This window comes from Lontra canadensis, unplaced genomic scaffold, assembly GCF_010015895.1.
Source record: "Lontra canadensis isolate GAN:19392208 unplaced genomic scaffold, GSC_riverotter_1.0 scaffold30, whole genome shotgun sequence".
In the NCBI taxonomy this organism is placed as follows: domain Eukaryota; kingdom Metazoa; phylum Chordata; class Mammalia; order Carnivora; family Mustelidae; genus Lontra; species Lontra canadensis.
In genome coordinates, this window is record NW_022631024.1 from 14,559,455 (window position 1) to 14,695,998 (window position 136,544).

Consider the following 136,544-nt stretch of genomic DNA (forward strand, 5'->3'; position numbering starts at 1 on the left):
TGCCTGGGTTGCTCCGTCGGTTAAACGTCTGACTCTTGATTTCAGTTCAGGTCAACGGGAGTCTGCTTCTCTCCCTCTTCCTCTCCCTCTACCCCTCCGCCTGCTCGTTCTCTCTCTCTCTCTCTCCCAAAATAAATAAATTAAAAATATATATTTTTTAAAGTGTGCCAGCAGCCAGCAGACAGCACACACAGTTTTTTTTTTTTTTTAAGATTTTATTTATTTATTTGACAGACAGAGATCACAAGTAGGCAGAGAGGAGGCAGGGAGAGAGGAGGAAGCAGGCTCCCCACTGAGCAGAGAGCCTGATGTGGGACTCGATCCCAGGACTCTGGGTTCATGACCCAAGCCGAAGGCAGAAGCTTTAACCCATTGAGCCACCCAGGCGCCCCGATAAATAAAATATTTTAAAAGAGCATTCATGGTACTTGTTAAAGATGGTAAGGAAGACTTTATTCAAGAGGGACCACTGCAGTGGGGGGTTTGCGGTAGGGGAGGGAAATGGGGCTCAACTTTGAATACAACAAGGGCAAGTGGAGATTTAGAGCTAAAGAGCAGGGTGGGGTCCGTGGATGGAAAATGACTAAGTGGAAACATCAAGGCTAGAGGGATTCGCCCTGAAGGCATGCCAAGATATTGAGGGTAGAAAATGAGGAATTTGTTTAAATATGGAGGGTGATCAGACCCCAGTAGGGGCGGGGGCAAAGGGCGGGATTCTTGCTAAAACTGGACTCTACAAGTCACAGATGGAAGTTCAAGGTCAATCTAGTTGAGCAGAGTTCTCAGAGGAGCCTGATTCAGGTTTGGTCAAGGAGAAAGTCTTTGTGACCCAGGCATTGTTCTAGGCTCCAGGGATAGAGAACAACACCACAACAAGGCCCCGCCCCTCTTGGGCAAACAAATATGTAACATGTCAAGTGATGAGTCCTGAGAAGAAAAACACAGGAGGATAAAGGGGAGAGAGAGCGGGGTGCCTAGCTGGCTCAGTTGGTAGCTCATGCAGTGCTTCCTCTAAGGGTTGTGAGTTCAAGCCCTGTGTTGGGCATAGAGCCTACTAAAAAAGTAGGATAAATAAATAAGTAGGAGAGAGAGAGAGACAGTAGACAGTAGTTATTACTTACACCTGTCCCAATGAACCTATGCTTCATCTACTTATCTCGGTTTACAATTGCCTATTGCCGTTTTCTTACTACCAATAGTCCAAATGTCCTGAGACTATGCCAGGTCCAGCATTGAGTACTTTTAAGTGAATAATAATCTAGAATGGTCATAACAGCTCTGAAACCATCCTCCTCTTCATTTTAGGGGTGAAGAATGTATGTTTTATTTTTTTGTTTTGTTGTTTTAAAGTCTATCCTTTTTTTAGTTGTTCTTTCTTTTTTTTTTTTTTAAGATTTTATTTTTTTATTTGACAGAGAGAGATCACAAGTAGGCAGAGAGGCAGGCAGAGATGGGGGGGGAGCAGGCTCCCTGCTGAGCAGAGATTTCCCCATGTGGGGCTTGATCCCAGGATCCTGAGATCATGACCTGAACCGAAGGCAGAGGCTTAACCCACTGAGCCACCCAGGTGCCCTGAAGGTGTGGTTTAAAGAAGTTAAGTGATTTTTTTTTCCAAGATTTTATTTGTTTGAGAGAGAGAGCAAGAGCACAAGCAGGGGGGAGAGGTGGAGGGAGAGGCAGACTTTCTGCCAAGCAGGGAGCCTGATGCAGGACTCCATCCCAGGACCCCGGGGATCATGATCTGATGCCTAACTGACTGAGACACCGGGGTGTCCAAGAAGTTAACTGATTTGCACAAGGTTACAGAGCACAGAGTGAGAGTGGCAGACTGATCCCAGAATCCAGGCAGTCCGACTGTGGAAACCACTCTTCTCTGTTCTGGCTCCCTCTTCCTTGGCTCATTGGGTACCAGGTTCTCTCTTGCCTTGGGGTCACAGCCCATGCTGCTTCTGGAATGCTCTGTCCTCTCCCTTTTACCCAGCTAATCCTTGTTCATCCTTCAGGTTTGCATCTGGACTTCCCTTTCTTTCAGGAGTCTCTCACCTCCCCCTGCAAGCCCAGGTGTCTCCTTAGTCTCCCCACATTCCTGAGTTTCTCGCATCAGAGCAACTACCACACAACATTGTAATTAGGTATCTGCTTCCTCTGAGCTCCCTGGGGCCACCACGTATCTTGCCCCCACCACTGTGCACCTGTGAAAGGCTGGCACACAGATATATTAGCTGTGCAATGAATGAAGAAGTGTGACCTTGCTGATGATTATATTTAAAAACAGCTCTTTGCAGTGGCGCCTGGGTGGCTCAATCAGTTAAGCATCTACCTTCAGCTCCAGTCATGATCCCGGAGTCCCAGGATGGAGCACGCGCCAGTGTCTGACTTCTTGCTAAGCAGGGAGTCTGCTTCTCCCTCTTCCTCTGCACCCCCTTCTGCTTCTTCTTTCTCCAGTAAAGAAATAAAATCTTGAAAAACAAAAACCAACCAACCAGAAACAGCTGTTCGCCGTTATGAAAGGACTTGCCACACTGTTTTCTGCAAGCCTCACCAAAGCCTTGTGACTTTGGCAAGTCACGCCCACTTACAGGGGCTCGGTAAACCCCGGGAACTCCAGCGAGCTTAAGTGGAGGAACTTGATTCCAACTCAGGTCAGTCCTATTCCAAACCCAGTGTTTCCTTCGAGGCACCGTTGGGCCGTCGGAACGTAATCACTTGACTTCAACTCTCAGCGGGACAATGTCTGGTAGGGGAGGTTTGCAAACAGCTCCAAAAGAAAGTGGAGAGTGCCAAGTTTGGTTTAAGAAGAAGCTGTGTGGGGAGCCTGGGTGGCTCAGTCATTAAGCGTCTGCTTCGGCTCAGATCCAGCCCCACACCGGGTTCCCTGCTTGGCGGGAAGCCTGCCTTCCCTCTCCCACTCCCCCTGCGTGAGTTCCTGCTCTCGCTTTCTGTCAAATAAATAAATAAAAACTTTTTCAAAAAGGAAGAAGAAGATGTTGTGGGAAGTCAGAGGCAGTGGCATTTAAAATGGGCCCTTGAAGGGCGGGCAGAATTTGTGGGGGGGCCGGGAGGAGCAGAGAAGCCAAATAATGCTCAGACCGATCACAGGTCCCTCCCAAAAAGACCCTCAGAGACCTGATAGCTCCGCCTCAGTTTCTTTAAGGATGGCCCCGCCCCACTCAGCCAGCGCAGTCAATCGAATCCCGATGGCCAATGGTAGGGCAGAAGAGAGCACTTCCGCGCCTCAACCGCACTTAGGGGGCGGAGCAGGGGCCAAGGAAGGTGGGGCCAGGCTGGTCACGTGACACCGCCCATTGGCCAGAGGCCTGAGCTGTAAGGAACGCTCCGGCGACATTCATTGGGCAGAGGAGGGTTGGCCCTGCGTGAGGCCACGCCCCCCGCGGTGGCCGCGAGGTTGGTTGCGCGGGTGCCGGGGAAGGAGACGCTGCCCTTCCGCAGCGATGGGATCCTGGGTGAGTAACTCCTCGGGTTGAGCCTGTGCGGCGGGCGATGCGGCAGGGCCCGGGACTGAGGCTTGCGGCGGGTGGGTGCCAGGTCTGAGCAACGAACTGGGTGGGAGCGCGGATGTCCGGGGTCAGAGGGACTAGAAGGGCCCGGGTTGGAATAAACAGGTACCCAGGCCGTGGGCGGCGCGAGAGGTGGAACCGAAGGTGCCAGGTCAGTGCGGAGATGCCCGGGCCGGGAACGTTGCAGGGTCGCAGGTACCTGAACCTGGGCTAGCAAAGTACCCGAGATGGAGGGAGCAGGTGTGCCGGTCGTGGGTGGCGCCAGTGGGCACCTGGACGACCCTCAAGGATATTCCAGGGGTCGGACCAGAGAAAAGGGGGCTTGAATTGGGGCTGCGCAGGGAGATGTCCGAGATGGGATGAGCAGATTTTGAATAAGGGGATATTGCTGAGGTTCCGTACAGAGGTGAGCGCCCAGTACCTAGCTCGATCAGACTTGGAAAGTGGCTGGGGTGGAACGAACAGAGACAGGGCAGAGGGTGGTTCAGAGGAGTGCCTGGGCCCTGGGGCATTGCTGGGGTCAGGGAGGAAAGATTGGCTGCTCAGGCCAAAGTCATTAATAGGATTGCCCAGGGCAAGGGAGGAGGTGCCCCTGTGGAAAGTGCGGCATCCAGGCTGAGGGTGTTGTAAGTGCCACTGCGGGGGTGGAATGAGGGGGTTCTTGCCCAAGGTTATAGGGTGACTTTCCCAGCTGGAAATGGCGCTGGAAGTGTGCACAGAGTGGGAGACGTTGCTGCAGGCGGTCATCATGGAGAAGAGGAGGCTTCTCCCCAGGTTGCGTCAGTGGGGAAGAAGGGGGCACGGTTGAGCTGAGTCTGGATCCAACCCTGGAGTGAAGCAGGCTTGGGGGCCAGTGTTGTCACCTTGGACTTGCCAGTCTTCCTCTCATCTGGAGCAGCAGAGGCTGCTCTTGACGCTCCTGCAGGCAAGTAACCAGGCCTCCCAGCCACACGTGCCCGGGAGGGAGCCGTGGCAGCTGCAGCAGGTGCCTCTCAGGGGAAACGCGGTAGCTCCAGGATCCCTCGCAGCTGAGGTCCCATCCCAGCTTGGTCAGTTATCGAGTTCAGTCAGGTCGCTTAGCTCTCATGGCCTCAGTTTCCCCATCATAAGCAGTGGACTAAACTCCCAACCAAAGCCTGTTTCGAAGCCTGGCCTATAGGATAGGTGCTGGGGAAATAGTGGCTACTGATCCTCTGGCGTTCTGAGGCTTGGGCCAGGCTGGGGGGATGAGAGGGCTGGCTTATGATACGAACCCGGGCCCTGACCACTGGAGGTCACAGCTCAATTCACAGCCTCCTGGCAGCGTGTCTCCTATCTTGACAGCATGACCGTTTCCTTGGCCCTAGACTGGCTCTTCCCGCTTGCCCCCCTCATGCACGCTGCCCAACGCTGGAGCTACACTGGTAGGCTCGTCCATCCTTCCCACTCACTGGGGATAAGCTGTTTCTTGTGCTGCTCCAGTGATTTTGGCCGCCGTCCCAGGTTGATAGGGTCTGTCCTGGCCTGTGTATTCCTTCCGCTTGAGGTCCCAGGAGACCTTGAAGGCATCCTTGGTCTTTGTGGTGGCAGTTGGGGAGTGCTGTGCAGGATCTTGGGGACGGGGCAACGTGTGCTCAAGTCACTTATTCGCTGACCTTGGAATGGGGCATGGGGTACCCTGGGGGGTCTTGAAGGCCCAGGGGAAAGTTGCTCTTATAGTTTGTAGTTCTGCTGGGGCTTGTCACTTCCTGGTGCAAGTTAGATTTTGCTAAAGGGCTGTATTGAGCACAGAGTCTAAAGTCCAGGAGACCTTGGTGCAAGACCTTGGTTGCCTCATACTAGCTGTGTGACTGTGGACTCCTCCTGGCTTAACCCCGCTGAGTCTCATTTTTCTCTTTGGAAACTGGCAGAGATGGGGTGCGGGGCCAGATACCATCTCCTTCACAGAATTGTAACGATTCCACGAAATAACGTACCTAAAGAACCCAGTGCAGAATAGACCCACAGGCTGTCATGGTTTTCGTTATCTGAGCGAGCACCCTGCTGCTTTTGTAATACAGTCCACGGGAAAGAAAAACATTCTTGGCTTTGTGGGAGATGAAGGGGCCTGGCCCTTTTGTGGCCTGGGGTTTTTGTGTAGCCAGTGGAACATGGGTTTAAAAAGATGGTGCAAGTGTGTTGTAGAGCCCCAAGGCTGAGAGTGACCTCTACATCTCCCAGGCCTTGGGTCTGTTCTTGGGCCAACGTGCCAGAGATGCTGTCTCCTGCTCCTAGGGCTCTGGGTGGGCAGAGGGTACGTGGGGCATTTGGCTGCCTTCCTGCCTGAATCCAGGCCTGGCGTGCCAAAGGTAGGCTGTGCTCCCATTTCATCCCCCAGGGCGCTTTTATGGGCATTTCGCGTGCTCATGTGAGCATATCCTTGTGTCTGACTTGGTCATCCATCTCTCAGCTCTTTGCAAGGACCCTCTGGTATGTGTGTTCCTGTCTTTTCGAAGTGTGGACGGTGCCTGGGACCCAGCCAGCAGCCAGTTGAAGACATTTTCCTTGGACGCTCTGAGACCCGAGGGTGCTGGTCCTGCCATGGCGTTCCGGAGGACTGAGGGCGTGTCCATGATCCAGGCGTTGGCCATGACAGTGGCTGAGATCCCTGTGTTCTTATACACGACCTTTGGGCAGGTAAAGATTGGGGTGGGCGGTGGGCCTCCCATTATCCCTCTGGCCTCTGAAATACTAAGCCACTCATCCCAGGGTCCCTAGTATTTGGGAAAGCCTATCCCTCATTATTGCTCCAGGCTTCTGGGGTCTCCTCTTTGAGCAAAGCAGGAAGGACAAGGTTAGGAGTCTGGGGCCCCAAGCCTGGTCTTCACTCTGGGCTATCTGCTATCTGAACTCTTGGCCTCAGTTTTTCAGCCTAAAAAAGGGTCAGTAGTGCGCTCCCTGCCAACCTCAGATGTTTATGGCTGACTAGATCTTTTGACACTTCCTAAAGCTTTGCTATATGCAATGTAGGCTCCCCCCACCCCCCCGCTGCCCCTCGAAGGGCTCCCAGCTCAGCAGGCAGAGAATGAGGAGTAGGGAATTGTACAGAGGGGGCAGTTAGGTGGAGTGGTGTTATCGACATCAAGGATGTTACGATGTTTCGAAATGGGGTCAAGAGACTTAGGTTTGATTTCAGACTCCCTGTCATCTCGAGTGCATGCCTTAACCTGTGTGAGCCTCACAGTCTCACCTGGAAAAGGACAAACATTCATTCAGCCAGGTAGCCCAGGTAGAATCCTAGTCCTGTGCATGGCGTAGTAGGTGCCCGGTCACTGCAGCTGTTAGAGTCATGACCGATGGAGTTAGGGACACCTATTAGAGCCCAGATGTGATCTCTTCGGCATTGTCTCTTTGCTGTCCCCATTCCCCCACTTTATGTCTGCTTGGTCCACATTTCAGAGGTGCTGGCCGGGCGCCTCCTCGGGGTGGGGGCGGGGGGGGGTTTGCCTCTCGATCATTCCTGGTCAGCAAATGTTCCCTGAGTGCCTGAGGCCTCCTGTGTCCCTCATGTGCTCCCCAGCACAGCTCTGCCCACCTCAGAGCTCTTCTGGGGAGATGTAGCCCAGCCGCCTCCCTCTTTTCCTGTAGTCTGCCTTCTCCCAGCTGCGGTTGACACCAGGCCTGCGGAAGGTCCTCTTTGCCACAGCCCTGGGCACAGTGGCCCTGGCCCTGGCCGCCCACCAGCTGAAGAGGCGACGGCGGAGGAAGAAGCAGGTTGGCCCCGAGATGGGAGGTGCACATTTGGGCACGGTGCCCCTGCCCATCCTCATGGCCAGGAAGGTCCCATTGGTGAAGAAAGGTGGGTATGAGGCACTCGGGGAGGGCCTGACCTGGAGTCAGGTCCCACCTGGGCCCCCAGTCACCGTCGGATCTTAGGCTAGTGATGTCCTGTCTCCAAGCCAAGTTCCCCTCCTCTGGGAGGCGGGGTTGGCAGTAGACCTTTCCCTGAGTCTTCACCAAGTCAGGGGACTGGGGTGATGCAGCCCGATGTGTATGTCCTGTTGGTGGTGGTAGTTCTTGATATCCTCAGACCCCTTGGGAGCAGCTGTGTCCAGAGGGGGCTGGCGGGGCGCAGCTTCTCTGCCCAGGGAGGGAAGTCCCCTGGCTCAGGAGCAAGAAGGACCACGTGGTTCCTGAGCCAGATGGTATTCTCCCCATCCCCCGCCCCCTGCACCCTTTTTCTTTTAAGTTCAGTTCAGCCTTTTGAGCATACAGTTCTTGATGCAATTTCGTGGGCCACCCAGAGACCTGTATTTACACCACATCGAAAACTGTACCACCATGCTCTCAGTCCCCGTGTCCTGTGTAGTCAGCCCCTCGCCCCTCCCCCCAGGCCCTGGTAGCCTGTAAGCCATTTTGAGTCTGCTGGTGTGGCTTTCAAAACCCTAATAGACCCCGTTTCATTTTGTAACCCATCAACCCCGTGTTTGCCACGCCTGAACGTCCTGTGGATCCCTTCCCCAGGCAGGAAGTCCTCACAGGCTCCCATCTGGGGAGAAACCTGGTTTAGGAAGGAAAAATCCCCCTTGGGGTGCCTGCCTGGCTCAGTCAGAAGAGCGTGCAACTCTTGATCTCAGCGTCATGAGTTCAAGCCCCATGCTGGGCATGGAGCCTACTTTAAAAAAAAAAAACAAACAAAAAAGCAAAAAACAAAGAGGAGGAAGGAAGAAATCCCCTTACCCAAAAATGAATTTTCATTGTGAACTATCATCACAAAAGGAAAATTTTCTCTTTACATCTAGAAAAAGAAGTTTTCAGACTAGTCTAGAATAGGACCTGAGAAGTGCAGATGTAGCTGGGTTTCTGTGTTCACAGCCCCCAGGGGGACACCTGGAGTCGCCCCTGTGCCGGCCCCTCGCTTGCTCACCCCATCCTACTGCCATCACCTCTGGGGTTGCCCTCTTTCCCCCTCCCTACTTTTCTCACTTCAAAAGAAAAGTTTTATGTATATTTCAAGAAGTCGCTGTCTCAAATTCTTTCTGGAAGGAGGAGAATGCCAAATCAGTCAGTCAGCAACACAGGGGAGACTAAGTGAGAAGTAGGCAGAGAAGTCGCCAGCCCTCCTTCTCCGGCTTATCTGGCAGGTCCAGGGCCCTCTGGGCCAGGCCCAGTGCCAGAGGACAGGGATAGGGAAGTGAGCAGGCCGGACAGGCAGAGGTGTCACACTCTGCCGGGCGCGTGCCCCTGGGCGCTCTGCCATCCCCCTGCCTTCGAAGGGGAGGTAGAACAAGATGAGGAGGGGGAGGGTTGTCTGGAGGTGGGAACAGCCTGTGCAGAGGCTGAACTCCATGGCCATGTCCCCTGGCCCTCCTGTTCCTCACAGGCTACTCCAGCCGGAGGATCCAGAGTCCCAGCAGCAAGAGCAACGACACACTGAGTGGCATCTCCTCTCTCGAGCCCAGCAAGCACTCGGGCTCATCCCACAGCCTGGCTTCGGTAAATAGCGGAGGGAGGAGGGTGCCCGGGTGGCTCAGTGGGTTAAAGCCTCTGTCTTCGGCTCAGGTCATGATCCCAGAGTCCTGGGATCGAGCCCCACATCGGGCTCTCTGCTCGGCGGGGAGCCTGCTTCCCCCCTCTCTCTCTGCCTGCATCTCTGCCTACTTGTGATCTCTCTCTGTCAAATAAATAAATAAAATCTTAAAAAAAAAAAAATAGAGGAGGGAGGACACCAGCGGGCTCAGGGCTTAGGCCCTGGTTCTGAGGAGGCTCGAGTCTCTGCCCTCAGGGAGCTCACAGACTGGAAGGAAGACAGGGGAGATTTCCTTTGGTCTCTCATCCATCCACACGGGCTTTCTGAGACTATCACTGATCACACCGAGGGCCAGGCTTCGGTGACAGAGAGGTGGATGGGGCAGAAGAGAGGTGGGTGGCCTCTTGCGGGGAAGATACTTGTCTATGAAAGTTCATTCATTCGTTCCTCAGACACGGAGCAGGTGCCAGGGACTGTGCTGAAGATAAAGAGATAAATGAGACAAAGAGAAGCTTATTTTCTCCTGGGGAGTGGCTTTGGGCTCATTCTCTCATCTAGTGTGACCTGTTCATGCAGTGAGCTCTGAGCCCGGGTCTGCCCTGGGAACCCAGGGGTGGGCAAGAGAGGGCTCGTGGCCCAGAGGAGCCCACATCCCAGCAGGGCGAGAAGTGTGGGGAGTGCGGGCCCTGCCCCGCCGTGTGGTGGTGGGAGCTCCCTCAGCCTTCCTAGCCCCACCTAGTTGCAGAGTGCCAGAGCAGGGAACAGGCCCAGGGCGGCTTCTGTAGGAGGCTGTTGCTTCCTGGGCTGGCCACGGGCCTCTTTCCTCCCACTTCTGTAGCTTCTGTGAAGTGCTGTCCAGTGCTTTGAGTTTTGGGGACCAGGCCCTGCTGAGGGCTTGGCCATGTGCTGTGGGCTCACTTCAGGGATGGTCTTCAGAGAGGGTGTGTGACATAGGACCAGGCCATGGGAGGGGCTTGGGTCCTGCAAAGGATCTGGGAGGGCCTTACCCCTTGCCCTTGGATCCTTGTGCTGCTTGGTGCCCAGACAGTAGCAGTGAACTCGTCCAGCCCCACGGCTGCATGCTCAGGACCATGGGACGCCAGAGGTATGGAAGAGTCCGTGACCACCAGTGACGGCAACGCAGAGAGTTTGTACATGCAAGGTACGGGCCAGGAGGTCAGCCGTGGGGCCTCCCCTGGGGCAGAGTTGGGGGACAAACGCCCTCCTCCCAGGAGCCCAGACTGGGCTCAGGACACCTTCCCAGGTGCGGATTTGCAACCCACTCCTGACCCCAAAACCCTCATTCAGTGGGGTTTGGAGCGTGGGGCCTGGCTGCTCTCCTCTGCCGAGGTCAGACTCTCTCCCTTGTCTTCCCGCCCGTGCTCAGGCATGGAGCTGTTCGAGGAAGCTCTACAAAAGTGGGAGCAGGCGCTGAGCGTGGGGCAGAGAGGGGACAGTGGCAGCACCCCCACACCAGGGGAGATCCTGCGGAACCCTGAGACTGCTTCGGAGGTGCTCTCTGAGGTAGGTGGTCCTCTCTTGCGTCTTTCTTTCCCAGCCACGGAGAAGGTTGGAGGTGGGGCAGAGAGACAGCCAGCCTCTGGGAGGCAGCGTAGCACCCCGCCTTCTGCTGGGCTATGAGCTTCCCCTTCCACCGGGATGTCAGTCCACCCAAGGGGCTTAGCACATGCGTGGCGCTTGGTACTCACTCAGTAATCCAGAAGCTCATCACACCCCGGTCCCAACTGTGTGAGGAAAAGATGCCTTTTACGAAGGACTGGTGGGAAATGGCCTTCGTTCAGGGGAGCGGATCACACAGCCTTTGTCCCGTCCTTTCTTTAGACATTTTTTGGGGCACTGTCAATATTTATTTCAGTATCAGGAAAGAGAAATAAAGCGAAAAAGCTAACATAAAAAATGTGTGTGTCCTGGACGAACACATTATCTTCTAACAGTGAGAAATCAGAAAAAACTAGAAACGATCTATATGTCCATCCACAGGGGTCCGGAGTCCAGTATGCGGGAAATCTGCCTGGACTGATAGGCTGCTGTCGCCACAGTATGTCATTAAGTGAAAAAAAGCAAGATCTGGAATGTGTGTAGGGGGACCCACGTGTGTACGTGTTCAGAAGGACAGAGATCCCTGCATATGTGTGCCTGGGGGTAACTGGGGTGTTTGTGCATTTCTACTTTCCTCTGGACGGACAACTCGGGAAACTGTTGACAGTGATCTGTGAGGAACATCGGGTTGAAAGGGAAAGGTGGAAAAAGGCTTTTATTGTACTTTACTTTGTGGCGTTCCTAATTTCGAGCTATGCTTAATGGCAGGGTTTGTACAGGTGATAGGATTGTGGACTGTTTCTCTTTTAGTCTTTACGCTTTTATGTATTAAAAAAAAAAAAAAGCCCTATGAGCTCCTGTCCTGTGCTGGAGTGAGGGCAAAGTCGGTGCTCTTCAGGGAGTACTCTGACGGTATCTGGAGAGTCTGTCAAGGTCAACTTCAGGTGTTAAAAAGGGAGGTTAACCCAGGGAATTGGTTGTACAGGTGAGGAGTGTGGCCAGACTTTAGGAGCCGCAGAACCTAGAACCAGGCTAGGGGCTGACCGGCCGGCCGGCAGGTGTCACGGCCGGCAGGTGTCACCGCAGCTGAGGTAGGGTGGGGCAGTGATAGGGTGTGAGGCAGGACTGGGAGGGGAGTTGGTCTGCCCATTGCTCCATCCCATTCTTTCTCCACCTGTGCCTTTGTGGGCCAGGAGCCAGCTGGCAGGGGAGCCTGGAGACAGTTTGCAGCACCAGGGTGAGGACATGCCTGGCACAGCAGGTAGGAAGTTGAAGGTATGGTGCCCTGTACCCCAGCTGGGGGCATCAGCTCAAAGCCTGCCTCCCAAGCAGGAGAAGTAGCTACAGGACAGAGGACATTGGAGAAATGCCCTAGAGGGTGACAAATCCTCTGGTGCCCAAGGGCACAGCTTCATCAGGTCTCCCTGTCTATGGGCAGATAGTAGTTCCTGAAGGAGGGTTTCAGGTCATGGGAAGGAAGGGAGGCAGCTCTGTTTCCAAAACAGTATTGATTGCTAATACTACATCTGAAAATTCTAGAACTTTCATTGTTCTTATCGTGAAAGCCATGAAGTATTCCTCAGAGAGGAGTGAGAACTACAGAACTAGAAAAGAGGAGGAAAACGCCCAGTCTTCAGTCTTTGATCAGGTGGCTCACGTTGTGTGATGCGGGCAAAGGCCCTCGGCCTCCCTGAGCACTGGGTGGGGGGAGCCCTTGGCGGGACACCACTGCCAGCCCTAGGATCCTGGCACAAAGTAGATGCTCAATAAATGATCTCTGTTCTTGGTGTTACTGATGCCTCTAACCCTTCATCCAGACACAACCGCTTGGTATCCTTCCAGGTGTTTTTCTGTCCTAAAGATATTTTTTATCGGGTTTATTGGAATATTATTCGTATACCATAAAATTCATTTCAGCTCAATTCTGAATTGTGCAATTCATTGGCTTCTAGTATATATTCAGAGTTGGGTGTTCATCACCACAATTAATTTTAGAACATTTTCATCTTGTGTTCCCATGGAGTCCCATACACTTCATCAGACACTCTCCGTCAGACACATCCCCAGCCCCAGGCAACCCTTCGTCTACTTTTCATCTCTACAGATTGGCCTGGTGTGGACATTTCTATAAATAGACTCATAACTAGTGGCCTTTTTTTTTTTTTTTAAAGATTTTATTTATTTATTTGTGAAAGAAAGCATGAGAGGAGAGAGGTCAGCGGGAGAAGCAGAGTCCCTGCTGAGCAGGGAGCCTGATGCGGGACTCGATCCCAGGACTCCAGGATCATGACCTGAGCTGAAGGCAGTCGCTTAACTAACTGAGCCACCCAGGCGCCCCAACTAGTGGCCTTTTATGACTGGCCCCTTTCCTGGGGCATTATGTTGTCAAGGTTCATTCTTCTTTTATTTTTTTTTAATTTTTTAATAAACATATAATTATTATTAGCCCCAGGGGTACAGGTCTGTGAATCGCCAGGTTTACACACTTCACAGCACTTATCAAGGTTCATTCTTGTAACTTGGATTACTGCCTCATTTCTCTGTATTGCTGAGTGATAATGGTGTGGCCGGACCGCCTTTCATTTAGCTGTTCGTCTCTGATGGGCATTTGGGTTGTTTATACTTTGTGGCTCTTCTGAGTAATGCTGCTGTGCCCATTGTGTGTGCAAGTGTGTGTGTGGACGCATTGCTTTTAACTCCCTTGGGGGTACAGTAGGAGCGGAAGTGCTGGGTCCTCCAGTAACGCTATGTTTGACACTTGGAGGAACCAGACCATTTGCCACGGCAGCTGCGCCGCTTTACACTCCCACCAGCCGTGTAGGAAGCTTCCGGTTTCTCCACATCCTCACTAGCACTTGTGTTCATCTGTCTTTTCGGTTCTAGCCATCCTAGGGGGTGCGAAATGGTGATGTGGTTTTGATTTGCATTTCCCTGGGTTAACTGGAGCTTCATTTCATGGGCTTGTTTGCCATTTGTATGTCGTCTTGGGAGAAATGTCTGTTCAGATCCTTAGTTTTTAATTCGGTTATTTATCTTTTTTTAATGATCTAGCAATTTTTTTTTTAAATTTTATTTGTTTAGTTACAGAGAGATCACAAGTAGGCAGAGAGGCAGGCAGAGAGAGAGGGAAAGCAGGTTCTCCACTGAGCAGAGAGCCCAATGCGGGGCTCAATCCCAGGACCCTGAGATCACGACCTGAGCCAAAGGCAGAGGCTTAACCCACTGAGCCACCCAGGCGCCCCCCGATCTAGCAGTTTTATATATTACTCAGTGCTCATCACTCACGGTGAGTGCCTTCTTCATCCCTTTATCTGCCTCACCGATCCCCCCCCAGCCAGCTCCCCCCATCTGGCACCCACCAGTTTGGTTTCTATATTTAAGAGTCTGGTGGGGTTTTTTGTCTTTTTTTCAGTTTGTTCGTTTGTTTTGTTTCTTAAATTCCACAAATGAGTGAAATCCTGTGGGTTTTGTCTCTCTGGCTTATTTCACTTGGACTTTATACTCTGTAGATCCATCCATGTTGTTGCAAATGGCAAGATTTCATCCTTTTTTATGGCTGAATAAAAAAGAATAATATTATTATTAATATTATATTATTTATATATTATGATTATATATTATATATAATTATATTATTTATATAAAATTATATATATTAATTATACAAAATTATTAATAATATTTTTTACGGTATATATATACGTGTGTGTGTGTGTGTATATGTCACTTCTTTATCTGGATGGATACTTGCATTTACAATAGCCAATATATGGAAGCAACCCAAGTGTCTATCCACAGACAAGTAGTTACATCTTTTTATTATTAAATTGTAAGGGTTCTTTGTATATTCTAGATAGAAGTCCCTTATCAGAGAGAGGCTCTGCAGATACTTTCTCCCATTCTGCAGGTTGTCTTTTCACTTGCTTGATGGCATCCTTTGAAGCACAAAATTTGTTTTTTTTTTTTCATCTTTTGTATTTTTGTAAAAAATTCTTTTATTTTAAGGCGGCTCCACAGCCAGCGTGGAGCACGAACTCACCGTCCAGAAAGTCGCACGCTTCTCCGACTGAGCCAGCCAGGCACCCCTGAAGCACAGAGGTTTTTAATTTCAATGAGTTCAGTGTATCTTTTCTCTTTCATCATTTGCGCTTTGGGTGTGACAACCAGGAAACCGGTCCCTAACCCGAGGCCACTTGACAGAGAAAGAGTACGCAGACCTTCACCAAAGCTATGGGGCTGTGCCGGCCGCGCTGGCGGGGAATTGAGCAAAGCGGACGGGGTCCCGGCGTTCCATGAGCCTTGCTGGGGGGCTAGCTGAGTGAGCTGGGCCACTTAACATTCTTGCGTTTTCTCTGTGAATCGGGGTCACAGCCATGCCTGCCTTCAAGGATGCTGCAAGGCTGAACAGCAGGTGCCCGATCCCAGACGAGCTCTGTGTGCGAGAACCCATTTCCAGCATTGCCGTCCTCTCTGAGCCCTCCCAGCTCTGTCCCCAGAGGCCTCAGGCTCTAGCTGGCCTTGGGCTCCTCCCTGGGGTCTGGTTACATACAGGTGCAGGATCTGGCAGCCTTGGTAGAAAATGGAGTTGGGCCTACCTATGCCTGGCCTCTTGGCCGAGAAGCTGCTGGGATCAAAGGTGCGGTGCCTCCTCCTTTGCACATACCAGCCTGGAAGCCAAGGGCAGGAGGAGGCTGTTGTGTCTTCAATGCAACACTTTCCCAAGCACGCACGATTCGTATTAAGAGTGGAATTTGAACCCAGCTCTTTCTGGGATCCTGACTGTGCTTTTATTATAATGATCTTATTATCATCCGTACATGCTATGTTATATATGTACATGTTATATATTATATATTATAGTTTATGTGTTATATATATGTTATATATTATATCATAATGACGATTATAATAATCAACACTTACTGGTCACCACCACAGGTCAGCCTTGTGTGAAGAGCTTTGCATACCTTCTCTTCTTCATGTTTTCCCTAAAATCCTGGAAGTAGGTACTCTCATCTCAGTTGATAGGTAAGGAAACAGAGGCTTAGAATGAGGAAGTAATTTACTTGAGGTCATACCATTTGGAGCTGGTGGTGCTGGGGTCAGAGCCCAGGTCAGCATTGTTCAGTAGGAGGCCACATAGCTCATTTAAAATTTCTTAGAGACCACACTAACAAGCAAAAAAGAAACTGGTAAAATCAATTTTAATAATACATTTTATTATTTGTTTATTTATTTTAAGTAGGCTCCATGCCCAGTGTGGAGCTCAGTGTGGGCCTTGAACTCACGACTCTAAGATTCTTGAACTCATGACTCCTGAGCTCAGATCAAGAGTCAGAAGCTCAACTGAGCCACTTCGGCGTCCCTTAATAATGCGCTTTATGTAATCTAGTACATGGAGAATATTACCATATCAACATGTGATCAACGTGGAGCATCATTGAAATATTTTATTTATTTATTATTAGAGAGAGAGAGAGAGCATGAACAGGGAGGAGAGGAAGAAGCAGGCTCTCTGCTGAGCAGGGAGCCCAACGTGCGACTTGATCCCAGGACCACAGGATCATGACCTGAGCTGAAGGCAGATGCTTACCCAACTGAGATACCCAGGCACCCCTTATTTTATTTATTTTTAAATATTTACTTGAAACAGAGTGCATTTGCACGTGCACACGCTTGCAATGGGGAGGGGCAGAGGGAGAGAGCCGAGCTCAAGTAGACTCCTGAGCACAGAGCCTGATGTGGGGTTCGATCCCACGGCCCCGAGATCATGACCTGAGCCGAAACCAAGAGTCAGATGCTTCACTGAGTGTGGGACCCACGCGCCCCGAGATGTTGTAGAGTATTTTTGTTTGTGGTTTCTTGGTACTAAGTATTTGCGATCGGTGTGCGTTTATACTTAGGGGACATGTCCACTGGGACAGGCCACATTCCCAGGGTTCCTTCGCCATATGTGGCTGGTGGCTCCTATGTTGGGCAGCTCCGCTCTAGACGTCTGCTCCTGCTGCTGGGTCCCAGATCCTGCACCCCTTTCCCGCCCCCATCATTGGTGAGGGGAGACCGTTTGCTTGGGGAGTGTGGAGGGCCCGGACTGATGTTCATTGTCTTAATTGCAGCCAGAGTCCCAGCGAAGGGAGTTTGCAGAGAAGCTGGAGTCCCTGCTGCACCGGGCTTACCACCTGCAGGAGGAGTTTGGGTCCACCTTCCCGGCTGACAGCATGCTGCTGGACCTTGGTGAGCTGGCCTCCTTGCAGGCTGGGGTGGGACGGGGCTTGAGAGACAGGTTGGAGGTAGCAGGTGTCGAGGGAACTGGGGTGTGGCTCCCTCCGAATCCTCAGAGCCTTTGGACCTCATTCGATCAGTGCCTTATACGTAGATGGGGAACAGGCCTTAAGGGACAGAAGCTTTGTTTTGTTTTGTTTCTGTGTTTTAAGATTTTATTTTATTTTATTTTTTTAAGGATTTTTATTCCTTTATTTGAGAGAGAGAGCACAGAGCGAGAGTGAGAGGGAGAAACCGACTCCCAGCTGAGCGGAGAGCCCAATGTGGGACTCGATCCCAGGACCCTGAGATCATGACCTGAGCCCAAGGCGGCCGCTTAACCGACTGAGCCACCCAGGCACCCTTAAGATTTTATTTTTAAATCATCTCTACACGCCCCCCCGAGATTGAGAGTCACTTGCTGTACCAGCGGAGCCAGCCAGGTGCTCCGGAGTGTTCTACATGTGGTAGGCAGCAGCAGGGCTTGGCGGGGCCCTGGGAGTCCCCGGCCGCTGTGCCTTGGCCCATCCCTTCGGGAGCAGGCCTTCAGGCATGTGTTTCAACATCTCCCCTGACGGGTTCCAGGCCTTTGATTTGAGCCCTCTTCTGTGGGTACTAGGCGGGCAGAAGGGATGGCTCATCTGGAGGTTAGTTGAAAACAGGTCTTACTGTTGGTCCCCCCCACCCCCGACTGAGGTCAAGGCATGTGACATCAGGGAGAGAGAATGAAGCTGTTTGGCCCGATAGCCAGTGTGCTGGTGCCCACGGTGTGCCAGACCCCATGCAGTGAGTGGACCCCAGGACCCTTCTCTGGGTGCTGTCAGCTCTGAGGGAGAGCATCAGACTCCTGTCCAGCTCTCCAGTTCAGCCAGTGGTGACACAGGCCTGGCAAGGGCCTGTTACAGTGACGCATCCTCCCACGGCCTATCTCCAGTGGCTTTCCCCAGAGAGGAACCCTGCATCCTCGGGCCTCCCCATGTGGCAGAGAGGGCTGGTGGGGCCTTTAAGGCCATGGCCTCTGGCTATCTGTTCGACAGAACTTTCCTAGGCCCAGAACCCCACAGCCCCTGAGTAGACGAGGATGGAAACACCGAGTCCACGACCAATGCATTCCTTGAGCTCTCTGTAATCAGTGGTTAAATTTCAGTTTGTCAGAGAGGGGAGTCCAGTCGCTCAGGGCCACACAGTACGGTGGAGCCTGCCTGAGCAGAGTTCAGGAGCCCTCGGGCCTTGGGGTGCAGCTCTGTGGCTGTGGGCAGTCCCCCTCAGCAGCCCAATTCCACACCTGACTGTGCCCACCTCCAGCGATACTGGAACATCGAAAGAAGCCCTTCTTTTGAGGCACTGAGCCCGGAATCTTCTCGCATATGTGTTCAGTCAGTACACGGCAGCCGTGCGATCGGTGGCCCCAGCCAGCCCATAATCAGGCGTCGGTCACTTTGCGCGCGTGCGTTCCAAAAAGCCCGGTAATTTCGGAGTCTCAGCTCAGCCCTTCTCTTCCTGCTCTTGCCAGAGAGGACCCTCATGCTGCCCCTGACCGAGGGCTCCTTGCATCTACGGGCGGATGATGAGGACAGCCTGAACTCTGAGGATTCCTTCTTCTCCGCTACTGAGGTGAGGGGGATGGGGTCGAGGAGCAGAGAGGGAGGGCGGCGGGGAGAGTGAAGCCCGGGCCCTGTGGGACCGTCACCATGAGTACTGGGTCGTGGGAAAGTGAAGGTATTTCCTCTGACAGGAGCAAAATTTGGCAGTCTCCAAGTGCCGCTCCCCAGGGACCCCACGCACTGGCTGGAGACAGGGAGGCGTGAGAAGCCAGGGGTCCTGGGTCCTGTGGGGGAGGGCTGGGGTCTCCACCCCCGTGGTTCCGGCGCATGCCCACCTCTCCCGTCTTACACTGCTTGCCCACAGCTTGGCATTAGTCTCCTGCCATGACCACGTGTGTCAGGCCCAGCCACCTGCCTAGCGTGAGAAGATGTGGGCACCTGTCCAGTCGATGGTCCCTTTGGGTCAGGCCCCTGGCAGAGGTGGGGACGCTGAGAGTTAGAGCTGGACTCAGATCGACGCCTCTTGCCTGTTGGGTCAGTGTTGCCTCCAGCACCCTGTCTGAGAGGCTGACCACTAGGGTGTCCCCTGGGCAGGCACCCACACTCCATAGGCGGTGACCCCACCTTCCTCTTCCTGTGCGCCCTCCCCCAGCTCTTTGAGTCCCTGCAGGTGGGAGATGACCTGATCCCACTCTCCAGGCCGGCTGCCGCTTACGAAGAGGCCCTACAGCTGGTGAAGGAGGGCAGGGTGCCGTGCCGGACCCTCAGGCGAGTGTGTGGGGAGGAGGCGGGGAGCAGGGGCAGGTGGGGCGGGCCCTGTCCCCCTGCAGCCGGAGGCCAGGGAGGCCAGCAGTGCCCTGGCGGCGGCTCCTGGCCCAGCCAGGGAGGGTCTAGAAAGGCCTGGAGTTCTAAGACAGGCAGGCCTACAACTAACAACCTCAAATTAATGTAATTAATTAGTGAAATAATAGTTATTTCTACTTATTCTAAGTTATCACACGGATCTAACCACAGAAATGCAGTGGGCTTTCTTCCAAAGCTGTGCTCTGAAGTAATCTGTCTCCACCGCGGCCCTGAAGCCGGGCCCTGGGGACACACAGACCTGATTCCTTCCAAGTTCTGTCTTTTCAGAGCATGTGGCCCTGGACGAGTTGCCTCACCCCCCTCGGCCTCAGCGTCCACATCTGTGGCATTTTTAGGTTTCTGATCCATCTTAAGTTAATTTTGCTTTTTGATGTGAAACTCTGAGAACTCGGCTTTTGGTCATGACTCCAGATTTAAATACGTGTGTTTAAAGTTCACTGCCTGAAAATAAGGTTGAGAGTCCTGGTTCCCCAGTGTGGATGAGGGGAGCCAGCCCGGGGGGCCTGCAGGTGCCCCAGAAGGGGTGACAGCTGGGAGCAGATGGGTCACTCCAATCCTCTGCCCGAGAGCATCCCTGGCTGGCTGGGGCCTGAAGGAGCCCGAGGACAGCCCAACTCCCAGGGCCCAGACCTGCCAGCTGTGCTCAGTGCCACTGAGGACAGGACACCCTCAAAGAGTGTCCAGTCAGCCTCTTCCCTTTGGTTTGAGGGGCACCGAGGCCTAGAGGAAGGCCCGCACTCGCCCACGGTTGTACTGCCTGGCTGAGGTAGGACCACTCAGGGCTCCCCCCGATCCCAGCGTGACTGACTGTGCTGCTCCTCAGGACTGAGCTGCTAGGCTGCTACAGTGACCAGGACTTTCTGGCCAAGCTGCATTGTGTGCGGCAAGCCTTCGAGGTGGGTGTTGGGGGCACCTGGAGAGGACAGAGCCGGGGCTGGGGGGCCGTCGGGCACACCTGCCTCCCCTGCGCAGATGGGTCATGGGTCTACCCCATTATACGGACTTCGCCGCCAGCTCGCTCCCCTCCCTTCCTCATTCCTCAGGGTCTTCTAGAAGACAAGAGCAACCAACTTTTCTTCGGGGAGGTTGGCCGGCAGATGGTGACGGGCCTGATGACCAAAGCCGAGAAGGTAGCTTTTTTCAGGTTTTCTTCCTACCTTGGCTTTTTTAATTTTAACTTTTGTAACTTTTATTTGGTTCTGTTTTAAAAAAAAAAAAAACAAAAAAAAACCAGGACGCCTGGGCCGCTCAATCAGTTAAGCGTCTGTTTGTTGATTTTGGCTCAGGTCATGATCTCCGGGTCATGGGATCGAACCCTTGACTGGGCTTCCTTTTCCAGCCCTTCACCACCCCACTCGCACTCACGCCTTCTGTCTCTCAGATGAATAAATAAATCTTTTTTTTTTTTTAAGATTTTATTTATTTATTTGACAGAGACCACAAGTAAGCAGAGAGGCAGGCAGAGAGAGAGAGGAGGAAGCAGACTCCCCGCTGAGCAGAGAGCCCGATGTGGGGCTCGATCCCAGGACTCTGAGATCATGACCTGAGCTGAAGGCAGAGGCTTTAACCCACTGAGCCACCCAGGTGCCCCTGAATAAATTAATCTTAAAAAAAAAAAAGCCCAATCTGAAAGCAAGCTGAGGAACTTCGACTTCATCCTGAAAGCTCAGTGGGTGCTGGGAAAGGCTTAGGAGGAGTTTCCTGTGCTGATTCTGAAAAATACGGTTCTGTGTTGCTCTTACTTTTGATGATACGGTCACTCAGTTTTATAGTTCAGCGACTCCCAAAATGCAAACCTTCGGTCCTCCTGAACCTGCCAGGGGGAGCTACCACTCCAGTCGGTTGTGTTTCTCCTCCCTGGTTTCACGGACTAACCTTGAACATGGTTATTTAATTTCCTAAGCTCCCTACAGACTGTTTTGCAGCTGTGTTTTGTTGTGTAAGAGTGTATCTTGTCTATTGGCTCATGTTGGCGGTTGCAGTCACTCTTAGTGATTGCGTAGTGCCCCCTCGGGCAGGCTCGCCGTGGTTCAGCTGGTCCTGCGGACAAGGGCCGTTTGGGTTGTGATTTTCCACTGTCGCACTGCTATTATGATCCGTCTGTTAGGGACCTGTGGTTTTCTGTGGGGCAGAGCCCAGCTGTGGCAGTACTATGTCTAGGGCACATCTGGGTTTTGCCAGTCCACTCTCGGAAATGCCCTGCCAGCCAGCGGCGTAATCGCGTGTGTCCTTATGTGACATCAAATGTAAGGTGTCAGTAATTGGATGTTAGTAATCCTTTTAATCTATGTTATGCATCCTTTCATGTTTCCTTGATTAGTAATAAGGCTGTGTGAAGTTTCACGTTTATAGGCCACTTGTTGGAGCGAAGTCCCTGAGAACGAACACCTCTCCCCTGAGTCCTTTCCACCTCACCCGTCCAGCTAGTGGTTCTAACATGCACCTCTGGGGGCACCCGGCTGGCTCAGTCGGAGGAACATGAGACTCTTGATCCCGGGGTCATGAGTTCAAGCCCCACGTTGAAGGCAGAGATTTCTTAAATAAATAAACTTCTAAAAACAAATAAATAAAAAATAAAACATGCCTCTGACCGCATCACCCAACTGCCTGAAAACATTCCCTTGTTCCCACCGCCCTTGAGGGAAAGACCAAACTTTGTGTTGTGGCCGGCTGCCACATACCCTTTGCCCTGTCCAGACTGAAGGGCTCAGGCATTATTGATTTATTTTAATTTAATTTAGTTTATTTATTTTTAAAAAATATTTTATTTATTTATTTGACAGACAGAGATCATAAATAGGCAGAGAGGCAGAGAGAGAGAGGAGGAAGCAGGCTCCCTACTGAGCAGAGATCCCGATGCAGGGCTCGATCCCAAGACCCTGGGATCATGACCTGAACCGAAGGCAGAGGCTTTAACCCACTGAGCCACCCAGGTACCCCTTATTTTAGTTTTTAAAAAAGATTTTATTTATTTATTTGACACAGAGAGAGAGATCACAAGTAGTCAGAGAGGCAGGCAGAGACAGAGGGGGAAGTAGGCTCCCTGCCGAGCAGAAAGCCCAGTGTGGGGGCTCGATCCCAGGACCCTGAGATCATGACCTGAGCCGAAAGCAGAGTCTTAACCCACTGAGCCACCCAGGCGCCCTATTTATTTATGTTTAAAGATTTTATTTATTTGAGAGACGGAGAGCAAATGGTGGGTGCGCAGAGGGACAGGCAGATGCCCCACTGAGCGGGGAGCCCGCTCTGGGGCTTGAACCCAGGACCCTGAGCCAAAGTCAGATGCTTACCTGACCGAGCCACCTGGGCGCCCCGAAGGGCTCAGGCTCTTAGTGTATACCTGTACCAGACTTTCTACCCAATCTGGGCCTTCGCCTATGCTGGTCCCTCTGTGCCCAGAACACCGCTGCCCAGTGCTGTTGTCGTCAGCTGCTTTATTGTAAATACACACATGAGAATATGAAATGTATTTATAGGATTAAAAGGTGAACCCCTGCGTACCCAGCACCAAAGCTAGGAAGTAGAACTTAACCAGCATCTAGAAGCTCCCTGGTCCCCATTCCTTCCCCTTCTCCTGGGTTCCCCGTCTTTTAAGTCCCTGCTAACCATCTGTCTCCCCAGGAGGGCTTTGCCAAGAGTCCTTGGGCTCACCCTGGCAGCGCCGCCCCATGACCCGTCATCCTGTTGGCAGGTTGCTCTCTCTCACTACTTGCCAAGCTCCCCGAGGGCCAGGACCACAGCTGCTCCAGCACAGGTGTGTGCCCAGCCCAGGGCCTGGCACGGGGCAGGTGCTCCCTAAGTGTTCCTGATTATTCTTCCAGAAGCTGCTGTTTACCCAGCAATGAACCCAGTGCTTTATCATGTGTCTTTATATCTAGTTGCTTATTTGGTCCTGACCACAGTCTCTGCTCGGTGGATAAGGAAACACTCGGTGGATAAGGGGAGGGCCAGGGGCTTGCCCGGGTCCCTTAGCCAGGGATCGGCAGAGTTGGCCTTTGAACCCAGGTTGGCCTGACCTCAGCCTAGCCCTTGGCCTGTTCTCTGTGGCCTCCCAACACAGGGAGGGAATGAACACGTGAAGGAAGGGCAGGTGAGGGTGAATGGGTACCAGGCGCTTAGCAGGTGTCCGTTCTCCGTCGCCCTCCCCAAGGGGCCTGGAGGTACGGCTGTCCTCGCTCATCTCAGTGTGGGATGTAGGTTTCATGAAGAGCTGGGGGGCAGCTCTCGAGGGCGGGGCCTGCACTAAGCCCTGGGACCCCGGCAGGCACAGATGCCCTGTCAGACCCTTGCAGGCAGGTGGAGGCAGGGTGAACCCTCACCCCATCCCACCCACCCCGGGAGGGTGCTCGTTCTGTGGGCAGCACCTAGGCTCTTGCTAGATCAGCCCCCGTCATTGCTGCGTGTCCATGGGCCAGACCTGCGCCCTCTCCGAGCCTCCTCACCTAATGTGTTCGTGAGCGTGTCCTGGGGACTTGGGGAGAGCGTGTCAGACGTGCTTGGCCACCAGCCCTCATCTTCATTGTCCCCCTTTACAGGTGAAGCAACTGAGGCTCAGGGATTAAGGCATGGTCTGGGGTCATTCTAGCAAATTCTCTTCAAAACTTAATGAAAATAGGTTTTTTTTTTAATGATTACAAAAATACTCATTTTAGCAAAACCCAACAGACACATAAAAGCAAAAAGAAAATTTGTCCCCTACTCCACCACATTCCCATTTTGGTGAACACCTGTCTCGTGGCTCCTCCATCCAGGGTTCTGCGTAAGGGGCATCAACCTGCCTGTGCTCTTCTGTGTCAGCTCCATCCTGCCTGGCTCTCGGCCACATCACTGATGTCCCAAAGCCTCAGCGTGCCTTTCTGTAGAGTGGGTGTGCTGGTGGACCGTCCCTCTTAGTACCACGAGTTAGATATGTTGATCCGTGTGAGGATAGACCGTGGCCCACCCCAGCTTCCCAGGTCCGTCCGTGCACACCCCTGCGTGTGCACGTCATGTCACATGCCCCAGCTCCCCCTCCCGGCCCCAGAACGCGCGGGACGTATCCTGTACGCCAACAGCAGCAGCAGGTCTTAGACGCTGTTCGTCATTTAGGTCCAGGCGCTGGGCTGATGGTGTTACGTGTGTGAGCTCACGGACTCCCCCAGAGCAGGCCTAGGAGTGTGGGCCGTAGCTTCTCCCGCTTCATCAGGGACACCCTGGGGCACAAAGATTTTCATCTTTGGCTGCTTGACTCCGCTTCCTCTCCTCATGCACCTTTGCAAAGTGAGCTCACGCTGTCGAGTGCTTGCATCTCCCGGGCGGCGTTTGGCGCCCGGTTGGGAGTTGGTGTGAGATGTTGCGGGGTGTGCCGCTGTTGGATCTCTCCCAGACATGTCCTGGTCTCTGAGAGGCACATTGCGGTGGTCAGAGGACACTTCTTGCCCGATTTTCTCGATGGCCGCCGCTCCAGCATCGACCTCAGCCTCGCCTTGGCTCGTCCCTCCACGGGCCTGTTCTGCCTGTTCCTGTGGATCTCATCCAGGTGAGCCATGGAGCCTCTCTCATGACCACCACGGGCTGTGCTTCTCCCCACAGAGCCCTAAAGGCTTCCTGGAGAGTTACGAGGAGATGATGGCCTATGCCCTACGGCCCGAGACCTGGGCTACCACGCGGCTGGAGCTGGAGGGCCGGGGGGTGAGTCGGTTTATGCTGAGCCCCGAGGCCGCAGGGTCCCTCATACCCGAGATCCTTGGGGGGAGGGGGTGCCTGTGCGGAGCTCCACCTTAATTCCGAGGCCTGAGATGGGCCCATCACTGCTGTTGGCCCTCGGGTCCTGCCCTGCCACGGGCCCAGGCTCTGCCAGCTGTGCCCCACTGTGGCCTGGAGAGGTGCCCACTCACTCATGTGTTCCCACCCAGGCCCCCACGCACCCGCGCCTCTCTGGACTTGGTCTTCCCATCTGGACAGTGGGCCTGCAGCCTTCAGAGCATCCCTGTCCTCTCACAGGTGGTGTGCATGAGCTTCTTTGATATTGTGCTGGACTTCATCCTCATGGATGCCTTCGAGGACCTGGAGAACCCCCCATCCTCGGTGCTCGCTGTCCTGAGGAACCGGTGGTTGTCAGACAGCTTCAAGGAGACGGTGGGTGGCTGCCCTCCGCGTCCCACATGCACTCACATCACCCCATGCCTTGGCCCAGACTCTGTTCTCCTCCCTCCCTGGCTTTGGGCACCAAGCCCGGGCCCCCCACCCGTCAGGCAGCAGTCACCCCTCTGGGCAGCTTCCCCTTCCCCGCATGACGTGCAGCTCCCTAACCTCGGCAGACCAGGTTCTGGGACCAGCTTCCCAGGGGACCCCGTTGTTCTCTGCACCCATTCAGAACCCGCAGGGTGGGCGTTTTCCTTCTGCATCGTGGTCTCCGTTAATTCTACTCCGTGTCAATGCATCTTACTGAGTTCAGACACAGGAAAGAAAAAGGGACAGCTGGAGAAGTTGAGCGTGGGCCCCGTGGGGCACGCGTGACCTGGGGCTGGTCTTTATGCAGTTTGCGGGTCTGCACAACCTCTGAATGAGGTGGGCGTGCTGGGTCGTGGCCATTTTACAGAGAAGGAAACTGAGGTCCGGGGAAGTTCCGTGGTGAGTGCAGAGGCCTGCAGCCACGAGGGTTGGCATCAGGATTCTGGGTTAGGGGTGGCCAGTTCCGGACTGAGAGGAGGGAGGCAGCAGAGCTGAGGAGCCAAGCCCTGTCTTCCTGCTTGGGGTGATGGGAGCTGGGGGCACATAGCTCAGGGCTGCAGGCATGGCCTGCCCTTCTGAAACCTGGCCGGGGTCCCATCTTTGGTTTAGGCTCTGGCCACTGCTTGCTGGTCAGTCTTGAAAGCCAAGAGGAGACTGCTGATGGTGAGTGACCCCCTTGGGCCCCGGGCATGGCCCCCACCTCAGATGACCAATGGGCGTGCACTAGCCCTTGTTCTAGGGGCAGGGTGGCGTGGAGAGGGGTGGGCAGAGGAATGGGGCTGGTGCAGGGAGATCTTGCTAAGCCCCCGGGCCCTGCTGTACCTCTTGTCCTCTGCCACAGCACTGGCCCCCTGCCTTGCCGTTCTCTGTCCCTTGACCAGGAGGACCGCAAAGATGCACATAGTTGTGCTTCCTCTCTTCCCCAGGACCCCGCATAGCACGGGCCAGCAGGAACTGTGGGAGGACTCACCGGGGAAGGCGCATCCTTGAGGGAGGGGAGGCGCCTGGCTTGGTCGAGGCATCTAGTGGGGGCAGGGCGCCCTGGGAGCAGGCAGGGCAGCCTCCCTCCCACCCCCAGGCTGCTGTTATCTGCTCCCCCAGGTGGCGACTGGCTGCTCTATCTGGGCTGCGATCCATGGCTCCCCTCTGCCAGCCAGGCTCGGCTGCCTGGTAGATACCAGCCGCCACTGCCAAGTTCACTGGGCACTTCCTGTGCTGAGCCCACCCCGCCCCCTCCTCATGCAGTCCTCCCAGTAGCCTCGAGGTTACCCCCGTTCTGCAGAGGTGAAAGCCCTATCACTTGCCTGGGGTCACCCAGCAAGCCCGCAACTGAGCCCCCTGCGCCTGGCTACCTCCCTCTGCCAGCGTCTCAGCTCTGAGCTTCGCCACCTTTCCAGGTGCCCGACGGCTTCATCTCTCATTTCTACTCCGTATCGGAGCACGTTAGCCCCGTCCTAGCCTTTGGCTTCCTTGGACCCAAGCCCCAGCTCGCAGAAGTCTGCGCTTTCTTCAAGGTAAACAGGGGGCGTGGCCCACCTGGGCTGTTGGGTGCATGGGAGTGCCTGGCAGGAGCCCGGCCCATGTGCGTCTGCCTGAGTTGTTGGGTGCGCGGGGGTGCCTGGGGAGAGCCTGACCCACGTGGGTCTGCAGCAAGCACGGGGTGGGCTACGGAGCCTGTGGACGGGCAGGCGCTCTGGTAGGTAGCCAGGGAGGGGCTTGGGGCGGTCTGGAGGGCATCTGTGTGGGGAAGTGGGGCCCAAAGCCCCGGCCGACACCAGCCTGGCCCCCCAGCACCAGATCGTGCAGTACCTGCGGGACATGTTCGACCTGGACAACGTGCGCTACACGTCTGTGCCGGCGCTGGCAGATGACGTCCTGCAGCTGTCCCGGCGCCGCAGCGAAATCCTGCTGGGCTACTTGGGGGCGCCCGTGGCCAGCAGCGTGGGCCTCAACGGGGCAGTGCCTCGAGAGAACAGGCCCCTGGGGGAGCTGCAGTAGCGGTGGGGGCAGGCCTGCAGTGGGGGGGGGGGGGGGGGGGGGGGCCCGGGCCTGGGGGGGGGGGGGGGGGGGCGCGCCTGGGCCTCGTCCTTGAGGGCGAGCGCGGAGAGAAGGCTGTTTCCTCCCCTCCTCTGGGTTGGCATGGAAGGGCTGGAGATCCATGGCCGTCAGCAGCAGCAGAGCCTGGGCCTTGGTGGCCAAGGGTGATTGCCCCGACCTGGTCCCTCGTCCTCATTTGGGAATCCCCACCAACTGCCTTGCAGAGGGTTGGAGCCCCTGGGAGCCCACCTGACTGCCCTCAGCTATCCCTGGGGGAAGCAGCGGCTGGACCAGTGATCTGTGGGGCCCGAGGTAGAGGAAGGTGGTGGGAGAGAGGGAGTGGTATTGTGAGGACAGGTGGGACATGCAGAGCTGGGATGGCCTTGGTGTGGGACCCCAAAACCTCCCCTGACCCCAGGGCTGCTGATGAAGGAGGCTGTGGGAGATGGGGGCAGCAGGGCTCTGTGGCAAAGGCCACAATGTCCTAGACAGAAGGAACCTGGGCTAGACGGCTGCGCAGTCCCGCCGGCCGCTGCCCTACAGTGTTGACAGCTTCAGAAAGGGAGGGTGGGGCCACAGAGTGCCAGGGGAACCCCTTGGGGGATGGCATGCCTAGACTATCCGAGGGTGGGACAGGGCAGCTCAACTTTCCTTGTGCTCAAGTCTGGGCAGGGACTGGGCCCTTGGCAAACCTAAGCATGAAACCAGAATGCTGTCCTCTGATATGCCCTTGTCCTGCCAAAGAGTTATTTCTCTTTCCCCTTTGCCACCACCAAAGAGGGACAGGGGAGGGGCAGGTGGTGCTAGGGCGGGCTGGAGACTCCGACCAGGGCTTATCTCAGGCCTGTCGCCTGTGCTGCCATTGGTGGCGGGGGCCCAGGGACCATGTCAGGGAGGTCAGAGGACACACAGGGCTGGACCGAATCCCTGGCCCTCATTAAGCCAGGCGCTTTGCCTTCGGCTCGACACATAAATGCTCTAGCTGGGCAGTGGCTGGTCCTACAGCCATCCCCACGTTGTCCCCACATTGTCCCCACATCTGCGGGGTGCTGTCAGCCCTGCAGACTTATCTCACAGTGTTTTCACCGGAGGTGGGATGTTTTATTTATTGCCTTAACACTTTATTTTGAGGTCTGCCCCTTTCAGGCTGAGAAGCCTCCCGGAGACACAGAGGCCTCCTTGGTCTCTGTACTCCGGAGGCTGGTTCCCCAGACCAGGGCTCCTAGCCCCTGAATGGCAGAGGGGTCCTGGCAGGGAGAGAGAGGAGAAACAGAGGGGTGGTGTGGGCCCAGCCCATCAGCTCTGAGCCCACTCCTCTGCACACTCCCTCCTGCTTCCCAGGCTGGGGGACCCTGTGTAGAGCCAGGGCTCCCACTCTCCAAGGTTGGTGCCCAGGAAGGAGCAGCCTCCTGGGTGGGGGGGCCCGGGGGGGGCCCTCCTCCCCTCCAGCCCCGCATTCCATTCATTTGCACTTACCCTGCGCTATGAGTGTCGTCTTGGGCCGGGGCCCCGGCCTCTCCGATTTGCTCCCGAATCACTCAGAGCGGCACCTTTGGCATCTTCGTTTTGTCTTTGTTTACGCGTCCATGCACTGCCTCGGGCCCTGGATTTGTTGCAGCTTCCAACTTTCGTATGGTAGAGTGTGTGCATCGACTTCCAAATAAATGACTTAAACAGAGACCTTCCGGGGTGCCTGGGTGGCTCAGTGAGTTCGGCCTGGGATCAAGTCCCGCGTCTGGCTCTCTGCTCAGTGGGGAGTCTGCTTTTCTCTCTCTCTCTCTCAAAATGGGGGATCTTAAAAAAAAAAAAAAAAGTTTAAAAACAATGCCTTTGCATGTGGCCATGCTGATGGGTACATATGTGGCCATATGCTTCCTGGGCCACCACTGGGGACTCGCTCTTTGGGGTGCAGTGGGTGGAGTTTCCAAGAGGGCAAAGATGGAGGGAAGCTTGGTGGGGGCTGTGAGCCCCCTTGGGGCCACGTGGCAGCCTGACAGGGTCAGTGGGTCCCAAGGCAGGGAGGACCCCCAGGTTTGGGGGGCCAAGTGGTGGAGTGTCAGCACAAGGGCACAGATGGAGGCAGCCTGGGTGTGGATCCAGTTCAGGCAGCATCTGAGTAATGTCTCTTCTCTCTGGGCACCAGAGTCCGTATCTAGAAGATACAGGTGTTGGCCCAGCTGTGGGGGCGAGGGGGCAGGCTCAGGTTCAGTCACTGTAGAGCGGAGGCCAAAGGCTGGAATGGGTAGGAATGGACCACATCCAAGCTGGCTAGATTGGGTGTTTTCACAGTCAGACATCGGGAGGTTTATAGGAAAGGCACTCAAAAAAAACCTTCACTTTGAAAATTTTAAATGTACAGCAAAGTTAAAAGGAAAATCCTAGAAAGGACGCCCATCAAACCAACACCTTGAATCATTCATTTACGTTTTGTCATATTTACATCGTGTAAATACTTCTCTAAAACATTTCAGGGCGCCTGGGTGGCTCAGTGGGTTAAGCTACTGCCTTCGGCTCAGGTCATGATCTCAGGGTCCTGGGATCAAGCCCTGCATTGGGCTCTCTGCTCAATGGGGAGCCTGCTTCCCCCTCTCTACCTGCCTCTCTGCCTACTTGTGATCTCTCTGTCAAATAAATAAAAACTTAAAAAAATAAAAATAAAACATTTCAGAGTGTGGGACATGGACTTCACCCCTAAACACTTGAACGGGCAAATCTTAAATAAGGTAGCTTTCTGGCATAACCATACGCCATAATCATGCCTAGGAAAATAGTATTGGTAACTGTTATCTGCTAGGGTTCTGAAAAAGAGCTTTTCCTGATGGACTGGAGGTGGCCTTCAGTTCCACCTGTAGAAGAGGACAGATGCTTTCTTTTACTGTTCCCGTTGCTGACTCGAGTGAGGACCTGATCCTTACCTCCAATGCTGGCAAATAAGTTTGCATTCAACGGTTTTATTAAGGTACAATTTATATGCTATAAAGTGCACTTGCTTTAATTATTTTTTATTTTTTTAATTTTTGTATATATTTAGGGGCACCTGGGTGGCTCAGTCGTTGGGTGTCTACCTTTGGCTCAGGTCATGATCCCGGGATCCTGGGATCCAGCCCAGTATCAGGCTCCCTGCTCTGCAGGAAGCCTGCTTCTCCCTCTCCCACTCTCCCTGCTGGTGTTCTTTCTCTCACTGTGTTTCACTCTGTGAAATAAATAAAACCTTTTTTAAAAATTTATATATGTTAGGGGCACCTGGGTGGCTCAGTGGATTGAGGCCTCTGCCTTCGGCTCAGAACATGATCCCAGGGTTCTGGGATAGAGCCCTGCATCAGGCTCTCTGCTCGGCAGGGAGCCTGCTTCCCCCGCCCCCACTCTCAGCCTATTTGTGATCTCTGTCAAATAAATAAATAAAGTCTTTAAAAAATTTTTATATACATTAAAAAAATTTTTTTTAAGTAGGCTCCACCCCCACATGGAGTCCAAGTGGGGCTCGAACTCATGACCTGAGATCGAGACCTGAGCTGAGATCAAGAGTCGGATGCTCAACCAACTGAGCCACCTAGATGTCCCAAATTATTTTTTAAAGTAAATTTGCGGAGGTGGGCAACTGTAATCAGAATATAATTTTAGAATAGTCCAGTTACCCCCAAAAGACCCTTTGTACCCTTTGCAGTAAATTCCCCGGCCTCCGGGACCCCACCCATTTATGTTCTCTCTCCACTTGCCTTTCCTGGGTATTTCTGTAAATGGAATCAAGTGTGTGGTCTTTTGTGCCTGGCTTCTTTATATAGAATCACATTTTTGAGATCCATCCATTTTACCGCACGTCTTAGTATTCTATTTTTCGGTTACTCAGCAGCATTCCGCAGTGAGTTTTCCCCCTTCTTTTTTGCACACCAGTATGGATTCATGAGTTTTGACTTATTTGGTAACTTAACAGTCACTTGCAGTCATTCTGGAGATGCTCAAATGGCCACAAAATTGACCACCAGGAGCACCTTTGAGCTGGCTCCCGGGTCTTTTTGACACCCGCTGCCCCAATCAGTCTTTGAGCACTCCCTTCCCAGCGTAAGATGTCCCAGGAAGCTCAGGATCCCAGAGACCAGAGCTGGGAAGGCCGAGGGGAACGCTGGTCCGTTTCTGTGGCGGACAGCAGACTCTTAAGAATCATGGTCCCCACAAACCATGGCTTTTGGAATCCATGTCCTTGTATGGGCCTTGCCTACATCAGCTCTGGGCTCGGCTGCATGATCTGCTTTGGCCAGTGGGACAAGAGCAACGTGATGCAGGCAGAGGTTTGAGAGCTGGAGCTCTGGGGCTCGCCCTCTTGGAAAGTAGCTGCAGCCATGAAAGAGACCGGGGCTCCTCTGCTTGGGAGGCCACGTGGAGGAGAGCGTGGGCACCCTGGCCAGCAGCCCCAGCTAACTCCCAGACTTGGAGGAGGCTGCTTGGACCACACAGGCCCAGTAGTGACCCCAGCAGAACTGCCCAGCTGAGCCCAGCCAAATTCGCTGATCTTGAGCAATACAGTGGTGATGGTTTTGCGGTACTACGTTTTGGGCTGGCTCGTTACACAGTGGTGGAGAACAGGTTCCAAACCCCTTGTTGATCCAAGGGGAGATCACAAGGGGAGGGGTGACCACCCCAGTGCAGACAGTGAGTCCGTGGCCGTCCCTGGGCTGGATGCCCAGGTCTCCTGAAGCCACGCCCTCTGTCCTTCACCTTGGAGTTGTTTGTATTTACATCAGGTCATGATCAGCCTCTGGGCTTCTTTTACAGGAGACTGATGCTTGCACAGCATGAGGAGGGGTGTGGAGGAGTGTTTTTGGATTCACAATGTGGTTCACGCCAAGCGCTCAAAAAACAGTAGTTTGAATTACAACAGAAGTGGCTCCCGGATGTACACACAAATGGGACAGGACATTCACTTGTTCTCTGAGTATTTACTGTGCACCTGCTGTGTGCCAAGCTCTCCTCCAGCTGCACGGCAGTGGCGGATGTGAGAGCTGCCTGTGTGGCAGGCACGTCCACTCTCCAATCAGGAACGTCCCAGTGGTAGCTTGAAAGTGGCCACAGGAAAGAGTACTTAAACCACGGAAATCAGAAAATGCCACCAGCACAAGAGATGAGCCAGATGATTTGTCTCGAGGACTTGGCACCCTGGTGCTTGTAACTCCAAACCCTGGCTTCTAGAATCTTCTGCTCTTGGAGACAGATAATAAATGGCTCCTCCCAGAGGTTTTAAAGCCAAAATGTCACTTCTAGAATGGGTCTTCTCGACCAAAATGTCACTTCTAGTTTGAGGCCCTGGGTCTTTTTTTTTTTTTTTTTTTTCAATTTTGAGTAAACTGTACACCACACATGGGACTCGAACTCACCACCCTGAGATCAAGAGCCAGGCGCCCTGAGATGATTTGGCTTTGTAACCGGCATCTTTGGGCTCCAGGCTTCCCTCAACCTACCCTGGAATGAGTTCCCTGAGGGTGGCGGACCACTGGTCACGTTCACTCTTCATCCCTGATGCCCATTCCTGGTCTGGCACTGGCTGGGAACTCTGGGTCTAAAGTGAACGAATGAGCCTCTCATTCAGTGAGCGGCAGCAGACACATTTTGGGGAGACAGGCTCAGAGATGGGGAGTTTCCTAAAGAACTTTGAGCACAAACAAGTGCAGGTGGGGTGTGATGCCCTGGCAAATGGGGGGGGCAGTCATGAGTCTCACTTGTCCTCAGCTATAAACTGGGAGCATTCAGCGCTGCCTTGCTGTCGTGACAATTGTGCAAGTGACTAAGAGTGGGGCACCTCCCAGTTTGCTTAGAGCGATACCAGGGGCCCTGCTGGTCCACCTCTCAGCTCAGGGAGGAGGCAGGTCGTTCCTGCAGCCTCCCGGGGGGCTCCTCGCAGCAGGCACGTCTGCACGGCCCAGCCTCTTGTCCTCTTGCTTGACAGGTCGGACCTGTCATCTCTGCCATCTCAGGGACCCTGCTTTGGCTCCCAGGCACATCTCCATGAGAAATGTCCTAACTGGTACCCCAAAGGTATGCACAGTGTTCTAAGCAGCACTGTTCATAACTCCCCAAACCCAGAAACACCCCAAATGTCCACTGAGAGTCGAATGAAAAATAAACTGCGGTGTGTGCTGTGTTCACACCAGGGAATGCTGCACAGCGGGAGTGAACACATTAGAACTACAGGCCACAGCGCGGATCACAAACACAATGCTCTTGAAAGAAGCCCCAGGCAAAAAGTACCTACTGTAGGATTCTGCTTATAGAAAGTACAAAATTCAGGGGCACCTGGGTGGCTCAGTGGGTTAAGCCGCTGCCTTCGGCTCGGGTCATGATCTCGGGGTCCTGGGATTGAGCCCCGCATCGGGCTCCTTGCTCGGTGGGGAGCCTGCTTCTCTCTCTGCCTCTGCCTGCCCCTCTGCCTGCTTGTGCTCTCTCTCTCTCTCTCTCTCTGTCAAATAAATAAATAAATACAGTCTTTAAAAAAAAAAAAAAGAAAGTATAAAATTCAGATCCACCTAATGCAGGGTGTTAGAAATTGGGATGGTGGTCACCACAGGGTGACAAGACAGGGTGTCCGGGGCTCCTCGGGTCCTGCTTGTTGGTCTGGGGGCTGCTCACATAGATGGGCTTAGTTTGTGAAATGTCTTCAACTTGTACACACCCGATTTTTGGAATTTCCTATATGAATGTTATATTTTATTTTAATATTATTATTTTTTTTTGAGAAGCAAAGCCCAACCAAGTATCCAACCCACCCTTCAGAGCTCCACTTTGTCCTCACCACCGGTGGTGACCCTCAAAGTTTGGGATGGCCAGGCCCCTGCCCGCCCCCCTCCCCCCCCCCCTCCCCCCCCCCCCCCCCTCTCCCCCCCCCCCCCCCCCCGCCACACTCCAGGGTCAGGACACTTGCTTATGCTGTACCCTCTGCCAGGAAAATCCCACTAGGGAGAACACCCTCTCATTTTATTTTATTTTTTATTTAAAATATTTTATTTATTTATTTATTTTTAAATATTTTATTTGGGCGCCTGGGTGGCTCAGTGGGTTAAGCCGCTGCCTTTGGCTCCGGTCATGATCTCGGGGTCCTGGGATCGAGTCCCGCATCGGGCTCTCTGCTCAGCGGGGAGCCTGCTTCCCTCTCTCTCTCTCTGCCTGCCTCTCTGCCTGCTTGTGATCTCTGCCTGTCAGATAAATAAATAAACAATTTTAAAAATAAAATTATTTAAAAAAATAAATTATTAAAAAAATAATTTAAAAAATAAAATATTTTATTTATTCACTTGACAGACAGAGATCACAAGTAGACAGAGAGGCAGGCTCCCTGCTGAGCAGAGAGCTCCACGCGGGGCTCGATACCAGGACCCTGGGATCATGACCTGAGCTGAAGGCAGAGGCTTTAACCCACTGAGCCACCCAGGCACCCCCGCCCTCTCATTTTATAGTCCCTGTCCTTGTCACTTCCTCCACAACGCTCTCCCTGAGGTGAGAGGGCTCTGGCGTCAGACAGGCTTGGGTTTCAGGGGCTCTGCATCTCTAGGCCTATTTGCTCATCAGTGAAACGGCTGCCAGCCAGGGAGGGGCAAAGTAGCCAGGCTCAGGATGGATGCCCTGTGCCAGGGAATTATTCTGGGAAACTCACAGCCCCCTCCTCACACCTCCTGCTTCTCACAGGCTAATAATGGCAGTGCCTGAGGGAGCTGAGCGCGGGTGACAGGGAGAGGGAGCCAGCTGACCCACACAAGCCCAGGCTGGGCTGGGTGGGCGCTGAGAACAACTGAGAGGGCCCGGGGGCCCTCCTGGCTCGTGGGTGGGTTGAGTCCCCACCATCCCCCTCCACCCGACTCCTCAGCCCAACCCCATAGTTGCAGTGAGGGAGCCACTTTGGGCAGTGAAACCCTCTGCTTTATTCTCACTTCGCACAGGGACTTAGGCAGTATACTTACTGAGCACTTGTTCTAGCACGAGTCTGGGCCAGGCTCAAACCCGTAACAGGCCTGTTTTTGTTTTTTTTTCTTCTTTTTAAGATTTTATTTATTTATTTGAAAGACAGAGTGCACGCACACGAGAGCGGGGTGAGGGGCAGAGGGAGAAGCCAATTCCCCAATGAGCAGGGAGTCCCATGTGGGCTCCATCCTGGAACTCTAGGATCATGACCTGAGCAGAGGGCAGGTGGTTAACCGACTGAGCGTCGCAGGGGCCCCCAGGCCCTGTCTTCATGTTGCCCAAGCTTCTCCATGTGGCTGGACCTAGTTTTATCAGAACCCCCAGAACACATAGAAATACAAACTCCATGGCTCTGACTCAGATTTACTGAACCAACCCAGGCCCCGGTAGGACCCAGGAATCTGCATTTCTACAGCTGACCTTGGTGCGGCAAGAAGTCAGAGAACCACTGCTTGTTGGGAGACTGACAAGGAACCAGTAATGGTCCAGGGTGGTCAGCGCTGAGGTAGAAAAGGAGACACAATCGGGAACCCAGTGGAGGCCTCTCACCTGGCCGTGGAAACCTCTAAGTGAGAAGAGACACCTGAGCCAAGCGAAGTGGGGCAGCAGGGGAGATGCTTTCCAGGCAGAACAGCCTGTGCCAAGTCTGGGAGACAAGAGGGGCCGGGCATCCTGGCTGGGCTGAGTAATTCAATACAGCCGGAGAGACAGGGGGCAGGAGACGGGGAGGTGCGTGGGAAGGTGTGGCCCTGTGGCCACCGAGAGGAATGTTTCGGGGAAACCGAGGCGTAGGTGGAACACCGGCTTCTTGTTTAAAATGCTCCCCAAACGTGGCTGAATCAAAACATCTTTGTTAATTCAATGAAAGAAGGAAGGAGTCTTTCTCAACTTGAGTTAAGCCTCCATTCTGTAAAGCATTTAGGGCACCGACTGAGCGCCCCGCCCGGGCAGCTCCGTCCGCCGCCCCACATCCTTCTACCACGGGGCTGTCGGCTTTGTGGGACCTGGCCTGTCGCCGGTCAGTACACGGGTCTTCGGCCTCAGTTTACTCCTAACTAAAAGTGGGTCGGCTCAGATCCCAACGAGCTGAGGCTGCCTCCCCGCTTCGAGCGTGCGTTCTGACGGCAGCCCAGCTCCCGCCAACCCTGGCCGGGCTTGGGGTACGGAGGAAGCCTCCACTCCGCGTAAATCCCAGCCAAACCAAAGCTCCCACCAAACTTCAACACGCCCCCTACGCTAGCGCCTGATTGGCCCGCCCTGCTCACACTGTGAGCCCGCTTCACCTTGTGATTGGCTGTTCTGCTCTCGGTTGTGCGCTGAAACCCTTCTCTTTTCTGATTGGCCAGGCTCCTACCTGTGCTCGCCCTGGATTGGACGTCGGCTCGGTCGGCTCGCATGCTCCGGGGCCCCGCTCTCTGATTCGTCGCTCGGGTCAGCCTCAGGGCCGGCACGCTAAATGGCTGCGCCGCTACCTGTATCGGCCTCCGATTGGGCACGCGGCGCCTCCCCGGCGTGATAGGTCAGGACCACCGCCCCCCTGGTTCCCCATTGGCTGCTCAGCGAAGCCCGGTCTCCGGGTAAGATGGCAGCGGACGGACAGTGCTCGCTCCCCGCTTCATGGCGGCCAGTGACCCTCACCCACGTCGAATATCCTACAGGTAAAAGGCGGCCCCGCCTCGGAGGACTCCTTTCTGGAGTTGGCCCGTCAGCCCCAGGCGCTCCGGCCCGCGCGAGCCTGCGGAGGGGGCGCCGGGCGACCCGGGTGGGAACTGTCAAATAGTGAGCCTTGGAGGGGCTCGGCCGGCGCGCGCGCCGCGCAGGCGCAGTGGTGCGGCGATGAGCTGGGCGAAATTGTGAGCGGCTCGTTCGCGCACTCTGCGGCTGCGCGGCCGGGCCGCCCCCCGGGTCCCGGGACGCGGGTGGGCTGTAATGGGGCTGGGGTCTGCGTGAAGCGGGAATGGATGACCCGCCTGGACCTGGGGCCTTCTTTCCTGCCCTCCCTGGAGGCCGAGAGGCCAGACTCCCTCCTCGGCGTGCAGGGAGTGCCTCTTTCCTTCAGACAGCGCTTTGGGGCTGCAGAGAGCTCCCCACTGCTGGGAGTGTGCAAACCGAGGCCGGGAAGCTATTCGTTGTTTGAGTACTTGTGCCATGCCATGAGTAGGGCACTGCCCCACAACAGAGGGGGCCGGGTTAGGGGACTGGAAGCCCCTGGGATCTGACTTCTGGAGTTTCCCAATCAGATACGTCTCTAGAAGTGCAGGTTTTTCCAGACGAGAGGTCCTTTAGCGACCCTTGCGGAGGCTAATAGAGTGGTGCAGATCTTGGGCCTTAGGGTCAGAAGTATCTGGGCTCCAGGTCAGGCTGAGGCCTGGAGCTAATGACTTCACCTCTCTGTGCCTCGGTTAGTTCGTCTCTAAAGTGGGATTGATCACAGTGCCTTCCTTCTAGTGGTGATGTGAGAAATGCTGAGTGCGATGCCTGGCGCACAGTAAACTTTCAGTATATAACTGCTGTGAAGATCATCTCACCTTTCCAGGACCCAAGCCCACCCCACCCTCCCTGAGTAGGATGACTGGGTGTTGGGTGAGGCTGGGGGCTTCTCATTGAGCCCTGGTGGCCCCAAGAAAGGCCTGTGCATGCTGCTCTCGGGCGCAGAGATAGGAGTACCCAGCCCCAATGAGGGCTTCAGGGCTGGATGCCCAGAACTTTGACCCTAGGTGTTCTCGGTTATATTGGGGGTGGGGTGGCCGTGCCAGGCCTGTGCCCTGCCTGCCTGCCTACCCACCATTTATACCTCATTCATTCAGCCAGTATTCACCGAGCACCTCCCGAGTGCTAGGCCCTGGGCTAGGTCTGGTTTAGAATGGTGAACAGGCCCATACCTTCTCTGCCCTGTGGACTGTGAAAAAAAAACCCCGCTTTACAGGAGGCTCCTGACAGGAGGGAAACCAAGGCCTGGAGAGGGGAAGGGGCTTGAAGGCCTCAGTGCTTTCATATTTCCTCTCCGTGGCCTCAGAGTAGCTTCTCCGAGTGCTCACAAACCAGAGGAAGGAACCTGGTGTTCGGGAGCAGCATGACACAGGCTGTGACAAGGGACCTTTTAAACAGGGACTGTCAGTGCCTGGAGGAGGGAGCTGGGTGAACCTGGGGGCCTCGTTTGAGGTCTCGTCCGTTGCTCACTCTTCTGTAGCCCCTTTTGTGCCCTCACCACACTGATCCTTGCTTCCTTCACTCCTTCTCTACTCACGTAGCATTGTTTTTGAGGCTGGGTAAGTGCCAGGGGCTGTAGTGGGCTTGGGAGATTGGGCAGGGTGTAGAGACGCCGTCCAGCTCTCCTGGAGCCTAACGTGTAGAGAGAGGGACAGATATTGGCCCCATAGCTACACTAGCGAGTGTATCATGAGCCATGCCCTGGTTACAGATTCCCCCACAGACTGAGAGCTCTGCGATGGCAGGAACGTGTCTTTTTTTTTTTTTTTCCCCCACTGTGGTGGCTACTTCATTTATTAATGTTGCATTAACACAGACAGCATTTCAGTTGGGGGAGCCTGGGTGTGCCAAGGTCCAGAAGTGGGACAGGGCAGGGGGCATTCAGGGAATGCTCTGAATTATGTTCCTGGGGACTGGAACAGAGGTGGGAGGGAAGCGGGGGCAGGTCTGTGCAGGGCCTGATGAGCTGGGTTGAAGTGGGATTCATCCCAGGGGCAGAGGGAACCACACAGGGGCTAAGATCAGAGAGTGATGAGGCCAGAGTGTCTGCAGCATCTGCAGGAAGACCCAAGGGTAGCGTTGGCTGTGGGACAGGCTGTGGAGATGGTCAAAGGTTTTGGGGCACCAAATACTCCCTGTCCTTACAACCCGGTGCTTGGGGCATCATTTGGGCAGCCGAGAAACCCAGAGTCTCAGAACTGGAAGGGACCAGGCCATCATGTGGATGAGATGGAGGGCCTCACCCAGTGTCACCCAGTGGGCCCGGGGCAGCAGTGGCCCTCGCGCCTAGGTTGCTGGGCCCTTCCCTCACGCCAGTTCTGCCAGCCAGTCCTACTGTGGGTAGACGTGAGTGAGGCCAGGTGTGTGACCGGCTCTTCAGCCTGGAATCTGGGCTCAGCCCTGCGTGGGTACTTTCCTGCCGCCTGTGTGAGGCCAGGCTGGTGGTGTGGGCCGTTTCCCATGCTGAGTTCTCCCAACATGGAAGTGTCCTGAGTGCTAGGGGCTGAGCTGGTCTCATGGGCCTTGCTGCATCAAAGCTCCCACCGCTGTAGGACATGGGTGCCCTTCTCACTGGCTCACGAACTGAACCATGAGGCATGCATGCCCTCTGACCTGAGAGCGGCCCCTCAGCCGCCCTGTCTCTAACGGTGAGGGCAGTCTTTGGGCTCTGTGTCAGCCCTGCCCTTGACCGAGAGGGAACGTGGCTCTTGTCTCTTGGCTTCCATATCCTCAGCTCTCAAAGTGGCTCCTGATTCCCGTACAGCCTCCTTTCTGGGCCTGTAAAGAGGTAAAAACAGGTCATAGGTAGCCAATGTCTTGCCAATGGAGAGGCTACCGTATTGGTGAAAGCAGCCTCTCCCCTCCCCTCACTTGGTCCCTGACAGATTCTTTCTGCAGGGTCCAGAGATTTCCAGGTTCCTTTGGAGGCCCAGGGCTTGGCAGGGGGAGCCTCAGTGCAGCGCTGTGTTCCAGAGGTGCCTGTCTGCCTGCCAGCCTGCCTCCTCCTCTGGGACCTGGCCTTGAAGGTCAGGCCAGGCCAGGTTCAAATTCCTGCTTTGGCAGGGTGGTGGGCTTACTACCTGAACCAGGCTAGAGAGTTGGATTTTAGGTCAGACCCCACCTTCTTCTGGCTGTGTGTCCTTGGGCAAGTCACACAACCCCTGTGGGACTGAGTTTCTTTCTTTACAGAATGGGGCCAGCGAAGGCACTAGCTTTAAACTTACGATCTATGCACATGAGGGCTCAGTGATTGGACACTGGTCTGTCGTGCCCATGGCTGAGTTGGTGTGGTCACCTGGTAGACTGAGGCAGCCACAGCTGCCTGGTCCTGCCCTTTGGGCCCTCCTGGGGCCTCGTTTCTGGCACAGGCCCCACTTGACTTGCTGGGTGTTGCCCCTCTTGTGATTGTGGTGCTCTGTCCTCATCCTGTTCTCCCTGTGCCCACGCCTCCCCCTGCCCCACCCCAGGTGATCTCTCTGGCCACCTCCTTGCCTACCTGAGCCTCAGCCCTGTCTTCGTCATCGTTGGTTTCGTGACCCTCATCATATTCAAGCGGGAGCTGCACACGGTGAGTAAGTCCGTCCCTGCCCGTCCCTCCACTGCTCCTCTGGTGCCCCCATGCTGGGGAGGGGTGCGGGGTGGTGGGCTCCGGGCACAGCTCTTCATCCCAGGTGCTTTGCTCTCCTTTCTCTGCCTCCACCTTTCTTGGGTGGAGCTTCCCAGCCGGTTTGGGCTGTTCACTAGCTGGGCGGGGAGGGTCAGGCAGCTGCCACAGTCTTTGGGCCTGGGTGGCGGCCGGCAGGCACACTGAGGCCCAGCTGACCTCACATCTTCCCGGCAGATTTCGTTCCTCGGGGGCCTGGCACTGAACGAGGGGGTCAACTGGCTGATCAAACACGTCATCCAGGAGCCACGGCCCTGTGGAGGTGGGGTCTGGGTCGTGGGGTCGGGGGGGTGGTCCCTGGTCGGGATGTGACCGGAAGGCCTGCATCCCCGCATCCTGCTGTGTTCTCTCTCTCCCAGGCCCCCACATGGCAGTGGGCACCAAGTACGGGATGCCCTCCAGCCATTCCCAGTTTATGTGGTTCTTCTCCGTCTATTCCTTCCTCTTCCTGTATTTAAGGTGAGATTCTGCCCTGGCAGGGGGGTGGGGAGTGGGGCCCGAACCGGCCCAGTCTGGCCTCTGCCAGGGACTCGCTCTTAGCTCTTTGGACATCCTTGGGGCTTGGCCTCTGTCGGGGGTGGGAGGAGCTGCAGCCACGGAGAAGGTGCCTGGGCAGCATTTGGATGGGACTGGGGCTGTCTGGGAGGCCTGAGGTCCAGGCTGTGGGCTGAGGCCATCTGACGGGCCTGTTTTCCCAGAATGCACCAAACAAACAACGCCAGGTTCCTGGACTTGCTATGGAGGCATGTGCTTTCCCTGGGTCTCCTCGCTGCGGCCTTTCTAGTCTCCTATAGCAGGTATGGAGGGGCGAAGAGCCCCACCCCCACCCTGCCCTCTGGGGTCCTGCTGCATTTGTGGTCCCTGTTGGACCTCCCCATGGACCCAAGTCCCAGAGCCTGTAGAGCAGGCCGGGGAAAGGGGTCCCAGGCCTCTCATTTTTAAGAGCTAGGGCTCTGCTCCCCCTTCCAGCCTGGTCCTTCTCTCTCCTCCTGGCCGGTCCCACGGTTCTGGGGACACCTGCGCACATCAGCCATCTGTTCCCAGTGTCCTGGAGGAGCTTTGTGCAGACAGACTCCGAGCTGAAGGCTGGACAGAAGGGAGGCACATCCCAGCCGCACCATCCCTTCCCTTCTGTGGTTGGGGGAGCCGCTGCTGGAAGGAGCAGCTCCTTCTGGAAGTAGATTGGAGGCTGTGTGTTCACAGAAGTCTGTCCTATCTGCGTGTCTCCCTGCGTGCACACGCAGGTTCTGGGGAAGCCAGTGCTTGGGCATGGGGGATCGTGCAGGCCCGTGCCCAGCTGGGTCTCGTGAACTTCCCTCTGTCCTTGGCCCAGGGTCTACCTGCTGTACCACACCTGGAGCCAGGTGCTCTATGGGGGCATTGCCGGGAGCCTCATGGCCGTCGCGTGGTTCGCCTTCACCCAGGAGGTCCTCACCCCGCTGTTCCCTAGGATAGCAGCCTGGTAACTGCCTCCTGCCCCGTGACTGCCCCACCCGCCTCTGCCCCTGGCCTCCAGCACCCTGGGAGGGCCCTCGTGTCCCCCTTTTCGGAGGGTATGGGCTGCAATCCCTCCTTGCCTGGCATCCTCCTCCCTCTGGTGTTTCTTCAGGCCCAGAATCCAAGGGGCCATCCTCTGCACCTCGGCTCTCAGGGACTTGGGAAGCAGCCCGAGTCCTGCTGGGCTGTGTGTACCGTGGGGCAGCACCCCTGCCCGAATGTCACACAGGTGACACGTCTGGGTCTCTCAGTGGCTCCTGGGTCACAGGCCAGGCAGAGACTCTGAACAGTGGGGGAGGGTGCATTGCCAGCCCTGGGCACTGGGGGGGGGTGGGTAGTTTGACTTGGTGGCAGGCTTGTGCCCTGATGTGGTCCTGGCTTTCTGGATGTCTGTTTCTCTAGGCCTATCTCTGAGTTCTTCCTAATCCGAGACACGAGCCTCATCCCCAATGTACTCTGGTTTGAGTACACGGTAACCCGGGCAGAAGCCAGGTGAGTTAGGTGCCAACAGTCACGGGGTCCTGGCTCAGTGGGGCAGAGCCCCACAGCGGCCACTGTCCCCCCTTTTTGGAGGGCTCCCTAGTAGCCAACCACTTGCCTCAGCACTTTTCCTGCACTACCTCATCGCACCTTCCCCTGAGCCCCATTTTACAGCTGAGGAACTGAGGCTCAGAGAAGAGAAGAGGAGTGACTTGACTGGGGACTTGTGGTTGGTGGGTATGGGAGCTGGGCAGGGAGCCCGGCTGTCTGGCCCAGAGCTGTCCTTTTAGCCCCTGTAGCCCAGAGCCAGACAGCTGGGCGGCTGAGATTCTTGGGCTGGCTGTATGTGGCTATCCCTTGGAGTTGTTTAGTCCAGATACTCTCCTATGGATGGGTAAACTGAGGCACGGGGAGTTGGGGCTGCCTGTGGTTGCATAGCAGGTTGGGCCAGAGCTGGGCTTGGGAGCCTCCTGACTCCACTGTCCCTCTCCACTCACCCCAGATCCTGGGCGGGGCGCCAGCTGGGATGGGGAAGGCTGGGTTTCTCCTCAGGTGCAGAGGGGGAGCTGAGGTGAGGTGAGACTCCAGAGTAAGCCTGGGAGGTTTCCTGACATGCTGGTGAGAAGAACCCTGGGGCAGGCCCTGGCGGAGTGTTCCGGGAATGTGTCTGGTGCCTCATGCTCCAAATTATCCTAATGAGCTTAAGGGTAAAGTCCTGGATGCATGAGGAAAGGAGATTTGAAGGGGTTAGGGCAGGCAATCCCATTATCGATGGAAGAGCCCCAGCTGGCCACACCTGGCTGGCCCCCACCTGCTTTCATCAACCAGAATTTCCGTGTGCCTCTGCTCTGGGCCAGCCCGTGTGCTGGGGGGTAGCACAGAGGGAGGGGCTCACAGCAGGCAGGGGAGACGTGAGGAATGAAGCGCCTGTCTGTGTGGTCTGTGTCCTGGGTCTGAGAGCTCATGGCAGGATCCTGAGTGGGGAGGGAGGGGGCAGGGTAGTTGTGCGGGCTGCCCTGGGGAGGCGGGCCTGAGTGTGGAGAAAGAGTGGGCCTGATGAAGTGGAGGTGGCAGGGAGCATGCCCTTAGCAGAGGGAACCGCACCCATGAAGTTTCTAAGGCAGGGCAAAGCGGGGTCAGTCCCCTGAACAGACAGAGGCAGGTGTGACTAGAGCCCAGGAATGAGGGGACAGAGCAGGGGATGAGGCCGGGGCGACATCATGCAGGATGTGTGGGCGCAGTAAGTTTTCTGTATTTTATTTTATTTTACTTTATTTTTATTATTTTTTAAAGATTTTACTTATTAATTTGATGGAGAGAGAGCACACAGGTAGGCAGAGCAGCAGACAGAGCTCCGGAGAGGGAGAAGCAGACTCCCTGCTGAGCAGGGAGCCTGATATGGGACTTGATCCCAGCACCCTGGGATCATGACCTGAGCCGAAGGCAGACATGCTTAACCGACCGAGCCACCCAGGCGCCCCAGTTTTCTGAATTTTAAATGGAACTCAAGACAGGTCAGTTCATTCTCCTTTCTGAGCCTCAGTCAGCCTCTCTGGAAAATGGGGGAGATTGTCCCTGCTTCCCTCCAGTTGCTGGGCTCATCGTGGATATAACCATTCCCCCAACCAGACACTCAAATCCCCTGTAGAACGTCCATCAGTAGTTCTACCTTGGCCTACGTAGCTCCAGGTACAGAGCTGTCTTTCATCCGCTTGGGTCAGTGATAATAGAACCCTGCTTTTGCTGGCTTATCTCTAATCCCCAGCATTTGTTGGATTCTAGCCAGGTCCCTGTAGCCTCAGGCCTCATCCCTGGCCCACCTCTGACCCAGTGTCATGGCTGGGTTCCTGAGCTCCAGAACTGAGACATCTGGATACGGCCCAGCCTGAGACACTGATCCTCTTTGGGATTCCAAATCCCAGGTCCCAGGGCAGGGAGCTCCGACTGGCCCAGTTTGAGTCAATCATGGGTGCTACTGGAGTGGGCAGTCACCCATTTTGATGGGACTGTGGATAGGGTGGGGACAGCTGAGGGCGTGGGTCACGAATGCCAGGGGTCCTCTCATTTGACCCCCAAACATCCTGACCTGTGACCTCCACCCCCACTTTGTAGGAACAGACAGCGTAAGCTGGGAACGAAACTGCAGTGACCTGTGAGTGTGGCTGGGTCCAGCCTCCAGATCTGGCATGCTTGATGCCTTGCAGGATGGACAGAACGACAGACAGAGGGATGAAGCAGAGACCTCTACAGACCCAAGTCACCAAGTGGAGCCTTTTTTTTCTTATTTTAATTTTAATGAACAAGGTGGACCAAAGGGCCGAGGCAGCCCCTCAACCCAGGACCCTGGGGGGCCTGCTGCCCAGGGGCCACGTGGCCAGAGACCCTCGCTGTGCTGCTGCCAGCCCCTGGTTGGGCGGTGAGTGCCCTCGGCGTGGGCACCGGGGGGTGGTGTAGAGGAGGAGGGCTTGCACCTCTGGTCGCGGGGCCAGGAGATCCGGGTGGCGTGAACAATACACACTATTTATTTTTGGGTTTTGTCAAAGGCAGACGGGCTTTTGGAGATGGGGCCGAGGGAGCCTGCCTGCCTACTGCGGTTGCCCTGCATACAGGGAGGGGCCGAGGTCAGCCGCCCGGGGGCCCTTTGCCTGGGGCCCAGGGGACACACTGCCTCTCCCTGGGCCAGAAAGGTGGCGTGGGGGCCCCGGAGGAGGGGAGCACCTCCACGCCCTCCCTGCCACCAATGCCATTCCAGAACCTTGTTCAGTGTTTCCTTGTCTGGGGGCCAGGGCCCCGTGAGCGCGCGCTTCCGGCCGCTGCTCTCGTTGTGCCCTACCCGTTACTGACCCTGCACCACAAGGGCTTTTTCTGGTCCCCTGTCCCCAAGACGATGGTCCCCTTCTGACAAAAGAGCCTGCACATGTGGGTGAGCAAACCCAGGCTGTTTACAGCTCTTTTCCTGTCCTGCCTTCCCGTAGCCGTTCGTTGTCAACTCCTCCCAAACACAGTGCAGAGGAACCAGTTGCCGGGTGAGGGGAGCGGAGCTGTGGGTGCCTGATGTCACTGTCCTCCCCTCCCCTCCTCTCTTCCTCTTCCCTCCGTGTGCTCTGAACACTCCCTTGTCCTTCTTGACACCCTCCCGAGAGCCTGGGTACTTGCTCAGGCATCCTTAAGCCTGTGTCCGGGGTGTGGTTGCACACTGTCCAGTGTGGAGGGCAGCTACTCCTGAGGGGACCCAACCTCTTAAGTCACTCTTGAATGGAGTTGTGGAGAAGAGATGCTTCCAGACTCTTTGGAAGTTTCTAGAACTGAACCAGGCTGCTCGGGACCTGTGTTCCACACCCCCCTAACCCACCACCGTTTTTCTTTGTGGAGGTTCCTAACCTGCTGCTGAAGCACAATATTTCGGTGCTTTCTTTTCTCCTTTGTTAAAGACAGTGTCCAAAAGCCATTCCAGATGCCAGGACCAGGGGCCTATTTCTGGGGAAGGTTGGTCAGTCCCCACATTTTCCTCCCCTTCCTTTCTTATTTTTATTTTTTACTTTTTGCCTGAGACAAGCCAAGTGTGAGGTGGTTTGATTTAAGAAAAATCAATGAAATTGTTTACTATTGTTTTAAAATAAAATCTTGAACTCTGGCGGCTCGAGCCTATCTATGTTGCCTGAGCTCATAAGAGGAGCCAGGGGCGGGCTGTGGCCGTGGGGACATGCCACCCTGAGGGGCAGGAATGTGGTTAACACCATAAAAATCATAAGCATCTCCAAGACATCTAGTCCATTCCAGCCCCCAGACCTGGGGTTTGAACAGCCTCTGTGATATTTCCCCCTCAGTGCCTGAGGACATCTCGCTGCCTGCTGTTCAGTTGCAAGTTCCCCTTTCGGTGGTCCTGCTCTGCCCCCCTGTGTGGTCCGGCTGGCTCTGGCTGTGCGCTCAGCCTCACTCTCCATGGGATAGCCCTTGAGGACTGGGCAAGCGAGCCCTTCCTACGCCTCGGCTGCCTCCTCTCCCTGTTTCACTCAGTGAGTTTCTTGCTTTGGGAGATACAGCTGCAGACTGAGCTGGGTGTTTGGAGGCCTCGTGGGAGTGCCTTGGGCACAGGTCACCCCCAAGGGCTGGCCCATGGTAGGGAGGCTTCTCCTTCCTTGATTCACACAGCAGAGATGCAGAACGAACACACCTTCGGTCAGGGTCAGGGTGAACCAGAACTGTCTGTTGTCCCTTGAGCTTGGAGGTTGGGTTTGGATCCCTGCTGGGTCCACAGAACCTTGACATTGAATCACGTTGACCTCACCTCAGGTACGAGGCAGAAGCAAACAAATCTCTGGAGAAAACTTCATCCAAGACTTCAGTTATTTGTGTACATAAATTTTGAAGATTTTATTTATTGGAGAGAGAGAGAGCATGAGTGGGGGCAGAGGGAGAGAGACAAGCTGACACCCCCCTGAGCGCAGAGCCTGACCTGGGACTCGATCCCAGGACCCTGAATTATGACCTGAGCCAAAAGCAGATGCTTAACTAACTGAGCCACCGGGCCCCACCGTGTATAAAAAAGTTTTTTAAATCACAGTGCACAAAATACAAACCGAGATGGCCAGGTACAAAAGGAAGTGGCGCCGTAACCGGGAACCAGCAGAAAGCAGGCAACGGAGGCAGACCCGTAAATACTGGGATGTTACTGGAATGATCAGGCACAGACGAAATTGTTCTACTATTTTAAGGAAATAAAAGGCAATCTTTAAAATATCTGTAGGGGACAGGAAACTAAAGTGAGATCTGGCAGATACTGAAATGAATCAAAAGTGAAAAAGAATAGGTATGTGTAAGGCAGACTGGACACAGTTGAGGACAGGAGAGCTGGAGGACAGGTGGACAAAAATCCAGCAGGCAGGGAGGAGAGAGGAAAGGGGCTATCCAGTGAGCTCTGGGGGTTCCCGGAGTCCCAGGTAGGCTCGCTGCCTTCCCCATTGGCAGTTCCCCGCCCCTGCCCACCATCCCCACCTTCAGGCAGCCCAACTTGTCCCGTTCAGTCTGGGCCCCAAGCCTAGCTGACTACTTCGTATTTGATAAACATCTTTCAAATGTCTCTAGTCCCACCTGCCAAGCCACTCGGAGTCCAGGGCCCCACCGGTCCCTCCCTGGAGACCGTGAAGCCTCCACCCATGGCTCCCTCATCCACAGCCCAGCCAGGCCCCCTTCAACCCATTTCTCGGCATCTTCCTAAAACACCCTCCTCACTGTCTTGGGAGAATCCCCCTGTATGGGGCCCTAGGTGGTCTGGCCACATTCTCTGGGCCGCATCTCTTGCTCTCTGGGACTTTGGGCAAGGGGTATACCCTCTCCTGGCTTCATCAAAGAATGAGGAACCCGTCTGTGTGGCTGTGAGCAGGCTCAGGCTGGACAGTCCCCAGTGCCTAGGACAGGTCAGTTCCACCTGTCTGTTCCTTGGGCCACCTGGCACCTTCCTGTGCGTCCCAGGCTGGGGGCCTCTGTCCTCCTCCAGCACCAGCTTATGGGGCTGAGTCTGGGCCGGTTTCCACCCTGGCTCCTTTCTCCTCCACCCGCTGCCCGGGGTTGTCTGAGTGGGTGTGGTGTTGGGGCTGGGTGCTTGGCTACCAGGGCTCCTCCGGAAATCTCTGCCATTTAGTGGCTGGGTGACCTTAACCTCTCTGAGCTTGTTTCCACATCTGCAAAATGGAGGAAGCCAGAGGCTCTACACGTCTCCACCGACAAATTTCTCCTTTATTAATCACCTTGCATGTTACTGTTATACAACCATCATCATGGTTCAGGAGTCAAGCTGAGTGGAAGCGAGCGAGTCAGGGGTCCCGGGCCACATCTCCCAAAAGAGCACAGCAGCACCCCGGGAAGACGGCACTGCCAGGCAGGGTGGGCCGAGTCGAGGCCTTGGGTTTCCCTTACCGGCACACCCTGCACTCTGGCCTCAGCCTCAGGGAGGCCTGGAGACCCCCGGCTCTAGAGTCCTGTCTCTAGATCCTCGGGAGCCTGGGGATCGGGGTACAGACACCGGCCCAGCAGCGTAGAGGGCAGGGGGCTGGCCAGAGCTGAGCTAGCAAGAAAGGGACTTGCCAGTCTGCTCCCCTGGCGAGGGACAGGCTCTTCTGGTTCCTTTCCCTGTAGGTGGGCTCATGGGTGACGCGCCGGGCGCCTGGGCCTTCCGTCCTACTCAGCCTTGGAGCTCAGGCCAGGCCCCGGGCCCCCGTGCAGGCTGGGGATGAGCCATGGAAGGTACCGGCTCACGCCCGCAGGCCCTGCGTGATCGGATGCGCAGGGTCTGGGGTGGGGGGGGGGCAAGGGAGCAGAACCCCGGTGGGCGGCCCACTGCCGGGGTCGGCTGGGCTGTGGCGCCGGCAGGCCTGAGCACCGGGGGCTCAGAGCTTGGCTCGGGGGGGGCTCTGCAGCAGAGCGCGCATGTCCAGGAGCGCCTTCTCCAGGTAGTGCGCCAGGCGGGCGGCGTTGGTCTCCGCGCAGCTGTTGTAGGCCGACACGGAGAAGTTGATGTGCGCCTCCATGGGGTTGTAGCAGATGCCGTAGCCATCGGGGACCACGGGCCCGAAGAACATGACACAGTCCGTCTTGGCAGGGACCTGGAGACAGCACAGGACTGAGGCTTTTGTCCCACCCCACAGGCTCGCCTCTAGCCCCGCGGGGGCACCAGCCAGCCTTTCTGCATCTCCGCTCGCACTGTACTCTGCCCGAGATGCCCCTCCTCTTCTCCAGCGGATGCCTTACTTCTCCTCCTCCTTGGGGTGCAGTTCTGGAGTCGGGTCTCTATGGAGCCTTCCTTGCCATTCCCAAGGGAGCTTTAAGGGCTCCTTTCTTGACCCTCCCCTGAACCCCAGCACTCCCTGGCGGGAGGAGAGTGGGGGGGTGGAGGTGGGAGAGTGGGAGGGGCATCAATGTCTCCGTCCCTGTGCTTCCAGCCTACTATGTGAGCCCTCAGGGACAGGGATGGGGATGTGTCCCTGTTGTGTCCCAGTGCCCGGGACTGGATGGCAGGACTCAGACGTTCCTTTGTGTCCAAACAGTGAATGGATGAAGTCGATTCTCCCATGGGGGGCGGGAAACTCGGACTCCTTCTCAGCCTCCCTGAGCTGCAGCACAGCCCCCTGACCCCAGCTCTTCCACTGGAACTCAGTTGCTTTGGCAGTGGACATGGGGTGCCCTCTAAGGGTCACGCCACTACAAAGGTCTGACCATGCTCTGGACCTTGGCTCTATTCAGGATAGCCTTTGTCCAGCTCCAGCGAGGGTCTGTCCTGTCCCATCCCAGGGCACCTAGGGCAGTGGCAGGGGCCTGGAGGGCAGGAACATCCAGATGGTTCTGGGGCAGTGGCCCACCTGGCTGGTGGAGAGGTTGAAGTGCATGGCGATGGCATAGGAGGTGTCCATGAAGATGTCGGGCATGCTCACCAGGTCCTCAATGGCCTGTAGCTTCAGGCCCAGCAGGTGCCGGTCGAAGGCCTCCCCCCGGATGGCCTGTGAGAGGGGGAGCTGTCAGACACAGCGGCTGCAGGCCCAGAGGGTGCCCGTGACCTTCCTCAAAAGCCTACAGCAGCAGCGCCTCTTCCAGGCAGTGGTCCCTTGGACTCATGAGAACAGAGGGTCCAGGCAGGACAGCCCTCACTTTACAGATGGGGAAACTGAGACCCAGGGATGTGCCCAGAGAGGGGCAGGGCAGGATTTAAGAACACAGGCCTATAGCTGGGTGTCCTGGCCCCATTCTGGCTATGGGACCTTGGCAGTTCCCCTCCATCCTGGAGGCTCAGTGTGTTCATCTATAAAATGGGGGTGGTCGCTGAATTTCCCTTTACAGGGTGTCACTGAGACCGAAATGAACCTCTGTGTGGCACGTGGGCAGAGCCTGGCACACAAGGTGCTCAGAGGTGGATGGGAACCCAGGCTTCCACCCCCTTGACTGCCACTCAAGCTGTCAGAGGGCAGGACGGGTGCTGTTGGCCAGACCCTGCAAACCCTCCGTGTCCTGGGCTCCGGGGCCATGGAGGAGAGAGCATGACGCCAAGATCCGGAGGTTAACCCAGGACCAACAAAGTCACGGGCCTCAGCCTCGGTTTCTCCAACTTTAAAAGGGGGATATTCAACCTGGCTCCAGGTGCCCCAAGGGTCTCAAGGTTTGGGGAGGAGGGGTTCATGGTAAGGGTGAGCAGCCCTGGAGATCCGGGAAAAGAGGTCATGCGGTCACGGTCACCTGGTCGGTATAGGCTCGGTGTGCCTGCACGGCCTTCCGCAGCAGCTCCACCTTCTGCTGGTCCTAGCGGGGAGGGAGTTGAAGTACAAGTTCCTTGCCTGTCGCGGGCCGTCCACACCCCAGCAGCACGCTTCCCAGCCAGCACTGGTGTCCGTGCCCCCTGAGAGTAGGAACTGGAACTACTGCCTTTCTCCTACGTCCTCCCCCGAGGCCTGAGCCCCAGGGCAGATGCTGGCTGCAGAGCAGTTCCTCTTGGTGTCTGACCGCAGGGAAGCTCAGGGCCAAATTCGTGACTCCAACCCCTGGTAGATTTCCAGGGCCCACCAGAGGGTCGGAAGGCAGTAGGTGCTCGATCGATGTGGAATGACAGAACGTACAGGAGAGGAGGCCAGCTTGCCCACCCTTACCCCAGACCTCTCACCGACACACTGGGGTCATCCATGGCTTTGACGAAGGCCAGCGAGTCCACGGAGGCGGAGCGGATGGTGTCTGTGCGCCCCAGGTGGAACATCCGCAGGGAGGCGCTCTCGTACGTGGCGCACACTTGTTTGTAGATCCTGGGTGGGAGAAGGCGCTGAGCACCCCCGCGGGCAGGCTGCCCCGCCTCCACCCCCCCCACCCCCGCACCAGCCAGGCCTCGAGCCTCCTCCACGGCGGGGTGCGGGCAGGGCACACCTGTAGTAGGCCAGCTGTAGTGCCATCTGGACAAAGGCATCCGGGCTCAGCTTCTCTGACTTGGGGAAGTCTTTCCCAAAGTGGTGGAACACCATGACCACGACGTCCAGGTCCTGGATCATGCTGCGGGGGTGGGGGGTGGGGGTGGGAGGGAGGTGGGCGAAGGGCAGTGATGGCCCAGGAGCACTCCGTCACAGCCCTGTAGGATGACAGCCGCGAACAGGAGCCTGGCAGGCCCCGGGGCGCCGGGCCTTTAACCTAATATAAGATCCCCATGCCCGGTGCTTACATGCTGAGGTTCTGCTTGGCCTTCTCAATGTCACTCTTGATCTCGGGCGTGATGTTGAACCGCAGCTTCTTGGGCATGGGCAGGGGCACCATGGGGGACCGCACGAGCTCGGGTTTCTTCCTGCATGGGACATGGGGGCCTCGGGAGCCTGGGTCCGTACCTGGGCCTGGGGTGGGGGGCATGGGTCCCCAAGGCTGGAGGGAGCCAGCCTAGGGAGACCCTGGGTTTGCTCCTTAGGAAATTGACTTCACTCCAGTCTCCAGGGGCCTGCAGAGGGCAAGGGACTTGTCCGAGGTCCCGTAGCTGGGAAGTGGCAGAGCCACAGCGCAAACCCAGGTGTGACAGGCTCCAAGCCCAGGCCTGCCCTCCTCTGGCTTCCTTTGAAGAAACAGATTCCCAGGCACAAGGGAGAATGGCATTCCCCCATGTGTGTCACCTGTCACCAGAAGCTGGGGAACTGGGTGGAGGGTGGGACAAGCATGCTCACGTGAATTCAATGACGTGGTCCACAAGGGCGATGATGGGGGGCCCCTCTGCCGCCGCATGCTCATAAACAAGTCCACAGGAGCCGTCTTCGGCCACAATGAACTATGGAGGGGAGCGGGGACCTGTCAAGCCCGGGGCCCTGGGGCCACTCTCTGCTGGCTGGGGCCGTGGGAAGCGCCTCTCTGAAGCCATCTCAGGGCTTAGGCTGACTTATTACTGTCATTAGTAACAGCTGACGCTCAGCAGGGGCCTCAGGCCCATTCCAGGCCACAGCAAGCAAGCACGTCCCATACTCATACACCTCACTGAGTCCCTGCAGTGCCCTCCCTGGGAGTCGTCTTAAAGGTGCAGAGAAAGAAAGTCACGGCCAAGACCACGCCGCTCTGCCAGGCCCCACAGCCCAGGCTCCCTCTGATGTGCTGAAGGGGTGACAGCGGTTTCTGGGCCAGGCCCAGTAATGACAGGCTGACCTTCCAGTAATTACAGCCACATCCCCCTGCTGGCTTCCCGCCTGCTTTACGAGCTGGGAGGCGAGGGACGCCCAGGCGAGGGGCCGGAAGTCCTGGGGCTGCAGTGGGTCAAGCCTGGGTGGGCGTCCTGGGCAGGGAGTCCCAGGCCTGCCGGGCCCTCACCTGCAGTGTCTTGTCGAACCAGCGGTTGCCACTGTTGAGCTTGCCTCCGCCCCCGTGCAGCATCTGGCCAGCCACGTGGCTGCGGTACACGTCGTCGGAGACCCGAGGCATGGGGGCATCCAGGCACAACGTGAAAATGCTCTTCTGGATGGAGCGAACGGATTCCCGGTTCACCTTGTCTGTGGAGGGAGGTGGGAGGGGGGCGGGATGGGGCCGAACGTTAGGCCCCAGGGAGGCCTTGGAGGCTTCTAGAGCATTTGCCTAGTGCCACGTGTGGGTGTGAGAGCTTCACACTCGACAGGGCCCTGCAGCCCCCTGGTACCCCATGAGGCAGGGACCGATACCGGACCCATGTTAGAAACGAGGATACACAGGGGTACCCGGCTGGCTTGACTCCTGATCTCAGGGTTGTGAGTTTGAGCCCCATGCTGGGTGTAGAGATTACCAACAAAATAAAAATAAACTTAAAAAAAAAAAAAAGAGGAGGAGGGGGCACCTGGGTGGCTTAGTCAGTTAAGCCCCCAACTCTTGATTTTGGCTCAGGCCAGGATCTCAGGGTCATGAGGTCTGAGATGGAGCCCCAGGGCTCAGCGGGGAGTCTGCTTGTCCCTCTCCTTCCCCCCGCTCCTCCTCCCACTCTTGTGCAAAACTAAATAAAATCTCCAAAAAGAAAAAAAAAAAAAAATGAAGGCACAGAAGCCCCAGATCATGTGGAGGGCCAGTGTGGCTCAGGGGGCCAGCACAGGGGTCTGGCTCAGGGGATGATGCCCCTGACCCACACAGGATTGGAAAGAACATGGAGGTGGAGGTGGGGTCCGCAGTCAGAGGACCTGGACTGTTACCATAACTTTGCAACTTAATAGAGGGAAACTAAGCCCATCCAAGCCTCCTGGTCTGTGAAATGGGCCAACAACAGCCGCTCTGACTTGAGCGCATTCAGTGAGAATGGTGGGGGGGGGGGGCCTCTCCTCCTTCTTCCACCCCCACCCGGGGGCACCTTTGATGAGGGTGCTGTATGCCTTGGCCCAGGAGTTGCGGTGGTTGGAGGTAAGGATGCCCACGGGCTCTTTGTTGGTTTGCAGGGACGAGTTCCAGATCTTCTCCAGTTGCACGAAGATCTGATCTGACGTCAGGGGTGTCCCATCGCTGTGGTACACGTCCAGCTCAAAAAACTATCCAGGCACAGGCAAGTGGAGAGAAGGGAGGTGGGTGGGGCGGGGGGTGGGGGTAGGTTTCAGACTGGCCTCAGTCACCTCCCACCCTTGGACTCCTCCTGACCTTGGCCGCCCAGAAGTCACAGCTAGTGGCAGCCCAGGCCCCACAGAGGGGTGAAGTCAGGTCACGGGTATGAGAGGGGAGGAGGACCTTGCCTGGCTCTCCCCCAGGCTGGGCGGGACCACGGGCCCCTCCTGGCTGCCCTCAGGCTGGGCTTGTGGGGGTGGGGAGGCGGTGGAGACCCCCAGGTTCCTGGGGGCCTGTGGGCATGGGCGGCGGGGAAGCTGATTTTCGGCCCTGCCCCCCTCCTCCCCTGCAGCAGTCTGGGAGCCCACCCACTTGGTAGTTGTGGACGACAGTGATGTGCATGGGTGGCTTCTTGGTCTTGCTGAAGCTGATGACCGTGTCCTGCTTGGGGCCCGGCACGCGGCAGGAGGACAGGATCTGATAGTACTGGTTCATGCACAGCGGCTTACCCCCCAGGTACTCCACGGGCAGGGTCTCGCTGCAGGCGGGTGGGGGCAGAGGGACAGTAAGGGGGCCACCAAGCAAGTAAGCAGAGATGAGGACAACACCGACAGGGAGCTGCTGCTAGGCACGGCCGAGAAGGGGTCTCACCCAAGTGGCGCCCTGACCTCTACTCGGTAGGAGCCGGGGATGTGTCAGGGACTGGCCTGCTGTCAGGAGGCCAGTACTCCACCCTGGGTGGGCCCTGCTGGGTCACCCTGTAAACCCCTTTCCCTCTCTAGGCTCTGGTTTGCCACAGAACAGATGAAAGGGTGAGTCTGCCTCTGGGGTCCTCTCTGGCTGGCTGGGACACCAATTCCAGGGGTCTGTCGGGACCGTGTCACCAGGCATTGGTCTCTGTAGCTGGAGCAGAGGACCTAGCATCCCAATCCCCACACTTTTGTCTCCCCAACCCCTACAGAGTCTGGGCCAACAGGAAGTGAAAGCCAGAAGCTCTGGGCCAGCCCAGCACGGGTCTGGTCATTGGACTTGCCCCGGCCCAGGCTGGGGTGGCTGTGGCAATAAGGAGGGCGGGGCAGGGGCGGGCTGCTCACTTGTCAACCATGGCCTTGAAATCCAACACGCCCTCGATGAATTTGGCAGCGAACCTGGGGGGACCAATGAGAGATCAGAAGCTGTGTGGACTCCTTGCGGGAGGTCCCTGATCAGGGACACCCGTGGGGTGAAGGGAGGGGCCTGGTCAAGGGAGGAGACAGATTGCTTCACTCTTGATTCACTGCTTGCTGTAAGCCTGAAGAAGTTCAAGTGCAAAACCAGTGCTTGAGTCCCTGCTTGCCTTTCTGAGCCAACCTTCTCTTATTTCTAGAAGGAGGGCTCCTAGAGGGCCCAGGGAGATGCTTCGACCAAGCCCTGGCAGGATGTAGGTGTAATGAATGAATTATTGCCGGTTTACTGGTCAGTTTTGGCGGATTCTACCCACAAAGGGCCTGAACCACAGCCTGGAGCCTGGAAGGTCACCCTTCCCTGAAGCATCAGTTAGAGAGGGACCTGGGACCTTGCGGGACAGGGAGTATGAATGGGAGGGCAGTGGCTCAGGGTATCTCCTCTGATAGGTAACTTCCTGTTTGAGGGCCTCTGGGTCTCCCAGGCCACCTCTCCTGGGGGTGATCTTCCTCCTTGGATGGTCTGGGCCACGCCAATCACGCCTGACCCCTGGGCTGCCCCTGGCTGCCAACATGGGGACCGGGGACTGGAGTCTGAGTCAGAACTCTTGGGGTGCCCTGGCCCCTTTAAGAGAAGCCGGCGGTAGCCCCGAGTGGCTGGTCCTTGGGCAGGAGATCCCTGTCACTGGTATTTTTATCCCTGGTAGTCTGGGCACAGGGGCCAGGGCAAGTGACATGGCTGAATGTGGAAAAGGGAACTGTGTATAAAGGTCACCCCTGTGGCCAGCTGGACAGAGGGCGGGGGTGAGGTGTCAGAACCAGGGTGAGGGACAGCCTCAGGTTTAGAGGGAGGGAGGGGACATGGTTCACAGTGCAGTGACCCGTTATGACGCTTCAGAACCCGGAAGACCCTGCTTTCTGGCCCAGATCAGCCAATCCTGAAAGGTGCTCTTGGGCAAGTCCTTTCATCTGTAAAAGAGGGACGATACTCCGGACTTCATAAGGCTATGTGTGCGATGGAAGACAATGACTAGGACTGGGGCCCTGCACTCTCCGGGGGGTTGGACATCAGGGCCCTGGAAATGCCCGGAGCCCTGTCCCAGCCGTAGCCACTCACCGGAGCTGTCCCTGCAGGTCCACAAAGTCCTGTTTGGGCAGGGCCATACCGGGGCTGGAGTAGATGACCAGGGGCTGGCGGTACTGGAGGTAGGCTGTTTTGAGCCACCATTCGGACAGCTGGGAAAAGGACCAGAGCCTGTGAGGCGTGGGCGGGGACCTGGCCGGGTCCCTCCTACCCCCTCTATAGAGTGCAGATCCTCACAGTGAATGCTCAGATCCAGAGCCCCCTCCCCGCCCCCTTCAGCCCACCAGCAGCACCCCATCATTTCCCCTTCACCTGAGGCAATCCGCTTTAGCAAGAGAAATCAGACAATACTGCCAAGCCAAAGATTCCAGAGAGAAAGACGGGGCAGAATACTTGCGGGTGGCAGGGGGGTGAGGGGAGGAGGCAGAAGTGGGAATCATTTTCCTTTCTCTTACACACACCCCCCTTTTTTTTTAGATTTTATTTATTTATTTAACAGAAAGAGCACAAGCAGGGGGAGCAGCAGGCAGAGGGAGAGGGAGAAGCAGGCTCCCCGTGGAGCAGGGAGCCCGACACAGGGCTCGATTCCAGGACCCCGGGATCATGACCTGAGCTGAAGGCAGAAACTTTGCCGACTGAGCCACCCAGGCATCCCTCTTACACACTTTTGGTCAATGATTTTACTACTTTCAGAAGGAAAAAAAAAATATATATGCCAGGTGGACAAAAAAGGGAAAAAGGAAAAAACGTTATAAGGTCTGACAATCGTGTTTTTGACCGTCCCGGGTAGACACTATCCAGGAAGCCAGGAGCAGAAGGGCACAGTGCAGTGTAGCCCTTGGGACCCTGGTCCTCCCTGGCCTGGGTTCTGTTGGTGTCAGACCAGGGTGCAGACACTCTCTTGGGTCTCAAGGTCAGGGCCATCTGCGGAAAGCTCCCTGCGAGGGTGAATCACACTGCCCTAGTGCCCAGACGTGGGTGCTACACCCTGTGTCTCCACCTGGTGGTCTGTCCTCTGCTCAAGGGGCGTGGCTTCCATCAGGTGAGCAGTCCCTCTGGGGACCCACCACAGACAGGGTGTTGAAGGCTCCTGTCCCCAGGCTGTGCAGACTGCCACTGCCCATCATCCTTGAGACTTACGTGCTGACTGTCATACACGCTCACTCCGCCCCTGCAAGCAAATGCCTGAAACCCCTCTCTGGCCCGTCTCCCCACCCCAGGGGCCCTCCCACCTCCACTGTGTTTCCTCTCCCCTCTCAAACAGCAGTGGGACCTGCCTCTTCACCACTCGGGTTCTGCTTGGGGAACTGCTGGCCTGTAGCACCAGGCCATCAGCTGCGGACCCCTGCCAAGGGGGTGAGGAAAGACCACACTCCACGTGCCAGTGGGCAACGGCGCTCTGCTGACTTGCGGCCTGAGGACAGCGCTCCTGGTCAGCCAGACCCCTCTGTGGAGCTCGGGGCCTCCCTGAGAGCGGCTGTGGGGCTCTGGGCTTCCCATCTACCTCTCTGGGCCTCAGCCTCCTCATCTATAGATCAGGGAGGGGCAGACAGGAATTCCCTCCCCTTGCGGACAGCCGGGTCGCCCTCCAGCCAGAGGCCCCCACTCCACCAGGGATCTCAGGGCTTCTGACCAGAGCTGGGAAATAAGGGCAGATCCTACAGATGTGGGCATTCCCCCGCTGAGAATCTGCTGGGCACGAGGGCCCTGTGAGTGCAGAAAGGGATACTCTTACCCCTTCAGCTAGAAGCTTCTATGGGAAGGAGTAACGGGCTAAAAATGTTGGGAAACTGCCAGACCGCAGACTCCCTAAGCGCCTGCCAAAGCTCAGGACGTGCCACCCGCCAGCTGATGACTCCCACCTGCTGTGTGCAGACCGTACCCTCCACCTGCTGCACTCAGAGCATCTCCCACCTGATCTGGCCAAAACCCAGCTCTGTTTCTCTCCCACAAACCTGCTGTCCCCTCGGCCTTTCCTGTCCTGGCCGGTCTCCCTCTTCCCTCTCCCTACGCGGTTGCTTTAGGTCAGGACAGCTGCCCCCACAGCCCCCATCAGCAAGGGCCCCTGGTGGCGCTTCCAGAACATACACCGGGCAGACAGAACTGAATCACCCACCAGAGCTCTCCCTGCCGGTGTCCCCCTTGGGGTGCTGGCGCCCGTCTCATCCCATGGCTCCCACCCCCAAGCCCGCTTCCTTCCCAGCAGACAGGGTGGTCCTTCCCCACTGTGTCAAGAGGTGGCAGACAATACTGCCAAGAGCCAAGATTCAGGGCATAGAAAAAGCGCATGGAGCATCCGTGTGGACCCATTTTCACGAGCTGCGCACACCTGTGTGACAGATGGGGACAAGGAACGGGGGGGGGTCGGGTCTGGTCTGTCACCGAGCAGCACCAGTGCCCTGCTTGGAGCCACCGTGCAGCCCCTCCGACTGAGCTCAAGTCCAGCTTCCTTCCTCTGATGCTCACCCCCCCAACCCCAGCTCCAGGCCATCGCGCTACATTCCAACCTCTGTTGCTGAACATGCTGGGCTCTTGCTAGGCTCTTGCCACCTTCGCCCCGGTTGTCTCTGTCTCAGATCCAACACCACCTCCTCTCTCCCCATGCAGAAAAAAGACACTGCCCTTCTCCCCCCTCCCTTTTCTCTCCCGGCCAATTTCACCACCGGAAAGAAACTCATCCACTCACCTGTGTGCTGTTTCATCACCTCGCATCCCACCCTCCTTGAATGTGAGCCCCAAGGGATCACAGCCCGTGCCCTCGCTCACTCAGGGCCTGGCCTAGTGTGAGGCACAGAGGAAGCACTCAAGAAAGCCCGTGGCACGGAAGAATGTGCCAGAAATTCTGCGGGATGCCACCAGCAGGCCACAGCAAGGGATCCTCTCCCGCCCTGAGCCTCCAAGAGGGCCCCGTTCTCAGAACTCACCCAGTTCTCTGTCTTCCTGGCCCGGCGCTCCAGCCCCTTCTGCAGGCGCTCCCCCACACCCCCTGCCGCCTGAAACTCTTCCACCAGCTGCTTGGTTTGGGCCCACTCCTCCTCGCTCACGATGGGCTGCAGTGCCTTCAGGTAACGGTCCAGGGACTGGTGGAGCGCGGGCACGGGCAGCCGGGGCAGCGAATCCTGGTGGGCCTTGAAGCGGCCGGAGACCTTCACCAGCGACGAGGGCTTGAGGAAGCCCAGGGGCTTCACCTGCAGGCCGCAGAACATCTTGCTCACCCTCTCACCGGCTCTGGGAGGCCCTGGCAGCCCCAAAGCTAGGGTCCCGGGCACTTATGTGCCGATCCCCAGGGTCAGAGCCAGCCTCTTGGGCGGTGCCTGCTTGGCTACCCAGCCCTCAAACTGTAGGTGTCTCCACCTCTCCCGGGCCTGGAGATGCAGGCAGGGAGAGGGGCGGGAGGTGTGGCCATTGATCCCTGTGAGGCTCCTAGGAACCAAGTCAGGATGAACGGCACTTGTTGGGGGTGGCGGAGCTGAGCGTGACCTCTCACCTGTCTGGATGCAACAAGGCCCCGCCTTCTTCACCCTGACACAATGGCCGGCCAGCAAGCCGTGGGGCGACTGCTCCCGCCCAGGGGCCCCCACCTCCTTTTCTCCCACCCTTGCCACACTGGGAAATAAGAGGCAAAAAGAAAAAGTCAGAAAGAGCCGGCAGATGACAGCACCTCTGGGTGAGGGCCAGGCCTTGGTATTTATCTGTCTATGGGTTGGGGACAGAGGCAGCACAGGAGCAGCGCTGGGGCAAGCAAGAGCTGAAGGGCCTGATAGGTGGGTGAGAGGTGGCAGAGAGAGAAAGTTTGGGAGTTTGGGAGACAGAATGAGAGAGAGGAGATCCGAGGCTGTGGACAGCAGTGGGTAGGCAAGTGGCAGAGGATCGTTCCATACCTTCTCTTTCTGCTGCCCGTCCTCCATGGCAGGACTGAGGTTCTGAGCCCTGTCTGTCTGACTTGGGCTGGGCCTCTAAGCCTAACTGTGCTACCCAGTGGGCGAGCAGAACCTAGCAAGAGACAGCCACTTGCCCGGGCTGGAAAGAGAAGACAAGAGCCAAGATTCAGGGGGGAGGCAGAGGGGGCAGTGCCAAAGGCTTCAGTGGCTAGGGTGGCATCTTGGGTGGTGGCTGTGGCAGGCACCTTCCCCAGCGGCCAGAAGTGGAGGATTAGGGAGCAGGTGAAGGGGCCGGCAGTAGGCATCCGAGTAGGAGGAAACCTGGAATGTGTTCTCTCTTCTCCGGCTGGGCCTGGTGCCAGGAGGAATTAAAAAATCCACCTGCTGGAATCTGCACAGGTCTGTTTAATGATGGAAAACTTGGCTGGAGGCAGAAGCCGCCTGGCTACTGAGGTTATACCACAACTCTGAAATCAGTCCTGTAAATTGGGGTTGGTACATGAGGGCAGATGCTGGGAAAGGGCCATTACGTGGAAAGTGGCTGCTAAGAGCTCATCCCGTCTTCCTCCAGGACTCTTGGAGCCCTTCTGGGCCTCCCTTCCACCAAAGCCTGTTTCTCTTGAGCTGTGGTTCACTCAGCTGGGGGCAAAGAGTGAAGGACGTCGGCCACAAAAAAATAAACTCAAGGAGGAGGCTGGTTTTGGGATTCTGCTTGATTCGAGTTTCCAGATCTGGGGAATTCTGGCCAAGTCTCTCCTTGCCTCAGTTTCCCAAGCAGTAAACTGATCAGGCCACCCAGTGGGTCCTGGAGGATGACCTAGAAGCTGTCTGTGAGACGGGGGCACCACTCGGGTGTCAATGGCAAGGGTGACATGGAGCCTTAGGGTTCTGGGAGATCTGGAAGAGCCTTTTGGACAGCGGATGGGTACATTGCGCCCTCCGGGCTAGGTAGTGTCTGTTTGAACATCCTTCTTGGCATAGTCAGAAGGAGATACAAGCAGAGATATGCTTGGAGTAGAGAGGAAAGGAAGTCATATCAGAGCGGCAGCACTTCTTGCTGCCCTGTGGGGAGGATTCTGGGGTAGACATGGACAAGCTGGGGGGGAGGGACTGTTGGAGACAAAGGGTATGGGGCTGCCACCTGCTGCCTCTTGCCAGTTCAGAGGACCTTCAGAGCAGCCCAGCTTAAGGCCTCCACGTGCATTTCTCCCGCCACACAAAATTCTCCAAGGGCCATTTGATAAGCCCAAGGAGACTGACCAACTGGATGTGGCTGGAGAAGTGGCAAGGTCTGGGCGTAAATGGCTCAGGCTGAGCATGCAACAGGTGTGTGAGTCAGGAAATAACCCGGGAGAGACTGCCGGTCTCTCGGCTCCTTGGCTCTGAGTCAAAGGGTGGAGGTGCTGCCTGAAGCCAGGGTCCTCGCTATCTTTCCTGGGTGGTTGGAAATTAGAGCCACACGATGTGGGTTCAATCGGATCTCTGACCTTGAGCCTCAGTCTCCTCCTCTGCCAAGCAAGGTTAGTCCACCTGCCGATCCCACCCCAGCAGCTGTTGGCCGGGCAGGACAGTAGCCACGGGCCGCGTCGCTTCCAAGGCCCGCTTCTCCATTCCCGCGCAGCTGCGTGTCTGGCTGGCCCAACTCTCCGCCCGCCCGCCCCGTCCAGGGCCCGTCCATCCGGGTTCCTCCCCGCACTCACCACGGTCCTGGCCGCGAAAGCCAACATCGCCGCGGCTCGCCCGCGGACACACAGTCCGCTCGGTCCTCCGCACTGAGCAAAGTCCGCGCCGCTGCCTCCGCCGCCACCGTTGGTGGGTCCCCGTTAGTGCCTCCGGGCCAAGGTCGCCGCGTTACGGCCACCGGCCGGTAGAGGCGGCCCGGCGCCCACCCACCGGGCCCGGCGGGCGGCGGGCTGGGGTCCCCCGGAGGAGGATTCTCGGGGCGGGGCCACCAGCCGGTTGCGGGCCGGGGCCGCTAGCCGCGAGCGCGGGGCGGGACCACAGCGTGGGGCGGGGCCGAGGGCGCGCCTAGTGGTCGCGAGACCCCGCGAGGCAGTGGAACCCAGGAAGAGGGGCAAAAGAGGCCCCTGTCCAGCTCGCCGTCTCCCACCTCCAAATGCTCTCTAAGCTGTTAGAGACAGTAGCGTGCACCCCTCTCAGTCCGCTTGGTGTCCTTGAGCGCTGCTCTCAGAGCGGGAGGAAAACACGACCATGTCAATAAGGGAACGGCCTCTAATGTGCCTCGGGACAGGGTCAAAGATGACAGGTGGGACGCGCCCCGCACAAGCATGGCTGCCGCGCTCCCGCGGCCCGGCGCCCGCTAGCCGGTAGGGAGGCGAGCCTGCCGTTGGCGCGCATGCTCCCAGCTGCCCCGCACCAACATGGCGGCCGGCTCCCCGTGAGCGCCGCAGCCGCGAGCCGGCCGTTGCTGGGCATGCTCCTTGCGTGCCCCGCACCAGCATGGCGGTCGTCTTCACGGGGGTGACTTTAATTCTCGGTTTTCGGTTATAGCCGGCTGGTGCTCCTTTCTTTTCAGAAAGCTCTGAGCGCCTGGTGAAGCCGGGGAAAGGGAAGGGGTGCGGGGGTGAAAGGTGAGAGGGGACTGCAGGCATCCGGGCCGGCTCCTGGCGGGAGGAAGATGGCTGAGGGCGAGCGGCAGTCGCCGTCAGGTAGGACGGGCCGGGCCCTCTAGGGGTCGGGTAGGGGCGCGGGGGCGGTGCCCGGCGCGGGGGCGGGGAAGGGGTGTGGTGTGGGGGGCTCGGCGGCGGGGGAGGGGGCGGGTCGGGAGGTGGAGGAACTCCAGTGGCAGGAGCTTCTGGGCCGGGAGGAGGACGTGTTGGGGGGATCTGGGGAGCGGACCCGGGGCTGCGAAGGGGTGGCGGGTGGGGCGCAACACCTGAACCTGGGGAGCCCGGGCTGCCCGAGGGACCACCGGTGGGCAGCGCCGTGGCCAGAAGGGTAGGCCTTTTCCGCATCTGGGCTGTGCGTGCTGAAGTCAGCTCTTGAGCTGCTGGGGAAGCTGCCAGGGATGGGGGCGACAGTGATTCCTGTGGCTGCCTTCTTTATTAGCCCCTGGTCCCGGGGTGAGGGGTGCTGCTCTGTGGGCCTGGGCCTGCCTCCACCCGGTTTCCAGACTCTTCCGCACCCTGCCCACTCATCCACCTCCCCTCTCTCCCTCCTGGAGGCGGGGCTGTGCAGTTTGTTTCAGTGGCTGAACATTTATTGAGAGAAACTGCCCTTGGTTGTGTAAACCACTAATTTAAAAAAGCTGGTTGTGCAAGATGAGTCTCTCCCCGGCATCACGATCTGTAACTTTTATTTACACTGTGGCCTGGCTTTAGTTCATCTCAAATAACTGGGATGGAAGTATTAGGGAAAGGATCTTGCAGAGAGACCCATTTCCTGGAGGAGGGGAAGGCTGTTTGCTGACGCGCACCTCCCCGCACCCGAGCTAGGAAGGACTTACCGCAGATAATTTTAAAATTCTGACAGGGCCAGTAGTTTGGCCAAACACAGCTAATGTTTTGAACGCATTGGATATTCCTTCTAACTGTCTTGCATTTGGGGATCTGGAGAGGTCTCAGGAAGGAGACAGTATGAAGATCAAAAAAAGCATTTCCCTCTTCCCCCATCAAATAGATGAACAAAGAGCTGGGTACGGTCTCTTATGGCATCTGAAACCAGACATTTACTTCATTTAGTACAAAACTTCTGTGCCTGTGCCCTCAGATGTTCTGGTATTGCCTGTGAGAGATAGAAGCCAACCAGAATTCTCAGTGAGATGAGTGTGTTTCCAGAGTTGGGTGGCTGGGGAGAGAGCCCATGCGCTGAAAAAGATGAAGGCTCAGGGAGGATATCTAAGGCTGGAGAGAGCCAGGTGCCGGGAGGTGGTCCTTCTTTGAAGTTTGAAACAGGATATTTTGGATCAAGTAGAAAGAACTACTGCACTCAGACAGTGTAGTGACGAAAACCTTGGATTGTAGAGTTGTACAGACCTGGCTCTGCCTGGCAGATCCCATTCTCTGAGCCTTGCTTATCTCTGAAAATGGGGCTGTTAAATACCTTCTCCACAGAGTTGTAGTGTATGTTCCATAGACGATGAGGGCAAAACATGGGGCATTGGGGGACAGGGATAGTCAGGAAATGTTGATTGCTGTTGTCCTTTTAAAAGGTGGTACAGGTTGAACATGTAGATTGGTTCTCAAATGACGGATGATATTACATTATGCTTTTGTTGGGGGGGGAGGTCAGGGAACATCTCTAAAACTCTAGATATTTCCATCTTATAATGTGAGTTTATAGGGTATCCACTGGCACCTTTGTCAGAGATAGAGTCTGAGGCCGGAGGAACTCAGTTATCATAGCTCCCAGTTTGAAGACTTGTTTCTTTGATTTGAGATTTTGTATTCTGGTAACAACATGTGTGTATGTTTCATCAGTGGTTGTTGCAGTGTTTCCTACAAAGTAGCCATTTCATCCCCCCACTCCCCCCAGCAGCAGGCCTGACTGGAGGGTTTCCCACCTGTGAAATAAATTCAGAAAGTCTGTCCCCTGGCAGGCAACTTACAGAAGCGCTCTCTGTTCCTAATGATCATTTGCAAGTTGATTATTTGGAATGTGGAACACATTTTCCCATAAAAACAATGATGTTAGGTTACTACCCTGACTTATAAAGCTTTTAATTTAATAGCATCTTTTTTTTTTTTTTTTAAGATTCTATTTATTTGTTTGGAAGAGAGAGAGACAGAGCGTGAGCGTGAGCAAGAGGGAGGAGGCAGAGGGAGAGGGCAAAGCAGACCTCAGCTGAGCAGGGAGCTGGAAGTGGGGCTGGATCCCAGGACCCTGAGATCATGACCTGAGTCCAAGGCAGATGCTTCACTGGCTGAGCCACCCAGGCACCCCTATTTAATAGCATCTTAAAGTAGTAATTTACTAATAGTAGGGGCCTCAATTTGGGTTCTGGGAACAGGGCTTATAGAACAGGTGGGAGGAGGAGGAGAGTTTCTGATTTGTGTTTCGGGCTTTGTGGTTTGAATTTTAAATTAGGCAGAGTTTGCCTTGGTCTCAGCACAGATACCAGGTATCCGCCCAGGTCTCCAGGTATCCTAGAGCTTTCCCTTTCCTCAGGGCCTCTCCAGGCATGCTCCATTCTCCCAAATGTCACATGGTCCAGAACCATCTTGGGCCCCTGGTTCCTTTCTCCATTCAGGCAATGTCAGCTAGGTTTTAGGAGGACAGCAGGGGGACAAATTTATCGTGTGTTGTGAATGACTCCTTCTGGAGATTTTGGGCTTTTCAAGGAAGATGTTAACTAATACAACAGATCTTCAACAGTAGAATCAGGCACAGCCCCTGTCCAGGACCCTTGGGACCAGGTATATTTTGGAATTCGGAGTATTCCCACATTTCAGAAAGCAGCACCCCATAATCAAACGAAAATACGTCTGTAGCAAAATCTAAATTCCCTAAGAGGGATCTGCAAAGCATAGAAATGTCCTCATGCTGGTTTAGGTATAACTTTTGTACGGAATGAATTTTTTTTTTTTTAAAGATTTTATTTATTTATTTGTCAGAGAGAGAGGGAGAGAGCAAGCACAGGCAGACAGAGTGGCAGGCAGAGTCAGAGGGAGAAGCAGGCTCCCTGCCGAGCAAGGAGCCCGATGTGGGACTCGATCCCAGGACGCTGGGATCATGACCTGAGCCGAAGGCAGCCGCTTAACCAACTGAGCCACCCAGGCGTCCCCGAAATGAATTTTTTAAAAAAGATTTTTATTTATTATTAGAGAGAGAGAATGAGAGAGAGAGCATGAGAAGGTGGAGGGTCAGCGGGAGAAGCAGACTCCCTGCTGAGTAGGGAGCGGGATGAGGGACTCATCTGAGCCAAAGGCAGTCACCCAAGCAACTGAGCCACCCAGGTGCTCCGTGTACCAAATGAATTTATGCCAAACTTACTTTAAAAACTTTGGGTTTTTAGAACTTTTTGGATTTTGGAATTATGGAGAAGAGACTGAGGGCATGTATTTCCTAGTGTCACAAAGTAAAGGGAGTCCTGCAGTGTGGGCTGGATATTTTTGGCCAAGGAGGCCACTCATACTAAGCAGTCCACTTTAGTGGGAAGTTTACCTTTAGGTCAGCACGTGGAACTGCCCTGTGATTTCCTTTCCCCCAACTTCTGCAAATATAGAAACTCCATTTGAAATAGGGTTTTTTTTCCTGATTACAAAATTACTGTATGCTTTTTTTTAAATGAGAGCGAGAGAGGGCGCATGCAGGCTCATGGATGTGGGGGGGGGTTGGTGGGGGAGAAAGAGAGAGTATATATATATATATATATTTTTTTTTAAGAGCTTATTTATTTGACAGATCATAAGTAGGCAGAGAGGCAGGCGGGGGTGGGGGAAGCAGGCTTCCCGCTGAGCAGAGAGTCCGATGCCTGATGCTGGGCTCGATTCCAGGACCCTGAGATGATGACCTGAGTAGAAGGCGGAGGCTTAACCCACTGAGCCACCCAGGCACCCCGAGAGAGGGAATCTTAGGCAGTCTCCATGTCCAGCCTGGAGACCGATGTGGGGCTCTATCTCATGACCCTGAGATCATGAGATCATTACCTGAGCTGAAATCAGGAGTTGGATACCCAACTGGCTGAGCCACCTGGGTGCCCCATACTGTATGCTAGTTTTTAATAGCAATAAGTAGCTTAGGAATGGAAGTCTCTTACAGATCTTACCTCCTAGAGATGACTATTAACTAACTTTGGGATTTCACATTTTTCCAATGCACATGCTGATACACGTGTTATTTATACCAAGTATGTATAGCTCTTTCTGCAATAATGAGATTATATTATATATAACTTAGCTTCATTTTCTTTCTTCACTTATTAATATCTAGGCTGTTTTCCTATGGTAATAATTTAGGTTTCATTTTCTTAAAAAGCTATGAAGATTTCCGTTCAATGGGCATATTATTATCTACCCATTGCCTTGTCAATCACTACGTACGCAGTTTCTACCTCTCTTCCGTGCAGTAAGGGCCTTTGTATCTATCTCAGTGTATTTCTTTGGGCACCTGCTGTCTACAAGTAGAACTGTTGGCTTGGTGGGTCTGTGTGGCTTTTTATTTCAGAAGTCAGTGCTGAGTTGCGTCCTCGGCAGATTCTACCCAGACTCCCACCAGTGGTGCAGGAGAGCTCGGGCTTCCCCCTCCCCAGTCCCTGCCAGATGGTTTTCATCTGCCACTCGGATCTGGAAAAGCCATCTCGTCTCATTTACATTTCTTTGCTTATTCAGAGGTTGGCAATTTTTTCCCAGTGTTTATCGGTGGCCTTCTGTATTTTCCACACCCCCCTCTTCTTTGAATTGCCTGCTTCTGTCTAAAAGGTCAACTTGGTTTTATTTTTCTAACCATTCTCCGGTGAGGGAGCAGGAGGTGAGGACACTGAAGACACGAGGAGCAGCTGACCGTGTCAGTTGTTGAGGGGCTCGCCAGTCCCGCGGGGCTCCAGGCTGGGGGTGGAAAGGCAGGAGGGCAGTGGGTTTGGGTTGACTGTCCTGGGGGTACGCATCTGGTTCACCCCAGGGACTGGGGGGTTGAAGTCTTGGTTTAAACGTGTGTGTGTGTGTGTGTGTGTGTGTGTGTGAGAGAGAGAGAGAGAGAGAGAGACATGGTGGGGGTGGCAAGAGAGACAGAGAGGGGCAGAAGGTTGGGTTGGGGGGAAGATTCTATTTATCTGTTTGCCTCTTCACTTTCTTTGTCAAGATTCTTCGGAGGATATCCCTCCGGCCACTCAGAGCTTCATCATTCCGAAAAAGGAGATCCACACAGTTCCAGACATGGGCAAATGGAAGCGTTCTCAGGTACCCGTGGTATCTGCACCGGAGGGCCACAGGGGGGTGAAGAACTGGGGCTTTTTCAGAGACAGTGAGTGAGCTCCTGACCTTTCCTGCTCTTGGAACCAGAGCTGTTAGGAGCTGCGGAGAGAGCTGACAGGGGAGCCGGCTGTCCCTCTTTCGGGGCGGGGGGGCAGGGCGGGGGTGAGTTACAGCTGGTCTTGGAGCCCATGTGTCTAAGAGAGAAGAGGTTGTCTGTCTCATGGAAACCTAGGCCAGGGAGGTGGCTGGGCCTAAAAATACCTGGGAACTGGGGCCTAGAACAAGGGGAAGTGCAGACCAGCTTCCCGGGCTGCTCCGTCCAATGGCGGGCAGAAAATAAGAGCTTCTACCTCCCGGGCTTCTGGCATAGGCTGTGGAAAGATTGGGACTACGAAAAAGAAAGCCAATTTCAAAACCCCAGGGAAAGCCTTGGTCCCAGCTCCAGCCACACCTGCTCTGCTCAGCTGGGGTGGGGTGAGGGGTCACTTGTACGGAAGGGCAGGCTCTCTTCAGGGAGTCTGCTGTGCTGACACTGAGCCCACGACCTGCAGTTGCCGTGGCTCCGTCTTGGGCCATGCAAGCCTTTCTGGCTCCTCTTTCGTAAGCCTGCTTTCTAAATACTTGCAGGCGGTTCTCACGTCTTTTCCGAGTTCTGTTCTCTCCCTGCGTCCTCCCCAGGACAAACACCTTAGTCCCTTCAGCCGCTCAAAGGGTACGGTCTGAGTCCTTTCATCATCTTGGTTTGCCTGCCGTAAGGTTTCTGAACCTCAGCACTCTTGACATTTTGGGGTGGATGATTCTTTGTTATAGGGGCTGTCCTGTTCACAGGAGATGTAAATTTGTAAATTCACCCTGAACCTGCAAATTGGCTGAATCCAAACGTGGCTTTAGTTCCTTGCTTTCCGCCTGGGTGTTTTCCTAGGAGGAGCGGGTGTTTACGATGTGCCAGGTATTTTTAGCTCATTTAAATCCTCACAAAAACTCTGGGAAGTGGGCTCAGGAATCATCTCCATTTCGAGGGTAAGAAAAGTGAGGCCAGGAGATAAAGACATTTAGCAAAACGGCCCAGTTGGCGAGTGGGTGGGATGAGATTCAAGATTCATGCCCAGGTCTTCTGTCTCTAGACAGCCATGGGTTGAGCCGTTTTAGGCCATAGGTCAGGACATTGCTGCCTGCTCATCTAATCTGGACTTCTGCCTGTTTTTATAAATAAAGTTTTATGGGAACATAGCAGGGCTCATTTATATATTGTGTGCGGCTGCTTTCGCACTAACTGGCAGAGCTGGGTGGAGTTGAGAATTTGTGGACCAGGCTTGATGGCCTGCAGAGCCTAAAATAGTTACTATCTGGCCCTTTGTAGGCACCGTTTGTTGATCCTGCTGTAGGCACCAACGCTTTCTGGGAAGTGTTGGTTACTTTTTCTGATGGAGTGTATATTGAACTATTTTGGATAGAAGACTTCCACTTGCTCACCACTCAAGTTCATGGCCCGACAACTGACTCTGTGCCATGGTCCACACAGTTTTGCTAGGCTGCAGAGTGCGGCAACCGAGAGCATGGACTTCGGGTCAGAGAGGTCAAAGCTTGAAGCCCAGGGTTGCCATTTTCTCTTCTTGTGACTTAGGCAATGGGCCTACGCTGGCCAAGCCTATTTCTCTCTACCGTAAAATGGGTTGTTGGGAAGCTTAAATGACTCAAAGTCCAAAAAGTACCTGGCCCGGTGCTAGGCATTCATGAGCCATCCTGAGCTGCAGGCATGGTTGTCACTGTCACAGGGATGAGGATGGTGGCGTTGGTGGAGACTTTGCACACAGTCTTCTTTATAAGAATGACCTGAGCTTTAGTCACCAAGAGACTTGGGCCCATGTGGGAGCAGGGACCATGGAGGATGACCCTGCCCCTTGCGGCTTCCTGTCTTTGCATCCTGGTGAAGTTGGTAGAAATGACTGAACGCTGGCTGCAGGCAGGATGAGGGCTCGGACCTGCTCTGTGACCCCTCATTTCCACTTGGGGCTGTTCCATGGGCTGTAGGAAGGTCTTGGTACAAGAATGGTCCCTTCTAGATACAGAATGGTCAATTCTTGGGGCTTGTTGTGGCTGTTGCTGGCATCTTGGATAAGGAGGAAGAGAACGAGAGACAACAGAGATGAGGAAGAAACAAGACCAAACAGAAGTCATTTGCTCCCAGGGCCTGCAACTCAGTGCTTTCTTATCCCTGTGCTCGTAACCTAAAACTCAACAGGGAGGAGAGTGCCCAGTTGGAAGCTGGGTTTGGGTGTGCTGGGAGACCTGGCCACGGGCAGAAGACAGTTTCTTCTCCTGGGAGCAGGGGGTCTGCACTGCAGGCTGATAGCCGGGCCTGTCTGGTGGGGGAAACATCTGGAAGACTAGCAGGGGAGGAACCTTCGCTGGTATTCCTTGAACTCCTGGTGGTATAGTGTAACTTGGAGGACTTGTGAGGTCCTAGCTCGACATCTAATGAGATGTTGGTCTTAGGAGACCTTGGGCAAGTCATCTCTCCTGAAGCCTTGGCTTCCTCATCTATAAAATGGGTATAGCGACAGTGTTTACCTTGTGAGGTTGTGTGAAGAAGCCACTGGCAGGAATAGTGCGCACACAGCAAACGGACTGAGGGTCCTGGTGTCACAGTGGTCATTGGCTTGCCAGCTCTTTAGACTGGAGGGCATGGGTTGGGTATTTGGCGTTATTGCTCTACTTCTCCTGCTGGCAGGCCAGGGTCCAGGGACAGCTTGGAGCCCTTTGGGAACTGGGTGGAGCTGGGGGCTGGCTGGGGTGTGGGGGGTCAGGGGTTGACACTCCTCTCCTCACCCCCACTCCCTACTCTGTTCGGTAGGCGTATGCTGACTACATTGGATTCATCCTCACGCTCAATGAAGGTGTGAAGGGGAAGAAGCTGACCTTCGAGTACAAAGTCTCTGAGGTAGGCACAGGCGGGGAGCCCGCTGTAGCAGGGCCCTTCCCAGAATAGCTCCAGAGAGTCACGTGTGGTCCTGGCCCCCAACAGGCCGAGGCAGGAAATAAGATCGTCAAGCACATGTGTGGTTGACATTTCGGTGTTTGTATTTCTTTTCTTTTTTTTTTTTTTTAAGATTTTATTTATTTATTTGACAGAGAGATCACAAGTAGACAGAGAGGCAGGCGGAGAGAGAGGAGGAAGCAGGCTCCCTGCTGAGCAGAGAGCCCGACGCAGGACTCGATCCCAGGACCCTGAGATCATGACCCGAGCCGAAGGCAGCAGCTTAACCCACTGAGCCACCCAGGCGCCCTGTATTTCTTTTCCTTTTAAAAAAATATTTATTTGAGACAGAGAGAGAGAGGGAGAGCACACATGAGTGGGGGGAGGGAGAGGGACAAGCTGAGTCTGCCGTGAGCACAGAGCCCCACTGGTCCGCCGGATCCTGACAGGGCTCCATCTCAGGACCCCGAGATCATGACCTGAGCTGAAACCAACAGTCAGACACGACTGCTCAACCAACTGAGGCACCCAGGTGCCCCATGTACCTTTTTAAATGAAAAAAGATTACAAATGAAGTAAGTGGGCTTCACTGAAGGGATCACTAGTAAAAGTGTGTTAACAGCAAGCTGCCCTCTCTCTGTCCTCCCCATCCTGCCCAGCTCCCTGGGGTGGCCCTGGGAACAGTTTGGAGAATGTCACCCAGACCTGCCCTCTGAGCTCCTCCTGCTGCCCCGCCACCTTCTAAATTCTGCCTCATTGAGGCGGCCCTCATTTGTTTCAGCAGGCCCCAGCTGTGGACTTTTAGGTCGTGTCCCTAAATGTTGCTGCTTTGCACATCCTTACCTATGGATCTGTGGGCACTCTTTCCTAAGGCGTTGTTCCTGGAAGTGGGGATGCTGAGTTGAGGGCAGAGAGAGGACAAGAGCTGTGGGGAGGCGTGGGCTTGTGGGCTGCTGGCTCTTGGTGGATGCCATCTCCCAGGGCTGGGTCCCAGGCCTCCAGAGGCCTCTTGGGTTCTTAGCCCAGTTGGCTCATAGTCACCTTGAGACTCTTATCTTAGACACCAGGGCCCGAGCGGCCTTTCAGTGCCTTATCCCACCCTGTTGGGTAAGGCTGGCCCTGTCACAGCCCGGGCTCTCCACCTGACCCTCCTACCCCGCTCTAGCGGAGCTGTCTCTTCCTGGACCCTGACTGGCTGTGGGGTCACTGAGGTCTTTTTCTGTCACCAGAGGGAAGCTGGACCTGTGCTGGGGATAGACCTTCTCTTGGGGGCTGGCCCCCCGCTGAGTTCGTGGGTTGGGGGAGAGGGGGCTTGTCCTGGAGCCTGTGGTGAGGGAAGCTCGGCTGTGCTCTGTGGGCAGGGAGTGTGGTGGGGGAAGGCTAATTACAGGGGGGATGTTCTAATTACCCCAGCAGATCCCAAGGTCCCGTAATTTCCCCTCACACTTTGTTCGTAGACTCCACTCTGGCCAGGTGTTGTCTCAGCTCAGGAGCTGTTCTCTCGGCAGGATTGCAAGATGGTTAAGTGCTTGGGGGCTGGAGTCAGGCTGGCTGGGTTTGGATAACCTCTCCCTTCCAAGCTGTTGGCTTTGTCCCCTCTGACCCTCTATCTCCTCATCTGTGGAGTGTAGGAGCCAGCAGACCGGCTCATGGCCCCTGGGGAGGATTCAGTGGGATCCCACACATAAGCTTGTTAGGACAGTGCTTCAGACGTACTAGGTGACTTTATCATTATTATCTGTTAACGTGAGCTATTTTTAAGTTCTCATCTCCAGTAGTGGTGTGATTGCTTCAGTGGGGGGCGCTTCCAGAGCTGGGGTTCATCCCAGTGCCAGGGCGATCACTTGGTGGGCAGAAGTGACTACTTTGGTCTCCAGAGGTCTCCCAGCTTCTGCCCACAGCTGGCAGGGCCGTGGAAGGCAGGGCTCACCGAGTGTTGTCTCAGCCCACAGATGGGGGAGGCCCCCGACACAGCTGCTGGGGGCTCCTGCTTCCTCTCACTCCTGCGGGGATGGCAGCTGGGGAGAGGGCAGATGAGCGGCCCTAGGTGGCAGCTTCCAGACCACCAGCTGCGAAGGGAATGAGGAAGGGCACCGAGAGACCATCTAGACCCATGTTTAGAAGACTCTCCTTGAGTTTGAGATTATATTGGGTTCACATTTTGGGGTTTTGCAAAATGTGAGTAGATAAGGGGCTTTTTTTTTTTTTTTTTTGCTGTTGTTCGTTTGATATTTAAGTTGGGGGACAAAGAGAAAGAAAACACTGGCAAGTCCTGGTTTGGAGAAAATTTTACTGGACCATGAAATGTAAAAGGAAGCACTGGTGTAGGGAGCAGGAGGGTAGTTCAAATGATTGTCTGTGCTTCCTGAGGGCTGGGCCCACAGCGGAGGGGCAGACCCCTCAGCCCCAGCCAGTCAGACAATAGAGGCCGCCCCTGCATTCTAAAAGCCCTTTCCAGAAAGAGAAGCTAGGAGCCTTTTAATTATTCATGACTCCAGCTGAGCTGGCAGCTGGGGCCCAGCTTCCGGCTTCCGAGGCCTCCCCACACCTTCTTTATCCCCTTCAGCGCCTTGCCCAAGACTGAGACCGCCAGGGAACTTGGTCTGCCTGGCGCTTCCTGGGGCCAGAATTACTGCCTCATCGCTCTGGAGTCCCGGGTGCTGCATTGGGCCAGGCTTGCTCTGTCCTTACTCAGTTCCTGGTGACCCGGTTCTTCTTCGCAAAGCTGGGCCGTGGCAGCACTTTTCAGCTGGGCAGCTTTCTGTCACCGGGGCCCTCTGCCTCAGCCAGGTACCCCTGACTTTTCCTCGCTCTCACACCCCAAGCACAGAGAGAGAGGAGGTGAGGGATGGCAACATTCAGGCCAGCGTCCCGTTGCACAATGCTGGGGGTGCTGATTAAGTGGCCTGTGGTGTGATTTGTGCCTCCCGGAGCTGTGTGGGGGTGGGCATTGGCTGACAGGTACTCCCTTAGCTCAAGTCCACGTGCCCTACCCCCACAGCTCTTGGCCCGGACCTCCCGGATCCTTGCCTTCCTCCGCACAGCTTTTCACCTGGGCACCACCTTGCTGGGTCCTACCTAGTTCAGGTGCTCCTGGAGGTCTCTGTCTGTGCTGCTCGTGCCCAGTGGACATGGGCAAAACCTGCTTCTTGGCAAGGTCTACTTTTCCAGGGCTGCCTGCCTCTGAACACCCCCCCTCTGCCTTGTGCCCTCCGCCAGCCTTTCGTTCTGGCCTTTTTTTTTTTTTTTTTTAACAAGCCACGCCTAGAAGGAGTTCTCTTCTAGCTGCCCTGTGTTTTTGGATCAGCAGCCTCACCTGATTTTCTCATTGAGTAACATTCTGTGTGCCAATGTTGCCCTGGCCTGTGACACTGATCTCATTCCTTGGTTCCTGCCTGCTGTGGGAAAGGTGTAGGGACATGGGCTCCCTGACACTGTGACCCTACAGAGCATTACACAGGTTCAGACCTCTGACCCAGCAGCTCTGCAGAGGGGACTGCCCAGATTGTTTGTGGGAGGGAACAGTTGGGAATAACCCAAACATTTAACAGTATAGTATGTTGGCATGATGAAATTCTATGAACTTACTAAAGGCTATTGTAGAATTATGTTTGCACGTTGACATGGAATGAGGCTCATGGGGAAATTGAGCAGGCTACAAAACAGTGCATGCCCTGGGGTCCGTGTCTTAAAGATTTTATTTATTTGTGAGACAGTGAGCGAGCATGAGTTGGGGGAGGGGCTGAGGGAGAGGAGCAAGCAGACTCCTTGCTGAGCAAGGAGCCCGACGCCGGGTTCAATCCTAGGACCCTGAGATCATGACCCGAGTTGAAAGCAGACGCTTAACTGACGGAGCCATCCGGGCACCCCCAGACAGTTGGATTTAAGAACTCAATCCTGTAGGAGTGTGTGATCTCCCCAGCACTTACCACTCAATGCCATGCCTACGGGTCATTGTCCAGCAGCAGCTGGGACTTCCTTTTGTGGCTCTAGCTGGGGGCCGCTAGTCATTGTGGCTTGGGCCCCTCTATTTGCTTGCTACAGGCCATTGAGAAACTGGTCGCCCTTCTCAACACTCTGGACAGGTGGATTGATGAGACCCCTCCGGTGGACCAGCCCTCTCGATTTGGGAACAAGGCCTACAGGACCTGGTATGCCAAACTCGACGAGGTGAGGCGCCACAGGATATGCTCGGGGCCTGGGCCAGGGTCCAAGAGCTTTCAGGCATCTCAGAATCACCCAGGAGTTTGTTAACATGACGATTCGCTTTACCAAAAGTACAAATGGTTTTACTCTCTGTCCCTGCTGTCTTCTGGGAATCCCCACTGTGGATGCCCAGTCCTCTGCATGGGGCTGTTACTGAGGTCATTGTTTGCATTAGCGACAGGTTCAAGTGTCCCACGTGTCTGTGTGCCGGGGGTCGGTCGGATGAACTAGTAGATGGAGCCCGGAGTGCCGTGCGACTGGAGAAAGACCGGGAGCTTGCGGGGAGGCAGCCTGGGATTTATTGTTCGGTTAGAGGAACCCAGGGTCTGACACATGGTCAGCTACTTTTTGGTAGGAAAGAGGGAAAAATGACAAGATATGTTTGTGCTGCTCAGTTCGCATAAAGGAACATCAGTGGAAGGATATGCCAGAGGCTATTAGAGCCGTAACTTCTCTGAGGGCAGGGGAGAGTGGGGAAGGGACAGACTTCTCAGGGCATCCCTTTGTAATGTGTGTATTTATTTACTTTTTTACTTTTTGATATTTTTCTTGGCAAATCCCAACGAATTTAGCATTGTGCTTCTTTTTCTTGATTTTTTCATTTACTAATTAATTTTTATTTAAATTTCAAGTAGTTAACATGCAGTGCAGTATTGGTTTCTGGAGTAGAATTCAGGGTATTTTTATTTTTATTTTTTATTTTATTTATTTATTTTTTTTAAAAGATTTTATTTATTTATTTGACAGAGAGAGATCACAAGTAGACAGAGAGGCAGGCAGAGAGAGAGAGAAGCAGGCTCCCTTGCTGAGCAGAGAGCCCGATGCAGGACTCGATCCCAGGACCCTGAGATCATGACCTGAGCCGAAGGCAGCGGCTTAACCCACTGAGCCACCCAGGCGCCTTATTTTTATTTTTTTAATGTCTTTGTTTTTGGATGCTATAGCAGTGACCCCTGCTCAAAGCAAGCAAAAAATAAAAATGTAGGCTCATGGGCCCTGTCCTTAGAAAAGCCTTTTGTCTGTAGGTCTTGGGTCGGGCCTGGGAATCCAGATTTTCCTCGGGTCTGGAGATTTTCCTGCCAGGTACCTGTAGACTGAACCTAGAGAAACTTGGATCCTCATTTCTCTGGGCCAGTGTTTCCACCTGCAGCAGAGGGAGCCCCAAGGACCCAGCAAAACGCTGTCCCTGCCTAAGAGCAGCCTGTGGCACAGGGTCTTTTTTTTTTTAAAGATTGTTTTTGAGTTATAACTTACAGGAAAATGATCCCATCACAGCTTGCTGGGTCTTTTGCAAAGTGTGTTTTGGCCCTCGTGCCACCAGCTGTCTCAAGATCTAAAACTTTTGGGCCCCTTTTGAGTTGATATCCCACCCCCCAAAACTCTTGCGATTTCCATCCCACAGAGTCGTGTTCTGTGTTTTTGAACTTACAGACGTCTGATGTGTTCTGTTCGGTGTTCTGTCTCCGCGAGTCCCTGTGTTGTGCGGAGCAGCGGAGCGTTTCTGTCGCCGTCTGGTGTCCTGGCTTCTAACCATGCCACGGCCTGTGGGTGGGGGCATTGCAGTGAAGGGTTGTTCCCGCATTTTGTTTACTGTGAATACTGCTGCCACGAGGATTCTTGGCTGCGTGTTTTGGTGGACATGCGGCACATGGTCTTGCTCCCCTGGAAATGTAGAGAGAGACTGTAGGGACGGCAGCAACTTTCCAGATGAGGGAGTTGAACGGCTTCTTTGCGGTTCCCTCTTGTCTTGTCCCAGACTCTTGTCCCCCGGAGGAAGGGCTAGCAGACGAAAAGCCACCCCAGGGTTGTCGCTCTGTGGCGTAAGGGTCAGCGTCTCCCACCTCGTCTTTCTGTAGCCAGTCAGCACAGGGAGCTGGGCCCCGGCCAAGTGCTGCTCCTGGGTGCCTGCCCGTCAGGATGCTGCCTAATCTGCTGCCTCCACTTTGTGTCTCTTGTGTTATCAGGAAGCAGAAAACTTGGTGGCCACAGTGGTCCCCACCCATCTGGCGGCTGCCGTGCCTGAGGTGGCTGTTTACCTAAAGGAGTCCGTGGGGAACTCCACCCGCATCGACTATGGCACAGGTATCTGCCGCTCCCAGTGTTTGCTCTGCTCCACTGCACACTCTCCTTGGGCTGCTTCCTCTTTGCTCCAGGGTATCTTGGGGCCCTCTGAGCAGGCAGCCTTTTGGGGCCTGCTGGGGTGCAGGGAGGCCCGGTGCCGCTCCTGCAGTTCTGTCTTGGTCCGCCAGGGGGAGCTGATGCCACGTGCCTGGTGGCTCCGTGCGGCACTGGTTTCTGTTCAGTCTCTGTGAACTTATCACTGGCAGCAAAGTAATTTATTGAGCACTTATTATATCTCAAGGCGACCCCTTACCAGAGCCTAGCTTCTGGCAGCATTGTGGCATACCCTTGCCCGGCCCCGTGTCTGTGTGCTGCTGAGTTCTCTGGGAGAGGGCACAGGCAGGCACCTCGGAGGAGAAGGGTTGCCTGGGGGGTGGGTGGGGGCTGAGGGAGGACCCTGCGGTTGTAGGCTCCCCTTTCTGGCCTGCCCTGAAGTGGCAAGTGCAAGTTCGGCTGCTCTCTTAGGCCTTCCCCTTGCCTGGGGCTCGGTTTCTTCCACATGAGCACAGGCCAGGAGGCAGGCCTGGAGAAGGGCCTCCTTGAACCTGGGTCCTGGGGAGGCGTTGTCTTCCGCTCCCCTGTTGCTGGGAGCAGGTTTATCAAGTGTTTTGAGACTTCCTGGGGTGGGGCTTTGACTAAGACCGACAGGGAAGGACCCTGAAGGGGGACTGGCCAGGTTAGCCGAGGGTGGGTTTTTTTTCCGCTGGTCAGGTGTGTGAGAGCCCCTGAGGGATGGTGGCTGGGACTCTGGCTGGTGGAGATCAGAGACAGTGCAGGTGAGATGAACACTCACAAGTTTCCTGGGCCCTGGAGGCACCTTCTTTCTACAGAGATGGGACAGGAAGTCCCTGCCTCCCTCCAAATCCTTTTTTTTTTTTTTTTAAATAATACCATGAACCATGGCATTTCAGGCCAGGGTCTGATCAGCGGTGTCTGTAGTGCTGACCATTCCTATGTGGCATGACTGGGAAAGGAAGGGCGGTGCCTTTTTTTTTTTTTTTTTTTTTAGATTTTAAGCAATCTTGACACCCAACATGGGGCTTGAACTCACAACCCTGAGATTAGGAGTCACATGTGCCACTGACTGAGCCAGCGAGGGACCCCATGGAAGGGGCTGCCTTTTGACCCTGTGACGTGACCATGTGTTCCCTGCTTGGAAGCCTTCAGTGGCTCCCGTCACTCTTAGGATACTGAGTCTGAGCTTTTTACATGGCAGTTAAGGCCTCTCTCATCACCAGCCTCATCTCCTTACACTTTCTCCCTTGTGCTCTCTGCTTTAGCTATACTGGCCTTCTTAGTGTCCTTCAAACATAACCCATTTTTTCCCCTCACCCCAGGGCCTTTGCATGTGCTGTTCCTTCTGGGTAGATTGCTCTTCTTGGTTCCCTCACACCCTGTGCCTTACCAACTCCAATCATCTTTCAGATTAAATATTACTTCCTTAGGGAAATCTCCTTGAACCTTATGGCAGGGTCCCCCTGTGATATCTTCTAGTTATCACCCTGTCCTCCTCCTTCAAAGCTAGAATTATAAGTGATTGTCTACTTAATGTTTGTCATCCTGACAGAGCATAAATGCTCAAGCAAAGTCATGGATGGAGTTTCCCTGGTGCCTGACACGGACACTGGCTGCCCTTATAATAGGTACCCAATAGATGGAGTGTGATGGACGAGTGAGTTAAACCTACAAAACAAAATGAGAATGTCTGTTTAAGAAGTCCACAGCCTCGGCCTCTTGGGCCTTTTAGAATTATAGTAGTGGTAGTTCTCAAAAGGGCCTGGGTCTTTCTGGAAGAGGCAGAGGCTCCATTATCTCCATGTTAACCTTCCTCCATAGAGGGGTGGTTCTCAGTAAGTTGGACTCTGGTGAGACCAAGAACAGTCCTGCTCCTTTTTCTGGAAGATTGTCAACCTCGGCTGGTTTTTTCCTCCCCCAGGACATGAAGCAGCCTTCGCTGCTTTCCTCTGCTGCCTCTGCAAGATTGGGGTGCTCCGGGTAGATGACCAAATAGCTATTGTCTTCAAGGTGTTCAATCGGTGAGTGGGAAGACAAGAAAAGCAGTGGGGGTTTCTCCTCCTCCTCACTGCCAGGCTGGGGACAGGTGCTGGAGGGCTCTCCTGTGTGGTTGTTGCTTCTTCTGGCCTGTCCTGATCAAGCTTTGGCTGTGGATGGGGCGCGCACAAAGCCTTCTGGCAGGTTCAGATTCAAGTAAGGACAAGTGAAGGAAATGTCACGTGCCGACCGCTCATGCTTCCGCGGCACTGGCCGTGTCAAGCGTGTCCCAAGCGCTCCATGCGTGTCTCGCTCCCTAGATTTCCCCACCAGCTCTAGGCAGCAGTGACCATCATTTCCATTTTGTAGATGAAGAAAGGGAGGCCCAGAGAAATCAGCTGTCTTCTGATCCCTGAGGTCACACAGCCAGCTGAACCCTGCCCCCTGCAGTCGTGCTCTGACCACGCCCCCCAACCTGCCCCGCAGCACCAGGTGTGTGCATCCACCAGGGGCCTCTGACAGCACTGTGCCGTTCCAGGCCCCGCTCTGGTGGTGTTGATGCCTGGGCTTCTGAAGACAGGAACATAGCCCCCGAGAAGAGGGAAGGTGGGAGCCAGCAGGCCCTGGGAGGTGATCTGCTCCATCCCCCACCAGCCTTCGGATGGGCCTGCCAGAGTTAGAGAGCCTGGGGCTGCTGCTCAGGGTCTCCGTTGTCAGGAGTTGGTGGCGCTAAATCCCCCTTTCTTCCTGGGCCAGAAGAAGGCTGTGTGGGAGGAAAAAATAAAGCGACATTATTTTGAGAGTACCAGCTGATGCCTAACTTACGCATGTAGGTTTTAATTGAAAATAGAGACCAGTTACACTCTTACGTGGTTATTTCTGGCCTCCGTGAGCTCCCAGTGGCAGAAGGGTTGAGACTGTCTCTCTGCTTTCTGCTACCTCTTTCTCCTGCTCCCTCCTGCGCAGGTACCTGGAGGTTATGCGGAAACTCCAGAAGACCTACAGGATGGAGCCAGCCGGCAGCCAGGGAGTGTGGGGCCTGGACGACTTTCAGTTTCTGCCCTTCATCTGGGGCAGCTCGCAGCTGATAGGTACTGAAGGGGCGTCTACCCCCTTGTCCTCCCCTGCACACCCCGGGGTGGGGGGTGTGTGTGGTCTGTCCGCCCCCCTCCCTTCCTGCCTTGCTGCTGCTGCTGCTCAGGGCCAACAGTGACAGCTTGTAAAGCAGGCATTAGACCGGCTGTTGACGGAGGCTGTTTGCTGTCGACCTTGTGCTGCGAGCCAGCGTGGCAGGCCGGGGGAGGCGGAGGCAGAGTGTGCTGAGATAATGGAAAGTGACAAGGGCTGGTGCAGGGGCGCTTGCCTGGCGCATAATGGACTGGTGTGAAATGCGCCCCAGCTCCTGGCAAAGCTGTGGGGTTTTATGTTGAAAATGAGGGGCTCTTTTGACTCGGTGACCGGCGTCATCCGCCGTTATTATCAAGCTGTGTGCAAGGGGCCCGTCAGGGAGCAGCCACCCAGTGCGGGGCAGCGAGCCGCTTCCTGTGGGCCCTCTGTGCTGGCTCCCCTCACTTGGCTCTGCTTTCCAGGTGGGGGCGGCTCCCTGGGGTCTCCGGTGGGTGAGGGTCCGGTGGTGACTTCTGCTACAGTGGAGAATGAACTGTCTACAAGATAATATTCATAAGTGTTTGCACATTTGCTCTGTGCCAGGCCCTGCTCTAAGCATTTTAGGTAGATTATCTCCCAGAACCTTCTCAGTGACCCTGGGAAGGGTCTTTGCCTGCCTGAGACGAGGCACCCTTGACAAGGGGTAAACGTGCGTGGGCGCCAGGCCCGGGGCTCTCCGGTGGTCCTGACCATCAGGCAGCATGAGGGAGGGGCTGTTCATAGCCCCACTGCACAGATGAGGAAACCAAGCCTCAGAGAGCTGAAGTCACTGGGTCAAGGTCACATGGCTAGAAAAAGGCAAAGCCACCGCTTGTTCCACTAGAGCACACATGCACACACGCACACACATGTGCACAAACACATACACATACTCGTCATTTATTGCTTCCACAAGGTCAAGTGTTGAGGGCGCACCGTTGGGACTGTGGCTCCAGGGTATGTGTAGACTGCCCTGGGCCGAGGTGGCACTCTGTGGGTGTGAGTGTCTCATTCTGAACCCCGGGGCTCTTTGCTGTTCCCAGACCACCCGTATTTGGAGCCCAGGCACTTTGTCGATGAGAAGGCCGTGAATGAGAACCACAAGGACTACATGTTCCTGGAATGTATCCTGTTTATCACTGAGGTGAGGGGAAGGGGGTGAGGGAGAAGCCCATGGCAGCCTCTGGCTGAGGTCAACGGAGGCTGGTGGCTTTGGAGTGGGACAGAGGAGCCGGAGCTCTTGCTTGAAGATGGCAGGGCTGGCCCTCGAAGGAGGATTTTTGACAAGAAAGCCCCAGTAGGCCTGTGAAAGGTTAAGCCAGCTTCTGACTGTCTGGCGTCTCCTCCCCAAATCTGTGGTCTGGGAACTCTGTGGGACTCGAGCTAAGGGACTGGGACTCGGTGGCTTGTGCACTTGGTGACTGATGCAGCTGGTCTGAGGGGGTGGGTGGGGCCCACGAGCTCTGTCCAGCACACGCATGTGGCTGTGCAGGATGAAACCCATGCAGGAGGCCGGGAGACTCAGGCGGATAGCAGGGCTAGAGATCTGCTGAGGGGGTGTGTCTTGGTCAGTGCCTGAGGACACGGGCCAGATGAGGTGCCGGAGGTGAACCAAGCAGGCCCGGGCCCCCAGCGCACCTGGCAGTGGGTGTTTAGTAACTGGGTGCTGTTGCCCACGGAGGCTGGGTCTCCCACTTCCTCAAGGTCACCCAGAGAGCTTGTTAAAATCCACGTTCCTGTGCCCAACTCCAGCTTTATGAATCAAGAATCTTAGGGACAAGGGCCAGGAACCTGTGTTAAATACACTTGCCAGGTGATTTTGCATGGGATTTGGGGTCTCACTGCTCATAGGGCCTCTCTCAGGAGCTGCCAGGACCTTTCACCCCCCCTGCTACATACCTCGCCCCCTTCCCCCAAACTTTGAAAGCATGCCCTGGTTCTGCTGTCTGCAGAGGGAACAATGCCCACACGCACATCTGGGCTCAGTGATGCTCCCGGCACGGTTGTGGTTTCCTCCCAACTGGGGCTGCTCTCTTGGCTCGGGTTCTGAGCCCCCCGAATGGAGAAGCCTGGCTAAGCAGCCATTGCCTCGGGTTCCTCACGGTCAGCATTCGGCTCAGGCCTCTGCCAAACTCCAGAGGCCAGAGGGGAATGACACGTTTTTCCAAGTCAGCAAATGGAGCCGGGACTGACGGCTGGGCGGCCGCTGCCTCAGTCTCAGATTTGCTGCCTTCAGCAGTGTGGCAGGCCCAAGGTCGGAAGGACTCAGGGCAGCCTGGCTCACTGCCTCAAGAGCTAGTCACGTGCTGCTCTTTCCAGAGCGGAATGTGGGGGCCTGGGGAGCCCTGGGAGCCTCTGGAAGAAGCGGGAGGAGCAGGGTGGGGAGAAGGGGTACACCTTCTAGGCTGAGCCCTTGCTTTGCTCACGGAGGGATAAAAGGCTCAGCTGTTCTGGCTCCCTCTGGTGGCTGGCCAAGCCCCTGGGTCCCTGTCAGTGACTAACAAGGAAGAAAGCCAGGCCAGGCCGCAGGGAAGATGGGAATTGATTCCAGGTTAAAATGTTGTATTTTTATTTGTTGGGTTGGTTATACTGGTATAAAAACCCAAAAGCTTTTCTAAAGCTTGGGACCCAGTTCCTCTGCTGGAGGAAATCCTGCAGTGGCCACTAGGTGGTGCGAAAGTCACACCGAACTTGGAGAAGGTTCCGGTACCTTAACTGGGGGAGAGGCCGAGAGGCAGACCCTAGAGTTTTTGCTTGTTGTGTACCCTTTCTGCAAGGCCTGCTTCTCACTCTGGGGCTGGGTGCTTGGGCCTGGTGGTAAATACCGAGTGCCAGCAGGGCCGAGGCTCCCTTTCGTCCACCCGGGGCCTAGCTGAGACGGGGCTGGCACGGAGCGGACTGCTGCTGTGTTGTGGTGGCTCTCCATTGCTCCGGGCTCGGCTACGCCCACCCCAAGCCCCCTGCCACCCTGCACCAGGGTGTCACTGCCCCTGGTTCCCCCAGTTTGTGAATGAGTGACCTGGCCTGGCTCACCCTGACCGAGGGGTGGGGCACAGGGGACCTGGAGGCCCCTGCGGAGTTCTGTGTGCTTCCGGCTGGAAGGGGGCAGTGTTGCCTGTGGAGACTGGGGAACCAGACGGCTGGTGCAACTAGGAGAAAAAGCAGAACAGCCAGAAGTTGGCCGTAGAACCGGGCATCTCCTCCCCATCTCCTGGGACCTGCCCTCGTAGCCCTGGGCATCCCAGAAGAGGGACCCCACCTCACAGGGCTTCTGCTGGCTCAGGAAATGCAGCCCTGGCGCCTTTAAGAGCCCAGGGCAGGCAGGAAAAGAATTTCAGTTTCAATCTGTCTTCTAAATTTGGAGTTTTGGGAAGGGAGGGATCAGATTTCAGCTGGAAGGGAAGGAGCTGACAGGAAGGCGCTGTGCAGAGCCTCCCCCCATCCCCCCTCAGTTACTGACAGAGGAACCATTTACAAAAGGCCGATTCTCTTGGGAGTGGAGAGGCAGGAACGCAGCGTCTGTGAGTAATTTCCTGCTCAATATGGCTGCTCTGACTCACACGATTCCCCTGGGGTCACTGCGGGACTGCAGCTTGCTTGCTCGTTCTCGCTCTTTCCCTTCTCCCTTTGTGGCTAGAATGAGCTAATTTTTTTTCTTTTTTTTGGTCTTCTCGCTCCCGATTCCTTTTATCCCCTTCGTCTGTTTTCCTTTCCCAGAGTTGCAAAGTCTCCTTCTGAAGGACTTAGGGAGACCTGGGGACACTGAAGGCCTGGGGGTGGGGTGGGGTGGGGTGGGGCAGCCCCTCTCGAGAAATAGCATCTCTGGCTTTTCCAACGGGGAGGGCCAGGGCCACTGGGGCTCTGCCAGCAGGCCAGAGAGGCCTTTTGGGGTCCCCTCCCGTGCCCCCAGTGGGTGAGGCTGGCGCATGAGGCGGAGCCTCTGGTTTCCCAGCATCCTGGGCTGGCCCTGGCCTCGGGGCCCTAGCTGAGCAGGCTTCTGGAGCTATGCTGTGGGACTAGGCCAGCAGGGCGCCTTGGGGGGCGGTTTGGTCACCAGGCCTTGTCCAGAGTGAAACTGATGACACCGCTCCAGCGGTCCCCGAACTTCTCTGGGCCTGGAAGTGTGCGGGAGAGGACTGGAGCCAGCGCTGGTCCCCAAGGGCCAGAGAGCTTTGGGGGAAGGGGCGGGGCGAGAGGGAGGGACGGTAGCTGGGGGTGGAGCCTGCTGGAGTAGGTGGTGGGGCGGGGGTACAAAGCTCCTGCAAGGGCTGCCCACCCGCAGGCTCTGGGTATCAGCAGCCATCCCCATCCCGGAGGAGGGAGCCTTCGAAATAGAGAGGTGGGGAAGATAGTGGGTGTAGGCCCTGACCCCAGGAAGAGCCCCGCGGCCACCAGGGTGGGTCTTGTTTCTGTCTCCCACCTCAGACTGTGGCCCTCTCTGCTGGAGGAAGGGGTCTGTTGTCCTTGCTACTGAACCTGGGGGTCGAGACAGGCTTTGGGGGAATTTTAGCCAGGAGAGGGCGGCAACAGCAGTAGATGGCAGCTTTTTGGACTTAAATCTTGCAGTTTGGTGCAAGGCCTTATGGGAGAAGTGAGAGGTGTGTGGGAGTGGGGTATGGGAGTGGGCCACCTGGGGAGTGCACAGCCAAGCAACGGGGGGTGTTACGAGTTCCTGGGCCCCTCTTCTTATGCCCGATATGGAGGAGCTTTGGGTCCATCCTTTCTTCCTGGAACAGCTCTCCTCCAGCCCCGCCTCTGCTCCCAGCCTCTTCTGGAACCTTCCACCCACTCAGGGTCCAAGTCTCTGCTTCCTTGCCAGCTCAGCCTCTTTGCTTTTCGGACTCTTTCTTCTGAAGCCTGGGGCTCAGGGTGCTGAGCTCCATTCCTGCAGCCAGCGTCAGTACTGTTTCGGAGTTGAGGAGGGCAGTGTTGAGGGGGATTGAAATGCCTGCGAGCTACAGATGTGCCGGCCTGGTGCGGAGGGCCTCCCTGTCTCAGGCTGCGGTTTCTCCTGTCGTGGGAACGTCACTGGGCTGGCTGCAGAGTCTCTTTCCTTCCTGGAGGGTCAAACTCTCTGGCAAGAGGAGGGACAGGAATGGAGCTGTCCTTGCTCCAGCCTGTCCCTTGCTGCTGTCAGTGCCATCCCTTCCTAACCTCCCAGCCAGGTCGGGCGGGCTTTCCAGAACAGACGTTCCTCCCAAATCTGCTGCAGGTGCCCCTGGCTCACGGCTCATGTCTGCCCCCTCTTTTCCTCCCTCCCTTTTGCCTGCCTTGCAGAGGGCAGTTGGATGCCTGGGTTTGGTCTTCCCCACCTTGCCCTTCGCCCAAACCCACCCCCTCCCCTGGCTCTTGCAGCTTCGCCTGTGGCAGGTACAGCCCGAGTCCCGGGGGGGCAGAGCCTGCCCTGCGTGTGGGGCCGGGGAGGGCCGGGGAGGCTGATGCTGCTCTCTATCAGACCGGGAGCAGGTCCCTGTGCTGGTGGGGCGCTCTGCGGCTGCGGGGGCATTGCTGGGAGTCCCAGCTGGGGCTTGGGTTGAGATTTCATTTTTCTGAGGCTGCTGAATGTGGTGGGTGGTGGGAATCGGGCTCCCTTTTTTTTTGGCTGTGGAAGAAAGAGGATGACCCTGGAGGTTATATTTTCCCTGTGGGTCTTTCAGACTGAGAGAACGTCTCTGATGCTTACGGGTGCCTCTGTGTGCACGCGTGTGCATGTGTGTGTGTCCCCTCCCTCCCAGATAGTGCATCCAAGTCCTCGAGCATACACGCGCACGTGTGAGTGTCTGTGTGCACATATACGCGTGCACGTGTGTGCTTTAGTGCGTGCACACACGTGTACACATACGTGCGCGACCTTGCTGCTGGGATCCGGGGATGAGCTCCCAGGTGGCCTGCCTCTCCAGCTGTGGATTCTCTTTTCCAGATGAAGACAGGCCCCTTTGCAGAGCACTCCAACCAGCTGTGGAACATCAGCGCTGTGCCCTCCTGGTCCAAGGTGAACCAGGGTCTGATCCGCATGTACAAGGCCGAGGTGAGAAGGGTGGGCCGGCGCTCCTGATCCTGGGGCTGCCGACCGCACCCCGCACCCTGCTGCCTTGCTGCAAATCTTGGGCCAGCTCCTCTGACGCTGCAGGCCTCAGAGTCTCTCTCGGTGTGTGGGATGGGCACCCAGAGAATCTCTGGGCTGAGGCCCGGCTCTGCCCTGTGACCGAGTCAAGGCCCTGCAACTCAGGGCCCTGTCAGATGGCCAGAGGCCCCTCACAGCCGTGTCTCCCACGGGGACATGGAGGCGGACGGGCTTTGGAGGCAGCGGCCAGGTTGGTTCTCCTCAGGCGTTGGTGGGTCTGATCCCTGGGCAGGTGGGCGTCTCCCGGAAGGCCCAGAGCTGACATTTCTGGCAACCACTTCAGGTGGTCCTCCTGCTCTCTGGTGGGAGAACAGGGTGAGGACGTCGGTTCCCTGAGCTCCCCCTGCTGGGAGTTCGCTGCCCAGCTCCTGAGGGCGTCCTCTGCCCTCTTTCCCCTTTGGCACCTTTTCCCCACCAAGTAGGGAGGAGACATTTTCTTGCCATCCTGTCCCTTCCGCTAGCTCCTTTCACATCTGTGCACACCAATGCCAGAGCTGCGCGACCTTGGCCAGGGAAGGGCCTCCATGTGAAGTCCTTCACCCAGAGTCACGAGTTCTCTAAGTCCCCTCTTTCTGCCTCAGGCTGGTGGTCTTTGATGTTGCCCCATGTCCATCTCCTTCCTGACGGTTGGCCATCCCTCTCCCACGGAGGGGGGGGGTGGTTCTCTGGGTCTACTTCATTATGCTCCGCGCTTAACGCAGACCCCATCAATGGAGGCAGGGGGCGCTGGGAGAAGAGGGCATTGGAGGCTTGGCTGTGGTTTGGTAGTATAGATGCTTCCAGTTGGCCCTGTTTCCTCTACATGGCCTTGAAGGGGTTAATGGCGCTGGAACTGACCGGGCCTGGCCCTCTCTCTCCCTTCCGCCCCCTCCCCCTCTGGTCCCCTTCCTCTGGACTTCACATCCTGTGTTTAGGTTCCAGCCCACATACCTCTCTAATCTGAGAGGCACGGGCTGCCCTGCCGCTCGCCCCTTCCGCTCCTTCCGGGCTGGCCCACTGGGCCCTCCAGTCCGGCTGTCTCCTGCCTGGAGAGCTCCCGGGGCACTGCCCTCTGGGTGTCCTATTGTTCCTGACACACCCCCCACCTGTCCCCGCCAGTCCCCTAGTGGGTGCCGATGGGGAACCCCTCCCTACTGCTGGGGGCTGTGTGCAGCATGAGTGGAGCGCCTGGCCCCTCCGGCCTCCCAGCCCTGCTCCCGGCTGCCACTGCCACGGCCAGGACTCCTGGAGGCCAGGGCTCTGGGCCTTTCCTGCTTGGGGTCCGAAGTGCTACCCTTCCTGCATGGCTTCTCCCTCGAATGACTCACTGGAAACTTATCCTGGGCGGGACGGGTGGGCCCTCAGGGCAGAGCAGGAGCCCCAGCCTCCTTCCCCTACCTTCCCCTTGCAGAGCTCCCGCCTGATGGGCTAGGGTTCCTCACGGCGCCGCAGTCTCAGGAACAAAAGAGAACAGTTAGAGCAGTTCTGGGATTTCTGCGGCTGCGGCACCGTGGGCCCTGCAGCTCAGGCCCAGAACGGGGGGGTCCCCAGGGGACCCCTGCGTGCCCTTCCCAAACCCGGGGGAAGCTGCAACTCTGCGTGCGAACAGGCATGGTGTGGGCTGGCAGTCTTGTGGGGGGCTATGTGGCGACCAGACTCCTCTGTAGGACGGCGCTGGGGCCCCTGACTGCGGGTTTAGGAACCCCGCATCTTTGTGATGTTCGGCGCTCGTTTGTAAGGTTCTAGTGGGTACCCCTTGGTCTTTTGGCCCCTGAGAGCCCGGGGGATTGCCTGCCCCCTTCCCAGAGATCCCAGGGAAAAGACTCCTGTTTTCAGGTTAGCTCTCAGTCAGTGGGCAGGACCCACGAGTCTTGAAGTTCGGAGCAGGGTTAGCAAGGTCAGGGCCACCAGAGTTGGCTCTTGGAGGACAGTTGGTCCCCTGAGCTGCCACAGAGGCCTGACCAGGCCTGGCATTAGGTGGCCTCAGGTTTTGGGACCTGCTGTGTGCATCTCTGCCCCTGCCTTTCTGAAGTGAGGAGGAAATATGTTCAATACCCTTATGGCTGGCGGGGCCTGTCTTTCCCGAAGGCTGTCCCTGCTGGTGCTCCCTTCCGGAGGGCCTTGTCACGGCATGGAGAACCCCTTCTCCCCCTTGAAACACGGGCACCTGGAAGGGCCTCCAGATCTGGGCCTCCAGCTGGAAGGTCTGTGCTGGGTGAGCTGAGCCCAAGACGCCCCTCTGCCCTGTCCACTGGCGCCCCCCACCAAGGCTAGCTGGGAGAAAGCCTGCCCAGAGGCTCCCTTCCACTGTTGCTGTTGTCCTGCAGCCCTGGCCTGCCTTTGCCCCAGGTAGCCTCTTACCTTGAGCCCAGTTCCTCTCCTTTGCTGGGGCCCTGGGGGGACTTGTTCTGGGTCCCCAAGGCAGAGTGCAGAGAAATGCCCCTGCCCCCTCCTGCTAAGCCTCTGGCCTTTGCAGCTTCTCTTGAGTGAGAGCTAGAAGCAGGGTGACCTTTGACCCTTTCTGGAATTCCAGGGCCCTGGGGGCCCCCTTTTACAAACTCCCACCACTTCCTTGATGACATAAGCACAATGGCAGCTGCCTTTGCCTCTGGCCTGGAGCTCTGCTGTTCCTCCTCCCCGCACCCCAGGGACCCCGCTCCTGCCTGCTCCCAACTTTTTCCGTTCCAGGCCCCGCAGTCTGCCTGTGGCCTGGAGCTCAGCTCCCACACTGGGCTTCATTCTGTGTCCTTCTTCCATCGCATGGAAAGATTGTCCTTTTCCTGCTCAGCTCCTGGGCCCCCTTTAGGCCTTGACTGTCCCCCACTTGACATACACACAGCTAGTCAAGACCTCCTCGTTTCTGCAGCTGGTTGTTGAAGCGAGGGGGCCTGGGCCAGTTGTGGCACACCTTTGTCCTCCTGAGTTAGGAGGAGGCTGAGACCACAGTCACAGAGCAGGACTCGCCCTATCTGAAGCTGTAGGTCCTGTTTCAACCCAGCCATTCTGGTGGTTTTCCGTGGTCAAAGGTATGAGAGAAGGCGATCCGCGCTTGCCGGGAGCTGCTGCCTGAGAGTTAGCAATGACCCGGCCTGTGTGAGGCACAGCAGGACTGGTGTAGGGAGGCTGGGAGCTGGGGCCCTCCCTCCCTTTTCTGGTCCCAGGTGGTGCTAAGCCATGCCTGGGTCAGAGGGCAGAGGTGTGTGGCCTGGGGCCCAGCTGCCTGTGTGCCAGGCAGCCCCTGCCAACTTCCCTGTCTCCCCCGGAGCCCTGGGCTGAGGTCCCGTCTGGCCTGGGTTCAGGGAGTCAGGCCATTCCTGTTGGGTGTTCTTGTCATCTGCCCCACGCACAGAGCTGCTGGGGGTTGCCCTGGGGGTTGGGGGACGTTAACTGGTTCTTACTCTCTGACTGCGAAGTGCCAGCCAAGGTGTCTTTTTCAGTCCAGAGAACTGAAAATTGCAGAAAAATGGGTCTTGGACCCTTCTTAGGCTTGTATCCAAATGTCACCACACCTCTCCTCCAGGACCAGGACCTGGGCTAGGGGGCTCCCTTATGGCCTGGAAGGTTCTTTTCGTCTCTGGTCCCCAACTTCCTGCCCTCCCCCATATCCCCCCTCCCCCCAATGAGGTTGGGCTGCCCTCTCTTTCCTTTCCTTTCTCCCTCTCCCTCACTCACTCATTATTTGGTGGGTCTGATTGTCATGGAGTGGGGGGGGGCGGTCTTTGGATAGGAGAGGGTGGTCAGAAGCAGGTAGGAAGCCTTGCCTTGCCCTGAAGGGCTGAGAGCTCCCCTTGGATGGCCCCCTTGCTGGGCTCTGGGTGGATGCTTTCTGGGTACCATGCTGCTCTGAGGCTCCAGAGTTGTGCCCGGGTCCCTTGGAAGCCCCAGAGGCTGAGTGGGCCCCTGATGGGTGCAGTGTCGTCCTTACCTCTGTTCCCCCTTCTCCCCTTCACAGTGCCTGGAGAAGTTTCCTGTGATCCAGCACTTCAAGTTCGGGAGCCTGCTGCCCATCCATCCAGTCACCTCATGCTAGGGGCGGAGCAGCCAGAGCCACCCGGGCCGCCACCGTTCCTGTGCCTGCCCTCCCCTGCCCCAGCTCCAGTCACTCCCTGACCCCTCCCCCTGTTCTTTCTGTTTGCTGAGAGGCTGTTTGCTGGGGTGGGCGGTGAGTGCGGGGTTGAGGGAGGCTCAGGGCATAAGGGTGTAGGACCCAAAGTGAAGGGAGAAGTGACCAAAGTGGGGCCCGTTTCCCCATGGCGGGGAGGGTGGGTGTGCTCGGGCCCCAGTCCTGCGCTTGGCCTTCCTCTCCTCCTTTCCCGTCCCGTCTGGCTCAAGACCTGGGCTGGTCTGCCCCACTGGGAGGGGAAAGGGGTTGCGGTTTGCTTTCCTTTCCCAGGTCCTGTTGCCTTCTTAGGGGTTGGAGCGGTTGTTTCCCGGGGGGTGGGTCTGTTTCTGAAGCCATGTTTGGGTGGGCGTCTGGGGGTTCTGAAGGCTGCAGGCTGAGGCTGGTGGCCAGCCTGGGGTGGGCTCGGGGACCAAAGAGCATCGGCCCCTGGGCCTGCTGGTGCCTGTGTCTAGCGCCTCATCCTGGCTTCTCTGTTCTTTGCCCTTTGGCTCTGCTGGGTTTTCTGGCCATAACCACTCCTGCCACCCTCTACCGGGGTGGCCTCTGGAAGCTGCCCTTTGGGTAGGCACTGGGTACAGGGCCTGCTCACTGGCTGACCCTGTGAGGCCTGCCTTTCCAAAGTTTCTCAGGCTGGGAGGGGGTGGCTGAGACAGGGAGGGGCTGGGGCCCACTGGGCCTGTGGGGAACCTGGATTCCTCATGAATCTTAGCTTCTGCTCCCTCCTCGCTGCTGCTTCTCCAGGGCCCTTTGGCCCTGTTTCCCTGCCCTTCAGGGCAGTGGGTCAGGGGCTACTGGAGCACTCAGCAGCAACCCCCCCATCCTCCCCTCTCCCTGAACTTCACCGACTGGCTCTCCAGGACAAGGCAGCCATGTTCCCCTTCCCCAAGCCCAGGTTTGGGTCTGGGTTGGCAGGGGCTGGGCTGGGTGAGGGGTTGCTGGCATGCCAAGTCCTGAGTTTTTTCTAGGCTTTTGGGCTAGCCTCTTGCAGGCCCTCCCTGGCTCAAGCCCAGGCCCGCCTTTCTCCACTACCCCCACCCTCTGTCCGGGTTCACATCCCTTTGGGAAGGAGGAGCTCCCAAGAAGCACAATTCAGGGGCTTGACCCTCACATCTGGGCCGATGGCCTGGGCAGAGGCCAGGACGGGAACCACTAGAGTCATGGAAATCGTTTTCCTAGGAGAGGCCCAGTGCTGGCCTCCCTCCCAGGGTCCAGACCACCGCCTTCCTGGCTCCTCTTGCCCTGTCCTCCTTGTGCCCCTCCAGTCCCATGCGCCTTCATTGCTGTTTGGATTAAAGCCTCTGTTTTGCACCTGTCACCCGTGTGAGGTGTGTCTTTTCATGCCACCTGTTTATTCCTTCTGCACGTGCCTGTTTGTCTCCCTGTCAGGTCCCCTTCCTGCAGGCCCTGGTGTCTGGGGCTTGGCTGGCTCAGCGGCATCTGGGCCGAGCCTTCCCTGGGCAGCCAGTGAACATGCAGCGGTCGCCCAAGCAGGCTCTGGCGGGTCCTGGCTGTCCCCACCCCCAGCTGGATGTAAGTTACAGAATCTTTCTGAGCCTTGGCTTCCTCATCTGCACAGTGGGGACCGTCACCGGGTGCCGGCCAGGAGTGAGTGAAGGATGTGAGGTCCTCAGCCCAGGGCCTGGCTCGGAGCAGACGCCTGTGGTCACCCCGGCCCTTCTAGAAGGCAGCCCTTCTGGACTCCAGGCTTGATGGGAGAGCCTTTGGACCCGACTTTGCTGCGAGCCAGGCTGCTGTGGCGTGTGGAGTGCACTTTCTGTGTTGTCCTCCCCCAACCCTTCTGTCCCTATCGTGCCGGAGTTGGGAGTCGGGGGGCCGTCGTACCTGAGGCGGACACACACCTGTTCGTGGGCTTGTGTCTGTAGGTGAGTGGTCCCCAACTTCCCCCAACTCGGAGGATGAGCCCTTGGCCCTTCTCTTGGCCTCGGAGGCCTTGCCGACCTGGTGGCGGGGAGCCCTGCCTCAAGCGAGCTCCCCCCCGCCCCCGAGCCAACTTCAGGCCCGCTGTGTCACTTACCAGCTGGGAGACCCTAATTGGGGAAGCCAGGCTTCCTAGTCAGGAAAGTGGGCGTAACGCTACTCCGGCCATGGACTGTGAGGACCCGGTCATTTCACAGATGGCCGGTGGCTGCGTGTTCCTCATTCTCTTGCGGAAGACTGCCGTCAGCCCCCAAGTACCGGAATGTGAGGTAGTAGTGGGTATTAGGAAGGAAATAACCAGTGGTTAATCGAGACCAGGGCAGGCGGGGTTGGCTTGAGCCACAGGGTTGGGAAAGTGCATCCTGGAGAGACCTGCTGGGTGGGGGGCGGTGGGGGGGAAGCAGCTGGAAGCTGGGGTGGGGGGGTCGGGAGGCAGGGTCCTCACAGGTCCTTACTGCCAGGTTTGGGGTTTAGTCTCCACGAGTATGCTCTGGGGGGCTGCTGGAGGCTTTGGCCAGTGAGAAGGGCCTGAAGTATGTGGGGGCAAGAGGAGGCGTGGGGGTGGTGGCCTGGGTTGGGGTTCAGTGTGCAGGTGGTGAGAGGGGGTCCCGTTTCGGCTGTGTTTAGAGCCATCACCAACGGGAAGGCAGGTGAGAGAGGGAACAGAGAAGCCCCTAGCAGCCCCGATTCTTGGCTTATGCAGCCCAATTAATGCCGTGTGCTGAGGGGGGGCAGGCGTGGAGGAGGGATTTGCTATTGGGGGCCCTGGGGGGTGCCTGTTAGCATCTAAGAGGAGGTGTGGGGTAGGCATCTGGGTCTGCTGATCTGGAGCCAAGGGCGGGGCGGGGCTGTCGGACTAGGGAGTGATCAGCAAGCGACAGGTCCTGGGGGTCACCGAGGCAGGAGGAGGGCATAAAGGGAAGAGGAGGGCTGGCTGGTTCTGGGCAGACCAGTGGGGGAGGGGGGCCAGAGCACTCTCAGGTCAGAGCCCTGGGCGCGTGGCTAGAGGACGGAACCAGCCTTGGGTCTTTGTGCCTTGCTGAGGGCTGCTTGGGCAGGGTGGGTGGCAGGGTGGCAGAGGGCTGGGGAGGGAGTGGGAATCACACGTGGAGGTGGACGTACTTCCCGCGTCCTCATGAGGCCCCACAAGGGCCTCACAGGAGTGCAGAGGTGGGGTCTCTGGTCTAAGCCCACCTGTCTGGGAGGAGGACCGCAGAGCCCAGGGCACTCTAGCACAACCCCTCACTTCCCTCTTCCAGAGCTCTGCTGGAAAGGGAGCAGAGATGGGCAGAGTGGGTAGGGGGCTCGAAGTCAGGGAAGGCTCAAAGGGGGTGATGGTCGTTGTGTTTGCAGGCCCTGTCCATCGTGTGCTGAAGAGGGGAGGCTAGCGGCGGCGAGGCCTTGGAAAGATGCCAGGCTGCTTGTCCTTTCTTAGTGGAGGGAAGGTGGACCCTCGCAACGACTCTTGCCTCCTGCCTTGTTCTGGATTTCCTTCCGTCCCCAACTGTCTGTGGGGTGGGGCGGGCAGGAGATGGGGGCTTATGGGGGGGCAGTTGGACCCCGAGCCCACAGGCAAGGGCTTCAGAGCAGGCTGGCAAGCCGGCTGGGGCCCGGGTGATGGGATGGGCGGAGGATGAGTTGGGAAGGGCGGAGGAGGGCTGTGTTGCTGTCACTCCCTGGGGCTCCCTGGGTTCCAAGGCAAGCCGAGTGTGGGGCTGGCCCCCAGCTCTGGAGGAGGGAGCGTTGGCTGCCCACCATCCTGGACCAGAGAGGCCCCAGAAAGCAAGTGGAGCCCTGCACCTGTGTTCCTGGCTCAGGGGGCGCTGAGGTTGTGCTCACGGGTGTGGTGGTGGGCGCAGAGAGGCCCTTCCTAGCAGAATCCCTGGCAGGACGGGGGTTGGAAGGAGAACAAAAGGGAGGGCCAGGCGCGTCCAAGACTTGCACCCAAGTCGGGCGACATGTTCTCCTTGGCGTCTGACAAGCAGTAAGCACATGCTATATACACAGCATTTGCAGGTGTGTGGAGATAATAAAGGTGAGAATCCTACCTTTAAGCAACTTCCAGCCAGAGGCACCTGGCTGGCTCAGTGGATGGAGAACAAGACTCTTGATCTCAGGGCGTGAGTTTGAGCCCCACGCTGTGCGCAGAGATGACTTTAAAAAATCCTAAAAATAAGAAAAGAAACTTCTAACCTAGTGGAAACAGGGATCTTGGACCAGCTGTGGGGGAAGCGGGATGATGGACTCTGGGCAGGGGCTCAGGGAAGGCTCTGGGGAGGAGGTGGCCTTTGAGCGGGGCCTGGAATGACGGGCAGACACAGAGGGCATTCTGGTGGGGGGGCCTATTGTGAGTGGAGGTGTGGCGGTGTGGGTCACAGGAGACAGAGCTGGAAAAGCAGATGGGGGCTGGTCTGCAGAGAGCTCAGAGCCGACACTCCCATAACACTACCCATCCCCTTGATGCAACACAACCTCACCGAATTGTGAGGTTTGTAATGCGAAATGTATGTGCTTCACATCTGTCTGGTCCGCTAGTCTGATTGGCGGCCAGAAGGCAGGGACCCACCTGGTGCTGTATCCCAGTGCCAGCCAGACTGGCACACAGCAGGCCCCACTAAACGTATCCGTGGCCAGGAAAGGTGTTTAACTGGTGCCTGTGTTGGTGGGGGAAGGGGTTGTTGAGAGAAGGAGAGAAAGACATCAAGACTGGGTTTTAGGACACTCTGACAGCTGTCTGGGTGCTGGGTCAGAAGCTGGGTACCAGCTATGGGGCTGGGCCTTAGCTGGGACTTGGCTGGGACTTGTGTGGAAGGCTCCGTGCAGGACAGAGAGAGAGCCCCAGGCTGGGCAGGGGGAGACTAAAGTAGGGTTTGGTGCTAAGGGAAGGGGCTGAGTTCTCAGTGACCCTGGGGACTGTCCCTCGGTGCCTGGGGTGGGGTGGCCGAGCTCAGCGGTGGCTGCTGAGGTGAGCTCCGTTGGGTGGACGTTTGGACCTGGCTGATGGTGAGGCAGGCTGGGCTGCTGAGGCCCAAGTCCTGGTGGACTTGGGGGTCCTGGGCTGCAGGGGCCTCCAGGAATCCCCCTTCCCGGGCCCTGCTGGGGCTCCAGCTCCCCTCCTTGCCTGCACCCTGGGTCCTAGCTGCACCGGCCTCCATTCCGTTCCCCGGACTCCCTGGACCACCCAACGGTAGGGTCTGGCCCTCTGCCCACGGGGAACCCCTGGTCATCCTTCAGAGCTCAGCTGAGGCCTCACTTCCTCTGCGAGTCCTCTCGTGGCCACCTGCCTGTTCCCTGCTCCGGCAGTCAGCACGCCCTGGCTATGGGGGCGACATGTACGGCAGCGGCCACCCCAGGATGCTTAGTGGGGGATGTCGGAGGCATGGCCACCCAACTGGAAGGTGGGGCGTGGGAAGGGACTGTTTGCAGATACAGCTTCTCTTTACTTGGGGTTCTGTGGTTGGGGCGGAGGCCCACCCCTTCCACTCAGCACCGGGGCCGAGGCAGAAGTGGGGTGGGCTGGGAAGAAGTGAGGGTGTGGTTAGAGTGGCCAAGACAAAAAAAAAAAAAAAAAAGAGAGGAAAGCCCTGGGGAAGCTGAAGGCCACAGCAGCTGAGGCCCTGGAGTCCTCATGGGGCCGGGGAGCCCAGGTCGGCACTCAGCTGCCAGGCTGCTCCCAGGGGCTGACCTTGGCTCAGTCACTCGGCCAACATCTCCAGAGCCTTTTCTGCTCCAAGCCCTGCACCAGGTGCCTGGAGGCTACGGTGACAGGACGGACGGGGCCCTTCCTCCTGGAGCACATTGTAGCACAACTTCTAATGCAAACTTCCCAATGCTCCGTGTGTCCAACAGTTGGGGATTCTGAGAAGCAGGACGACACAGTCGTACATAAACCATCAGAGGATGTGCTCATCCGTGTTTTCTTCTGGAAAGATGCTCAGGACTGGTTTGTTGCTGAGCAGGTAAAACCGCTCCGAGGACCATGCGGAAAGTAGAACTTTTTGTAAAAGAGCAAAAATCTGCATTTTTGATCCATCCTTCTCTGTCCGTCTACCTGGGCTGAGGGCTGCAACGCTGTTTCTTAGGTAGTGACGTGCTTCTCTCTGGGTGGCGGGGATCCTTGTTGCTTTTCCTGCTCCCCCAAAACAGTTAGGAAAATGCTAAACATTAGTGAACCACAAAAGAAAGAGAAAGTAATTGTGGGTAAGTTTTAACTTTGCCTGCTGGTTTTCATAGTTGGTTTTTAAATCTTTCTACAGTGCCCACATGTTATTTTGTAATAAGAAAAAAAAAAAAAACCTGATAGAAAAGGTTCTCCCCTAAAGAGCGCCAAGTCTGGTGTACCTCTGGCAGGGAGGCAGGAGGGGCCGAAGGGAGGAGAAGCCCTACTCAAGATTTGCGGGCAGGCTTCCTGGAGGAGGAGAGGTATTGGGCAGAGGACCAGTGATGAGGACTCCAGCAGGCTGGACTTGGCTGCTGTGTTCCCTGGTGGGCATCTGGGCATCTGCAGCCTACCCAGGCTGGTGGTGACCCCTGGGAGCCAGCCTCTGCTCTCAGGATCCTAGCAGACATGGGTTGGGTCCTGAATTCAACCCCAGACTTGCGCTGCACTTTCCGCTTCCTACAGCCTGGAATGGGGGTGGCCACGGATAAACCAGGGGAGGGACGGTTCCATTTCCCTCCATTTCCCTCATGCTTGTGATGCTGCGGCAGGTGGTTTCCCTCCTCAGCACGGGGGCAGAGCTCCTGAGCAGAAGCCCCAGCTTCCTCCACAACCCTCCTCTGAGCGGGGGGTACTGATGCTGGGGCAGCCCAGAACTGGGGCACAGAGATAGCATCCGCAGTGCCGGGCCCGAAGTTGGCACTCCATGAGCAGAGAGAAGGCAGGAAGGGCATCCCTCTGCCCAGGCAGCCCGCCATGTCCCAGGTTTGGGTCCCTATGCCCTTCCCCTGTCCACAGCCACTGCTCCGTGACACTCAGTATCCTCTCCAGCTGGACCTTTGCGGACCTCTACATGTCCACATCTTTTCCCCTTTTCCCTCCTGATGTGCTTGGGACTAGATGGGGGCTGTTCCAAAGGGACATCGAAAAGGCAGGCCGAGTGCAGATGCCCCCATCCCCAGATAACCAGAGTCCGGCCTCAGCTGGACCAGACTGCTCAGACCTCCATGTGGGGACTTTGGGGTTTGTCTGCTCTCTGGGCCGACCCTTCTAGAGTCTGCTCCCTCGGCTCTGCAAGGCGTGGGGAGTGGAGTGGTCGAGGTGTGTATGGGCTCTACTTCCCACTGTGTGACCTCGAGCCGGTTCCTTAACCTATCTGAGCCTCAGTTTCCTTAGGTACTAAGTGGGGACAAATAAACATGGTCTCACCGGGGTGACCGCACCATACTTTGTAGGGGAAGCACTCGTACCAGGCTTCGCCTGCATTCTCATTCTCTCTCTCTTTCTCTCTTGCATTATCTCATGTAATCTTCACCAGCCACCAGGGGTGAGTACACAGGGACGGAGGCACAGTGGGGTAAGGACAGCTTTGGTGAGAGGGATGCCCACCCAGGCTATGGGGCCCCAACACAGACGTCCTCACCGCTGAGCTCAGGGATGGCCTTCGCTCCCTCGTGGAGGTTTTAGGACGACACATGAGAGCCTTTAGGGAACAAGGGGACTGAAGAGGACAGGGTTGGGGAGGCTTCCTTGGGAGTGGGACGAGGACCCCAAGTCATGAGAACCCCTAGGAAGGCTGTGAGGTGTAGTCAGAGGGGCTCGTCCCACTGCTGCCTGCTGACACCTGGGCCCAACCTCCAGCCCGACCAGAGGGGCATGGTGAATCCTCCAGGCACGTCCCTGGCCCCTATGTCCTCATCCGCCGCTGCTGCTCTAGGGCCTAGAAACTGCCTGTAGCCTGCCCTTGGGGTGTTCCCAGGAGACCTTGGAGCTGGTGCTTCCTGAGCCCAGCCTGTATGTCTGACCTTGGGTGATGTGCTTAAAAGCATGTCTCCTTCGTCCTCACCATGGGCCAACTATGTCCCCATTCCACAGAGGAGGAAACAGGTCCTGGTGGGGGACGTCACTGGCTGGACAGGGCGCTGCTGGTCTCTGACCTGCTGCAGCTCCTGTGGCCTCTCCCTGGGGCCTTACCTGAAACCTCAGGGTGGCCCTGCCTGCCTCGCTTGGTCTCCATGGAGGTGGCCCGAGGGCCCTCCTCCTCCCGCCACAGAGCCCGTCTCTCCAGGACGGGCCCCAGACCCTGGCCCCGTGGGAGAGGCACCTGCTTCCAGAGCCCCATTTCCCTCCGGGAGGCAGGGCCAGTCCCACAAAGACAAGGAAGAGGCAGGGTCACAAGGACCGTCGTGAGAGTTCTGGCCTGAGAAGATGGCATCCCTTTCCCATTGCGGAGAAGAGGAAACTGTGTGTATGGGGGTGGGTGGTGGTGGGGGGGGAGGCGAGGATGGCGCAAGGTCTCCAGCTCATCCCGTGCGTGAGTCAGGATGGAAACAGTTGGTCAGACGTGGCTCCTACGTCATCAGCCTGACGAGGCACTTCCCGCTGGGCAAGACAAAGCCTTCTCTGCTCCAGTGGAAACTGCTTATTGCCCTGTGGTGCTCCCGGTTGTCCTCCAAGTCCCAACAGAGCGGACAGCCTCCATCAGGCCCCAAATTCACGCATCAGCCTCTCCTCCATTCCCCAGATTCAACAGGCAGATAGGTCTCATTGGGTCCGTCTCCAATGTATAACCCTCATCTGTCCACTTCTCCCTTATTTGCACTGTGGCCGCCTCGACCTCAGCCAGTCAGCTCTTACCAGTGTGGCAGCCTCCTCTCTGGTCTCCTGACTCCACTCTGCCCTCCAAACCCTGGTACCACACTGAGCTGCTCAAAGGGACGTCCCCATTGTTGTCTCACTGCTGGCGGAGCAGTCCACCACATCATCTGAGTCCTCCGATCCCTTGTACTCTCCCCTGCTTCCTGCCCTGCAGTCACACTGCTCTCTCCTGGTCCTCTCAGATGCCAAACTCGTTCCTGCCCCAGGACCTTTGTACCTGCTGTTTTCTCTGCTTGGATTGCTTGGGTCTCATGGTGAGCAGAGGTTCTGTCTGGTTGTTCAGGGCTCTGTTCAGATGCTGCCACCTCCAAGGGTCCCTCCCTGCTTTCTCTGAGTTGCTGCTGAGGGAGCCTCCCCCAGGCCAGCTGGCCCCCAACCTGCCCTCTGTTGTACCTGCCTCTATGACACTCATCATGATCGGAATTTATTACCTATTGATTTGCTTACTTGGTTATCATCCCTTCTCTCAATAGAACATAAGCTTCGTTGGAGGGCAGGAAACAGGTTTATGTGGTCACCACTGAAATCTCTAGGACCTGGAAGATAAATGTCCCACGGTGGGCAGGGGCCCAATACCTGAATGAATGAATGAATGAAGGAAGGAATAAGACTTCCTGTCCCTGGAGTTATCTTAGAAAAAGCTGGACAACAGGAGCGGGATGGAGCTCCGGGAGCCAGGCTGTCCGTCCCCCAGCTCCAGTGCGGGAGCCCTGGGGCTCCATGGAGAGCCAGACTGGCAGGATGACTTCCAAGTGTCCCAGGCTCTGAGGTCTTGTGCTTCTGTGGTTCATTGTCAAACTCAGGCAGCACTGTCGAGGCAGACCGTGTGGACTTGGCCCTGGGTAGGCTGGATTTAAGGGACATTCCCCCCACCCCCCAACCAAGGGCAGAGAGGCAGAGCACGAAGAGAGATGCCGAGCAGGAGCTGTCCTGCTTTTGATGACACAGAGATGCCCCCCGCCGACATAGCAGGGCAAGTGTCCATCCTGGTGCTGAAGCCCCCCCGCCCCCTGGAAACAGCCAGTCCCCCTTGTTCTGAGGCCTTCCCCTGGTGTCTCCTCTGTTTTCCTGATGCGGGCCAGAGCTCATTCACAGCCGCCTTCCCCATGCCTGCCCAACCCATGGGAGGTGGGGTCATTCAGCCAACAGAAGTTTATTGAGCACCTACTGTGTGCCAGGCTCTGCTCTCTCCAGAAGCAGTGAGCCCATGAACTCCCTGGTTGGTGGAGTTTACATCCTAGTGAGGAGACAGAGGAGTGAGCAAAGGAGCGGACAGTGAAACATCCGCCAGCCACAAGGGCTATGAGAAAAACACTGGCGAGGGCGGTAGAGGGGGACAAGTCCAGAGGGGTAGTCAGGGCGACACTGGGGCAGAGGGACCCAAGGGAGAGAGAGTTAGCCAGGAGAGGGCTGAGAGGAGAACACCCCGGCCCAGGCCACACACAGCAAGGGCCCAGCCCCTGGGGTGGGAAGATCCTGGAGATGCACGCGGGAGGCGGGAGCGCCCTGACTCATGGAGACTGGGGGGCTGAGCGCAAGGGCAGCGAGGCTGGGGCAGGGGTGCCCCGCAGGCCAGAGGGGGCACTGTTCATCTACTCCCCGCGGGGCAGGAGGAGTGGCGTGGCCGGACTTCCTCTGGCTGGCTTATGGGATGCGATAGTGTGCCACTCCTTCCCGCCACGCCATAAGCGATGTCACGGAGCAGCCAGGGTGGCCGTATTTCCACAGCCCGGACGTTGGCCAGCGATGCACCAATGAACTCTGCCCCCTCCCCAGCCGGTTTGCAACCATCACCCTCCTGGCCAGTTTGGAGTTGGGTGGTGCCGTGATCTGATTTCAAAGGTTTTGAAATGGAAGCGGGACAGTCAGAGGGCCAAAGGGAGGAGGGGGGAGAGCAGCGAGCAGGTTAGCGCAGTTCTCTGGGCTCCAGGCACCGGGAGGAGAGGGAGAGGGCAGGTAGGAATCTCTTCTGAAGGACAGCTACTGGAGGTCAAGGGCGGGACTGGACGTGGGCTTATGGGAAAAGAAGTCCAGATGATCTGGGGTTTGGGGCCAGAGCAACTCTCGTGTGGGTGTTCCATTGACTGGATGGGAAAGACCGGGGAAGCAGGGGCTGGGTTGAGACGGGAGCTCTGCAACACCCAGGACCCCAAGAAGAGAGGTCAAGTGGGGTTGGGACCCCTGAGCCACGTTCAGCATGGAGGTCCCAAGTGGGGACAGAGATGTCAGGAGGGGTTGAGGGAACTACATGAGCCTGTCCAGGAGAAGGTGGCAGGAAAGGAGAAGGGAACAAAAGCCAGAGACCAGGACCTCCGCGGCATTTCATGGAATGGGAGAAGGACCCAGCAAAGGAGACTGGGGACATAAGAGCCAGGAGAGTGGAACCAAATTGCTCTCTGGCCCACTGTTTTCTTTTCTTTTCTTTTTCTTTAAAAAAAAAACTTTTTTAAATTTACTTGACAGGCAGAGATCACAAGTAGGCAGAGAGGCAGGCAGAGAGAGAGGGGGAAGCAGACTCCCTGCTGAGCAGGGACCTCCCCGATGTGGGGCTTGATCCCAGGACCCTGGGATCATGACCTGAGCCGAAGGCAGAGGCTTAACCCACTGAGCCACCCAGGCGCCCCTCTTTTTTTAAAAAAAGATTTTTTTTTTTAAAGTACTGTCTGCACCCATGTAGGGCTCAAACTCACAACCGCGTGTTCTACCAGTGACTGAGCCAACCAGGTGCCCCTGTTTTTTATTTTTTAAACTAAGCATGAGGAATGTGTAGAGGAAGGACATTGGGGGGTGGTGACCAGGCAGTCCCCATTCCTCTGGGAAAAGAATCCCTCTTCCCCATGGAGAACCCACTGGAAAGGACTCTAGTCTTAGGGATGGACACATGCCCAGACCCCCGCAGTCGGAGGACCCCTGCCTCCTCGTCCTCTGTGATTGGCTCAGGAATGAGCACGTGACCAGACTGTGCCCACGATGTGTGATCCCTGGTACTTCCGGGTGGGAGCTGTGGGTCGATGCCCCTCTGCCAGGGTTGCTAAGCTGGGACAGCGTTGTCCTGGGGATGCTAATGGCCTGGCCAGCTGCGTCATGGTGGGGCCCAGTGCCAAAAGAAAATGCCGGGCCCCTTGCTCAGAAAGAAGGAAAAAGTGCCATGAAAAGGACATAGAATGCTGTCACTTGTTTCTTCAGGCTCACACTCTGCTTGTCATGGTGTTTTTTTATTTGCTGTTTGATGTTATTCTAAGTAAAGAAAAATAAAAATCTTTAAATGATTAACATGGATGTTACCATTCTGCTCTATATTGTGAATACCAGTTTTAAATGCAAATGTCGGAGCCTTTAATTCCTGTGCAGAATCCCCCAAATCATACAATTTTTATTTTGTGGTTTGTCCCTGAGGGTACCCTGAGCTGGCCAGAGAAGACAAACACAGAGGAGGAGGAGGAGTGGGCCCTCCCACCCCCCACCCAGAGCTGCCCGAGGGAATGCTTTTGGACCTGGACGTACTGCGGACCTTCCAGGCTCCACCCCTGCCATGGGTGCCCCAAGTGCACGCTCCCTGGCTCCTTTGGGCCTGACACTTGCTGAATTACCCCTCCCACCAAACACCAGACTGTCTCTAGCCTTAGCCTAAGGTTGGGGCCTGGAGAAGTTGACCAGGCAGGCCCCTTACCTACCCACAGGCCTTCGCCTCAGACCTACAACAGAGGTGATCTGGGGATCTCAGGCCCTGGATGGGAGAAGGTGACAGGCTCGCCCCTGCCTAGACAGGGTCTCTGGGTGCCCGCCAGACAGGCAGTGGTGTTGCCAATCCAGGGATGATGGCTGCTGGCTTGCCCTGTGATCCCTGTCCCCAGCCCTCCCTGTGCCTGTGCCCGGGGTGGAAGGTGGCAGCGGTCACAAGGAGGGGGAGGCCAGGAAGGGCCAGGGTGCTGGGGGGAAGGGGTGGGGAGCTGAGAAGCCATCCCAGGGAGGCAGAGAGGTGGCAAGAGACAGGATAGTACGTGGTTGGGAGCTCAAGTCCTTGCTACATACTCCACGGTCCCATCAGAGTTCACCTACAAAACACAGATTCAGAGATGAGTCGTTATAGATTTCAAGACAGCAGCTGCAGAGCGTTGTACCCCAAGCATGGGGTCCTTTCAACGTGAAGCCCGGGGTGACTGCCCTTGGTCACAGGCCTGTGAAGCTGGGCCTGGCTGGTGGCCATCCTGCTCACGCCTCAGAGCAGACCTTGGGAGAGGTCGAGGAGAGACAGGAAGCACCAAGCACCAAGAGACAGCGGGCAGGCCCTGGTGACATCAAGCGAGCCTCTGGGTCCAGCTGGGTCTGCAGCTAAACCCCCGTGGATTTCCCAGTTCCCGAGCCGTCAATCCCTTGTCTGCTCAAGCCGCTGGAGTGGAGGTTCCGAGGCCTGGCAATCTGGACACCTGGATTCCTGTCTGGACTTGAAAGAGTTCTGTAACTGTCCATCCAGTTGGAATGTCTGCACGTAAGAGCTCTTACTGCCCTCCCCATGTGGACCTCTGCTGTTCTCAGTCAGATCGTTGAAGTGTCTCAGACCTCCGGTTCTTTCCCGGGAGAAAGGAAAGCTTCATTCCTCAGCCTTCCCAGCGTTCCCAAGGCTGGGCGATGTGGGTGTTGAAGGTGAACTTCAAGTTCCGCCTTGGAGGGTGTGTGTGTGTGTGTGTGTGTGTGTGTGTGTGTGTGTGTAGTGCCCTGGAGGGCAACTGGGGGCAGGGGAGGAGGGGAAGGCAGAATAAATGTGGGAAGGGGTGCATGGGAATGTTCGAGAAACTTCAGGAAAAAAGGGGGAGGAGTTAGAGTTCGAGGGGGAGGGAGGTGGGAAGGACCTGACTAGGCGAAGGCAGGCAAGCAAACTTTCACCAACTGTTTTGCCTTTTTTTTTTTTTTCAAGATTTTATTTATTTATTTGACACAGAGAGAGAAGGAACAAGCAGTGGGGAGGAGACAGAGGGAGAGGGAGAAGCAGGCTCCCCACTAAGCAGGAAGCCTGACAAGGGGCTCGATCCCAGAACCCCAGGATCCTGACCTGAGCCGACATCCGTCCGTCCATTCATTCAATCTCCAAGCACACGTCCTGAATGAAATTGTTAAACACACCTTGAGTCAATGTTGGCTGTTAGGCATAGCCAGGCCCTAAAGATACCCAGATACGTTCCTGGATAGGAACCTTTTGAAAACACGAGTGCCAGTTATGAAAAGACCAAAAAAGACAAAAAAAAAAAAAACCTCAACAAACCTCATAGGGCGCTTCCTCGGCCCTCCCTCCGCCAGTCCCAGACTAAAAAGATCTTGACTGGATCTCTCCGGAAGAAGGTGCATCTTCTGACTTTTTTGGTCACCAGTTTTGTTCAACAGGAGAGGGTCGGGAGAAAAATGCTCCTGTATTTTGCAGTGAAGATTTATTATTTGGGCAGAGCTGCCTGGTGGGTGACAATATCACAACTCTCATTTATTAGGCACCTACTGTATGCCAGGTGTGGTGCTGTAGAAGGCTCACTGCTCAGGGAAGTGAAAAGCCTGTTGTCACCTAGAAAGCAGCAGAGTCCACTTGGCATTAGGTCTGGGTGGCGCTGGAGGCTGAGCTTGGAGCCACGAGGCTGGGCTGTGGACAGGCACCCCCAATGGGGCGATCCCGGGGAGCCCTCTGTTGCTTGGCTTTATGTATGCTGGTCCACTTTTGCTCAACTGATGTTACAACTTCCAGGGAGCGGGTGCCACACAACCCCTCAGGCAGCACTGGGACGACCTTCCAGCCTTGCTTTTAGCTGAGGGCCCCTTGGATGCGTGTGTCTGTGGGGCTCAATCCATCAGGCAGAGCGACAGAGCTCCAGTTGGCCTGGAGCCCCAGCCTGCCCAGCATGACCAGGGAAACTGGTTGGGGCAGCTGACCCAGACTGTGGTTGTGCTGGTTTATCTCTTCCTTCTGCCCCTCCAGAGAGCCTCCCCCTACTGACCTGGGGAAAAGAAGGAAGTTTCTAGAAGACCAGTAATCGCTACCATTTCTTGAGTGCTTGTTGTGTGCCAGACACAGCTCGCGGTTCCTCTGTGGGTCATAACAGCATCTTCCTGTCCCTGCCTTCCCTTCTGGTCCCATCTCTTGCCGCTCTGCCCCTTGCCCTCTGGCTCAGCCACACCAGCCATCTTCCCTGTCCTCAAACACGCCAAAGTGGTTTCCCGTGTTTAGTCTTTGCCCTTGCTTCTGCACCTATCTGGAACTCTCTTCCACTGCTGTTTGTCTGGCTGCTGGTGGCGGAGACTTCTAGTGCCCCCACCCGTGTTTCACCTCTCCTTCCCAGGCCTCCAGCCCCCTCTCCCCAGAGCACTGCCTCTGCTGGGCCCCTTGCAGTTGGGCAAGGTCAGGGGACTAATTGGGGCCATCGGGCTGTGAGTGGAGGTGAGGGGAGTCACTTCCTGACTACGGGACTCTACTCCCAAATCACCCAGTCACCCCATGGAGGATAGCAGCCTCCGGGAGTTGGCAGTTCAGCTGGACCTTGCATGGTCAAGAACCTGATCTCCGTTGTGTTAAATCTCTGAGATTTGGGGATTAATCTGTTATGACAGCAGAGCCTATCCTATCCTGATGAAGAGCTCTGAGCCATCCAGGTCTCAGCTGAAACATTGTCGCCTTGCGTGACCACCAAATCCGACCACCCCCTTCTCCCTAGTCCTAGTTCCTGTGACATGTAACTTAATGTTGATTTGTTCCTTTGCTTATTGTCCATCGCCCCTGCTAGAATGTAAGCTCCATGAGGATGGGCCCTTGTCTGTCTTATTCACGGCTGCATCTTTGGTGCCCAGCACAGTGCCTGGCACCTAGAGGTACTAGATAAATATTTGAATGTCTGGAATGCATGGATTTCTTTCTTTTCGTTTCTTTTTTTTAAAGATTTACTTATTTATTTTAGAGAGAGAGAGAATGAGCAGGAGGGGCAGAGGGAGAGGGAGAGAGAATTTTTTTTAAGGTTTTTATTCATTTATTGGACAGAGACACAGCGAGGGAGGGAACACAAGCAGGGGGAGTGGGAGAGGGAAAAGCAGGCATCCCTCTGAGTAGGGAGCCCAATGAGGCGTCTGAACCCAGGACCCTGGGATCATGACCTGAGCCGAAAGCACACACCTAATGACCGAGCCACCCAGGTGCCCGAGGGAGAGAGAATTTTAAGTAGACCCCTGCCCACCCCAGAGATCAGGAACTGAGCTGAAACCAAGAGTCGGATGCTTAACCGACTGCGCCACGTGGGCGCCCCCGAGTGTGTGGATTTCTTGAATGAGTGAATGAGACAGGCAGATGGCCCTCCTCACAGGTACTGGAACCTGATAATTGACTCCTGCATTTTTCTTACTGTGATTGGACATAAAACCTCAGATCATTGGAAGGCTGAAAGCAATGGCTGCTTTTTCCACTTTGGGGATTCTCTCCTCTTGCTCTGTCTCAACAGGTGTGGGAATGTGGGACTGCTAGGAACGTGACTCAGCCCAGGTGTCAAGGTCGGCCTCTGGCTGAGCCAGAACCTGCCTCCTCTGTGTCCAGACTCCTGACCCAGTGCTCTTTGGGCTGAGCTTTGCCTCCTGCTCCTTGGTTTCAGCCTAAGCTGCTGAAAACCTCTCCCAAGCCCATTTGCCTCTTCCTCCCCGCCTCGCCAGGTAATCTAGCAACTGGGAGCAAACCGGTCGGTCGGTGATGATGGATGGGTAGGACTGGGCGGAGCTGGGCCAGGGGTCAGAGGTGAGAATGAACCAGGCTCCCTCAAGAACATCTCCTCAACAGCATCCTTGAGATGAGCTGTTGTATTGTCTCACGCTTCTTTTAACAAAGACAGAGCGCAGGAGGGTGAATTGTGGTGAATCAAGTCTTTTCGGTGTGTATTCTGTTTCTCCGGGGGTGAGCCTGCCCCAGACAGGTTGAACACAGCGGCTCCCCCTCTCTGCTCTGTAGCAGGCTGTACATCTATTACAGCACCTGTCACGTCACATTTTTCTCTGAAAAAATGTGGTGTTCGTTTTTTCTTCTAAACAGAAAAGTGATGCATGCTCATTGCAGAAAATTTGGAAAATATGGAAACGTAGGAATGATCAAGCAAAGGTTGTCTGGAAAGTCCCCACCTAGTAGTAATCGCTAGCATTTTAGAGTTCCTGGTCAGCTGTTTTGACCTGCACATGAGGAGAGAGAATGTTACCCATACCCTAGATGTTCCCAGACTGCACCAGCCGGGGGTACAAAGGTGGGCACGATAATCTGGGCATGGCTCCTCCCTCTCCATCCTGCCAGCCAGCAAGTATCCTTTCATCACCCTGCCCCCCCACACCAAAGCCTTTGCTGTTGTGTCTGGGAGTGCCTTCTGGGGCCACATATGAGCTCCAGCCTAGTGCCCTTGTCACTATCCCTGCCATGGAGCCTGCTGGGAGAACCCCACCCCTGTCCTGGGGGCCACAGCCTCTCCACCTCTTGCCTGAGTGGCAAACCTGGGAGGTACCAGATGGCCCTGGAGCCTCGTTATCCTGGCTAGGAGCAAGGAGAACATTCCTTCCTCAGAGCTATGTTGGCTGCACTTACCATGTCCCGAAGCTGCCATGCCTGTGCCCTGGGTCTCCAACCAAGGGTCTCCAACCTGAGCCAGAGGTTTGGCAGAGGACGTATGCTTGGGACGTGACAGGGTCCTTCCCTGAGATTTTCTGAGTTAAAAATAAGAGAAAAGGACAGTCCCCATTGGGTGGCAAAGCTACGAGATGGGAAGCCAGAAGCTGCCATCCACAGCTGCTCGGAGAAGTGGGTTTGCTGTGGGGGAGTGGCCGTCTCCCACCACCTTTTGCCCAAGCTGATTCCAGGAAGGCTGCTGTCCTCTACCATAATGATCCTGAAAAATATACCAGGTCTAGGTCAGTCCCTGCCCTGGGCAGGGTGGGACACAGACACACCTGTTTCTGTGCGTGGGTCCTATGTGTCCATCGATGCAATGCCCAGGGTCCCAGAGGATGAAGCAATGAAGCAGTTGGGGGGGGGGGTTGCTGCTAACCTGCTCGTTGAACTTTGGCTGGAACTTATCACTTTTATACTTTTTTAAAAAAGATTTTATTTGTTTATTTGACAGACAGAGATCACAAGTAGGCAGAGAGGCAGGCAGAGAGAGAGGGGGCAAGCAGGCTCCCTGCCGAGCAGAGAGCCCGATGTGGGACTTGATCCCAGGACCCTGAGATCATGACCTGAGCCGCAAAGGCAGAGGCTTTAACCCACTGAGCCACCCAGGCGCCCCTCACTTTTCCTCTTTAGACCACATCAGGGCCCTTCGCTGGCTCACCGTGTTATATGTTACAAATTCCTTCCTACCAGACTCTGCACTTCAGTAGGAAGACAAGCCACTTCTTAACTGTGTGACTTTGGGGCAAGTTTTCTCATTTCTAAAACAAGGGTGCTAATAGTATCTGTCTCAGAGGAAATCAAACGAGTGAATCCATAAAGAGGGATTTGCTGTTCTTTTTATTTCCTGCATCTTTTGTGGGGGTCTGCTCAGCAGCCTGCACAGGCTAGGTGCCGAGTGGTTGCTCTGTAAACATATGTGGCCAGTGAGTGGGGATGTAGAAAGACGCTCTGGGTGTGCACGCCCTGCACCAGAGAAACACCACGGACACACCCACACACACACCCACACACGTGCACACACAATCACTCGATAACAGCACTCAGATCTCAGCGCTCTGCACAGTGGCTCTCATGGGAACCCAGGGTATCCCCTGCCCCTGGCTTCTCTGGAGGGCAGCCTGCAGCTCCCTGATGATCCCAGTAGCTCCATGTTGCTGGGAGCCCAGCCTGGAGCCTGGCTCAGCCCTACATCATGCATCAAGGGCAGCAGGACCTGCGGTGTTCTGGGAGTGTGTGTGTGTGTGTGTGTGTGTGTGTACGTGTGTGTAGGGGGGCAGGGGTGGCGGTAGTGATGATAGTGCTGGTTAACCTGGGGGGATGGGATGCCTGGCTTGCTGGAGTTCTGGCTTCCAGAGCTGCTGTTCTCTGGAAGCTTCCCCTCCTCACTCCCTGGGTCCCCTAATCTCTTCTATTCTCCCTACCTCCAGCACCCCTGCCTGGGAGCTCTTGTGGGGTCTGGCTTGGTCTTACTACTGGAGAAAGAGGGGCTTGTCTGTGGATATGGGTCTGTGGACTCCTGGGTGGACTGAGTGCCTGCCCCCTTTCCTCTTTCTGAGGACTATCAGGGCCCGCATCCTGCGCCATGCCCCCAGCTCCCCCGCCACCGCCCCTGCTTTCCCTTGTGCTATGCACGGGAATGTTAGTCTCTCAGGATGTTCTGGGAAGGCATGCTGCGCTCAGTGAGATACCCTAGGGGTTTGAGTGGAATGAAGATGCTGCTTAGAGTGTCTTGTGTTGGGGACAGTGTGGCTGGGTGTGGCCCCCCGTGTGGTATGCAGCATAGTAGCAAGTGCCTGAGTTAACTGTTTTGTCGAGAATGTCTTTGCGTGAGCTGTAGATGGCCAGCAGGCTGTGTTTTGGGCCATTGCCTACTATAACGGTCAGGGCATTAACCCTTTGCGCGGACGTCTGGGCACTGAAAAGAAAACGGTGGGGGGTGGGGGAAGGGAACCTCCCTTCTGGGTGCTCTCTGAGCCCTCCATTCCCATCCCTCCACCAGTTAGATCCCAATGTGCCCAAGTAGCCTGGCAAAAGGGCTGGGAACGCAGGTCCTGGAGTCCTGCTGGGTTCAGAGCTCTTATGAGCAGCTTACAACCCACACCTCTCTGCCCTAGGCATGGAGGTGGGGAACGTATTGGGAATCCCATGCCCCTTGGCCGGTCCCTTCCAGTGCCCAGGTCGGCGCTCCCAACAAAGGCGACAGACCACGTGTCCCCTCCTCGACGCAGGCCAGGAATGGGGACGCACGTGGCCCCAGCCTCCAGCTCCAGCCGGGGCTGGGTCGGGACACTACGCTGCGCCCCAGGTGGGCGCAGAGCTGCACCCCCCGCAGTCCCGCGGCCGGGGCCGTGCCTCGCCCACTCCCAGTCGCAGCCGCTGCAGCGCCCGGGAAGTGGCGCTAGGGGGAGCTCTGGCAACTGGCTTGGTGGGTTGAAGCGAAACCGAGCATCAAACAGCTATTCCTCGTATTTGCAGGGAAGAAATGGGGAGCGGGGAGACACACGGTTCCCCCTCCCCAGCAGCTCCAGACTCTTCCCGTGGGAGGCCGAGAAAACAGCCCTGGGGGGGAGGCGGGCGGGTGAAGGTGCCGTTCCTCCCAGTAACTCACGCCTCCGTAGTCTCTCTTCCCCACCCCCATCGCGGACCTTCGCGGCCCCCCGCGCTCTGGAGTGTCCCCGAGTACTAAGCCTCGCGCGACACGGGGACCCGGAGCCGAGCGGGCCCCTGGGACTGGCATGCGTCCTCCTCTCAGAGTCTGGGGTGGGGCCTCTCGGCGGCGGCCCCTCCTGTCGCTGTTGGAGGCGTGAAGGCTGAGCTGGGGGCGCGAGTCGTCCTGCGGGGTGGCTCGCGCCGGAAAGGGGAGCGCAGGGGTGAGAAAGCGAGCGCGAGAACACTGGGGAGACGGCCAGAGACAGAGGGACAGCGAGAGATACTGTCAAACAAATAGAGAGCAAGCTGCCACTTTGCTTCCCCCCCCCCCCCTTCCTTTCTTGTCTTTTTTTTTTTTTTTTTCCAGGCTTTCTTCTCTATCCCATATTTGCAAAGCTGGAACCACCCCGCGCGCCCCCGGGCTTGAGCTGCGGCTCCAGATGTGAATTTGGTTCCAGTGGGGAGAACGCGAGCTTCCTCGGGGCCTTGGCACATTCTCCCACTCTGAGGTCATTCCGTAGGTGGTCAGAGGGGAGAGCGCGCCTGGAGCCTTCCTGCCTCCATCCACTGGGGAGGGAAGAGAGGCGCGCGGGAGGGAGGAGGGAGGGAGAAGGGAGGGGCGGGGCGCGAGGAGGGAGGGAGACGCCGCCAGCACACCACCAAGTGGCACCGAGCAGTGATAACAAACTCAACTTAAAAAAAAAAAAAAAAAAAAAAAAAGGAAAAGGAAAAAACTTCCCCAAGTTGCAGCCCGAGACGTGCGGACGAGCGGGCGGAGGCGCGGGGCGGGGAGCGTGGGTGGCCCAGAAGCCCCCCGGCGTCCCTCAGCTGCTTTCCCCGGCCGCAGAGAGCTCAGACTCTAGGCCCACCAGGCCCTCCGCCCCTGGCTGGGCAGGAAATGTGCTGAAGGCAGGCTCGGCTTTCTGCTGGAGACCCCGGGGGCGGCCGTTCCCGTGGGGGGCACGCCTCTCAGGGGAGAGCGGCCCGGGAGGCGCACAACACTAGCTTCATCCCCAGCAACCAACATCCCCCCATTCCCAATCCTGCTTCCACCCCGGGCCCTGCCGTAGTGGGCAGATCCAGCCCGCCCAGGCCCCCGGAGAGAGAGCTGAGATTTGCATGCGGGTAGGGGGTCTCCCTACCTCCCCCTGATCTCCCTACCACCTCCAGACCTATCTGAAAACAAGACACCACCATCCTCTATAATCGACTTTTTATTAAGATTATAAATTTAAACAAATCATCTCAACAGTTTTACCCGGTGATATACAATTCAGTATGCACAAAAATACAGAAGAATGAGGGAGAAGGGCCAAGAAAGGAAGGGTTGGCAACTTGTTTTGGAGTCCACATGGTGCTGATGGCTGAGAACCAGAGGGGCTGCAGATGAACCCCACCTTTTTACAACAAAAGGCTTTAAATTAAACAAAATCTATCGAGCTGAAGACACAGGACAGGGTTCTCACAGCCTCGAACAATGCTGGTTTCTTGAAATGCAACCGAAGCCTCAACCAGGACAGTGCAACTTAGAAGCACACACACAAACACCACATCTGACCGGGAACTTAGTGAAAAGTCTCCAGCGCAGTCGGCGGTCCGGGCCCCTCCCTCCCTCGGGGCCGCGGGGGATCCAGGTGAAGGAATCGACTTCCTTTTTTGTTTAGTGAGGACCGCAGTGCTGGGCATGATGGGAAATGTAGTCAGCCGTGCCCGCCCCCAACCCCTTCCCCAAACGGTGTCCGGGAGTGTCGGGGTGTCGGGCGCCACCCCCGAGTCCGGGAGACGGGTGGAGGAGGGGAAGAGAGCGAAGCCAGAGGGGCGGGGAGAGGAGGGGTTCAAGACACCCGCCCCGGGCGGGGGGGGGGGAGGGAGAAAGTTGAAGTGTTTTCATTTCTGCCTTCTCATTTTGAGAACTTTGGAGGCCGCCCCCGGAGAGGAAATGTGACCCAAACGTCCCTTTCGGAGATAGAGAGTTTGCCTTTGTTTTTGCTCAGGATTTCACAAGACCCATTCCTCACCCCATGGAGGGACTCGGGAGAACCGAGCGCCGGGCTTGCCGGGTCTGACAACTGATTGGAATCAGCGTCCCGGGCCCCGCGCCCTCCTGCGTTGCGCCCCCGGCGCGCCCCGGCAGCCCGGGCGCCCTGCCTCGCCCCCGGCTGCCCGGCACCTCCTCCGGGCAGCAGCCCTCCCTCACGTGGCTGGCTCCTCGCTAAACACCACTGCAATCACTACAATAAAAAGAAAAAAAAAAAAAAAAGAGTAGGAGAAACACAAAGCATACTTAAATAGGCGCTTTTTCTCTCTGCAAAAATAAAGTCCAAGATCTTAGATTTTTTTTTTTTATTTTACAATTTATAAAACATCAGCCGCCTCCCCCTGCTCGCTCCCAGCTCAGCCCCGGGTGGCCAGGCTCCCGTTCGCTCCCTCCTCTCGCCCCTTGGCCGAGTCTTTGTCTGGCCCCAGCCCCGCGGGGCCCCGGGGCCCCGTGCCCTCGGGGGTCCCTAGAAGGCGACAATGGCTCGAGTCCAGGCGCCGAGGCTGGCGAGCGCCTGCTTGGCGCACAGCTGCCCGTTGAGCGGCGGCGGCTGCTCGGAGGAGTCCGGCTGTCGGCTCACCAGCCCCGAGAAGCCCGAGCCAAAGATGGAGATCAAGTTTGAGATGTTGGACGCGTCCGGGGACGAGTCCGGGCAGAAGTCCTCGAAGCGGGCGCGCTTGCAGGGGGCGAACTGGGCGCCCCCGGGGGGTTCGGCTCCCAGGTCGCCCGCGTCCTCCTCGTCGTCTTCGTCCTCCTCCTGGCCCGGGTAATACTTGCGCTTGCAGCCGGCGGCGGACGCCAGGCCGGGTCCTGGGGCGCCCTGGCCACAGCAGGGGCAGTGGGCGGAGGCGCAGCAGTCCTGGTGCAAGTAGCCGTTCTCCACCGTGGTCACCACGTGAGTGTCCAGGTCCAGCACGGTGGTCTGGCTGCTGCAGTGCACGCCGAAGTCCGAGGGGGCCGGGTACGCGCCCCGGTAGAAGCCTGGGGAGGAGGCGGGGGCCGGGGAGGCGGGCGGGGAGGCGCCAGCAGCGGCCTGAGGGGCGGCCGCTGGGGGCGCGGAGCAGGCGGCCGAGGCGCGAGGGTCCCGCGGGCAGAGCGCGGCCGGAGCGGGCGGCGGCAGCGGAGCAGGACTCGGCTGCAGCGGCTCCAAGGGCTGCCCGCGGTGGGGCGCGCCGTGCGGCGGCTGGAGCGCGGCGCACCCGGGCAGCTCCGAGAGCGCCCCCGCGCCGCCCGCGGGCGCCCCGGCCGCCGCCGCGCAGCCCCTGGGCGCCGGGTGCTGGTGCTGGTGCAGCTGCTGCTGGAGGTGCAGCTGGTGGAGCTGGTGGAGCTGGTGCAGCTGGTGCCGGGCGGCCGGCTCGCGCGCCTCCGCGTCCCCGCCACCGCCAAGTTGGAGCGGGCCGAAGTCGGCCGCGCTGGCCGGCATGCCGGGTGCCGCGTACGCGAGGTGCTGGTGCTGGTGGTGGGGCGGCTGCTGCTGTTGCTGCTGCTGCTGCTGCTGCTGCTGCTGCTGCTGCTGCTGGCGCCGGTAGAGCTCGGCGTAGCGCTCGCTCAGGTAGAGCTGGCGCGCGTTGCGGAGCACGTAGGACACCAGGAGGTTCTTGTGCAGCTTGATGCCGCCGCGCTGGGTCCGGGAGCTGTGGATCTTGCGCAGGGAGATGCTGATCAGGCTCTGGGCGTCCAGGGCGCACTCCATGCTCCCGCGGAGACGGTGGCGGCGGAGCAGCCGCGGCCGCTGCTGCTGTTAAGACTGCTGTTGCTTCGGCCTCCAGCCGGTCGCCGGGTCGCGTCGGGCAGGGGAAACGGAGCCCGGGTCAGCGGGTCGGCTGCGCTCCGAGAGGAGCCGCCACCATGCGCTGCGCGCCACCCGCGGGATCGTGCTCCCCAATCCGCGCCAAAGCAATGAGCCTCGGCCGGCCCCGGCCCCAGCTATTTAGCCGGGCGTCCGGGCCACGCCCCACACCGCACGAACCAATAGAAGTACCCGGAGCCTCCCGAGTGACAGGCGCTGCCCGCCCCGGGGCCACCCGACTAGCCAATCAGACCAAGGCGGTTCCTTTGTGCTATTCAAATACCGAACGGACCCTGGGCCTCCAACGCCGCCGCTGCCTCGAATGTTCTCCTGGGGCTGCCTTGTCGCGCGGGACTCGGAGCCGCTGGTGCCGCTGTGTGCACCCTGGGTCGCCTCGCAGCCGCCACGTTGGAGCCCGCAGACGCCCTCGGCCCAGCTCCTGGGAGCCGGGGGTCGGCTCACCTGAGCGCTGCGGCGGCGGCTCCTCCCCCTTCCGCACGGCTGGGCCTCACCTGCAGCAGGTGCGCGCAACTCCCTACTCCCGGCCACGCGGCTCCTCCTTTTTCACCTGCCGACCCCGGGTGACCGGCGGGACCCAGGCCTCTGCAGGAGACTAGTGGGGCCGCCGGCCTGACCTTGGGGACCCTTAAGGGATAAAGGTTTGGAGGTACCTTAACCGCAGAGAATATTGGGCCTGACTCTCTTGGCTTTTTGGCCAAGGCGTCTTAGGAAATACTCGGGGAAACGCCCTCCTCCCCATTTGTCTGACGGGAAAACCCAAAACATGGTGAATTTGGGTCTCAGAGGGCCTATATCCTCGAAACCAGCTGAGGTCAGAAGGCGTTCTGAGCCACATGGAGTGTCCTTATCGCCGGTACTGTAACCTTTCCTTTCCTTCCTAACTAATAATAATGACAATGAGAACTATTACTAGGTATCTAGTGTGGGGCAGACCCTTGCCAGAAACACCCTGCATCCCTCACTGTGACTGCCTGCAGAGCGGGGACAAGAGTCTCCAAGGAGTGGGACCTGTGGAATCCTACAGCTCCCAGGGTGCAGAGCTAGGATTTGGGCCAGGACTGTGAGCTCCAGATGGGAGGGAGAATAACCCGGGTCCAGGAACTCTTCAACTTAACTTTCATTAACACCATATCCCTTTTGCCCCAACCATCATCCATGGGCCACCTTCTCCCAGCTGGGGACTGGGGATTGGAGAAGAGAGGGTTAGGGCTGCCATCTCTATGGCGAGGCATGAAGGGGGGTGACTGCTGGTCGAGTGGGGGGTCCAGGAGCTTTGCCTGAGGAAGAGTCCTTGCGTTGGCCTCATGGAGGAGGCCCCAGCTTCGCAGAGACTACTCGAGCTAGGCAGGCCTTGGGGGGCTTGGGGTGGGGATGGGGTCCCAGAAGCAAACTTCTTCTGAGTGTCCTCTTTTCCTTGGGTCCATTGTCCTCAGTGCCTATTTTGTTCCTGGGTGGGAGTGAAGAGACCCAGCCGGTCCATCCTCCAGTTTCTGGGTCTCTCCTTGGTCTCAAGAATTCTTCAGATTTGTTTCCACAAACACTTTTCAGCTCTATTCAGGGCCAGGCATCAAGGGTGAAAACAAAGTTAGGGAGCATTTACCCCGTTTTTCAGGTGCGGACACTTGGCATTGACTTTGGGCATGACTTGCCCAAGGTCCCACAGCTCCAGATTGGCACTCTGTCCTTTCCATGCTGTCTGAGTCTGCTCCAAGCTCTTCAACCGGGTAGCATCTCTCTGAGCCCCCACCCAGAGACGCCAGGATGGACATTTTAGGGTGACTTCAGAGAAAGCGCATCTTACTTCCATTCTATGGAAGAGGTGATCTGGTGATAGAGACACACAAGAATGGAATTTATCCAGGAGATAATGCGTGTAGGAATAAAAAATCTATTGCTCCTTACTTCCTTAGGGCCTGTCTTCAAAACACAGAAAAGTTTCATTTATTTATTTTGGAGTTCACCTTTGAGATATCATTATAGCATATGGAGGGAGGCAGGAAGTCCTATGTGGTTTTCCGGCTATGAGGACTCCGTATGTAACAGTCAAGTCTGGGATCCACAGTGTCCGGCCTGTTGTAAGAGGCCAAGAATGGATTATTAATGCTGATTTCAGGTCTTCCTTCTGTCCTTGCCCAAAATTTAGTGGAGGAAACTAGAGAGTGTTCTTGCTCAAGGTCCCATCACACAGCCAAGAAGGGGTAGAGGTAGGATTTGAACCCAGGACTGTTTGTAGGCCTGGACTTATTATAGCTTCTTTGAAATCAGCTGCTTACTTCTGTCCTTGGTAGATCTGAGTCCAGTTCCCAGGCCTCTGCACACACTCCATGAACGTGACCTTGATGTAGTCAACGCCTGCCACTTTCCTGCCAACAGCTCTGGGACCAGCATCTGCAGGAACCAAGAAGAAGCAAGTATCTGTCCCAGGCTCATCATTCACAGCCAGTCTTAGAGCTGCCCCCCAAACATGCCTCTGTGGGCCCCGATAGGGAATCCGTATAGGGATGGAGGTGGGCTCTCTAACCTCAGGAGGGGGTCACGGGCTAGGCTCTTCACTTGGGTAACTCCCCTTGGCATTTCCCTGTCCCCCACTCACCCCTGCCCCAAGGCAAGTTTGAGCTCTGCTAAGACTCTTTCACTCCTAGGGATCAGCTAAGAGATGGTCAGCTCACTGGTGTGACCCCATACTTTGGCCCCTCTTGTCCAGGGCCCACAATTACTTGGTTTCCTCTCCTTCTCAAGAATCGAGATGGGCCAGTGGGGTGAGCAAAGCAGTTGTCCAGCTTCCTAAAAACCCTTGATCTTTTTTGGGGGTGGCCTTGGAGGGGAGAGTTGCCACAGCTGTTGTAACAAAAACAGTTGTGAAAGGAAGCAATGGAACAGCTGAGCTATTTGGAGCCCCTGGTGGGGGAAAGTGAACCTGGGGGGCGCACAGTAGGGACTCACAAATGTTTGTAGAATGGCTGGGTCACACACAAGGCTTCCATTAGGATGCACAGTGGCTCAAAGCAGAGTACCAGAGACTGCTTAGGGCGTGAGTGTGGGGTTGTGTGTGTGAGCCTCCCTGTGCCTCCTTATGTGGGGAGAAGGGGCCCTCAGACCTGTGCCTTATGCAGGAGGCAGGTCCGAGGGAGATGAGACTTCTTAGGATGGAGAGCTGGCCTTATTTGTCTGGGCACCTGAGAAAGGTTCGGGCACTCACCTTTCCTCCTGGAGCTGGGAGATTACATCTGGCACTGGGTCATGGCTCTGTGGAGGAAGTTAATTAATGCCTAAATATTTGCTGAGTGTCTGCTGGGACAGCACGGAGCAGGGCACAAAACCCATTGGGACCTGGGCTCCTGCCAAACCCCTGGCAACGTCAGCCCCATGCCAGAACAGGTAATGCCTTGAAAGTGCTACGTGTGCCTTGTGAGCTCTTTCTGGTTACCCAGATCGCAGGAGGGAGGCAGGGCTAGGAAGGTTCCTGGTCAGCAGTGGGATCGGCCTGGTGGGTTCCTAGTGCTTGGCTTGAGGAAAATGGATGCAAAAGCAAAAGCCTAATTAAGGGTGCTGTGTCGGGGTGAGAGGGGAAGGGTGAGATTTAGAATTCTGCATTCATTGTTCATCTGCCCAAGAGTTATCTCTAGGACTGTCCTCTGGAATCCCTGCAAATGGGTCAGGGGATAAGATGAGATCCTGTCCTTAGGAGGCCACGATTCAAAGGGAAGCAGACAAGATAAACCGAGTGATAAGTCCGTGATAGGAAGAGGGACCAGGCTGCAGGAGGACAGGGGAGGGCCCCCAAAGCTGGTCTGGGAGGGCTTCCTGCAGGAAGCTGAGACTTGGAGGCCAAGGGTGGGGAGGGGCCTTTGAGCAGAGAATAGCTCACAGCCTAGTACAGAGCCTGGTACACAGTAGGCTCTCAATAAATGCTTGTGGACTAAATGAGTCAATGAACACAAGTATGCAGAAGATATCGTTAGGGTTAGAAGGGCCCTAGAGACCAGGCTACCCCCACTTCTAATTTCCACATAGGTAAACTGAGGTCCAGAGTGGGGGAGGGAGGCCCTGAGAGTGTTGGCCTGGAGCTGGGGCTTGAACCCAGCCATCCCATGTCCTGGTCTGGTGCCTGGCTGCCACAGCTCCTGGTTTCTGAGACTTGGAGTGTTGCTCCATGGGGATTGAGCCTGGGGACCGCAGGCAGTGGCAGAGAAGGCGGTGGGGTGCTTCTGACCTCAGGCTTCACTGTTGAGTCCTCTCTGAGGCCCAGGGGCTAGTCACCCTTGGAGGTAAGAGCCTTATACTCATCTCAAGAAAGCTGTTTGGCGGTTGGTGGGTACTCGGGAGCTCAGCTTGGGTCCTCGAGGCCAGACAACCCCCACCTTCTGCCCCACAGAACCCAGACCCTGTCACTGTTCCTGGTAGCTGCTATTAACCCACCAAGGTCAGTTTTTGCCAGGCATGGTCCTGGGCATCAGGCTCGGTGCGCAGAAAGACATCGTAGTCTCTGGCTTCGAGGTCCTTCAGTGTGATGAGAAAGACGGATGGAAACTTGGCTTTTCAGAGCTCTTGCCTGGGGCCAGGCACTGGGCCCAGTGCTTTCCCTGGAGATATCCTCAAGTCCACACACCAGCTTTTGGGGCAGGTTTGGGTATAGCCCCCATTTTATGGATGGAACCACTGAGGCACAGAGAGCTTGGATGACTTGCCTGAGTCACAGACCAGAAAGAAGTGACTTCAATCCCAGGGCTCTGGGTAAGTGGGATCACCATGAGCCGAGCCCAAGAGAGGAGTGAGACCCCCACTATTCCTTACAGATTTACTGGCCATTCGAACAAACTCTATACTTGTAGATGGAATGTGTAGAGAGGGCAGATGTGATCTCTCAATTAGGGTCTCTGCCCAAGCACCTGGGACAGGCTGGATGTCTATTTGCTCATTCATTCATTCATTCATTCACTCCATAACCATGGACTAAATGCTGGCCAATGTACAGGCGCCGTGCTAAGTCCCTGGGGAAAACACCAGGCAGCTCACACAGCCTAGAGCGAGCTGAGGATCCTCTTAATCTCCCAGGCCAATTCCAATTGATTGGTAGTGTCTGCCTAGAGCTCTGGGGAGGAAGGGATTTGGCATGTGCCCCAATTGATTAGTAATGTCTGCCAAGGGCTCAGCTGGGAGCCTTTATGGCAGACCTGCTGGGTAGCTGCTCCTGGGATGAGGATGGAGTGTGTGCTTTCAGCGTTTTGGACGTCAGGGTGGATTTGCTGGCAGAGTGGGGGGTGGGGCATCAGGAGATCTGGGTGCCCGCTCCAGACTGGCCTGTATCACCCCTCTTAGGACTCAGTCTCCTCACTTGTCACTTTCCTCCAGAGGTCCTATGAATGGCAAGTAACTCCAAACCATGTTGAAGAGTGGGAGGGATTAGCATTGAAATGAAAGGGAGACTTCCCTCTTCCCTCTTTTCTCTTTTCTCAAAATCCTGCCAGAAGCTGAACTTGCTGGGTAGGCCAGAGTTAATCCTGGACCGGCCCTGGGCGGGTGTGTGGCTGGATGGGTGGGGGGGCGGCTCAGCGGTTCCCAGCTAGGAGTTGTTTTTATAACTCACTTAGTATAGACCTTTGTCCCCTCACCAGGCTCAGCTGGGAGTTTCTAAGGAGTGAGAAGCTCCTTGGATCTCAGGAACTGAACCTTCGAGTTCTTTTTCATCGGAGTGGTGGGAGCTAGCTGGTGGGAGCTAGCATGTGCGGCCAGCCTCGTCCGCCTTCCTGTTCCGTGAATAAAACTGTAGATCGTTGTGTCAGACACAGAATTACATTTAACACGGATAGTTTTGTTTGTTTGTTTTTCATTGATCCTCTGAACAATCCAATGAGGTAGGGATTACTATCCTCCCCATTTTACAGCTGAGGAAACAGAGGCCAAGAGAATTGTTCTGGGACCATACATTCCCGCAGTGCTGGGTGGATACTGGCCCCATTCCAAGCTCAGGAAAGGCTGTCTTCATCCATTTTTGACCCACTGTGCCTCACTCTTTAGCTCTTGTCCATTCATGCATTTGCTCATTTATGGACTTACCCTTTTGTTCTTTCACAAATATTAAGTGCCTACTGTGTGCCAGGCTCTGCATCAGCTCCTAGAACCACAGTAGTACCCGCTGTCATGGACCAGACTGACATCCCAGACCAGATGGGAACCAAATAAGGAATAAACAAGCAGATAAACAAACTAGATTGCAATGAGGGTGATAAAGGAAGTAAACAGGGCTTTGTGATGGGGACTAGAGGGAGGGGGAAAATGACCAGCCTCACAGGTCCCCCTGGGCGGAGGGTCCCCAAGACCCCAATCCTCTCTCCAGTGGTCTCCCCAGAGCCCAATTCCTGTGTCGCCGGTCCAAACTCTCCAGAGATCTGTGCCAAGCTCAGGCTGCACTCCTGTCCCTCTTGCTCCCCACAACTGGTGAATTTTTAATGCTGCTTACACGGAACAAAGCAGAGTTTTTGTTTTTGTTTTGAGAGCATTTCTCAAAAAAAAAAAAATCATTTCTCAAGTGTGTGTGTGAGTGTGTGAGTGTGAAGAGTGTGGGAGGGAGACATAGCCCAGTGAGTACCGATCATCTGTCCTCAATTCAAATCCCGAGCTCCTTTTTGTTATTCTTTAAAACATGGGGCTAAATAGAATTTCAGTTCTGGACCTGTGCTGGTGAAAGGACACCCCACAAGACCAACATCCGTGTCGTCAGTGAACCCATCCAGCTCCTTGGGGACCCAGGTGCTATCATCACTTTTGTCATACTGTTGAGGACACCGATGCACAGGGGCAAGAAGCTTCTGAACAGGGTCCTCCTGATGAGTGGAGGAGTAGGGGCAGAATGCATATTTGGTCCTCTAAAGCCCAGCTCTTTCCTACCCCCATCTGCCCCCCCCCATTCCCCTCCACCACACAGCTCTGGCCTCAGGAGGGTGGAAATGTGAGCAGAGGTTTTGCTTGTGACCTCAAAGGAGCTGGATTAATTTGGTTGTGAGGGACAGGAAGGGGAGAGGCTCCCAGGTAGGAAAGTGGAGCCTTGTGGTTTGTGCTGGGGGCAGAGACTTTCTCCAGGACTGACCCCGGCAGGTGCAGTGAACTGGGTCTCTGCTTTGTGTCCTTGGTGGTGTCCCCCAGTGGCTCTTCTTAGCCTATTTACTGAGCACTTACTGTGTACTAGCCACTAAGTGCTTCATAGGAATCTTCTTGTTGAATCCTCATGATAGAATCTATGACTGAGGTACTTTCATTATCATGCCCATTTTAGAGATGAGGAGGCTGAGGCACAGAGAGGTTAAGTGACTGGAATCTAGACTGGTCTGCCTCCAGGGTAGGCTTTTTAAACCTAGCACCTGGGAAGGCACCTGGCAGGAAAAAGAAGGTGGCCGCTAGGACTTTGAGAGCTGTGGCTTGTGTGGACCGGTGAAACTTACATGCTGTTTTGGTTCTTATTTTTACCCTGATTTTACTGGTATTCAGTGTTCGGGGTTGGGCTATGCTCTGTTGCAGGAAGAAATCATTCCGGAAATCTTAGAGGCTAGACCCAATACAAGTTTCTTTCTTTCTCACCTTGCAATCCAGTGTGGGTGACAGTTTTCCTCCAGCCTCCAGGCCTTCAGACCTCCAGGCTCCTCCCATTATGTGGTTCCACCATGCAAGAGTTTTTTGGGGTCGGGGGTGGGTGGTGGGTGGGAGGAAGAACAAGATAGGATGCAGGATGTTTTATAGCAAAGACTGTACCATCATTCCTCCCTTCCATTGGCCTGGATGGAGTCACATGACACCACCTAGCTGCAAGGGAGGCTGGGAAATGTAGTCCTCAGGTGCGCTCAGCTGGCAAATAGACCGCTTCAGTAAACGCACATTTTTGTCACTGACACGAAGTCCTTGATATAAGAGAAAGGGGAGCTTTGACCAATTCATGGATCACGCATCCCACAGCTACCCAGAAAATGTTTATTTATTTATTTATTTTACATGTGTGTCTGTCTCCGCCTCTAGACTGTAAACTGAGGGCAGGGACATAAGGTTCTGTGCTTGGCAGCTTAGTGTCCAGCAAATAACACGTCCAATCAGTGTTTGTTCAGTGAACTAACATTGCCTGTGTGAAAGGATCCTGATGAACAAGTGTTTTAGCTTCACATGTATCAGTTGTGTACAAAAATATATTTAAATATCAGTGTAGCGGGGAAGTCCCTCTTGAAAAGAAAAAAGTTTTAACCAGTCTTTTCCCTCCCCTAGTGGTGAACAGAGCTCTTAAATCAACAAGCAGCACTGTCGATTCATTCACTGGTTCTGTGATGAATGGAGGGATAGACTGATTCACTCTTTCTACAGATATTTGTTGAGTATTTATTATGTGCTAAACCCTTTATAGGACATAGGGAAGGGGAAAGGACAGCGTGTTCTCCAATGGTATGCATGTTCTCAGGGAGACAAGGCTACCCCAAGGTAATGAGATCAGACAACATTATTCCATGAGACCACAAGTCGATTTCTCACTTGTAATATCAAACACTGAGTTCATCATTTCTACCCTGTTATCTTACACCTCTGAAATCTGGATATTTTACTCACTGGACTAGTTAACATAAAGCACATCATACGTTATATCCCATCATTCCACATTTAGTGACTAGTTCTGTCCCATGTTGATTAAGGCAGATAGTTTGATGTTTTGGGGGTCACAAGGAGGGCGGGAACCATTCTTTGTTGAGAACTGAGTAGGTACTGGGCACTGCACTCAGTGGTTGACAACAACCTGGGGTCCCATGCACCCCATCAGGCAGCTTGTTGTATCATTCCCATTTTACAGATGAAAAGACCAAAGATTTTCTAGAATCCCTCATCAGAAGAACTGGAGTTCCAACCGCATGCCGTCCCATTCCAGAGCCTGTGTTCCGAACCATCCTTCCACCATCCCATGTAGATGCCTATGTGACATAGTCCTGAGCCCCAGCTCCCAGATGAGGGAGCCAAGCTGCACAGACCTTACCTGCTTTGCTTAAATTTAGTTAGAAAGTGGCAGAGGAGGGTTTGCCCCCAAGTTTTTTCTTCCCCAGAATCCAAATGTTTCACGACTCTGTTCTCCTGCCTTTGGCTTCCTCATGATTTTGAGGATAAGGCTGGATGGACTGGGGAATCATTCTGAGATCCAATTGTAAAGAGAGTCTGTATGAGTCTCTCCATATCTGGGGTTCTGGACCAGAACGCCCACCAGGTTAGTCTCAGGCCAGAAGGACTCAGATACTGCTGAAGCCAAAAAGGCAGCTGGGAAAATTAGTGCTGCCAGCCTTGCATGGAGTGCCAGAAGGGGCCTGATAATGGGAGGGGATCCCTGTAGTGAATGTGTTGGTGAGACTCAAGCAATTTGGGAAACTCAGTAACGAGATTTGATGGTTAACAAGAACAAGTGTCTCACTGGTAGTGGGCTCTGTGGTGAACTTCCCAATTCAGGTTCCAACTCTGCTCCATAAAGGAACAACCCTGTGGTTTGGGTGGCCTTGGCTCCAATCCAAGCTTCAGGATTCGCAGCCCCACGTCCCCCACTGGGCAACAGTGGGACCTAACCCAAGTCCAGTGCCAATAAGCGCAGGGTTCAGGAACGGATACCTTAGAACGGAGCTCAGGACTTTTGTCCCTACAAGGTAGGAATTTTCATCAACCCCACTTTATAGGTAAGAAAACTGAGCCTAAGAAAGGATAGATTGCATTATTATTCAGCAATTATTTCAATGCCCTTCTCTTTGAGGCAGAATAGATTTCCCTGCTCCACTGACTTTGGCCTTGGCCATATGACGTGCTTTGGCCAATGGGCTGTAGGGAGCTGAGACTGCACGCTTAAGCAGAGACCTCAGGAGATACTACGGCTTGGCTTTGCCGTCCAACTTGCATCTTTGTGACACGTTATGACAAAATGTGTCCTGTTTACCTTCTCATCCAAAAAGAATGAGGAGGCAGATAGAACAGACTTAAATCCAACCCACAGCCTGGGATGAAGTTCAACTGGCCCACAGCGTGGAACTACCTGGTGAAGGGGCGCCCGCTGGCTCAGTGCGTTGAGTGAATTTGCCCTTGGCTCGGGTTGTGATCCCAGGGTCCTGGGATCAAGCTCCGCATCAGGCTCCCTGCTCAGCCGGGAGCCTCCTTCTCCATCTCCCTCTGCTGCTCCCCTTGATTGTGCGTGCACACACTCTCTCTCTGTCAGATAAACAAATAAAATCTTAACAACAACAACAACAACAGCAACAACAACAAAAACTACCTTGTAGAGCCCAGCCCAGAGCAGCCAACTTTGCAGTCCCCCTAAGGACCAATGCGTGTGAGATTAAGCATGTGCTAGGAAGTCTCGGTCAGTTTGTGGTTGTGAGTTATACAGCATCATTGTGGCAAAAGCGGATTAAAGTCACATGGCTAATGAAAGGAAACACCAGGGCCTGGAACTCTAGCCTCCTTATGCTCCTTATCCAGTGCATATCTGGAAGCTTCAGGCAAAGGCAGCCACGAATGAGAGCAGAAGTGGGGGTAAGCATTCTCTCTAGGCATCACAGACCCTCTTTGGCTTGTTTTTCCTCTTTGTCTACTGCAGATAGTAGACCCAGAGCATATCTACACACCTCTGCTACTCCATGGAACTTCATCTCCATACTCAAATCTGGAGATGGAGAGTTTTTGGAGAGAAAACCATATGTTAACTTTCTTTCTGTTTTATGAGCTTTAAGAAAACTTGGCAAGACAACCTAGGCAGAAATTTCTCCCCTTATTGAGAGTTGCTTGATGAATAAGTCAACTTTTTTTTTTTAAGGACCCTTTTCTTGGAAGTTTTTAGGTGTATTTATGGATATGAATTTTCCTTTGAGTATTGCTTTGGCTGCATCCTGCTTTAGCATTCAGTGCTCTCATTTTGTCTAATGTCCAAGTAGTATGAAATATCTAAGCAGCATATGATGTCCTTTTGAAATCCTTCTTTATCTCAAGAGTTTTTTGGAATAGAGTTTCCAAATTCCCACCAAGTTAGATTAAAAAAAAAAAAAGCACCCTCTAGGTATTAATTTAAATTTTTATTTCATTGTGTTGAGAATGTGTTTTACTTTGAATTTGTGGAATACATCTTTGTGCCCAAATACCACAATCATTATTTAAATGTCCTGTGGAATTCTTATTTTCAAGAGGGCAAGTTTTGGACAGATCTGAATACCTGTAAATACTTAAGATCGTGGTAAAGGTGAGGGTGATTCAGTGATCAGGGGCACCTGCTTTGGAGGCAGAAAGACCTGGGGTCCAGTTCTGGGACTGCCTGCTGACTCCCCCCCACCCAGCCAATGCTGGGCACCTTGGGAAAAATGACCTCATGTCTTGTGGGTCTCCCTCCCTCCACCCCCATAACTGGGGATGAGGGTTCTATCCCGCCTTATCCCTCTAGCTCGCCAGTCCTGGCCCCGCGACAGGCTCGCCGGGCGGAGTAGGTCAAGCTAGTTAACGCCCGAGCCTCAGTGTCTTCATCTGCTAAACGGGGATGCAAAGAGTACCTGTTTCCCAGGGTGGTGTGAAGATTGGGTGGGAGGATGGGTGGCATTTGGGACACAGGGCAAGCTGTGCCCAGGCCAGCCCTTTCCAGATAGTAACCAACCCGGCGGCGTCTTTATTGTCCCCTCTGTGGAATCTGGAATCCAGGGTAAGAGGAGCCCCCTTTCTCCCTCTCCACAACGAAAGGAAAGAACCATGGGGACCACTGTCCTTGCAGACCCACCGAAAGTTCCACATGTTAATTTTGCACATAGAAAAACTGAGGCCCAGAGAAGGGTAGGCACTTGCTTGAGGCCCCGAGGGAGGCTGGCCAGGAACCCAGACTTCCTTGCTCTGGCGGGATTGTCTGATGGTACCCCCCTTTTGTCTTTGCAGTTTAGGTGCTGCTGTGCAGACACAGGGCGCCTTGGGGTCTGGCGTGCCTCATCCATCCGTTCGCTGTGGCGCTCACTCGTGTTTATTAAGCAGCTGCCCTGCGCTGGCCCGCTGGCCCATCTGCGGAGCACGGGGAGCCTGCCGGGCGGCCGGGTGGCCGCTGATGAGTCAGGGTTTGCTGTTCACTGCGTGGCCCAGAACCCGGGCTGTGACGGCTTAAGCACAGACCCCAGACAGTCCTGCGGGATGCAGTCAGACCTGGGGCAGCCTCTGGAGAGGTCCTTCCGGCTTCCTGCCCCACCATCTAGCACGGGGCTTTCATCCTGATGGCACGAAATGGCTGCTTCACCTCCGGGAATCATGACAGCATTCCAGGCAGGAAAATTAAGATGAAAACTGGGGAAAAGTGAAAAGCAAAGAACAAAAGGCGATTTTCTCTCTCGCTCTCTCTCTCTTTTAGCAGAAAAACAACTGATTTCCTAGACGTTCCCAGCGGGAAACGCCTCAATCCTACAAAGGACGCTGGGAGGTGAATCTTTTATCTGAGCTTATTTGCCTACTTGAAAAGCAAGTTTCTGTTAGGAGCTAAGAAGAGGGTGAACCGGACACCCGGTCAGAACACAGGGTCTCTGTTCTCACGGAGCCCACATTTGAGAGCTTCGTACATTCCGACCTCTTCGCCGTGGTCCGAAGCAGCCCGTCTGTGCTCCGCGCAGGCTCTCGGCGCTCTCTTACCAGCCTTGGAGGCGGTGTCCCGATGCACAGTAGGACTCTTGAGTGTATGCTGGGACGAAGAGGACTTTCTAGACTGCCACATTCCCAGGGCTGATCCCCTGAACCAGTCTAGCTTTGGTGGTGGTTTATGTGCTGTTTTGGGGGCCTTCATCCAAATCCCCCGCCCCCCGCCGTAAATGAGCTGGTGTGGGGTGTGTGGAGGCAGGGGTGGCCACGACCAGGCCCTCTGTCAGGGAGAAGGCGACAGCCCCCACTTCTGTGGGAGGCTTCGGTATGGTGGGCTTTGCCTCGCAAGCCCCTCTGAGAGTCCCAGAGCCAGCCTGGGGGTGGGGAGGGACTGCACCCTTGGCCAAGAACAGGGTTTGTCACACACATCTGGCAGACCTCTTCGCAGTCCACTCTCAGAGGCGATGCCAATACGGGTCCCTTCTTCACAGGGGGAAACGGAGCGCGTGAGTGGAAGATCTGGGATTCGAACCCTGATCGTTCATGCCTAAAGCAACTGCCCTCCAGATCAGAGGGCTGAGGCCACCTCTCCTTTATTAGGCGGCGGCAGTCACCTGCTGGCTGAGCTGCGGCTGTGTGTGTGGGGAGGGGACGGGGTTGTAGGGCAGGAGGGGGTTGCGGGAAGAAGCTGGGGGGCACATGCCGGCACCTACTCCCCCAGGGTGGGGGGATCGGGCAGGGGGCTCAGGCTCTAGGCAGGGAGGGGCACGCACCCTGAGCTCGGCTGGGCTGGTTCTCGCCAGAGGCAGCGTGTCTCTCCTTCCTTCTTCCTTTCTTTTCTGAGACACAGTGATCTTGGCTGTGGCGCCTCATTCGCTCTATGGGAAAAACTTGTTTTTGTCGGTAAACTCTGGTGCTGTGACTCAGAAGACACCCAGGGAGCGGCCTCCTGGTGTCAAGGGGCTGCTGTGCTAATGAGCTCATGTTTATAAAAGTGCTTTGAAGACGAAAAGTTCCACACGAGGGCTGAGGGTTTGCGCTGTTCTTTGGGGGCGAGGGCGGAGAAGGAGGACGGGGTGGAGGGAAGGGGCAAAAATCTTGCCGAGGAACAGTCCCGAAGCCCCTCGGGCTGTGCAGCTAGGCTGGCTCTGCTTAGCATGGCTGAAGCAGGCCCTGTCAGGGCAGAAGTACCAGCTGCCCCTTTGTTCCGAACAAGGCAAATCTGAACCGGCTTTGATTTGTTTTACCTTGGTGGGGGGGCCCCGGGGCGGATGGGACTTAAGGGATCCCTGCTCTCAAGACCAAGATCTTGTAGGTTGGGTCGGTGAACCAAGTCACCAAAGTAGCCCCTTCCTCCGTGCTTGGCACACAGTCAGTAAGCGGTTCCTATCATTCATTCATTCCGCAGACACATCTACCTGTGCCCGGCATCGGCCATGGAATAGGGAACAAAGAATATGGTTTCTGCCCTCTCGGACCATACGTCCTGGAGTGGGAGATGACATCTAACAGATGAAGTTGTCACTACCCTGCAATCGTGAGCAAAAGGGCAGAGAAGGAAAGACAGCGAAAGCTGCGGGCGTGGGAACCAGTCCTGACTTGGTCCATGTCCGGGAGTACCAGCGCAGCTTTCCTAGGCGGAGGGTCTCTAAGGAAGGAGTAGAGTTCCCAAGTGAAGATGGACAGGCAGCACACTGGGCAGAGACAGTAGCACTGACTAATTAATAAATCCAACAAACCTTTAGTGAGTGCCCACTATGCACCAGGTCCCCGGGATGCAGGGGCAAGTAATACAGGCAGAAATCCTGACTCCCTCTCATGAAGCTCACATTCTGTATAATAAGCAAATGAGGACATGACTATGACCAGAGAGTACCAGCTAGCAATAAGGAATGGTGGTAAAAATAGGCAGGGTCCCACGGTAGGGGTGTCTGGGGACACTCCCCCTGATTGTGTGTGAGCAGGGAGGGCCTTTTGAGGATGGCCTTTCAGCTGAGCCCTCAATGATGGAAGGAGCCAGTCTCGAGTCGATGGGGGCAGTACAAAGGTCTTGAGGCAGGAATGAGTTCAGCCTGGTCCAGGAACCAAAAGAGACCAGCATACAGACTGGATAAGCTTCAAGGAGACAAATAAGATAGACACAAGGCAGGGGCTCTCAGGCAAGGTTGTGTATCATCAGCATCATGTTCATTACAGAAAAATTCTACTACAGCAGCCTAAACATGGGATTTTGACTTCGACAGCAGTAAGCCTGAGGTGAGCCACAGGTGGTGTGTGTAGTGGCTTGCAGATGCCACCAGGCACCCTGGTTCTTTCTGTCTTCCTCTTCACTAATCTCAGTGTGGCAGTCTCACGGGGTTACCTCATAACCACAATATGGCTGCTAAACCTCCGGGCCTCATGTCTGCGTTCCAGGCAGAAAGAAGGGAAAGAGAAAGAGGCCAAAGAGCAAAGAATGAAAATTTCTTTGCCTGTCAGACTCCATCTCTTTATTCAAAAAGGGGATTGCTCCCCAGGGACTTCTGTTCCATTTCATTGGCTAGAACCAGGATACATGGCCACTCTGACCTGCAAGAGGGGCTGAGAAAATGGAGTCTTTAAATTTTTCTTGTCTCTATAGTAGAGGGAAGAGAGGGAGGAGGTATTAAAATGCCTTTGGGTTGCCAATCCATAGCTTTGGCTAAAGGCCTGCCAAAGCCCCTTGGAGGGAAGGGCTTGGTGAATTCTGAAACAGAAGGCCAAGGACTGGGCAAGGGTCAGGCTAAGGACTGTGGACGTCATCTGGACGGCTGCCAGGAGGCATGGATGACTTTACAGGAGGACTGATATACAATGAAGCTCTGATGTCTAACCTTAGCACCTGTGATGTGTCACGGGGGGAGACACAGTCCATGCTTGCCTTGGAGACCTGACTGGCTTGTCCTCATTCTCAGGGCTCAGTTTAAACTCCAACTCCTCCGAGAAGGGCTGCCAGCCCCTGGGGTCTCTCTCCTTTGCGAATCTCCAGCCCTGGCAGCCTGTTCCCTGGTTGGCATCCAGCGGCGGTCCACAGATGGCTCCTGGCTGTCCCACGGCATTACGTTGGGGCACAGAACAGAAAGTGACTCACACTGGCACCTCTCCTGCTTATAAAATGCTGGTTGTCTATCCATCATCTTTGGTTTTTCTGCTGGAATTACCCAACGAGGTTCACTGATGGGGAAACAGGCTCAGGGGGGGTGAAGACCATCGCCAGGGTAAGGGCTGGGCTCTGCCGCTTCAAGGGAGGACTCAGAGCGTTAGATGTCTTTGCTCCTGGAACGGTGGCTCACACCCCCTGGGTGAGAGGCGTGTGTGAAGGCAAGTTGCCTCATCTCTCCGGGACAATTTCTTCTTGGGGATAATGAAGACGTTGGCAGGGATGGGTCTGGATTTTCTCACCCCACCCATCAAATTCACCCTTTGAATTTCAAAGATTCCAGTCCATTGTCTACTCCCTGCATCTGTCTTTGGCTCAGAAACTAGTCACCACCGCCCTCCCTGTCACTCCCGCTATTCAGCCTCACACTGTACTCTGGACCCGGTGCAAGTAATTAAGTATTTGTGCAATGGAATGTCCCGCGTCTGCCTCCCTGCCTGGATGGTGCACCAGCAAAGACAGGGACCATGTCTGTCTTCCTCTGTCCTCCAAGAGATTAGCGCTGGGCCCATCACATAGTAGGTGCTCACGAAATCCAGTCGGGAGGAGCCCCAGCCAGGCCAGCAGGCAGCCAGCGCGTTCAGCCCCTCCGTACTCGGGGACCGCAGAGCCTCCCCACTCACCTGGCCCCCAGAGAATGCCTAGACGCCCCAGTCCCCAGGCCGCGCCCCCCCGGGGAGAACTACAGCTCCCAGAAGGCCGCAAGGGGCGGTGCCGTCGGCGCTCGCTCCGCCCGGGGCCTGCCGCGGAGCGCGGCATCATGGGAGTTGTAGTTCAGCCTTTCAGCCTGGGGCGCGCCACCGCGGGCGCGGGCGGGCGCGGACGTGCGCGGACGTCCGCGTCGCGGCGGGCGTGCTGTTGGTGAGGATCACAGGTCCCTCTCCTCTATGGGGTCCTGGTGCGTTAAAGTCCCTTTGGATTAAACCTCACGACGTCAGGGATCCCGGGACGGCTCCGTCGCGCTCTCCAGGGCCCTTTAAGGGGCGGGGCGGGGCTCCTGCCCCAGCCTTGACTCATCCACTCTCCACTTGGTATCACCCGCCCCCGGCGGCGTCGACTCCCCCCATTTCCCTGCTTTAAAACCCGTGATCTTGTGGAAACCTTTCCATTCTCCGTTGGTCAAGCACTTATTGTCAACCGTGTGTCTACACAGCTAACGGTCAGGGTGGGTGCGACAGGAGACATTCAAGCACCAATAACACATCAGCTGACTCTAGCAGAGAGTGGGGGGGGGGGGGAGGACGGCACAGGGGTCCGGAAGAGGCCCCAAGTATGGGCAAGGCTTGCACAGGACAGGCTGGCCCTGGGTTGGCCAGGTCAGGAGCAGGGAAGAGTGTTCCAGGCAGAGGGAACAGCATGGGGCAAGGCCCTGGGGCTGGAGGGGACTTGGGGGCTTTTGGAGAAGCCAGAGAGGGGGTTCTAGAACAACGGGGAAGGGGCCAGTATGAGAGAGGGTGAGGCACGTGTGGGTATCTAAAGGAGCTGGGCTTGTGGAGAGGAGTGTCTGATCTCAAATGAATGTGATGTGTGACTTTTTTGGGCAGGATGGCTGGTGCCAGCTTGACTGGGGATCAGTGGTAGGACCTGGACTCACCCCCCATTTCTGGATCCTGGCTTGTCCCTAGGGACAGGGGACATCTCAAGGCAGGGTTGCAGTGAGAGTAGGCCCCGTGCTGTCCTAGGGCTGTCCCAGGAGCCAGGCAGGGAGATGGGGAAGGAGGGAAGTTTCGGCATCCTTGTTACTTAGAGAGGAAACTGAGGCTCTTGGCAAGTTTCTGCTGAGTGGGGGCTCTGTGTGAGATCCAAGAAAAGCCTTTAGTTCCTCAGGCTCTTCAGCTGTCAGGACCCAGCCATGGGCAATCAGGGAGGGTCATTTCCACACACTGGCCCCCTCCCATCCCAGATGTGGCAGAAGCAGGAAGGATTCAGGCCAGATGTTGGGGGTCCTCAGGCCCCACGAGTTGCCTGGGGGTGGTGGCGGCCATGTTGGCAGCTCTGTTACTGAAAGTGTGCTCTAGCTGGGTTGCTGGCCTTGTTTTCCCTGCTCCAGTACCATGGCCAAGAGACTCCAGGGGACATGCTCTCAGGCTCTGGTCACATCTAAGAGAAAAGCAGGAAACCCAGGCCTCGAGGCTGACAGCGCCTGGGCTTTGCTTCCACGGTAACCTTGGCAAATTGTCCTTGGCCTCCTTGTCTGTCCTCCCCGCCAGTAACCCCAGCTTCCTACCTGGTGTGCTGGGCCCTTCGACTTTGGGGGAGTGTTCTGGACACTTGAGGAAGCTGAGCGGGAATGAAGGCTCTGTGCCCCATCAGAAGTGTCAGGTGTCTGTGCTCTGGGCAAGGATGGCACCCTCTCGGTATGGCTCCTCTCCCTAGATCAGAGGCCTGGCTGGCCGTGGTGAGCTTTGATTAATAAAGAATGGGGAAGCAAATCAATTACCCCTTCACAAATGCAATTCAGGCGGCAGGGAAAAATCTTCCTCCCAGTTTCGGGGTCTCTTCTTCGTGGAGAGATTGGAACACACAGAGAGTGTTGGCAGGAGCTCCACGCCGCCCCCCGCCCCCGCCCCAGTCCCGGTGGGGGCTGTACATTTGTGTTTAAACAGGAGAAGGCTGAATACCTCAGTTAAAAACTTAGGGTGTGTGGAGCCGTGAGGAGGGACAGGGAAGGACAAGAGTGGCACCAGTCCCTCAGAGGGTCCCTTCCCCAGTGGGACTCTTGGGCTTCTGGGAATGGGAATTATCTGCACCTGAATCCTCACCCCTTTGGTGGGATTTCTGGGCTGATCAGGAAACCAAATGGTGTTCCCAGACGCTTGCAGGTCTGGTTGTGTCGGAATCTCTGGGACGGTGCTTCATGCAGATACTGGGGCCTGAGACGCTGCTGCCGAAGGTCTGAGGTGGGGCCCAGGAATCCTGGATTTTGAGCAGCTCCTGGGCCAGAGATGCCAGGCATTCGAGTGTGGGGCCTGTTGCTCTAGAGTGGAAGGAAGCAGCAAAGTGTCAGGGACACAGCTCCACGGGCTCAGTCTTACTGTTTGATGCTGGGCAGCTGACACCCCTTCTCTGATCCTCGGGTCCCTGTCTGTAAGATAGTGATGACACCAGCTGTGTCCCAGAGTTGCATGGGGACGGCATTGTGCCCAGTCTGGCGCCGTTCTTGTTGTCACTGTCCTGTCCTTGTTCTCGGGAGGGAGAAAGAGGGGAGAACTGCTTTGGGAGACTTGTGTGGTCTCCGACTCCGGTTTTTACTGCCCCAAGTGCGCACTCCTGGCTGCGGCGCCCTTCCCTTGTGCACCCAGTGAAACCCTCCTCTGGAATCAGGGCCAAGTCAGGCCTCCTCTCTCTGGATCTGGGGTGCTGCCTAGTGGGGGTAGTGGGGGCCAGGTATCCCTGGGGGAGGAGGGTTGGGAGGCAAGGCCATGGCATTTCCTCTTCCAGGCTGCCTTCCCTATCGCCCAGGCCAAGGGGCCAGCCTCCTCTCCTCTAGCTCGGAGGTGGTATGGCTTCTGGTGATGTGTTTACTCGGTTTCCCCTTTGGGGTTGATTTCTCTAAAGAGGGCCCCTGTCTACCCTTGGCATTCCCCAAAAGGAGCCTGCAGATTAACCCCCCCGGGGTGAGACTGGGAACATTGTGTGGGGGTAGGGGGGGCTATTGTTTTTACCTGTTCAGTACCCCGCCCTCCCCCTCAGTTCCCTAGGTCACATGGTTCCCCATCCTCTGTTGGGGATGAACATGTGATCCTGGCCTGGATATCCTGCTGGCCAGTGGGCTTGGTGGATGCCATTATGTGACCCAAGGCCTACCAATGCGAGGCCGTCCTGGGAAAGTGAGACTCTTTTTCTGCTCTCAATCTAGGCTCCTAGGTATAAGGCAAGATCACCAGGGCCAACCACATAGACAGTGTGGGCAAAGATGAAGCCAGCACAGTAGAGAGCAGGGCTGAGAGAGAGAAACAGAGATGATATTATTTGAACACCTGGATCCAGCCTTGCCTGAGCCCGCCTATCTGCTTTGGCTTATAGCAGTTTGAGTTGGATTTCTGTAGTCAAAACTAGCTCTAACTAATACAGAAAACATATTTCACCCATTTGTCTGTCCATCTTCCACCCTTCCATCTCACAGTTGCTCAGCTCTTGCTCCATACCTGCCCTTATGCTGGGACCTCAGCCCTCCCAGCTGGAAGTGGGGGGCGGTTGACAGGGTGACACAAGCTTTTCATGGCATGGGAAGCTAGGAGCTGCCACAGAGTTGAGCGCTGGGGGGTGTCGGTGTGAGAATTTCCTGTGTTGTGGGGAGGGGGAATCCTGGTAGGCTTTCCGGAGCCCGTCACTTTTGTGTAGGGCTTTGAGGCATAGGCAGGATTTCACTGGTTAGAGAATAAGAGCAGAAGTAATCAGAAGAAGGCAGGTAGAGAAGACCAGGAATACTTGAACTCTGCTGCTGGGGCTGGGGTGGGGAGGGTTGGGATTTTAGGGACCGTTGGGCCATATGTAATGGTAATACTCAATACTACCACTGACAATCAGTCACCAACATTTTTGTCCAGCAAGCACCGTGCTAGCCTTGGTGCTTATTTCTCATTGGTTCTCTCCACCTCCCTGTAGGGGAAAAATGTGCATATGTCCATTTAACAGGTGAGGAAACTGAGGTCCAGAATGGTGGCGGCCTCAGGGCTTCACAAACACCAAGGGGCCAGCAGATCTCTCTGACTTCTATTCCAAGTTTTTAACTGCTCAGGCCCATGAGGCTTTTTCTGGGGCTCTGAGTTTTTGGCTGTGTCCTCCTGACCACCTTGGCAGGAGGTTGGGGTGGAGGCCAAAGACGAAGGCATGGAGAATTCTGGAGTTTCCGGGATGTATGTGGGGGGAGTGTGGGGGCCTGCCCTGAAGGTGGTTCCCAGGATGGGGTGAAGGTACTGCCTGATGGCAGTAGAACCCTCCGGCCTGTCTGGCCTCCCCCAGCCTGTCCTCTCCCATCTCCCATCTTCACCCTAGCAGCCAGAATGATGGAACCTTTGAGGGCATTATTGGCTCAGGTGTCTCTTGCTGAATAGTCTTCAGTGGCTCCCTACTGCCCCTAAGTGAAACCCAGACCCTGTTCCTTTGCTAACAGGCTCTCCCTTCTCTGGCCCTGCCCCCCTCTCAGCCTCTTTTCTGGGAGAAACTGTGCCCACCCTCCCCTTTGAGTCCCTGGGGGTCAAGGTACCCACTTTCAGTGGGGATTGGGCCCTTTATGGGTCTGCACTCACTCATCGTGCCATGCCTTGCTGCACTGCCATTGGTGTGTCTGGCTCTCTGGCGACCCAGCAAGCCCTGAGAGCAGGAATCCGAGTCTTGGCTCCCGGGGGCTCATGGTGAGTGCAGGGAAGGTGCTGCCCGGACTTTTCTTAGGTTCTGAAGAGAACCCTTCCCCACCTCAAGAACCACCACATTTCCTGGGCACCGAGGAGAACAACGAGGACAGAGGTGCCCCAGCTCACCCCAGAAGTTGCTTTGCGGGCTTAGCTTCTGTTAAAGCAGAGGTGACTTCCTACGGTTCTGCCCTTGCCTTCTTGCTTGGCTGGTGAACTTGATCCCCTTTGACGAGCCCTGTCCCCTTTCAGCCCACCTCCCTGCCAGAGCCCAGAAAGCGGAGGCTGCGTTTGCCCTGTCCTCCTGCCCCGAAGGCCGCTAGGGCCAAGCATCTCCGTCTTGCTGCCTGTGGTATCCGTGGTGTCTAGCGAGGCACCTGACCTTGAGAGCTCGTTATATTTTATTTTGAATGTGGGCCCTGAGTTCCCACTTCTGATTTGGAGAGGATGGCCACCATGGTACCTTCTCAGAGAAGGTACTTCATCAGCAGATGCCCGGACCGCCAGGTTCGCCGCAGCACGACTCGCAAGAGTCAAAATGTGGAAACAGCCCACAAGATGTGGCAACAGCCC

General features: G+C 55.9%; 5 protein-coding genes across 9 annotated transcripts; 3 read left to right on the forward strand and 2 right to left on the reverse strand.

The window, feature by feature from the left end:
• The first annotated feature begins 3,364 nt into the window (after window positions 1-3,364).
• Window positions 3,365-27,472, forward strand: MIGA2 (mitoguardin 2). 2 transcript variants are annotated; one of them, XM_032866048.1, is made up of 16 exons: window positions 3,365-3,464; window positions 5,947-6,173; window positions 7,125-7,335; window positions 8,860-8,972; window positions 10,051-10,168; window positions 10,394-10,530; window positions 16,683-16,800; window positions 18,341-18,441; window positions 19,024-19,139; window positions 20,059-20,131; window positions 20,279-20,365; window positions 24,807-24,905; window positions 25,218-25,352; window positions 26,058-26,111; window positions 26,846-26,962; window positions 27,240-27,472. In XM_032866048.1, the coding sequence occupies exons 2-16, from the start codon at window positions 6,078-6,080 to the stop codon at window positions 27,444-27,446; spliced, it is 1,782 nt and encodes a 593-aa protein (XP_032721939.1). In that variant the 5' UTR covers window positions 3,365-3,464; window positions 5,947-6,077; the 3' UTR covers window positions 27,447-27,472. The 2 variants fall into 2 exon arrangements, with proteins under 2 accessions (XP_032721939.1, XP_032721938.1); XM_032866047.1 differs by having other exon boundaries at window positions 3,387-3,464; window positions 5,993-6,173.
• Window positions 27,473-36,965: 9,493 nt separating this feature from the next.
• On the forward strand, window positions 36,966-45,970 carry DOLPP1 (dolichyldiphosphatase 1). Of its 2 annotated transcripts, XM_032866049.1 has the most exons (8): window positions 36,966-37,087; window positions 40,607-40,707; window positions 40,981-41,065; window positions 41,163-41,262; window positions 41,502-41,600; window positions 42,137-42,265; window positions 42,703-42,792; window positions 44,893-45,970. In XM_032866049.1, exons 1-8 carry the CDS (start codon window positions 37,012-37,014, stop codon window positions 44,927-44,929), a joined length of 717 nt encoding a protein of 238 aa, XP_032721940.1. In that variant the 5' UTR covers window positions 36,966-37,011; the 3' UTR covers window positions 44,930-45,970. The 2 variants fall into 2 exon arrangements, with proteins under 2 accessions (XP_032721940.1, XP_032721941.1); XM_032866050.1 differs by lacking the exon at window positions 42,137-42,265.
• A 2,524-nt stretch (window positions 45,971-48,494) lies between these two features.
• CRAT (carnitine O-acetyltransferase) lies at window positions 48,495-62,382 on the reverse strand. 2 transcript variants are annotated; one of them, XM_032866052.1, is made up of 15 exons: window positions 62,096-62,382; window positions 60,396-60,534; window positions 59,439-59,702; window positions 56,548-56,666; window positions 55,362-55,415; window positions 54,640-54,805; window positions 54,083-54,257; window positions 53,086-53,264; window positions 52,455-52,555; window positions 51,968-52,087; window positions 51,679-51,801; window positions 51,425-51,560; window positions 51,004-51,066; window positions 50,136-50,273; window positions 48,495-49,382 (listed from the first exon to the last, which is right to left on the reverse strand). In XM_032866052.1, the coding sequence occupies exons 2-15, from the start codon at window positions 60,420-60,422 to the stop codon at window positions 49,167-49,169; spliced, it is 1,881 nt and encodes a 626-aa protein (XP_032721943.1). In that variant the 5' UTR covers window positions 60,423-60,534; window positions 62,096-62,382; the 3' UTR covers window positions 48,495-49,166. The 2 variants fall into 2 exon arrangements, with proteins under 2 accessions (XP_032721943.1, XP_032721942.1); XM_032866051.1 differs by lacking the exon at window positions 60,396-60,534.
• Window positions 62,383-62,757: 375 nt separating this feature from the next.
• On the forward strand, window positions 62,758-91,145 carry PTPA (protein phosphatase 2 phosphatase activator). Of its 2 annotated transcripts, XM_032866053.1 has the most exons (10): window positions 62,759-63,064; window positions 68,154-68,251; window positions 71,121-71,207; window positions 75,288-75,413; window positions 77,414-77,531; window positions 79,507-79,606; window positions 80,529-80,653; window positions 81,752-81,852; window positions 86,629-86,736; window positions 90,764-91,144. In XM_032866053.1, the coding sequence occupies exons 1-10, from the start codon at window positions 63,034-63,036 to the stop codon at window positions 90,839-90,841; spliced, it is 972 nt and encodes a 323-aa protein (XP_032721944.1). In that variant the 5' UTR covers window positions 62,759-63,033; the 3' UTR covers window positions 90,842-91,144. The 2 variants fall into 2 exon arrangements, with proteins under 2 accessions (XP_032721945.1, XP_032721944.1); XM_032866054.1 differs by lacking the exon at window positions 71,121-71,207 and having other exon boundaries at window positions 62,758-63,064; window positions 90,764-91,145.
• Window positions 91,146-112,201: 21,056 nt separating this feature from the next.
• Window positions 112,202-114,926, reverse strand: IER5L (immediate early response 5 like). Its single transcript, XM_032866055.1, has one exon. It carries the CDS (start codon window positions 114,732-114,734, stop codon window positions 113,508-113,510), a length of 1,227 nt encoding a protein of 408 aa, XP_032721946.1. The 5' UTR covers window positions 114,735-114,926; the 3' UTR covers window positions 112,202-113,507.
• Between the last annotated feature and the right edge of the window lie 21,618 nt (window positions 114,927-136,544).

What these genes read in the sequence shown, in the direction of transcription:
- PTPA (XM_032866053.1), top strand. Translation starts at nt 63,034, where the DNA reads ATGGCTGAGGGCGAGCGGCAGTCGCCGTCAG. An exon ending in GGGCAGCTCGCAGCTGATAG is followed by an intron (nt 80,654 to 81,751) that starts GTACTGAAGGGG and finishes TGCTGTTCCCAG; the next exon opens with ACCACCCGTATTTGGAGCCC. An exon ending in GTATCCTGTTTATCACTGAG is followed by an intron (nt 81,853 to 86,628) that starts GTGAGGGGAAGG and finishes TCTCTTTTCCAG; the next exon opens with ATGAAGACAGGCCCCTTTGC.
- CRAT (XM_032866051.1), bottom strand. Translation starts at nt 62,122, where the DNA reads ATGTTGGCTTTCGCGGCCAGGACCGTG. An exon ending in GACCACGTCATTGAATTCAC is followed by an intron (nt 52,088 to 52,454) that starts GTGAGCATGCTT and finishes TGTCCCATGCAG; the next exon opens with GAAGAAACCCGAGCTCGTGC. An exon ending in GCCAAGCAGAACCTCAGCAT is followed by an intron (nt 51,802 to 51,967) that starts GTAAGCACCGGG and finishes CCACCCCCGCAG; the next exon opens with CATGATCCAGGACCTGGACG.
- MIGA2 (XM_032866048.1), top strand. Translation starts at nt 6,078, where the DNA reads ATGGCGTTCCGGAGGACTGAGGGCGTGTCCATGATCCAGGCGTTGGCC. An exon ending in CCAAGAGGAGACTGCTGATG is followed by an intron (nt 26,112 to 26,845) that starts GTGAGTGACCCC and finishes CCACCTTTCCAG; the next exon opens with GTGCCCGACGGCTTCATCTC. An exon ending in AAGTCTGCGCTTTCTTCAAG is followed by an intron (nt 26,963 to 27,239) that starts GTAAACAGGGGG and finishes CTGGCCCCCCAG; the next exon opens with CACCAGATCGTGCAGTACCT.
- IER5L (XM_032866055.1), bottom strand. Translation starts at nt 114,734, where the DNA reads ATGGAGTGCGCCCTGGACGCCCAGAGCCTGATCAGCATCTCCCTGCGC.
- DOLPP1 (XM_032866049.1), top strand. Translation starts at nt 37,012, where the DNA reads ATGGCAGCGGACGGACAGTGCTCGCTCCCCGCTTCATGGCGGCCAGTG. An exon ending in GGAGCCACGGCCCTGTGGAG is followed by an intron (nt 41,066 to 41,162) that starts GTGGGGTCTGGG and finishes TCTCTCTCCCAG; the next exon opens with GCCCCCACATGGCAGTGGGC. An exon ending in TTCCTCTTCCTGTATTTAAG is followed by an intron (nt 41,263 to 41,501) that starts GTGAGATTCTGC and finishes CTGTTTTCCCAG; the next exon opens with AATGCACCAAACAAACAACG.